This window comes from Trachinotus anak, unplaced genomic scaffold (genome assembly GCF_046630095.1).
Source record: "Trachinotus anak isolate AG129_WGS33_773 ecotype Australia unplaced genomic scaffold, CSIRO_AGI_Tana_v1 ptg000005l, whole genome shotgun sequence".
Lineage (NCBI taxonomy): Eukaryota > Metazoa > Chordata > Actinopteri > Carangiformes > Carangidae > Trachinotus > Trachinotus anak.
In genome coordinates, this window is record NW_027273856.1 from 3,583,118 (window position 1) to 3,727,296 (window position 144,179).

At 40.5% G+C, this 144,179-nt stretch overlaps 7 protein-coding genes, 1 long non-coding RNA gene and 5 other non-coding genes across 15 annotated transcripts in view; 2 read left to right on the forward strand and 11 right to left on the reverse strand.

Moving 5' to 3' along the window:
* Positions 1 to 11,369: 11,369 nt before the first annotated feature.
* trnaa-ugc (transfer RNA alanine (anticodon UGC)) lies at positions 11,370 to 11,441 on the reverse strand. The gene has a single exon. It is a non-coding gene; the product is annotated as a tRNA-Ala (tRNA).
* Positions 11,442 to 12,436: 995 nt separating this feature from the next.
* On the reverse strand, positions 12,437 to 12,508 carry trnaa-cgc (transfer RNA alanine (anticodon CGC)). The gene has a single exon. It is a non-coding gene; the product is annotated as a tRNA-Ala (tRNA).
* Positions 12,509 to 18,724: 6,216 nt separating this feature from the next.
* Positions 18,725 to 18,796, reverse strand: trnaa-cgc (transfer RNA alanine (anticodon CGC)). Its single transcript has one exon. It is a non-coding gene; the product is annotated as a tRNA-Ala (tRNA).
* A 470-nt stretch (positions 18,797 to 19,266) lies between these two features.
* On the reverse strand, positions 19,267 to 19,338 carry trnaa-cgc (transfer RNA alanine (anticodon CGC)). Its single transcript has one exon. It is a non-coding gene; the product is annotated as a tRNA-Ala (tRNA).
* Positions 19,339 to 20,358: 1,020 nt separating this feature from the next.
* Positions 20,359 to 20,440, reverse strand: trnas-gcu (transfer RNA serine (anticodon GCU)). The gene has a single exon. It is a non-coding gene; the product is annotated as a tRNA-Ser (tRNA).
* Positions 20,441 to 23,542: 3,102 nt separating this feature from the next.
* Positions 23,543 to 77,691, forward strand: sema4f (sema domain, immunoglobulin domain (Ig), transmembrane domain (TM) and short cytoplasmic domain, (semaphorin) 4F). Its single transcript, XM_071477831.1, has 15 exons — positions 23,543 to 24,381; positions 66,793 to 66,935; positions 67,706 to 67,765; positions 71,140 to 71,238; positions 72,059 to 72,170; positions 72,361 to 72,480; positions 72,639 to 72,793; positions 72,886 to 73,067; positions 73,443 to 73,584; positions 73,699 to 73,912; positions 74,179 to 74,288; positions 74,402 to 74,553; positions 75,306 to 75,361; positions 75,502 to 75,692; positions 75,931 to 77,691. The coding sequence occupies exons 1-15, from the start codon at positions 24,291 to 24,293 to the stop codon at positions 76,657 to 76,659; spliced, it is 2,556 nt and encodes an 851-aa protein (XP_071333932.1). The 5' UTR covers positions 23,543 to 24,290; the 3' UTR covers positions 76,660 to 77,691.
* Positions 77,692 to 77,872: 181 nt separating this feature from the next.
* LOC139621370 (carbohydrate sulfotransferase 12-like) lies at positions 77,873 to 82,329 on the reverse strand. 2 transcript variants are annotated; one of them, XM_071477833.1, is made up of 6 exons: positions 81,917 to 82,329; positions 81,413 to 81,548; positions 80,088 to 80,260; positions 79,560 to 79,703; positions 79,126 to 79,433; positions 77,873 to 78,205 (listed from the first exon to the last, which is right to left on the reverse strand). In XM_071477833.1, the coding sequence occupies exons 2-6, from the start codon at positions 81,516 to 81,518 to the stop codon at positions 77,965 to 77,967; spliced, it is 972 nt and encodes a 323-aa protein (XP_071333934.1). In that variant the 5' UTR covers positions 81,519 to 81,548; positions 81,917 to 82,329; the 3' UTR covers positions 77,873 to 77,964. The 2 variants fall into 2 exon arrangements, with proteins under 2 accessions (XP_071333934.1, XP_071333935.1); XM_071477834.1 differs by having other exon boundaries at positions 81,402 to 82,329.
* Positions 82,330 to 82,476: 147 nt separating this feature from the next.
* LOC139621369 (E3 ubiquitin-protein ligase TRIM11-like) lies at positions 82,477 to 89,232 on the reverse strand. The gene is made up of 9 exons (XM_071477832.1): positions 89,040 to 89,232; positions 87,639 to 88,084; positions 86,749 to 86,884; positions 86,562 to 86,657; positions 85,368 to 85,601; positions 85,038 to 85,197; positions 84,907 to 84,933; positions 84,645 to 84,820; positions 82,477 to 83,418 (listed from the first exon to the last, which is right to left on the reverse strand). The coding sequence occupies exons 2-9, from the start codon at positions 88,070 to 88,072 to the stop codon at positions 83,053 to 83,055; spliced, it is 1,629 nt and encodes a 542-aa protein (XP_071333933.1). The 5' UTR covers positions 88,073 to 88,084; positions 89,040 to 89,232; the 3' UTR covers positions 82,477 to 83,052.
* A 14,646-nt stretch (positions 89,233 to 103,878) lies between these two features.
* Positions 103,879 to 105,489, reverse strand: LOC139621374 (uncharacterized protein PF3D7_1120000-like). The gene is made up of 4 exons (XM_071477839.1): positions 105,334 to 105,489; positions 105,061 to 105,196; positions 104,840 to 104,893; positions 103,879 to 104,685 (listed from the first exon to the last, which is right to left on the reverse strand). Exons 2-4 carry the CDS (start codon positions 105,187 to 105,189, stop codon positions 104,410 to 104,412), a joined length of 459 nt encoding a protein of 152 aa, XP_071333940.1. The 5' UTR covers positions 105,190 to 105,196; positions 105,334 to 105,489; the 3' UTR covers positions 103,879 to 104,409.
* Positions 105,490 to 115,996: 10,507 nt separating this feature from the next.
* LOC139621372 (myosin heavy chain, striated muscle-like) lies at positions 115,997 to 117,662 on the reverse strand. 2 transcript variants are annotated; one of them, XM_071477836.1, is made up of 4 exons: positions 117,504 to 117,662; positions 117,229 to 117,367; positions 116,936 to 116,989; positions 115,997 to 116,788 (listed from the first exon to the last, which is right to left on the reverse strand). In XM_071477836.1, the coding sequence occupies exons 2-4, from the start codon at positions 117,358 to 117,360 to the stop codon at positions 116,513 to 116,515; spliced, it is 462 nt and encodes a 153-aa protein (XP_071333937.1). In that variant the 5' UTR covers positions 117,361 to 117,367; positions 117,504 to 117,662; the 3' UTR covers positions 115,997 to 116,512. The 2 variants fall into 2 exon arrangements, with proteins under 2 accessions (XP_071333937.1, XP_071333936.1); XM_071477835.1 differs by having other exon boundaries at positions 115,997 to 116,784; positions 116,932 to 116,989.
* Positions 117,663 to 120,713: 3,051 nt separating this feature from the next.
* LOC139621373 (myosin heavy chain, striated muscle-like) lies at positions 120,714 to 122,370 on the reverse strand. The gene is made up of 4 exons (XM_071477838.1): positions 122,210 to 122,370; positions 121,935 to 122,073; positions 121,638 to 121,695; positions 120,714 to 121,501 (listed from the first exon to the last, which is right to left on the reverse strand). The coding sequence occupies exons 2-4, from the start codon at positions 122,064 to 122,066 to the stop codon at positions 121,230 to 121,232; spliced, it is 462 nt and encodes a 153-aa protein (XP_071333939.1). The 5' UTR covers positions 122,067 to 122,073; positions 122,210 to 122,370; the 3' UTR covers positions 120,714 to 121,229.
* A 13,141-nt stretch (positions 122,371 to 135,511) lies between these two features.
* Positions 135,512 to 137,070, reverse strand: LOC139621376 (uncharacterized). The gene is made up of 4 exons (XR_011690986.1): positions 136,918 to 137,070; positions 136,616 to 136,740; positions 136,363 to 136,416; positions 135,512 to 136,286 (listed from the first exon to the last, which is right to left on the reverse strand). It is a non-coding gene; the product is annotated as an uncharacterized lncRNA (long non-coding RNA).
* A 2,438-nt stretch (positions 137,071 to 139,508) lies between these two features.
* The window catches only part of syt4 (synaptotagmin IV), an 8,964-nt gene continuing 4,293 nt past the window's right edge, over positions 139,509 to 144,179 (forward strand). The window contains exons 1-3 of the mRNA XM_071477840.1: positions 139,509 to 139,775; positions 141,719 to 142,338; positions 142,425 to 142,748. Coding sequence (XP_071333941.1) covers positions 139,742 to 139,775; positions 141,719 to 142,338; positions 142,425 to 142,748 — 978 coding nt within the window. The 5' untranslated portion in view covers positions 139,509 to 139,741. The remainder of the gene's footprint in view (positions 139,776 to 141,718; positions 142,339 to 142,424; positions 142,749 to 144,179) is intronic.

Sequence of the window (144,179 nt, forward strand, 5' to 3'; positions counted from 1 at the left end):
GTCCAGCACACACACACACACACACACACACAAATTATTAACAGCATCTTTATTATATGTGACAATCCCCTCTGAGTGATACTGCCCCCTCAGCTTTTGCCCACATGACACCAGCTGAGACATAGACCCATATTAACACATATATGTGCGCACAGTCTCATGTGTAATCTGCAATAATCTATATCCTCACATAATCACATGTATGTGTACTTACACTACACTTGTGCACGCATGCCTGCACACACAAGATGTACAGTCAACGCACAGCGTTTGACCGAAGTCTGACCTCACTTAACATATTGTTGACTTTGCATGGATTGCAGTTTTAGTGCAGCTACACACACACACGCACACAAACGCGCGCGCACAAACACACACACACACACACACACACACACACACACACACACACACACACACACAAAGATACACATGAATTATTAAGGTGATTAAGTGCTCTGTATTAATCTGTCTCAGTGTCAGTGATAAGACAAACAACTGAAATATGCTGACTTTCACCACATGTCAAAAGAGTGATTACACAGCTACACACGCCTGTGTGTGTGTGTTGTGTAATCACATGTAATCTGTAATTATATAGACACTGGACAATTCCTCTGACTTGACAAAGACAGAGATAGGCCCAAAGACATTATGATGTATAAAATATCATCAGTGAGAACATGCAGGATTAATAACATCTGATGAAAATGAAATGTACATGATGTATCTTAGAGGGGAGAGAGGATAAAGGTCTTAGACAAACCCAGGTGTCTATGTTCTGCTGAGTGAACAAATATGTAGCACTTATTACTTTTTTCTTTTAATTTAAGCAATACTTAAGAACTCCTTAGTCATCATTAAAAGTCAGCACTTATGTATTGCTTTTCTAGTCTTATTGACCACTCAAAGTGCTTTACACTACAAGCTACATTCACCCACGCAAACAGCATTTTTACTACTGTACGCTTTCTGTGCTTTTCTATCACACACTCAGTCACTACACACTGATGATTCAATGCACTTCAGTATTCTGCCTGAGGACACTTCAACATACAGACTGAGGGAGCTGGGAATCAAACCACCAACCTTCTAATAAGTGGACAACTGGCTCTACCGTCTGAGCCACAGCCACCCAGAGCCAAGCTGCAATATTCTTTCAAGAAAACACATAGAGGTGAAATAAAAATATACAAATAACAGGAATTCAAAAATCCAATCCAGACATCCTATAAATAGAAGCCTAACAAATGGTGCATAATACTGTCTGATGGAGAGAGACAGAAACACACACCTATTCATTCAAATGTTGTGATTCTAACAGGGGAAGGAAATAGTAAATGAAAATAACAGCTGAGTCTCAGTTCAGGGCTTGAATCTTTCAGAGGCTGCATTTGCAGACTGATTGCGTCACAGCAGTGCGACTAGGCTGTCCCATTTCAGAGGTTCCTTCAAATGCGGCCGAGAAATGCGGCCTTCTTCTTCCTGGGTAACAAAGGCTCCAATGGGTGGATCCTTCATGACCCAACCTATCCCACGATTCATTGTGCGCCCTTAATAAAAACAATACGGCAGCAGGCAACAAGGACAGAGAGGCCGAGAATTACACTTTTAAATGTAAGTGGATTTCAGCTCAACAGCTAACAGTACAACTGTTAAAACCAAGGGCCGTAAAACCTCAAGGTTTTGTAAGAAAAAGTTACATGCTGTCAAGGTTGCTAGGTGATAGGAGCCGCAGTTTGCGATGCAATGATAAGGGTGTGCACAGCTGGTGATGCAAAGGGAAAATCCTCCGTAGTCCAGACCATGAGAGAGAAGACTATTATTATGGAGAGCCGCAAGTGTGTGTGTGTGTGTGTGTGTATGTGTTTTTGTGTGTGTGTGTGTGTGTGTGTGTGTGTGTGTGTGTGTGTGTGTGTTTGTGTGTGTGTGCGTGTGTTGTGAGATGGACTGATGCCAGTGAGTCTGGATGGTTCAGCATTAGCTTGAGATCATGTCATGATCCCTCTACAGCTCTGTATGTGCGTGTATGTGCACTTGGCATGGTTAATCACTATCCTCTATCTCTCTCTCATCTCTCCTTCCTGCCTCCGTTCATCAGTCCTTTATCAGCTTCCAGCTCAGACAATCAGTCCACATATAAGCAGGTCACCAGTCATGCATACAGACTGCTACCAACTCCACAAACCAGTCAGTGGGTGCCCATTCATCTTGCAGCTGCAATGTAATGTCAGATAGTGTTAATTTTCCCTTCGTGTCCTCGTCGTGCTCTTTACCTCATTTTTGTAGGGTGCTTTGTAAATGATGTTTGCTTGGTTGCTGGCTTGCACATTTCTTTTACGATAACTTCTTCATTCTAACTACTATTTCTAAAGTATTGGTTAATTTCATTCATAGTTCTGCTGGTTGGCCCTAAACTACATCTTCTAGCTTAGTTTTCCAATAATTTATCTGCAATTCACATTCACTCAGGATTTGCTTTGGCTAAAATTAATTCTTAGCTTCCTGCAAATCTGACAGGGAGGCCTAATACAGCATTGATGCCATATTGTTCAAACAGTATTTATGGGCAGTTGATATGGGAAAAAAATTCAGTTGTATCTGAAATTTTGTGTCAACAAATTGATGGCAAAATGGCTGCAAAGCCACCATTGCTGTCATGCCTACCTCTGTGTAAAATCCAGTATCAGCACTAATACAGGTGATTCATCAAAAGAAAAGGAGCTGTATACTAATTGTTTGCATCTGCTTTCACCTGTCGACTGCTACAAATATGCAACATTATAAAATTAGCCAAGTTAGGCTGGAATGATCTGGAATCTGGAATGATAGCAGTAATTCATTCATAGTGTCTTGAAAGCTTCTTCTGCTGACATTTACCACAAATGTAGCTACAGTAGTCGTGGATTCATTTTTATTTTCCTGGTATTCCAGCAGGATACCAGGAAATTTTTTAATTTCCTGTAACTAGACTATCAGGCTAACTGTCCCTGTTAGCCTCTTAGTTGGACCTCTGATTTGTGGAATCAGGCATTTCTACAGATACACTACAAAATCTCCCACCTGATGACACGAAATACACAAGTGTCAACATACTGGAGGCACAATTGGGCATTACTGCCAGCAGTACACTAATACAGTCAGTTAAGCTAATTAAAAACCAGCTATACACTATTTGTTTGCCTTTAGTTAAATGGTCACAATTGACAATTTAGTTTATTGTATTTTTTATTTTATTCTATTGTACATACTGGATGTTTGCATATGTAGTAATATGCTTCTATCTTATCTTTCATGTAACTTCTGTCTCTATATTAACTGTTTTGGTTCATATGTTTTCCTGTGCTGACTCCAGCTGGTTGCCATTGATGTTATTGTTGCATTCATTTCATAACCAAAACCTTTACAGTTGATCTTTGAATTTACAATAACTAGCTTTTAACTAGCTTGTCTCAAAATGCAGTAACTAGTTTATTTTCCCCACTTTGTAAACCGGTATTAGTATAGGCTGTATTTGTTGCTCTGTCTTGTTTGACCGTGAGTTTCAGTTATAATTCATTTGAATGTGTGTGACTGGACGCCATCTTGGCTCCACAGAGCAGCGTTGGACCGGAGCCAGGATGGCAGATGGTTGCTTGTCTGCAGGGTTTGGATTCCTGCAGGGCCTCTAATACAGCAAACACAGACAACTGGGTGGAGGAAGATGCTGCCTGGATGAGGCTGCTGATATTTATTGTGTCTCTGTGTGTCTCTTTCTCCTTGTTTCTCTCTCTCAGTCCATTTCTGTGTCTTTTCTTATCTTTGATTCTCTCCTCCCTGGTTCAACGTCATTTGAGGCTTTCCCACCCACTCCATCCTGTCCTCTTTCTTTTTACTGTTTTCCCTTTTGTGTCCCATTTTTATTATAAGTGAGGTCCAGTGAGAAACAGAAAATATGAGAATGATAATATAAGAACTGAATTGAATGTCTGTTTCCTTTCTCCACCGTTTTAGATAATACTTTGGTGCAACTATGAATTTCAGCTTAATTGATTTCTGTAATTATGTGACCTAATTAGAAACTTTAAAGTATAGGTTATGAGTCCCTATGCAGTCTGGGAAAGAAGCGACACTCACTAGCTTTCCTCTGTCTACATTTTGAATGTTTTGATTTGCAGCACATTTTCCATTTGAACTATTTCGCTGATGCTCTGATCATTTTGCAGTGTGCGATCACGGCGCAGTGAGCTTTAAATTCTTCCATTACAATCAGTCGCTGATATGAAAGACACAGGATGAGTTCCAGAACAGAAGATTAGATTAAAACTTTGCTGTGCATCTCAAAAAATTCAATTATTTTCTGAAAATGAAGAAATGCTGAGTGCTCTAATAGGAATTGCATGTTTACATTTGTTTTGTGCTTGGTTTTATACAGTTATTTCATTCAGAGGAGAATTATGTGAGCTGGATGAAAATACTGCTCTTGCGGTAGAAAGGAAAATTATACCTCCACCTTCTTCTTTCCTACATCCATTCATTTCTGCATCCCTTGTCTTTCTTTTTCTTAATCACTCCGTCTTTCTCCCCTGATTCTGACTCAATACCACCCCTCTCAACCTCTCTCTCCCTCTCTCATCTCTCTACATCCCATTCTCCTTTTCCATATCAATCTCTCTCCTGGAGCAACAGTATGTATACACCCGGTTGCCGTAGCAACACTAGGAGGCCACATGAGCGGGTGGATGAACAAAAGACCCAGAGACCCTCATCCACAGAGAGAGAGAGAGAGAGAGAGAGAGAAGAGAGAGAGAGAAGGAAAATCAGATTTCATATTTAGGCGAGGGGTTTGGTGTGTGTGGAAAATGAGGAGGAGGAGGCGAGGGGGGAGGGATGGATAGCGTAGGTGAGGTGAGTTCATAAATGAAAGAGAGAGAGAAAGAGAGGGGGGGGGGGGGGGGTGGTTAACAGAGCAAAAAAAAGGGAATAAAAAAGAAAAGCCTAAAAAATGCAACAGTGCATTTTGTAAAACTGCAGCTGTCACACCACCATGGCCAGAGGTGGTGTCTCAGAATCTGAGCTCATTGGAAACAGCTCTGAGGTGCAGAAGATTCTTATTGTTGAGATCATCTTATTTCATTGGGCTGTTGCAAAGACAGGAGGTCAATTTGAAGGTAATCTATGTGAAAATATATATAATATAAATATAAAACTGGCTCCATATTGCTCAATTGTAACGCTAAGAACATGCCTGTAGTGTGCAGTGTGTAATGTAGGACAGCACTGATATGTATGAGAGGGCATGATTTGAACCCACAATGCCTTGCTTCTGAGCCAGCAGGATGTTTAACACTGGAGGAGTGCACTGCATCATGAGTAGGCTGCAAGAGCAGTGGTTCCCAAACCAACCCCGGGGTCTGGACCTCCTGAGGGGTTGTAAGATAAATTTACTCAAGAAAAGAGAAAGAACAAAACCTATTACACGATTGTTTAAAACAAAGCCGGATGAGCATGTGAAGTGCTTACAGCTCATAGACACGTCAACACTGTCAAGAGCTTGCATGTAATAGATTGTCATAATAATAAACTTTATTTGTAGAGAGCCTTTCATCAAAGAAATGCAACGCAAAGGGCTTTACAATAAAGAAATGACATACACTGAGTGCTTCACATGAAAATAGACATATGCAGAACAGAACGCCATAATTGATGTAATATAAGATAAAAAATAAAATGAACCCCCCTTGATAATGATAATAATAGAAATAAGATTAAAAATAAAGATGAAAGTAGAATACACAGAGATCCTAACATAAGATAGAAAAAACTCACTGAATAATGATGAGAATGATGACATGAAACAAAAATAAAATTAGAAAACAGAAAATACATAAATGCACAAAATCAAGTAAAATACAACATTTTGAAAGAAGTATTTCAGTGCATTAGTGTGAGGCAACTTCAGTCCTGTGTCTGGAAAGTCAGAGCTAAAGTGAAGCGATAATTTATTAGCTTCTTTTAAAAATATTTAGCGAGCTGCCTTCCCTGATATCAATAGGAAGTGTGTTCCATCGCTTTGGACAGTAATTGATAAAGGCTTCAATAAACCAGCAGCAGATGATGGCAGATAGTTAACATCATTTGGCTCAGCAGAAATGTACAATTGTGTGTCATCTGCATAACAGTGGAAACATGCACTGTGCGCTCTGATGTCAACAAGGTAATACATGTACAGTGAGAATAATAATGAACCATGGCAGATCCCCTGAGCTACCCCAAAGCACATGTCATGTTTCTCACATGACTGACGTGAAGCCCTTTAATGTTTTGAACCAGTTTACACGCAGTCAGACAGAACAACTGACTTTGCAAGATTGATCAGGATGTGATGATCAATCATATCAAATCCTGCACTGAGACCTTCATCAGAGTCTGTTCTGAGGGCACTGATTATTATAGTAGGAGCAGTTTCCGTGCTGTGGTTTGTTCTATAGCCTGACTGAAGTTCCTAGATATAATTTTGTAAACTTTTGTAAACACTGTCAAACACTTGCTTAAAACATGCTGTAGGTACAGGGTCAATACATGATATTACACTCAGTGACAATCTTGCAAAGCTCAGTTAATGTAATGCAGGTGAATTTCCCCATAGTTACATCTTTCTTGCAGGGTTTGCTGAGGTCATCTGTGTTTACATCAGCAGTAATACTGGCATTACTGAGTTCAAAGAGTCATAAACCAAGACGTCCAGGAACCTGTGCTAACAGACTGCCAAGAAGCTGCCAGCTTCCCTTGGCTTGAGGGATTCTTTTTAAAACTTATTGAATGAATCAATTCACATAAGGACCCTTTAACTACACTGAATGCTCACACTTATTATATTACTTTACAATGACTTCAGCATGCAGCCTTAAAATTATATAATGTTAGGAGCCAAACTGAATGAGACGTTTGATGTGATCATAAAAGTAAGACAGAGGCAGTGTTTTTATCATAAAGTATAAATATATACCATTATATGATGCATAATTACCCTCTGAATAAACCCTGTCTTTAATGCACCACCTCAAGGCCTCCTCCAATTACTGCCGCTGTAAAGAAGAAAACAACTAAATGGCTGAACTTGTAACTACTTTGATCAGCATCCTCAGCTGCTCGGCTCAGCTTCTAATTATGTTGCTCTTGTTGTTGCTCATCGTGGACAAGAAGCGTTCATTCAGTCTCACATATTAAGCTGTAACCAGGTAATAATTAGGGGAGAAAAATTACACTTGGGAAAATGTCAAGTTGATTTCCACTTCAAGCCTTCCCCTCATTATTTCTGTTCTTTTTCATTAACATTGCTTTTTTTTTTTTTTTTTTTTTTTTCAAAAGGGGTGTGAATTCATGCTTGGAAACAGGAATAACAACAAATTATTTGTTACTAGGCTGGTTCTGTTTGGGAGGTTATCTTTTTAGTGTTTCACTTCATTGGTGGCAGACTGTTACCTCTTTCAATCATCTGCAATTACGACCCCAAATGCTCCCTTCTGGTTTATTAACCTTTGAAATCTAATTAACAGTTGAGTTATTGGCATATGCGCTCCTATTTGTCTAAGTAAACGTATGGAGCCCTGATCCTTCTCAAAATATACAGATAGACCCTTCAGGGCACTAGAGGGAGAACCATATTCAATTATCCTGCCTATTAAAACTTGTCAGGAGTGTGTGTGTGTGTGTGTGTGTGTGTGTGTGTGTGTGTGTGTGTGTGTTAGCTGAAACAGGACGGCCTTATGCAAATATAATTACACCAATTAAACCACAGTGGGGCCTCGGAGGGGGGGTTTTGGGTGGAAAGACTGGCAGCAGTTGTGTGCGAGTGTTGGTGCATGTGCCAGTGGGTATGGTGGTTATAGAGCCGCCTCTCCAGTGTGTGTGTGTGTGTGTGTGTGTGTGTGTGTGTGTATATGTAGGTTGATGTGCACATGTGTGGGTGTTGACATTCTGGGAACACTGTTCTTCACACCCTCTCCTCCATCCCCCATCAGCACTACCATCACCCCATCCCCCCCAAAACCTGCTTCCCTGTCTGTCTGTCTTCAGGGAGCTGAAGGAGCTCAAAGGAGAAGCTTGGGAGTGTTCGGAGGAGGGATGGAGGAAGGGATGAGGAGATGGAAGGAAATGGAGGCTGATTACCGGAGAGTGTATAGAAGAAAGAGAGACTGAACGAGTCGTGCCCAGGAGCAAATTAGCTGCCACTTTACACGTAATAGGAGGAATATAAAAGCGTTGCAATAGCAATAAAAGTGTTGTATATCAGAACAAAAGGGTAACTTTCTTTCTCTCCTCTTATCTAAAGTGCACTGAGGAGATGAATCCAGTTAATAACCATGTCCTTGTCCTTGTATGATTTCACTCACTAAGGCTGCATCCACATTTTTATTTTAAAACCGCTTTTTAAATAATCTCTGCCCATACTATAACAGCTGAAAAGGCGTATCACATGACCACTCATCTATACTGGGTATGTACAGCAGGTTTTCTACTCTGCAGTTGGTTAGTTGCAGAAAATACGATGAGCGAGGAGCAACAGTTGTAGCATTGAAATGCAGAATTTAACTGCACAACAGCTGCTGGCAAAGACAACAAGGTCAGTAATGCTTGTAATTCATTATCCATGTTGCATTCACCACTGATAGTCGAGGTTGATAAGACCCAATCAGGGTGTCTGTGTCATTGTTTCCAAAGGTCTCCATTTTTCCAGACCATGCAACTGCCGGACATTTCAAACCAAAACCTTGATCACTGGCGTTTCCAAAAGTCTCGGTTTCATGGCCCAAAACTCAAAAACTGTGGACACCAGGTGCAAACGTAACAAATGTCCCAATCATCCACTTTAAAACTAAAGTTTAGTAATGCGGAAGTAGCCTAAATCTACACCAGGATGTGCTGCAGGTCCACAGTAAAAGAAGAATTTTGTGACAGAAACAAGATTTTAGGAAATCAATCACTTATGTGACAGATTTATAACTGTAAATGACATTTATTGTTTGTAATAGATTCACAGATTTAAAAAAATGGTTAGAAAATATTCTATCGACCTTCCACAATCCATTGTTCACAGGGCGTATTATTGTTGATGCAGGAGGTCAATTATTTCTAAAAAGTTTGGAATTAGTTTCTGTGTGCTTTTATGATATCTTTATATTACTTGTCTTTTAACTGTGGCTGCTATGAAGCAGTGCGACATTTTGGACCCAGTCTAGTCCATTTCTTGCCTTTTTCAGCAGAACAAAAGTAGGACGGAAGAGCAATGGAGGCAGGAAAGAAATAGACAAGCTTCAGTATAGATGGACCGACTGAAGGGGGTGAAACAACATTAAAAGGATGCGTGAAAGCACCTATGACTGTATTCCTGGATGATTCCCTCTCAGTTCTTGCCTTAAGAAAAGATCGTGTGATTTGTTCAAACCAGTGAATGAGTGACTGTAATATTTTCTGACATGTTTCCCCTGAACAGATCGTATTCACTAGTTTTTGCCCAGGGGATAACACCACCAACCAAGTCTGTCAGATTAGATTTACCCCTGAGAAACTACCTGTTCATGCAGTTAGTGGAAAAAAACAAGAGAATTTTTGTGACGCTGTCAAAAAAAATCTTTTCATTCTCACTCACATGGAAGATAAACTGTCATTTCAACGAGGCAGAGCCGATTGTATCACAAACATCAGTTGCTACAGGAAGTTGTTACCAAGCGTTCATCCTTGTGTATTTCCAGAGTACAGCGGAAACATCATACACTCGACTGCACTTTATTGTGTTGACAGCATGACTGAAGAACCTCAATAAAGTGCAGTCAGGTTTGAAAGCAAGGAAATAAAGTGTTTTTGTGATCACTGAAAGAGCAGGTAATGGCTTGTAATGTAGCACTATTTTGATGGCAGCAAGTTATTAAAGACAGGTGTTACTGTAATATAGACAAGGAGTCTGTTTTAAATACACGCACCTAGATCATCACCAGCTTTCTGTTTCACCAGATTTGGCCCCAAATGTCCTTTGTTAGAAAAAACAAAATTGTAATCCAGCCAGTTTAGATTAATTTTATTTCATCTGATGACAATTTTAGGGAGAAGGTGAATGTTTGTTACATCGATACATGATAAATTCTCTGATGGCGTCCTGGAAAATAATCAAAAAAAGATAGACATATACAGACAGAGCAAACCAAAGGTCCATTCAAAAATCATTTAAATATTTGTTGGCTTGAGAGCAAAAATTGGCTTTTGGACCACACAGCCCATTGCTCTCTCTTCACATGTGCACATAGAGTTGGAGGAGAGATGTGAGCCAGAGTGAGACATGGGCTCCCAATCCCTTTCCTCATGAGGGATGAACCCTTCCCCTAATCTCATGCAGTATTTAAAGAATATATGATTTATTTGCTCTCCCCACTTTGCCATGTGTATTTTTAGTTCTCAAACTTTAGGTCCTCTCCTCTCCACCCCTCTTGTCTCCTCTCCTGCTCATCAGTCAGCAGATGTTTGGGAGGGAAAGATGCCATCCTTCCTCCTCCCTCCTGTCCACCTGTCATTCCTTCTCTCCCTTTTTAATTCCTTCTGAATTTCTTCTTTCCATCCCCGGTTGTGAAGATCTTAAAACGGAGGAGCTGTTGTCATGTGAGCAGACGCCCGAGCTGGATTCATCCCTCCCTCTGTCCCTCCACAAGCCTGTTCTCCCTGCTGATGAAACTATTAATCCATATTCATGTGCTGATTATTGAACCATGTCCTTTATTAATAGTCATGATGTAAGTGTGTGTTCTCAGCAACATTGCATTCGTCGTCCATCTGAGCATTTTCCCTTTCCATAGGCCTTATAACCAGGCATGAACCAATTTACCCCCTTCTCTTTATTTCTACTCCTTATTCCTCCCCCACTCCATGCTCTCTGCTTCTGCATCTTTCTTCAGTCTCAACCCCCTTCTCCTCACCTCCTTCATTTCATCTCGACCTCACGTCTCCTGTTTGCTTAAGGACAGGGCTTGTAGGGACAAAAGAGAAGAGGGGGAATGATGAAGATACAGACAGGTGATACAACCAAAGAATATGACGAAATGATATTATATAAAGCCTGTGTTTCATGTTACTGTATACACATTTGTCAAACCACAGTACATCTGGTGTATGGGCCTGTTGGAGGACGACTGGGTCAGATAACCCTGATGACGGCTACCGCAGCCACAAAAGGGATTTAATGTTGTCTTTTTTTGCGATTCTGTTGCATTCATTCCTTGCACAAGGTTTTTCAGTGAATATTATTAAGTAAAAAACCCTTTAGCATTATTGTGCGATCCAAAGGTGGACCTGAACAAGCTGAGAAGGTATAATGCTGCCTAACATTGTGGCTAAGAAGTTGGAGATGCTGGGGATTGAACCCAGGACCTCATACATGCAAAGCATGCACTCTACCACTGAGCTACATCCCCATTGATATGTTGTCATTCCATTGTAAATGAAACATTGTTAATGGAGACACTGGAAAAATGTTAATGTTATCATTTCTTAAGCAGCTGAAATTATTTTTTGGGGTCTTTCAGGTTTAGTAAATGTGGATGAAATGCAAAGGTGCAACAGTACAACAAATTTTTTTGTGAGTCTTTACATCACACATCCTTAAACAGGGTGTATCTGCACTCAGCAAGCACACTATTAGTCCCTTATTCGTGCAGTTTTCCAATCAGCTAATCCTGTGGCAGCAGTGCAATACATGAGATGGAGATACAAGTCAGGAGCTTCAGTTCACACAAAAGCTTCTCAGAACTCGCAACACGTCAAACTTTAATGTGGATTGGCTACAACAGCAGAAAACCATGTCAGGTTCCACTTCTGTCAGCCAGGAATAGAAACTTGAGGCTGCAGAGGGCACAGGCTCACCAAACCTGGACAGTTGAAGACCTGAAAAACATAATCTGATCTGAATCTCAATTTCTGCTGAGGCATGCAGACAGTTGGGTCAGGATTTAGTGTCAAAAACATAAATCTATGGACCCAACCTGGTTTGTGTCAACAGTGCAGGCTGCTGGTGGTTGTGTATTGCTGAGGGAAATGTTTTCTTCCCTTAATGTGGATCCATGAATACCACAGCTGGTCTGAATATTTTGCTGACGCCCCTAAAGGCTGCAACTTATCCATATTCTAATTGCTTCTTACAGCAGGATAATGCTCCATGTCACAAAACAAAAGTCATCTCAAACTGGTTTCATGAACATGACAATGATTTTAATGGCCTCCCCAGCCACCAGATCTGAATACAGTAGGGCACCTTTGGGTTGTGGCGGAACGAGAGATTGGCAGCATGAACGTGCAGAAACAATGTGATGCAATTATGTCAACATGGACCAGAACCTCAGAGGAATGTTGCCGACATATATGAAGAACCGTAAGTAGACAGCAACTGATATCACTAGATCAATGTAAACAATGGAGATGCTGGGGATTGAACCCAGGACTTCATACATGCGAAGCATGCGCTCTACCACTGAGCTACATCCCCTACTTGCTAGCACATTAATCAACAAATAAGAGAAACATAAACAATAACAGATTCAACGCAACATTGATTGTAATCTACTTTGTCAGAACTCATGCTGTTCTGCACAGGCTCACCAAATCCACAGGCTGTGGAGAATATCTCCTGGGCAGCTTCCACTGGAGGTTTTTGTGGACCTGTCCAACTGGTATAAGATCCTTGGGTAGACCCAGAGAGACCCAGAGAGACTACATATGTCATCTAACCTTAGAACGCCTTGTTTTCCAGTTCCTCGGAGGAACTGGAAAACGCTGTGTGGTAAAAGGACGACTTGATTACCTTACTTAACCTGGCGCCACTGGGACCCGACTCCAGATAAGTGGCAGAAAATGGATAGATGAACAGATGAATGGATGGATGGATCTGTTTAATGGCCTTTTTAAAGACTGTTGCATTGTGGAGGTTTTTTGTAAGCAAAGTTATGTTTACATTCACTATTCCTCAACAAATTGCATTGTGTGTACCCTTGAACTTTAACATATGTGGTGACTGCATTTCCATCCTCATAAAACACTTTCAAAGACAGTACTTTGAACATTTCATACAGTTATACTTCCTTGGCTTTGTTGGTGCATTGCAATGCTTCCTTCCATGTAACCCCCACCAAGTACAGTAGTATGGGATTAACACCCCTAACTGTTAATCAGTGAAAAAGCATGGAATACCAACCTTTAACATGTGCATCTTTGTACAATACAAGATACAACATAATAAAATGCAAACATAACAGACATTCACTTGCACAAACATTGTTCCATAGCACTACTAGTCATCAAAAACTCCACAGGGTACCTTTAACTTTCTAGTGGCAGGTTAATATCTGTGTCATTTTAGAAAAATCAAATTTGATTTCTGTAAATGTGATTCTACATTATAACTTTTAATTAATCGTGTGATATAAGTGACACAGATTTTATATTTCCATAAATCAGTCTTTTCATGTTTCTTCATGTTTCTTTTCATGTGCGTTCAAATCTATTTTATGGTAAAATCATGGTTATTCTTCAATCTCTCATGCGTGTAACCACAGATGCTGACAGAATACTGTATATTGCAGAACATTTTAATGAGCTTTTATGTCACAGAAACAGTGAAAGGAACAATCTCACTCAAACAGCATGTAAGGGCCTGCTTACACATGTGCAGTCTGTCTGTTGTGCACTTATGTCAAAAACACTGTGGGTATAAATTACATTTACAGTACAAAACACTATTCTAACATATAGTCTTCAACATGGCAGACTGAGGACTATTGCAGCTGCAGACAGCCACACGTAAACACAGTGAATTATTTCATCAGTGATCCATAGTGTAGAATAATCTGTGTAATCAACCACTGAATCAGATGAATGAAATGATCTGTTTCCTCCATATAACCATAATCTCTTATCCTTTCAACACTGGCTGCTGTGTAATTATTCCAATGTGATCTTACACAGTCTGAGTGAGATGTAATTTTTCCTGTAAGTGGGTGTGCACGGCTTAAAATGCCGTGGTCTGTCTTCTCAGTATACAGCTGTGTTAAAATGATGGCAGTGTATTTGAATGTATGAAAGGTTTGAGCTTTGCTGAACTGATGAACTTTCTAGGCAGACACATTTAACTCGAAGAAGTAAACACATCCAGTCAAGCTCAATTTAGGAATTTATGTCATATTTATCGTGATAAAGACCAAAATAGGCAGCATACACACTGTACCCGATGCTAACGCTACAAACCCAGATAGCAAAATGAAACTTCCAAGTCTGGCCCATATATTTCCACATCTGGATAGATTCTGGCTGTTATCCTCCAGTGTTGGCTGACAGCCAGAACATTTTCTGTGTGTGCACCAGAATGGTCCAGATGTGGAAGTAACATTTGACAAACATGCTGTATATGGGCCAGACTTGGAACTGGGGCCTATACTGGGCCAAAAGAAACCGAAGCATGTGGCTCAAGTATAGGCCAGATGTAGCTTGCTATCTGGAAAGAGTAGATACTAGCTGCTCCGTGTTGCTGCATGGTGTTGCTTCAAGCTAAATGCTAACATTAATATGCTCACAATGACAATGCTAGCATGCTGAGGCCAAGTTACTTTACCATTTTGGTTTACCATGTTAGCATGCAAACACTTTCTAATTGTCACTTAACACAAATTGCAGCTGAGGCTGATGGGAAAGTCATTTGTTTTTACAGGATAAGGTTTATCTTGTCTCAATAAAATGTTTTCAGCTCTGGGGAGAATATAAACACAAGTCAGTGGGAGAAAATTGGTCTTAGTATCAGTACTGAAACTGGACTCAATACAGTTTCACAGCTCCGACTACAGCAGAGCCAAAGCATTCCTCTCCCTCAAACAATAAATGCTTTGACACTAAAAGGCCTTGAACATTTACAGCAAAGCAGCTCTTGCCTCTGAAATGGGAATAGTCCACATCTGCTTGGGCCCACATTGCAGCAGAGTGATAAAGCCATCAGAGGCAAACCCGGCCAGAGTCAGAAGCTGTGGTAGCATTTACAGTAAAGGGTTTAAATCTCTGCGCTATCAGCCACCCGCAGCAGTTTATCTCCCAGCGCTGGGAACGAGCATGTTTCTGCAACAAAAAATCAACAGCAAAATCTACTATTGTGACTTCACTTGAATGTCTGTTCTCCATTTATTCTTACTGTAAAACACTGCTGCTGCTAACGATGTCGAGTGAGTCCACTCCCTCACTCCTTTTCAATTAAGACTCTTTTTCTTGCTCATTGAGGATCAATTGGCAAGAACAGCTTAGCGCACAATAGACCTGCCTTATCCTTTCAGAGGGCAGATTTTATCATTAAGAAACACTGACCCCAATCGCCTCACATGCTACAAATCTATACGTAAACATCTTGTCACATGTTATCATCCACTGACCCACACACACACACACACACACACACACACAGACACACCTCGAACCTTGTGGATACACAAACACACTGAAAGCTGAAAATCTTTGTTCATCAACTCAAGCTGAGAGGAAAGCAGCATGTTAACATGACATAACTGTATGTAAATACTGTTCTGAGCAATACATGCAGTATTGAATTCAAAGTCTGCAACTAGCTTGATTAATGTTCAACACAATAATTGTAGCACTTCCAGCTCTTTGTGATGGATTGTCCCACAGTGGTTTGGATTTAGCCGGACCGCACCTGTAGATTGGATGATTCACCAGGTAAGCAGCTGTAAACCTCAACTCAAACACAATGTAAGCTGGTGTTAAAATCTGCTTCCTCTTCCTCTGCACCCCCACATTCAAAATCCTGTTTTTCAAATTTATACGCTGTGGATCACAGAGTTTTTTTTTTTTTTTTTTTTTAAACTAGTCATGTATTAATGTCACTGTGAGCCAAGGAGCTTCACTTTGTAGTGAGCACTTGTTTCTTCAATTAGATCTCAGCGGGGTGGAGGCGTACAATGTCTTACTCGCCCCGGGCCCTCTCTTACTCTCTCAGCTTCTCCACACAGTTAGAGTGGGTTAACAGGATTAAGGGGACATTTACATTGGGTTGGGTGGAACGACGGATACGTTGGCGATGACTCCATCATGGTATGTAGTCGGATAAAGCCCAATGTGCAGCGTATTTAGGTCAGATTTGAAAATTGCATACATTAACACACACACAAATACTCCTCCCAGGGGATGTGACGCTTTAAGACTGGTGAGAAGAACAACTTTACATAGATAGATAGATAGATAGATAGATAGATGGATGGATAGATAGATAGATAGATAGATAGATTCAGGTCACAAGGGAGAAAGTGTTTAACATGGTTTAAAAGAGGGCTAAGGAGGTGTTTTTGGGGGTGTGCAACTCGATGTTGTCTGTTGATCTAAGAAACAGAGTCTAAATCATAAGGGAGCTGATGTTGGCATAATCTACTTAATCTGATTGAGGGCAGAGTTGTCTTCACGGGCTCAATTATTGATAGCACCATCTGCTGTGGAATCAGTCTACCAGAATGTCACACATAAGGAATGAGGTTACAGCAACACTGGGTAACAACATTTTACCTTTGTTCGCCATAAGGAGGCTGATTCTGGAGAATTATATGCAATATTGTTCTTTCATTACAGTCAGAGCAGGATGCGTGTGCATCTTAGATCTTAAGCTTGGTGAGTGTTTCTGCTGTCGCTCACCACCAGAACACGAATGATTCATTTGGAGATATTCTCTCAATCAATCATGATGTGTGCACACATATGAAAGCGGGAGATGAAATCAATTTGTATATCAGAACATAACAATTACAATAAATTCATTCATTAGGATTATATTTTCATTGTTTAAGTCAGTTTGGTTAACCCCACCCCTGACTTTGACCTTCTCTTCTTCTTCTGATTGGCTAGAAGAGCCTGGTTCAAAAACTTCAGAGGGGAATGTGTGTGTACTGCTGCCAAGCTCCTCAATGAGGCCCAGTCACAGAAACCTTTGACTGCATGTCACCACACAAGAAACGTTTTGGGATATATTTCAACAAACTGTGTCTCTGCAGGCACTTGCAGTGGCGGAATCTGGATGTTCCAACTCTTTATCCCATACACTTAAAGATTTTAATCATTTATCCAACATTTTTAGCTAATGTTTCAACCGTTAATCCATTACTTTTGGCTAACTTTAACCATTACATTTCGCGAACCATTTATCTATTACTTTTCACCAACCAACAACTGTTCTTCCATTACTTCCACCCAACTAATTCTATCCATTACTTTAGTTAGCTAGCTATTTTAACTGTTTATACATTACTTTTAGCTAACATTTAGGCCTATTCATTTCATTTCACCAACCTACTTGAACTGTTTATACATTACTTTTAGTTTATCCACTAGCCTCCTCTCAGCTATCTATTTGAACCACTATTGTCTCTTTCTCTTTTCTCTGCTCCTGTCCCTCACTTGCTAACTGCTTACATACTCTTAGTTGCAACACATGAAAAAAACTTTTAAAAATCAAATCAAGTTGTAATTTCTATCTCATCAATTAAATTAGTCCCTCCAAGTCTTTCCAAGTAACCTGTACCAGTGCAAGCACACGTACCCCTGGTAGGGAAACACTGCATCAGATGATTAGATTTAGCAGTATTCAGTTTTAGTGATCAGCCATTGCCCAATAGCAGGATGTGTGCCTTACGTGGCCCTTTGTGATCCATAGAAAGATAAGGCTAATGATTATCTTCAGCTTACAATAACGAATGGCTAAACCACAGACATGCAGGCTAATTATAGCTGAAATGATCCCTTTAATTAGACAAGGCTTTTTTAATAAGGTATGGTGTGTGTGCATGTGTGAGTCTGTGTGCGTTCGTGTATGTGTTTGCCTATATCTAGATCGTATGTTTGTGTGTGTTTCTGTGACATGTAAATAATTGATTGTTTAGCACTGTTTGAACATATTGAATCCACAGCACAGGGATGGATGGCGTGCACAGTTTTCTCTCATGGCCGTATGGGAGGAGTGCCTGCAATCATGTGCTAATGTTTGACTGACACCTTAACACTGAAAACATCCACAGTGTAGTGTACGTGATGATGTGAGACGCCTTTGTTTCCCCCGCCAACCATTGTGTTGCAACACCTCAGCAGGTGCAGCTGCAGCCAAAAGAGAAGCCGCCCAACATGTATTTATGATTCTTGGAAGCATCAGTCATGTTGTGTTCATGTCACGGTGGAAAAAGTTTAAGGTTGACGGATTAATGCTACAACTTGGGAATGCCGGGAGAATTTTTAACCTTTGAATTTACAGACAATCAACGGCTGATGTGAGGGATTTTTAGGTTGCTCTTAATGATGCTACATCCAAGATGACCTGCATGTGACATAACTGTGATACAGCCTGAAGGGATTCATGGGAGTTAAAGGCAGAGAGGAGTTAATAATCACTGTGTTTGAGGAGTTAGTTATAAAATACAAAAATACAGAAATTAATTCAGATTCTTACATTTTTTGTTTTTCTTTAGGCCTGAGAACCAAAGCGCTTCTTTTCTTTTTCTCCTTTGTTTTTTCAGAGCACAAATAACTTGGATCTTTGTGTGTTCTGGACATTCATTTTGGAAGAAGCAAAGTCCTGTTATATACTAATTTATTGTGTGCTTTCATGACAAATTACAATTTTGAGCCAAGGCAGACTTGATCTTGTAACTTAGGTCCCCCAATTCCTAAGAAGTGGAGATGCTGGGGATTGAACCCAGGACCTCATACATGCGAAGCATGCGCTCTACCACTGAGCTACATCCCCACAGTTTTATGGGAATTGCTCCTTGTTCAAGCGCCACCCCATGCTCTCTGCAGCTACCTCTTTCCTCAGTCCCCCCTCCACCCCCCTTCTCTTTACATCCCATCAACCTCCTGTTTTTTGTTTGCTTAAGGAAAAGGCTTGTGAGGACAATAGAGAAAAGTTGCAATGATGATGATACAATCCATACAGGTGACATATGCAAAGAACATGACAATCATATTATACTGTATACACATTTATCAAAGCATATCTGGTGCATGAAAACCAAGCTCTGGTGGATGACTGGTGTCAGCTAACCCATTGGAGCATCTGATTGTTCTCCATTCATTATGTTAGCAGGAAGTGCAAGGAATGTTGGGTGAATATTTTTTTTCACTTGAACATTGTGTATCTTGTAGTATTGTGTGATCCAAAGGTGAACATAAACAAGTTGGGAAGGATTAGAGCTTTGTTCTATTGTATATAAGAGGTGGAGATGCTGGGGATTGATCCCAGGACCTCATACATGCGAAGCATACGCTCTACTACTGAGCTACATCCCCTACACTTCTGCCTGTTCTTAGGTTTTAATTAATGAATAATAGGTGGTATCTATATTATTCTGACCAAGCTAAATGAACCTATCCCTTATTAATAAACACCAACACATGTCGTGGAATATTCAGACAGATTCACTTATTCAGTTGCATCTTCCACTTCTTCCACGAGAAATTTCATATTTGTTCTGTCAACACATCTTCTGCTGGCAGGTTTGGGTTTTTGACAAAAGGATTTTTTGAGGAAGCTGAAAAGTTATGTTAGACACAATGTGACACACCAGATGTGTAATACACACCACTTTCATATCTGTGCATTAACAGGAGCAATCCATCTCATAGACATCGTAGTCTAAAGAAACTAGGTGGAGCAGCGACCAGCTGACGTTTCTGTGGCTGAAAATCCAAATGAAATGATGTTACATAAAACTGCAGTGTTTCAGTCGGCTGTTTGGCTGAGAGGAGCTGTTCTTTTGCATTAAGTTGTCTTTAGAGAGGTTAGGAGAGACTTTTTGTTGAAACCCTTAATATAAAACAACCTTGGACATTCAGCATTTTGCATTATTTTGTATTATTTTTATATAATGCGACCCACGCAAGCTCGACCACTAAGCTGCATTCCTCATACTGCAAAGTAAACAACTGTATTATAATTCATCCTTTGTTCAAAACCAGAGAAGGGTTCATTAATTTACCCACATATTTACATTTACTCATTTGGCAGACGCTTTTATCCACGTACTGTATGATACAAGTGACTTACAAGTGAAGCTTCAGTGCAGTGGGAAACCTTGATGTAAGTGGTAAGTACTAGATCTATTTAATCAGTGCAAGGAGACTGTGTAAGGGAGTGCACCAAAAGCGCATAGTAAGTGCTAGTTAGACATGTAGACATATAGAAGAGATGAGTTTTCAAGAGATTCTTTAAAAAGGAGATGGACACCCCTGCTCTGACAGAAGTCAGTAGCCACCATGTCCAGCCACTGTTGTGTGGTTCTTAGTGTGATGACCAAATTGCCATGCATTCGACGAGGATGGGATTTGAACCCATGCGTGCAGAGCACAATGGATTAGCAGTCCATCGCCTTAACCTCTCGGCCACCTCGTCATGTAACATGTGCTGATTCACTGATCTCTCATTTCCTTTGTGAAACATCATTTCATTCACTTCTTTTGGCAGATAAATGTCTTGAAAAACCTGGACAAAAAACAAACAAAGAAAAAAAAAACACAGTCATGGATCATTTGGTTGGAATGAAGCTAATCAAATGCTTTAACTGTGAGTTGATCCAAATCTCCAATCTTACCTGGGCTCATTCAGAGCCACTGCTTGATTCCCCTCCACCTGGGCCTTCAATAAAACAGCAGAGTCCTTTGATGGGGATTAGTGGAAAAAGGTTTTGGGCTGTTCGTTCCATTTCCTCCTCAGCAGAGGTGAGGGATGGGGGGTAAATCAGCTGGCAACAAACCAGCTGCGATAGAAACACGTAGTAGTAATGGATATCACGCAGGGTGGGGATTGACTCCAAGCTCGCCTTTAAGTCAGACATCGTAGGTCAAATGCTCACATTCTGCACAGGATCTCTGTGACTCTCGTTTTTAAATGTTCCTTTAGATTGATTAATGAATTGAGACAGTTGGAGCGAGTGGGAAATGTGCACAGATGCAGCATGGGAGGTGGAGAGTATGATGGGAAATATGTGGGCAAGGGAGGTTAGACGATGAGAGAGAGAGAGAGAGAGGAGACAGAAAACCAGGGTATACTACAACTTGGGTTTAATTAGGGAAATGAAAGCTGTTAGCTAAATGAGTGTTTCTGTGTGAGAGAGTGCATGTGGCCTGTCTGCTCTTTAGGGCAAAAGCCCCCATTCATTGTGACCCCCCCTCTACCACACACACACACACTAAGTACTTGAACAGAATTAAAAAGCACGACTGCATGAATCACTTACCCAGCAAATAGATCAGTCACAGATTTGCTGGATTTAATGCAGAGACTTCACAACAAACAATGTTTTCATCGTCTTGGACTAAGTCACTGCTCCTGTGGCTGCCCTGATGTCCAGGAACAAGGTCAATGTCACATGCATGTGTGTGTGTGTGTGTGTTTGTGTGGCCTTAAGCTGAACAAGGAGCAGCTCTCTCGCTGATTTGGAGCCATATAATTACATTTGCTGGAGGAGGTGGCTTGTCAGTCTCTCTCTCTCCAGCTCTTTCTTCTGTCTGATTTTCTTTTCTGTCAGCCATAAAAATCCCCCCAGCTTCAACCAGTGGTCCCCAACCATTAGTCACACACACACATACACACACAATCACGCAGACAAACATGCACACATATACACATGCAAAACCTTTGGCCTAACCCCGTGTCTGGTCTCATCTGACACACAAAATTTCTACGAGTATGTGCACATGTATGCAAGCGTGCACACACATACTGTACACTCAGAACACATTCACAGACTTGTGACAATGCATAAACAGGCATGAACAATGAACACACACATTAACCAAAGGAGTGCAGGGTCATGGATTGCAGCTTCCTTACATCAGGGTCTGAATATTAATGTGCAGGGACAGATAAGCAGCCGTGGCAATCCCTTTAAGGCCATACTCCTCACTGGTTGGTGCTTCTGGTTAATTTATGCCAATCTGAGCAGCCAATGTATGCAAATTTTGCGCTTCAATTTGAACCAGTGTGCGTGGAATAGTTTGAAGGCCTCAATCAATCTGACTGTGTCTGTGCATTTCGCTCTTGCTCTGTCTTTGTGCTTACCTTGTTTACTGATATCTGGAGGAAACCTGCTTTTGATTGATGTCCCCATTTGCTGCAACTGTGTTTCCATGCAATATTTATACATGGGTCTGGATTAGGAATCAATAGTTTTAAGACTTGCTTCACCTGTCCAGAAGGGGGCAGCAGCCAAAAGAGGTTTAATGGATCCCTACAAAGGACAATCATACTCTCTGCACCTAAGCATCAAAACCATATTCATTTGTTTATCCCAGATTCACTGCAGTTAGTCTAAACAGTAACTAACCCGCACATGGATCTGGACCTCCACCCTGACAATGATTAATATGCTCGCCACCCAGAAGTCACGGGTGAAGGCAGGGAGGGGTTTGCAAAAGTGTCAACAGCTCCAACGGTCACTGCAGCCAGCACAGATGAAGACATCTATTGTGATAGTGAGTGATATTTCATCATTCAAAAGTCATTGTCTGCGTAAAGATGCCACACGCACAGTGTGAGCTTAATCGGGCCTGATTAGAGACGGCGCCGCTAACTTCTTAGCTCCATTTGGCTTTTTCTTTATCATCGCTTCCCTCACCTCTGACCCCTTCTCCTCCTCCTCTTCCCCCCTCTTCATAGACCAAATCCTTTAATCCAGGCTCCTCTGTGACCCCTCCCTTTTGTCCCAGAGTTGGGGTACATGTCTGCACCCCCGCCCCGTGAAATTAGCCGTTCAGCACTGCCAGCCGTGCCGCTCTCTTGCTGGGAGGAAGAGGGAGGAAGCGGGAAAGAGATTGTACGTGTTTTCAGTGTTGCAGTGGTGGCTGCTGTACAATTAATCAAAAAAAATTAAAATTACGAAACAGGCTTGAGCAATTTCTAAACCAAGGAAGCTGCAGTTTATTGCTTTCTAAATAACTATGTGTTATTACCTCCTTAAATCACAAGGCTTCATGTTTTTGAAGAAGAAACCGTGGAGACGCGGCACATGGCAGAATACAACCTCTCTGGGGATTATTAGTGGGGTTTAGGCCTGGAGACCATTGACCTCACATCCACTATTTAATCATCTTTACTTTGGAGGCTCCACCCCTTCCAATGTGAGATGACTGACAGGTGGATTAAGAAAACCACTGATGAAAGGTCAAACCTTCCTATGACAAATCTGAAAGAAACAGACATCACATTCTAGCCGCTGTACTTTTTGTTCACAGTCACTGGAAAGGGAAAGAAGTTGGACTGTTTGTCTCACTTGGGGTTTCTGAACGGGCCTCACTATTTCAGCACTGCTCACAAATGAGAAGACTTTCAGTTCATTCTGGGGAAAAACATTTACTCGCACACGTCCCCCGCCGCTCCTGATGTGAATATTCCAGAGTTTTGCTTGATAACAGCGCTGCACCTGTCCCAGTGACGTCAGCCCTACCTGCCGCTGCCTTTCCCGGAAAAGGCGGGCACGAGGCGCTCCGCTCCCTCACGCAGGCAGCGCTCGAGCTCCACACCGCCGCGCAACCTCATCGGCGCTCGAGCCCCACCGACACAGCGCGAGCTCGGTGTTTGTTTCTTATCTTTTCTTGTTCAGATGTTTGAAGGTGATTTTTTTTATTTTCGTTTGTGTTTTTTTTTTTATTTCTTGCTCCGGTTTTCTTGGGTCGTTTTTAAAGTGAGAACGGGCGGAGGTGTGTTTGTAGCGGCGGGGCAGGCTCAGCCACACCGGGCACCGGGCTCCAGCTCCCTACAGCCCAGGACACCGGGCGTTATTCCTGCAGGAGAGGACGCTACTCTTGGATTACTTTGACTCTCAGTTTTTTGACTGGAAAACACCACAGACATCGCAGCAATAGACGATCTCCTGGTTCCCAGCATGTCGCTTTGCTGGAGTGGATGAGCCAACCCTCAGTTGCGCTGAGCGGATGCATGCACTTCTGTGCGCTTTGTGCAGACTGTAGCTACGGGGAAAGCGTAACCTGTAACTGACTGAGAGAATAAAATATTTAAGAAGCATTTAGTGCATTTAGAAGCAGTCACCCGAACTTATCCGTCATTGTGCTGGACCGAGCCCTGCGCCCCTCAGAGAAATCTGTGAAGCCGAGATCAGGACCAGGATGCATCGCAGCTGAAACCACGAGTCCGGGACTTTGGTGTTGAAATCAAATCGGACCGACCTCCACCGCTCCTCCTGGACCCGGACAGCAGCCGAATCAAGATAACTCCTGACGGTGCCATGTTGACCCTGCTCCCGGTGCTGTGCCTGCTCTCCGTGGCCGCCTGGGCAGCGACTCTGGGCGGACAGGACAGCGAGCACTACCGGAAAGGTGACGGAAAACAAAAACTCAGTCTGTTCAGTCTGTTTGTGTGTGAGGGCTGAAGGCTGATAGTGATGTATTTTGCTGCTCTGGGGGGGATTTCTTCACTTTGATGGGCTGTATTATGAGTTTGTCAGTGGGTCTAATGTGTGCAATTAAAAATATGTTATAGGTGTAGGTCGTCCACATCATCCGCACTGATGATGATGATGATGATTACAGATTTAATACCAGTCATCATCATCATGAGGCTGGATTAACACCTGCAACTTTATTGGAGTTTGCATGTTGTCTGACATTAATGGACCATGTGCACAGTCATAATGATGCATGATGGGTTTTGTTGGTGTTCTGGCGCAAAACACCTTTTAACTCAAAGTTAAACCTGCATTTGTGTCGTAACCTCTGCTCTGCGCCGCGGCTTTTACGCACTCGGAGCGCGGTGCCAAAAGGCTGCCTTCTGCCTTTATTGTGACTTGATAAATGGTGATCCTGGCGAAGCAAGCAGGTGCCAGACTTGTTCTCCGACCTCGGAGCCAACCCAACAACAAGTGCACAAACTGGGCAGAAACACCGGGCTGCTGGTTGATCCAGACACGTAGCAGCTTTCAGATTTAAAGGAACAGTTAAGTCAAACGCGCTTTCCGCTGGAGCGTTCGATGCATGAAGGGAATTTGTCTTTTCATTTGCTCTCATCTGGAGAAGGCAGAGGTCAGGATCAGCGGCTGTGTAAGCTGGTAGTGATTCAGCATCTTGCTCTGGGACACTTTAGCAGAGTGGATGCAGGGGCTTAAATAGGTTTGGATGGTGGAACTCTAAAATGACCACTGTTTTTTTTTTTTTTTTAAGTGGCTGTGCGTGGATCACATTCACGACCATATTCAACAAATGTTAAGTGGGAAATTAGTGAACTAGAGAGAGAACCAGACACAGAGTTTGGATGGCTGTAAGCCGGAGTGAATGGAAGACAAGCTCGGCTCTCTAACAAGCTCCCTCTTTGTGCTGTGACCATCAGGGTCAGCAGCACAGGCTCGAATGCCTTCCTGTTTTCTGCAAACTGACTGACAGTTAAAATGGAAAACATAAAATGAGAGGCGACATCCATCACAACAAAATATTAAGAAGCTTATGGGGCAGTCGTCACACAGAGCTATTCTGTGACCCTTTGGAGATTGGATTGCAGTCTGCGCGAGTGTGTGTGTGTGTGTGTCTCTCCATTTGTCCATGTTTTGAATGCATTTTCTTTGTCTGCAGGGTAATAACTATCTGTGCAATCTCTCCATTTGACCCCATTGTTTGTTCCTGTTGTACATTTTTCTTTCACTATTTTCTTCCTGATGATTTGTTCTCTGTCTGTTCTCTCCCTCTCTAACATGTGATAGTGTTTACACCCAGATGCAGTGAGGAGGAAAGATTTAGAGGTTGCGTCACTGAGTGTCCATTGACCAACAGCCTGTACTCCGGTCACCTGACTGCTTTAATGGGCTTTGCTCCACGGCTGCACTCTGCAGCAGAGCTTATTGTGCTTTAACCCTTTGCATTTCCATGACTGACCTACATGTAAATTCAATGCCTAACTCAGACAGTTGCTGCTTGCTGTTGATTCAGGCTCATATGCTGAATGAATGCAGTGTCTGTAAGTTAGGTCCCTGTCTCTGTGTGTGTCATTACGCAACAGTGGCCTGTGGCACGCCGGCCCTGCAACAAATACAGTTAGAGCGAGTGCCAACACACAGAAATGAGAGAGACACAGAGAGGGAAACATGGAGATATGATGCCCCTTTCACAAAACAATAGTAGATTAAGAAATGCATCAATATTTAATTGTATTTCATGTAGCATTGTTGTTATTATGTCAGATCTGATACATAAGATTGGTTGCTAAGTGCAAGCGTCCATGACACCTGCCCTGATTAAAGTCACAGCAACCAGTTAAGTTAGAAGAAGTTGGCATCCTCAGCAGGATGTGTGTCTGTGTGTCCATGTGTGTTATGATAACTGGAGAGGGACTCTTATGTAAGGCAGTGTAGTTGTTATGAGCAACTGGTCAGGTGATGTGTGTGTGTGTGTGTTTGTGTTAAGCTTGGTTTGCATGTACAGTGACATCCAAGTGGCTTTGTGCACAGAGCGTTGCAGCTGATGGAAATTGCTGTCAGATGCAGTTCTGCTGCAGCCGTCTCTAGATACTGTCTGACGTTTATGGCCACTAGAGGATGGATCCTGATGGGTTTGGTGATACCCTGTCTTCAGAGCTGGCACCACCAATAGGCCGACTCTTGTTCAGCACTTCAGTTTTTGACAGGGATAGTTCAGCTGTACTTTAAGATGAGGTCACAGATCATGCTCAGGACCAATATTTAGCTCCATGAGTGATATAAGATAAGATTTTGTCTTCTGCTTCGAGATAGCTTTGTTTTTAAAGTCAGTTCGGTCCATATTATCTGTGTGTCTTGAAACAGAATAATGAATTATGACACATCTGTATCTGTTGTACATGTAAGTTGTGTTCATATGAACTGGTGGTGTGGCTAATTAGACTGACGTGAAATTGTTCCAGCTCTCTGGTTAAGTGATTGGGGAGAAGTCATAAAAGTGTTTGGCTGAAATTACACACTGCATAACGATGTTACCATCAGAGTGTGGGATTTCAATTTGAAGAAATCACAAACAAGCCCGTGTAGTTGGTTGTGATACTTCAGTATTTAGCTCAAAAACATCAAAACATATTCAGAAAGTACACATTTGTATTCAGACATGTTGATATAATTTCTTGAATGACTATTTAAATGGAGATGAGGATTAAAATCCAGCGTGTTTGTAAAAGAAACACTGAGCTAAACTACATTGTGTTTATGTGTGTGTCTGTTGTGACGGGATCAGAGGGCGGCACCCTCTGCCAGCTCCAGTCAGTTTCACTGGCCCAGAGGCCGTTTTAATGCTCCTCACATGAAACTCATTAGGGTGTCGGCACACAGGGGAGGGCCTGGCTCCCAGCGGTGAACCCGCTGTATGGATCAGGCTTGAGGAGAGAGGAGCTATACGTCTGCTTTGATCAGCTTGATTAGTCACAAACTATGCAGGTACTGTATATAAACATTATGATGCTCTTCAGGCCACCCAGTGTCCATCTCCTGCACCACCAAAACCACTCTGTCTTTGTTTGTAGTCAACAGCAGCTTAACAGAATCTCTATTCAAACGTTTCTCACTCCGGTAGCTCTCAAGGATAGAAGATTTATTACTCTATTGTAGTTTTCTGTTTTAGTGCCAACATTTGCACTTGGCTAGCAGTGAACTATGTGTGTGTGTGTGGGTGGATAGACAGGAGTCCAGCATAAGACAGATTATCAAAGCCTGAAAAATACAGTCACTGACTTTATTTCACCACATACTGTGCAGGGGTGGATGGGGCCACAGACTCTGTATTTGTGGTCTGGTCTGTGCTTCTCATGAATTTTACTCACAGACTGTTTTTGAGTGAGCAATTTCGGTCATTAAGCTTAAATTACACAATTCACTTGAATTTCCTCTGCTGGTTCCACCATGATGGATCATTGAGGAGGTTTGTGTCTAATACTGCTAGGAGTCTCGTGATGAATTGAGTTAGCAGATGATAATAAAAATAAAAAATCACGTATGAAGCTGCCAGACTGTTTTTAAAAGAGCGCCCCTGCTCATTTTCCTTGAAAGTACATTTTTATGTCATGAAAACATTAAATATTTTCTACAGTGGGGTCCAAAAATGGTAAGTTTTTGTTGGAGGACACAATTTCCTGGGTGGGCTCTTGCACACTGTCATTGGAAGAGTGGTCATACATTAGGCTACACATGTTGTCTGGATGAGCTGTTAGACTGAAATGTACAAAATTCTCATCACTGCTCTGTTTTCATATCAGAGAGATGTCTGGGGATTTGTCCAGGAAGAGTGAAACCACCGAACTGTCTGTGAGAACACATGTGGACTACAGTAGATTATGTGTTTGGGTTGAAGCTGCATTGTTGTCTCCCACCAGGGAATATGAAGCAGTTATGCAAAGACAAGAGAGCAGTCCTCCTCATCCCATTCTCTCTCTTTCTTTGTTATTCTTCCCTAGCCCCTCATCACTCTCCTGCCTCTAAGTGTGGATGATGGGGCCTGGTGGAGTGGAGTGGCATCATGGGACTGAGCAAGAGACATCAGAAATGCTTTCAGTGCTTCTTTTAGTTTTGTCTGATAAGCCCTGGGCCTTTGTGGACTGTAGTGTGAGCACATAATGGAGAGCTGTGTTAATTTATAACCTGCCTTCCCTTTTATATCTCTCTTTTCTTCAACAGAAATACCGCACCTGATTAGACAGTAGTTTCCCTCATGGTTTATGTGGTTATTAGTCTCTGACTCAAAACTCAGTTTGTGTTTCTTCCCTATTCTGTTTTATTTCTCTGCCTTCACCCTCCTGTTTCTTCTCATTTCCCTGTTTTCCTTTGTTAATTCTCTCTGTTTTCTCCCAAATCCTTCATTTTCTGTTTATCTTTGGTGCTAAGGTCAGAGAAACTGTCTCTATTCACCCGTAGGCTTAGTAATATTGCATTTGTTGAAGTCGTATAGGGAATTTACCCAAACTGAAACCAAAAAATGTTAAAAGTGAGAGAGAGGAAGTGAATAAAAGAAAGATAATAGGAGTAAATTCCCAGCCACCTACAGAAAATATTCTCTCACTCCTTCATATGTTCGTCAGCAAAGTTCATTGGCTTCTCAGACGCCCGTGCTCATAATGCTCTCTCTATGAAGTCTGTGATTCGGAGAATTACATTAACGATGCACATGTACGTCGTTGTTGGAGCTCTCTCCCACGTTGTTTGTGAATGGTCGGCCCACACAGGCACTCCTGTGACTGGAGCTTGTCAGCTTGAAGGTCAAACTGAGTCAGATGCCAAAGGCCACACTCACATACACACACACACTCACACACATACAATCGACGCAAGCAGATTCCCAGTGTCGCATTCCCAGGAAGATTTCATGATTGGGATTCTTTCCCTCCTTAATTCTGCATCTCTTCTTCCAGCATGTCTGTTCCCGCCTAGACTGACAGCTGCAAACAGTTTAAATGAAAGACATTTGAGGGTCAGAGTCATGGTGGGCTGGTAGTGGAGGGGTGGTGGGTTGCCTGGAATCCTCCCTCATCTTCATCTTCATTCATTCATTCCTCCTTCCAGCCTCATCCTCGCTCCCTCCTTGTGAAATGTGCTGCGTCATGACGTTGAGGCCGGTTGAGTATTCTGGTCTTTAGGGCTTTAGTAGAGAGAGCATCAGCGTGTCTAGCGATAAGTGTGTGTTCCTGCACCTTCAGAGGGCTTCACGACCAAAGATTGCTGTGCACAGCTGACGCACATACGATCAACTCATTGGCATTCACTCCTGCTCACTGCCCTCATCTCCTTCCTCTCTCGCCCTCTGTTGCGTGAAAATCCCATCTGATAGAAAGCAAGTTGAAACCAATTATAATGCATAGAGAACAATTTTTTAGCATTTAGACACATGGGGTAGAGTTTTATTTTTTCCGCCACTTGTTTCATTAAATTCAACTTCAAGTGAAGCTTTTTTCTTAAGTATTTTAATCAAACCTAGACAACCCCGGAGGCACCGTGAATTTTAAGTTTTACTTCATGTGTTCAAAGCTTGAAGGAGTTTGAGAACAATCCTGCTGACTGTTGTCTGGGACCATCATCAGTCATATTAATCAGTATTGATTTTATGGTTCATCAGCCGAAGGTGACGCAGAGGAGAACGCAAGGGGACAGAAGGAAGGTTGAATTTTAATGCTGTGATGTAACGATCCAAGAAAAAGGATGGAAAGCAGGGGATGAGAGGGGGGAATTAAAAGGAACAAGGAAATAAGAGAATTTAAATCAGATCTGATAAGCTTTGGAGAAACGAGGCAGAAACAGAGAAAGAGCGAGTCATTGATCTGTCTCGCTCAGGACAAAAACCAACCAGACAGGACAGGAGGTGATGGACGTCACAGGTTTAAGACAAGGTCAGAGGTCACGCAGGGTCACCTTGTTCATGTGGAGGCACTGACAGAATCCACTTAACCTGTTTGCATCTCTGAGGCCTCATACACACAAAGACACACGCACTCAGCTGCAGTCACAATGAGACGCTCCTCAGAGAGTTGGTGATGTTGACCCAGACTGATTGGAAGTCTGGGATCAACATAAGTCATCAATCGATTGCCCTGTCAGTGTCGATCAGGCCTTTCTGTGTATCACGACAGACGGCATGTTCCATCTATTGCCCTCTCTTATGTCTGTTTCACATTACTTCATCCCTAATACATAAATAATTATGGGTTTAATCACTAACTGATTCATAATCAAAGCAGTTGAGATTGTAAACAGCTTTGTTTACATCTGAGGTTAAGGCTTTGACTGTGTGTGTCAGTGTGTGTTCCCAGTACAGGACCTGTGTCAGCATTATGGCTAAGGGAGCAGATGTGGATGTGGAAGGAAACACATGCTTTTCCTGGGAACTGGTTTCCACGCTGCCGTCGAGCCTCTGCCTGCAGTTACTACGATCACACGTGAAGCTACATGAACAGCATGTTGTTGTCTCGGTGTTTGTGTGAGAAAAGGTTGTGACACAAAAGGTGGGCAGCTTATTTTGTGGTGAAACGCCTCACATCAGCGCTGCACTGGGCAGCAGTCAGCTTATTTCCAGATTTGTGCGTGTTGGCATTTTTTTAAACTCTCAGTGACAGTTGGAGGCTGGAAGACGCCACCGTGTGCAGACTGCTGAGTTTGAGTGCAGAGGAAATGTCTTGTAAATTCCAGCTTTACTGCTTTCCTACAGCTTTCTTATATCTCTGCTTCCGTGTAACCCCCCACCGCCCCAGAGCATTTCACCAGTGACGATGTACAGTAACTGGGTCGATGCTATGATAGTTAAAGATACGGAAAATACTTTGGCTTAATGTTCATTTAACTTGCACTTAAACTGGGAACCGCTGCAGAATTAAATTCCACTTTCATAAATATGGATGTGCAACAGTTAAGTCAGCAATGAATATACTGAAATTTATTTGGACATTCAATCAAACTGAGCTACTGTTATACTTTCTGAAAAAAAGTTAGTTTTTATATTAAAAACTCTTGTAAACACTTAGATAACAAGCTTGAAGGAGGACTCGCTCACAGTTGTGGGACCTCAGCTGCTACAGGAACCATGTGTCGACTGATTGGACCGCACAGGCTGCTTGTGTGGGCTGCGTTCTCCCATAAGTTTCTAATGCCAGGGGAGATTGTTGTTAGTGAATACAACATTAAGGAAGTTGAAGAAAGGTTCGCTAATCTGCTGCATTTCAGTAAGAGACATCAAAGCCACCCCTTCAGCAAACACAGCAACCGCATCGCGCTGTTCTCAAAATAGAAGTTACCTGGTCCTAACTCAGCGCTATGAGTGTGTGCGTGGCCCGGCTCAGCACTTCACAACACAAAGTAAATGAATGCATGAAAGCGCATTTACTGTGGGGAAGGTAATTAAAGCAGGATGTGGCCTGATTGTTGATGATAAATCTATTTTGCGTTGTGGTGCTTTGAACAAGTGAAATCTCATGCTGGACTATAAACAAAAACTATCTGCAGAGGCACTGCTGCTGAACTCTTGCATCACATACAAGCACATCTTAACTCTCGTACATTTAGTTGCATGAAAACGTCTTGCATCAGCTGATGGTCTGAAGTCTGGATAACCAGCTGGGAACAGTGGGCAGCGGCACTGGGTTGATGTCTGCCTCTGGATCTTTGTGTTCTTGTTTGGGAACCTGCACCTTTAAACCACAGTATCAATTGGTATGATAACGGCCTTAAAGTGATAGTTGGGGTTACTGACCCGGGGTTGAACTGGGTGCATGCTAATCCAAATTTACTGCAGGTAATACACTGACTATAGACAAGTACCTCACACGTCCCTAAGTCAGATAACCTGAACGATCACTTCAAGGTGAGTCCTGTTTTAACAGGGTCCTTGTGTCAAAGCTTAAGTTGAAAAACTTCATTATTTCAGGTTTGTGCTCAAATGCTCCATATTGCTAAATCATTTTGTGTTTAATTAAATTAAACCACAAAGCAAACCTGTAGCCAGGGAGTAAACAAGCAGAGTGAAAAAACACAAGATGCACAGAGACTGGACAGAACAGGAAGGTAACAGGAGCCCAGCAGATAATATTTGCTCCATGTGCCTCTAGCAGGTCACGTCTGACTTCAATAGTCAGTTTAATTTTCTCAGAAGTCACAGACAATAAGCACAGTGTGTGTAATCCAGGCTAATAAAACTAGCTTTGTTTATACTTGCTATTACTTCACTTGTTGTCATACAACTGACATAAATAGCTCCTTTCACCCACCTTATCTTTACAGACGTATTAACCAAGTGACAACAGAGTAAATATATGAGAGACTCATAATTACACACACACACACACACACACACACAAACACACACACTCTGAAATTTCACTGCTCATCATAACTGGACCATCAGGTGGAACCGGCTTCCACTTTAAAACATGAGTCTTTGGTTGAACCGGTTTCCTGTGACAACACGCCGCACGTGGTATTTAGCTAATTTGCAGTTCAATGAAGCTGGGAGAGTGTGTGTGTTCATACACACATACACACACAAACACACCAAGGTGTTTTCAGTGTCATGCTGAGCAACTTACCACTCCTGCCATGATCAAGGTAACACATCTGGTCATAAAGCCCGCACAGTGACTCCTGTCTGGAACACACACACACACACACACACACACACACACACACACATACATGTACACATACACACTCATTGTCTGCAAAGTGAAGCTGAGTAATGAATCTCCTAAATAAAAAGGATACACTGATAAGGCTGCCTGAGGCTACTGTGTGTGCTTGTGCATGTGTTTGTGTGTTTGTGTGTGTGTGTGTGTGTGTGTGTGTGTTTGTGTGTGTGTGTTTGTTTGTGTGTGTGTGTGTGTGTGTGTGTGTGTGTGTGTGTGTGTGTGTGTCCCTTCCCTCTCTGTGTGTTGTGCTCATTCTCGCTTTGGCAGCCCAGTAAATCAAACCACCTCTCTGCACTCCCTCTCGCTCACTCTTTTTGTGTGTTTGAGTGTGAGTATGTGTCTTTTGGCAGCCTTCTTTGGCACATAACCATGAGGCCCATTTCTTCCTTACACACACACACACACACACACACACACACACACACACACACACACACACACACACACACACACTCACTTGACAGTAAGGGCTACCCTGCTGGTCTTACTTTGTGTTTATTGATTGTTAGTGTCTTCCGCTGCACAGAGAGTTTCTTTGGTAATATTGTGTGTGAATGTGTGTGTGAATGTGTGTGTCTGTGTTGTGTGCACTGGTCAGCTTTCTAAGCACATATTGACTGAGATGTTGTCTCTCTCTCCATGTTGTCTCCATGACGTGCTGATCTCCAGTTCTCCTCTCCTGTTGTGTTTTTTTTCATCATCCTCTGGCATATTGACCTTCTGTCTCTTTCTTTTTTTCACTTTGGTGTTGGTGTGTGTGTGTGTGTGTGTGTGTGTGTGTGCTGTTAAGGAAATCAGACCAACACTGGGAACCTTAATGGCAGGAAACAGACCTGGGCTAACACAAAGGAAAAACTGTCAGCAGCCCCCCTCACTCACACACACACACACACACACACACACTCAAACAAACGCACATGCAGATGTACACATCCAAACCTACACATGCAGATGTGTACATACACATACGCACAAACACACCTTGAATACACATGATTCCTCTTCTCTTGTCTTAAAAAAAAGCTTGAGTTTTTGATTAGTTGTTTAACCAGCATTTACTGCTAGTTATGGAGTGTATGTCTTTATGTACATATGAGTTTGTGTGTGTGTGTGTGTGTGTGTGTGTGTGGACCAACCTCTCATTAAATCCCTCCCCCCCGTCTCTCTCTCTCTCCCTCCTTTGCTCTCCTTATTGTGGTTTCTTTTAATTGGAGTCTGAGGTGGTAATTACAGGGAGCGAGGGAGTCTGGGAGAGGAGGAGGAGGAGGTGGAGGAAGAAGAAGAAGAAGAAGTAGTAGTGGTAGGAGGCAGGATGGGGGTGGGGGGCGATGAGGAGAAGGTGGAGGAAGAACAAACAGCAGGGTTGTGACATCAGTACTGCAGCAGAGACGAGAGAGGGGAAACACCTTCTCACGAGGAGCGTGTTGTTGAGGAGTGACCGAAGGATGTTTACTCAGATGATCCTTGTGCTGCACTGACACTGCCTCCAGCTCCACATACACTCCATAAGTGGAGGACATTGACTCCACATCCAGCAAACAAGTGATTAGAGTTTATACTTTTCATTACACAACTCGTGTATGTTTGTGCCTGAACTTTTTCTTAATTGTGTACATATTTTCTGTTTAGTAGTTTAGTTTGGTTCATTCCCAAGAACGTTAAATTAGAGAGGTCCTGCTGCTCCGCTGCAGGTTTCTTTCTCTGTGAATTATGATGTGTTGTGAATGTTTTACACTGTTTGGATTTTATAATCTGACTTTCATCTGCATAAATTGGAAGCCATCTGGACTATTGAAACTGCCTGACACACAGACACACTCAAAGACAAACACACACTGGGCTCATCTCCCTGAGGCTTGTATGCTTTTCAAATAAAGACGCCCGGCATTATTTACTTTTTATTTTTTATTTTTTATTTTTTTTGATGATTCTTTCCTCTGCAGACACTGGCTGGTTTGTCCGTTCTTTCCTTTGCTGCATTTATGACAAACTTTGATTTCAACAGTGAGTGTAAGTCTGTGTGTGGTTGTTTTTGTGTGTGTGTGCGCATTAAGGTAGAAACGCTAAAGGCCTCTGTATTTGTTTTCCTGGAGGGAGTAACCTGTGTTAAATGAGATACAGTAGCTGCCCCTCCTCTCCTGCTGTCTGGGACACACACACACACACACACACACACACACACAACATTGTGGAGAGACAGCCGTGCTGTAAGGATACATTAATGCTGATCCACATTATCATAATTGAGGTGTCTGCTGAGCCTGTATGTGAGTGTGTGTGTCCAGGGGGAATACAGAAAGAGAGAGACAGGGTCTTTAGAGCCAGACTGACACTATACTTTCATCTTTCAGCTAAACATTACAATGGGAGACAGGCTCCCTAAAATGTGTGGTTGTGTTTGTGTGTGTGTGTGCGTGTGTGTGTGCGTGTGTGTGTGTGTGTGTGTGTGTGTAACATCACTAAAGCCTCCTAAAAGCATTATCACACTGATCTAGAAAGCATGTCAACATTACAAAGCACTACACAGGAGCGTCGTAGCTGGAGATGGTGGCATCACAGTGAGAAAACATTAACTGGGCCTTTGTTTTGAATGGAAGAGAGTGCAGATCAAAGCTCAGACACACACTCTGCATTTTGATAGTTACAGAAAACACTGTGCGTGTTCGGTCCTCAGGCACAAAATGACCGAAATCCATTGTAACACTATGAGTTTTGACACAGTATCCACAGTATCTGACTCAATAGGAAACAATTCCCTAATGAAACTGTGGGACACTGATCCAGTCATGATTAAAAGTTATAATTAGCTGTGTGACATCATTGCACAGAGTGCGCAGTCAGATGGCACCATGACATCACAACAGCCTGCGATCTCATCAGCTTAAGTGCTTTTATTCAGCAGCGCCCTTGTCCACATGGGACAGAATAGAAATGAGATCCCAGTCGTCCAGATTAGATTAATATCGTGCTGACTGAAATGCTACAAAGGCACCGAGGAATCAGTGCAGTATACACTCAACTGCATACGTACGGACACTGGAAGCACAAATAGTATAAATTAAATACTGAATCCTGAAATAAGACATTGTGTCGTGTGATATAAGAGAGGAAAACAAACCTAAATTTATCATTTGTGTGAGTCATTGCATAATTCTTTCTCACATTTTCTATGTCTCTAAATTTGGTGATTTAAAAATGTTTTCAGATGAACCAGAGGATTAAGTATGTGGGATGAGAAAATCTTCATACTTTTTAAGCTAAATAAATCATTTAAAAACAGGATTATCCTTAAAATGCTTGTTGTTGTTTCATAAATCAAATAAATAGCTTCAGAGTCATGTCTTTGGCAAAAAGCACAAAGCCGTGGACTCAATCAAAAATTAAAGAGATGATTGATTAGTTTGTTGTTTGTTATTTAAGAAAATTAAGTATGAAAAATAAAATAAGTTTAGTGCTCAAATGATTAGACCATTTAATGTTATTAAACGATTAGTCTACAAAAATTAATTGACAATTTTGATAATAGATTTATTAAGCTAAACTAATTAATACCGTTAGAAACTCAAAATCTTTGGAGTTTAAATCATTAGTTAATCATTTTAAAACGTCCCCGAGAGCTCTGTAAAATTGCGTGGAGCAGTTTGTCAGTATTTTCTATCATTTTATAGACTAAATAATAAGTTATTAATTGACAAGTATTGGCAGGTTAATATCCAATGAAATTGGTTAATTTCAACCCTAGTTGATTATTTAAATTGTAACCTGCTTGATGAGACAGATCTAAATGATCCTCACTGGATGAAAGGAAACTTTACATCTTGAACTTCCTGCTCACTGTTTACTGATCTCACCTGTTTCCATTACATTCAAACACTGTGTGAAAACATTTTATCCTCTATTTGCCTGCACAGTCATTTAAAACTGGACCTTGATCCAGGCTTAAACAAATGCCTGCATCTACTTAAATGCACTAAATCAAGGTCTTCATCTATTGAACTAATAGGGAATTGAACAAACTAATCTGTTAATGGGACTGTTTATGTGTTGTGTAGAGTCGGCACTAACAGGGAACTGAATGAAAGGACTTAATGCATTAAAGCCACTAAGAGGTGATGTAGGCTCATCCCACCCAAACATATGGGTTAGGTCACACTGTGTGTGTGTGTGTGTATGTGTGTGTGCTTAAGAAGGAGTTAAGGAGTGTGACAGCTGCTAATAAGCTTGTAGTTTGGAACCTAATGTGAATTACTTTGATAATGAGGTTTTATAACACTTGTGTGTGTTTGAGTGTGTGTACATTGATGATGTTATGCAGTTGGTAGGTGGCTACTTACAGAAACCCTGACAGGGTGTTAATGCGCTGCTCTTGATTGTCTGAGCGCGCCCACATGTGTCCTATTCTCACAGAGGCACACATCCAGCTTTGTCCTGACTGTGTGGAGGTGCTTATGTGCAGAGGAAGTCAGTGTGTGTGTGTATGTGTGTGTGTGTGTGAGAATTGGAAGTCAGCCTTAGCCAGGTGACCTAGTTACACACATGTCATAAAACACACAACAACAGGCAGAGCTATTAGGTTGGTAGAGTCTCTCAGATATGATTTGGCCGCCCGTGTTGTTTGCCTCAAGTTTCCAGTGTCGATGAATGATTAACAGTATTAATGGCTTATTGAAGGAGCCCAGGGAGCTGTTATGTACCTACCTGTGCACACAATCTTCTCAACACCAAATAATGAGCTGCACCGTGTACTGTGCTGCGCTGTATAACAGGATTTTGGAATTAGACCGCACAGTTTCCCGCACTGCAGCAGGTGGAGGGAATTTGTGAATGTAGAAGCTTGCGAGTGATTTCAGCCTTTCGCATGTGGACAGAAATAAAAACTGAGGGATATTGTGGAAGAACTATATATTTTAAAGTCGATGAAATTATTTTATACATACTCATAAAAGGAAAGACTCACACTTGAATCCAAAACGAAGAATTAGAGACTTTATGGGGTAATGAGTGACACTGCTCCCGTTCAGTTTTTCTCAACAGGGTCTGCCTGCCAGCAGCCGATCACAGCACAATGGGAAAAATATGCCCGCATGTGAGTGCATAAATGTGCTGTTTTCCCATCATTAGGTTGCATTAATGTTGTATATTCCTGCCTGTGCACATTCTTGCACACAGGTGTTTGTTTGTAGTATCAGATCCAATGCAGGTGAAAAGCATGGCACACAAAGTGCTGCATTCGTTTAGCTTTAAAGGCCTCGCTCCATTAAAAACCTCCATAAATATCAGCGCTCACTCTATTTATAGTGGAAAGACTTAGAGATGAGGCTGACACACCAACTGAGGGCTGACCAGGGAAGTAACAGACAAATGAATAGTTCAGCTGCTGCATGTTAGTGAGCACTGAGACTGATTGAATTGAAGTACTGGGAGCAAGGCAAAAATCATCTTTCAGTCAAGATTGTTCAAGGACAATAAGTTTTTGTTGGGACAGTGACATAAAGTTGATCCTCTTACAATAACAAGACAGTAAGTTTAGTCCGGCTCCTTGTTCCTCTGGTTCCTGACAGTGATCTTGTTTGCTGGTTCTGTTTGTTTAGAAAATATGAGCATCATGCTGTGGATTTGTTTGGTTCAGTCTGTCTGACTGGTTTGCATTATGAATGGGCAGAGAGTTTGCATGTTGTCAGTGTGGCTGTACAGACAGACACGCCCTCAGATACGGGAAAGACTCGGAACAAATGTGAGACAAACAGCTGTCAAATCCAAACAAAATGTAATGTCAGTAGCAATTTATTGCATTAAAATTACAGTTTAGTCTGTGGCAGTTAAAGGTGAACAGAAAATAATGACGATGACAGCAGTTATGCTTCTACTGTAACCAAAAAATATTCTATGACATTTAACATACAGTATAACAAATACTGAACTCTGTAATATTCCTTACCTGCTGCTATTTTTGACATATTTTATATCTATTTACACATACTCTATTGCTATACTAAATTATTTATGTATTATTTAACAGATACACAAATTAATGTTGATATCTTATCTTATCTTATCTTATCTTATCTTATCTTGTTACTTTTTCCAAGAACTAATAATTGTTCAAGGAAGTGTGTGTGAAAGCACAAAAATGGCAGAAAATGTGCGACTTCCTGTGCAGCAGCTCTGGTTTGAACATTTTGATTTATTTGCATTGCATGTTTGTCAGTAAAGCAGCTAGAGACTGAAGAGTCTGTTAACAGCTCAACCACAGTAAATCTGCCAGTTTAACAACACAACCATGCTGATGATGTGAAATGACAACATTTTAATACAAATAAGGGTTGTGGCTACAACAGTGAACGAAAGGTAGAACGAACTGTAGACTGAAACATGTTTGGTTAAGAGAGATAGGGAATGAGGGACAGAAAGAGAGAGAGTTAATGGACTAGTCAATTATTCACTCCTAACCTTTTTACCGTCTGTTATTTTATTGGATCGCTTCAGACGAGCTTGAATTGTGTGCTTAAGTGTGTGTTTTTCTGTGCGTGCACTCACCAGAGCCATACATGCTGTGCGATGAGTGTTTGCGTGTTGTGATGTAGTGTGTATGAAGAGTCATTACGGAGGACAGAAGCCCACACTATGGATTTAACACTGACCTTCATGCCACGTGTTTCCCGCTGTACGCACATCATAGTGCATGTTCATGTAGTTTTCTCACTGTTTTTGTCGTGGCCTAACTCAATGTGTGTGTGTGTATATGTTTGTATGGGTGCGTATGGGTGTGTGTGTGTGTTAGCTGATGGCTTGTCACCAGGCCAACCCAACCATTGTGAGGCAGTCAGTGCTGTTATATTGGCCTCGCAGCTATCAACCACTGATAGCGATGTCAGATAGCACGCACTGCACTAATGTTATGAAAATAACTGGGTAGACGAGAGAGGAAACTGTGGACAACATATTTATTTTAGACCTTCACAACTTAAAATGAAATCTAGGACACGTCATTATTAGAGCATACAGCCCAGTATTTATGTGCTATAAAATTAAATAATTTATACGTTTATTTTTATTTTTTTACGTTTTTAATGCAGATATTTAATATATAATAGTTCTTCCCGAGTTAACTTCACACATACCCATACAAGAACTGATCAGCTGCTTGAGGTTTATTTAAAAGCCATTATATGAACAAAGCTTTCCTTGTTAGGTCAACCACACACAGACACACACACACACATAGAAGGATCTTGGCATTTGCCAGGAATGAGCTAAGGGTCATTAATCTTGCTTTGCTTGGAGCAAGCTGACCAAATTCACCCTCACACACACACACACACACACACACACACACTCACTGAATGCTCATGCATATACACACTTTCCTGTACACACACATGCTCTTGCACAAGCTGGCAGGTCTAAACCTCTCTCTCTGTTTTAAAATCCTTCCAGCTTGTTTTTCACTCTCCTGGTGTATTTCTGCTGGGAGGAGTTAAGTTAAGCTCCTCCCACCAGGTGTGCCCACAAACAGGTGCGCCTGCATGTATGCATGCGTGCATGTCTGTGCTGTAATGTGTAAATAAACAAACATAGACTGCTCCATGGGAATTCCACTGCACTTGTTTGTGGTCAGTCGTTTGCATGTGGAAGTATTTGTCCATCTGTACGTGTTTGTGTGTCCTGTGTGTTATTCAGGAGTGTGTTGTGCACAAACATATAAAAACAAATCAGCCCTGCCGGATGAGGGTTTGGCTGGTGGATGGGGATTCTGATGTGTGGGACCCCTGCAGTGAACAAGAGGATTTCAGGCGTTTTAGCGATGATGACGGCGGGGGGCCACAGGAGATTCCAACAGTTGTTTCCTTCTTATTGTTACTGTTGAAATGAGGCTTTTCTTTAAACGGCACAACATTGTTTTGTTGATTTTTAATGTATTAAGACTCTTCACTGGAGCCGATAACATGGGATTTAGACAGTCTCCTTTAGCGAGTGTAAATAAAAAGCTCTGACAAGTTGATTCCTCATCAGCAAAATAAACCCATGACCAAAATAGTCAGATATTCTGCCACTGTGTTACTTATGCATGAAATTAAAGTGAAAATAAATTATTCTCCTTTTTGCTGGGGACCCCCAGGAACCGACTCCACAGACCCTACAGAGAACCACTGCTTTACTTTGGTAAGAGTATTAATACCTTAATGTACAAAAAAAGAAGAGAAAATGAAAGTGGATAGGACGAGAGGAGGAAGATGAGAAACGAGGGCAGGAAGTCAAGGCGAGCTGTCGTGTCCTGTAGACCGATGACAGCCTGAGAGGAGGAGAGATTAAAAGAGTTTCTTCCTCCTCTTCTCTGTCCCTCTCTCTCCCTGTGTGACCCTCTCTGTCTCTCCCTTTGGGTTTAATCAAGCAGACAGTTGGTTCGACCCAGTCCGGGGGGGAGATTTATCATCAGCGGGTATTAATCTGTGTGACAGGGGCTTATTAGATGAGAGCGACCACCCCTGCTGGCTCACACAGTGGATGGAGCCGGAGCCGGTTAGAGAGAGGTGGCTGAGGGGAAAGTCACAGTGAGGAGAGGGCAGAGGAAAAAGAGCGATGGAGATCTAACTTTAAGAAACTACCTTTTCCCTCAGAGGGAGATGAAAGGGACAGAGGGGAAGGAGGGAGGAATTTATTTTTATTTGCTCTGACATGAAGGGAAATTAAAAGCACGGGAGAGATCTGCCGTCTTTATTTGTAAGGTCAACTTCAATTAGATGTGCAGTGGAAGCTGGTGCTGTCCATGTCAATATTATTACTCTGCTGTGTGTGTGGGCGAGTGTGGCACTGTGCACGTACACATTCTCTATATGCACTATGTACACATCTTGTTGTGTGTGTGTGTGTGTTTCTGCTCCCCAGCCTGACACACACTGTCCTCACACATGAATGACTGATCTTTAGTGCTGATTATGTAACACAGCAGCTCTCCAGAGTTTTTGTTCCAACACAGTGTCTCCTCAGGCTAAGAGAGGATGTAATGAGACCTACCCTTTCAATTCTTTATAAAGTCCTGGCTCCTTCTTCTTTTTCTGCTTGTTTTTTTTTTTTTTTTCTCGACCCAGCTGCAGTTTAGTGAGTTCCTTTCGCTCGTCTGGAGTTATGGGTGGTAGTTGTGCTGCAGAAGGCAGCTGATGGGAGCGTAAATCACTTGTGTTGTGATGCTGCACTGTGCTGACTCACGGGTCTGTGTGCTAACAAAGCAACACACACATCAGACCAATCAGAGGAGGAACAGGAGGGTCTGTGGCACCACGGCGACAGCAGGGAAGACGGGTTAATGAGCAGTGCAACATGGCGCTCTGTGCTGCGACAGGAACGCTCCTGCTCTGCTTTTTATTTTCTAAAATTTGCTATATTTATATTTTGATAAATTTAGTCTTGATTTGATAGTTTAAACATTTAACTGTTGCAGTTACAGGTGAGGATCCAGTGGTATCTCACACATGGCTTATGATGGACACAACATTCAGGGGCAAAATATCCAAGGGGACATGTCACTTCTCAAAACCCTGATTTTGTCCCCCATTTTTACAGTGTCAGTTTGATTTACTCACCAAAACCTCCCTTAGCAGTGTATCCTCAGTGTGTATAATCCAGCTGGGAGAAACTCCCAACTCAGACGCTCATCTGGTTGCCTTCTATTCTTAAAGTCCATTGACATACATTAGGGAGAGGTTTTTGTGGACTTCTTTGCCTGTAATTTACATAATTTAATTTAAATGATTTGTCTTGAAAACACACAGATGAGGTTGTTGGTAGTTTTCCTGCCATGACAGAGTCTTCCTCTCAGTCTGTGTACAACCCCAACAAGCTCCAACCAGTGATTCTAAGCAGGTTTTGAATATGTAGTGTGTTTACACTGGAAAAGTGACTTATGAAAGTAAAATGTGGATGGTGGTAAAACAGCTTCATGAGCAATAACAAGTTCTAATTTAAAAAAAAAACAACCTGTTTTCTTGTTTTCACGATTTCTTGTTAAAATAATGCTGAATAATTTCTTGTATACTAACAGTGTCTGGTACATATGCTGTATACAGACAACACATGCATGTTTTTTGGGAAGGAAATAATTTAGTCAGTTTTTTTATTCTCAGGCTACAATATAATCATCTCCCCAACAGAAAGTAGAGCTAAACATAAATCAAAGATAAAGAAGTAAAGTGGCCTTTTTAGTAAAGGTACAAATACAACATTATGTTTCAGAAAGTATCAGGTCTCTAAACTGTAGTACATTAATCATCTTGTAATTTACTTTACTGTTGTTGGATTACCATTATTATGGAAAACACAGTGATACATTTCATCATAATTTGTTATTAAGTTGATATATTGCATGAATACTTTATCAACTGAACAAATGTGCAGTGTTATAGTATATCTCTCCAAACATTGATGCAAGCAGAGAGCAAACCAGGCCACAAATAAATACATCAGTCTCATTTATGGAAAGTAAATCACTGCTCCCACACTGGCTGAGCTTCAAGGTGAAAGCAGATTTCATAAGACTGATGTATTTAAAAAAAAAAAAAAAAAAAAGGGTCAAGTCCTGCTGCAGAATGTCTCTTAGTCACCGAGCAGTCAGGAGGAAAGACTTGGAGGATGTTGCCATTGTAATAGTTGTATTCCAGGAAAAGACTCGGGCTAATGCTCTTAGCTACCTCACACTGCAGCGGCTGTATCAGCACACCCTTCAACTGTCCGACTACCTCTGTCTTTCTCTTCCTTATCTTGTTTCTTGGCACAAGCTGGCTGGTGATTGACCCTCTGAGCTGGCCCAATTTTTAGTCTTACTCAACACACCCACACACACACACACACACACACACACAAATCAGTGCAACTGTAGAGCAGGTCCTGCAAGTGTGTGTGTGTGACTGGCAGGAAATAGTGAGGGGGCGGATCATACCTGGGGACATGGGCTCTCCAAAACAGCCTAAAGGCAAGTGTACAGTATGAATGTACAGTGTGAGACTGTGTTTCTCCTTATCCCAGTGAACATGATTTGTTGATGTTTAAGTTTTAAGTTAAATGTTTTCTTCGTGTGTATGTGTGTGTGTGCACATGACACTAGAGGCTTGTTATTTTAGTTTTCAGTTTAATACATTTCTAAGTTTCTGTGTTTATTTTGAAAATTAAAAACAGAAAAAAAAAAGACGAAATAATTCAGGTGAAAAATCTGATTTTGCAACACAACCACTCTGTATTTCAGCCATTCAGCCACTTAAACAGCCTGTGGTGCATAATCAGCAGCTCATTTGTGTTTTCCGCCTACTTTTCTCTTTTCTTCTTCTCACTAGAAGATGAGAGCTGTCCTCATCACAAGAGGACCTCATTTAGTTTTAGTGTAACCTATGGTGGCCAGCATTTTCCTACAGCAGGAAACAAAAACTTTTGGGTGAACAGAGACACTTCAAGTTTGACTAAAAATCAGTTGAAACTAATTCCATTCTTTAAAAAATAAAATAAATAATTAAAAAAAAATCTTGGTATTAAAAACCTGTTAAATCAAAAACCACTGAGCCTTCATGAATAGCATTTGTGTCTTTGAGTGTGTGACCTTGTGCACCCAAAGTTTCCAAGAAGAGCTGGATCAAGTGCATTTCAAGAGAAGAACAAATGAGCAGCCGAACTCGTTTCTCTCTCTTCACTTGAGAAGATCAGTTTACTGGAAATGTGCAGCCTGTTTCCACTCAATTTCTCATCAATGGTGTCTTTTAGAAAATGAGAATTTTTGAATTTTTGAATCTGTGCCAGATTTTTTTTTATGTCTCCATCTTTGATACTAAAGCCTTTTTTTTTTTGGTTCAGTATTTCTTGTTTCTGAACATGCTCATAGGACTAATCGTGGTTAATGAATGGAATCAAAACCTCAAAACTTCTGCTTCCTGGCCTGTCTCTGCAGCCACACAGCCACCTGGGCATCAGATTTACTTCTACTTCCTGTTGCATATGGGTTGCATGGTCTTGGTCCGTTTCTTTGTTTGTACCCGTGACTCACAACATGAACAGCAGGGTGAAGTTCATAAAGCAAAGACATTTACATACACACAGTTTTTGCATTAATCCATGTGAGAGCGTTTCCTGCGCTACTCTAAAGAGAGTGTGTGTGTGTTTGTGTCTCCATTGTACTGGAGATGGGGTCAGGAAGGAAAGCCCCGCCTCTTTATTTCCCCTTGTCGCCCTGAGTGACGATGACATCACAGAGGAGCCTGGAGCTGCAGGGCATCGTGGGAAATGGCCTTTAGACCTCAGCACATGAAGATGCACACTGGTGCATACACAAACACATTCACAAAGTGTGTGTGTGTGTGTGTGTGTGTTTGTGCAAATGTGTAACCCAAGAGAGAGCTAGAGAAAGAGGAGATATGTGAAATCAGGTTTGGGAGCTGGAATCTCATCTTTATAAACAGGGAAAATTCTACCTATGTCAGCAATTTGTCATAGTGTGTGTGTGTGTGTGTGTCTGTGGTGTGTGTGTGTGTCTGTGGTGTGTGTTTGCTTGACAGATTGGGTGGGGGGGGGGGGTAGATAAATGGATGGAGGCAACCCCTCTGACATGATTAATGACTGGACACACTGTTTTGAGTGTTTATTCTTGTGAGTGCGTGTGTGTTTGTGTGTCTGTGTGTGGTTGTGTTGCTCTCCTCAATCTGTACGTGTCGGGTTTCTATTAACATTAATCGAAGCCAATGAAAATAAACCCTGCTGTTGTGCACAGTAAGCAACATCTACTGTGTTTCTACTGTAACTGAGAATACACACACACACACACACACACACACACACACACACACAGATGTGCATGAAAAACACCTCACATTGTCTCCAACATTTGCAAACTCTGTTGATCATTGTTGTCAGTGTGTTACCCAAACTGTATAGTATTAACATTTCATTAAAAATCCTGTAGATATTGGTTTTGGTATCAGCAGCCCATATCTACCTCATGCACTGATATTGTTTTTCTTACTTATCATCTACTATTCACTGTATCTGTCAAAAAAAATAGTTAAAAACTTTTGGAAATATGCTAATTTGCTTTTCTGCGAATTAGATGGGAAGATCAATACCACGCTCATGTCTGCTAAATACAAAGCTACAACCAGAGGACAGTAAACTTAGCTTATCTTAAAGACTGGATGCAAAAGGCGGTTACGTGCCAGATTATTTTTTGGTTGAGTGCATTATCGTCCTAGATTCTCCTCTCCAACCTAGTGGTGATGACATGAGTCAGTGCATCAGGTCAGGAAATAGTCCAGCACATAAACCCCTTTACATCTAACTTGTGTTTTTCACATTTTGCTTTGGAGGTGCTATTAGGTGGATTTTGCTCCCTTTGGACAGAACAGAATAAGCTGTTTCCCCCCAACTCCAGTCTCTATGCTAAGATAAGCAAACTGTTACCTGGCAGTCACAAATCTCCACAACCTGTCACTTCAAACCAGCTTATTCAGCTGATCAGACCGAGAAATGGAAAAAAAATCATCCATACACATCGTACAAGGATACTACAGTGAACATCTCTGAATGACATGTGCACTTATCTGCAGCAAAGAGAAAAATGTTCGACCTTAAAATGTGCATCAAGCAGAAGTTGAAGTTCAGCGTGGCAATTTTAAAAAAAAGAAATTATATATATATATATATATGTGAGATGTGACGTGTCTTCCGTTCAGTTTTGTTCAGTGTGATCAATAACAGGAAGATATGAGCTTGCAGCTATCAGACTGTATAAACCATGTCAGAGTGGAGCAGTTAACAGTAGCTAACTTATTCATGTGGTTTTTTTCCAGATACAGCTCAAATGCTTCAGAGGTTCACATGCCTGCACATGTGTGTGTGTGTGTGTGTGTGTGTGTGTGTGTATTTGCATCATTTTCACTTCCTCTGTACAACTGGTATTTTCTAAATGTCTAAATGTCAACCTTAAATCAACTTGACCCTGCTGGCAAATATAGGATTTATCTAGCCTAATATGTTGTGTGTGTGTGTGTGTGTGTGTGTGTGTGTGTGTGTGTGTGTGTTTGCCAGTATCACATAGCAGAAAAGGCTAAAGCAGACATGTCCTAAAAGAGTTTGAGACAAACAGCAGAGTGTTGGTGGTATTTTCCAGCTCTCTCTCTCTCTCTCTTTGTCAGATTCTTGTCTCAAACGTACAAACATTTGTCCAAGAATGGAAACGGTGCACACTGAGCATGTGCGGTGCACACAGGCAGTAAATGAAGGAGCCCTCACACTCTTCATCCACCCTCACATGGGAGTGTGGAGTATTGATTTCTGGTCAGGCATTAATCATAGGAGGGAGAGAGAGATAATGTTAATGGATTGATTCATGGGATTACTGGGCTTTATGGTTTGAGTAATACCTCTGCACGGTGAACACATTTGTGTGTCTTCAGTTTTCATCTCATTGCTCAAGCCACTAAAAAACTGGGCATAATTTCCCATAATGCAACTTGATAGCATCTTTTTGAGAGACCCACTTTGTCTACACGTCCATATCTCTCTAGGCCTTCTGTATTCATAGTGTCATACATTTGTAGTCTCCAACCCCTGATGCCCAAGTCTCTTTTATGACATATATATATTTTTTTTTCTTTTTTAAATTTACACATAAACATTTATCCATTAAGCTATTATATATCTATTATAAACTTATAGACTATTTTATATATAAGATAACACATAAGTTATTTTGAGGCATATGTCTTTTGCTGGGAGAATGAGTGGGGCTGTGACAGTCAAGTTCAGGAAGGTCGCATAAATAGTGGCACACATAACCAATACAAACAGAACAATTTGAACATCAGTGGGATGGAGGCTTTTTCAGGTTCACATCCAGTCACAGTCAGTGACAAAGGTGCAGTTCACAATGCACATTTGGACATTGACATTGTGCCTGGACGTGTTTTTCTCAACTAAACTTGATACGTGCAGCACAAAAACCGTCCATGTAACTCAATCCACCTCTTGTTTCTTGTTGTCGGTGAGTGTGAGAAGCTGGTGTGACAACATTTCCAGTGAAGGCAATGGCCAGCAGCCACTGGTCACATGCTGAAGTGGCAGCGAGCCTGAGCTGGCTGAACGTCGTCTCACCCCTCACCCCGCCCCACTTTAAGTGTTTCATATAAACAGTCTGCCTGACTCCTGCTTCACCCTTTACCCCCCCCCCCCCCCCCCCCCCCCCCCCCCCCCCCATGTTAAAATGCTGTAACTGCCTTTAGCATCAGAGACTTGAGCTCAGGAATACATCAGGCTTCATGTTTAGTGTTTCACTGGAACGTAATGGTGTGTGCATGCAGAATGTACGTGTGTTTACCCACGAGATTTCTGCTGTGTGTGTGTGTGTGTTTGTGTGTGTGTGTGTGTGTGTGTGTGTTCTCTAGCTCACTGACAGTGCAGTGAATCAGCACAGGAGCTTCAGCCATGTGTAAATAATCCAAATCATTTATTTAACATGGACTGTGCCGTGTGTGTGTGTGTTTGGTGTATGAGGAAGGCTCACAGGCTCTCATCACTATGTTTAAGATGTGTACGGTGTGTGTGTTTTTGCTGTATGTATCTGTGTGTGTGAGTTATGTAAGCGTATGTTGCTTTCTCACCTGTCTAAGATTACGTTCTTTAGAAGATAATGGCGCAACAAAGATACTCATTACTGTCACATGCCATCTCCTCCAACTGGAAAACTCTCTCACACACACACACACACACACACACACACACACACACACACACAGAGAGATTCACATTTCAAACTATACACACACAGAGATGATTGTGTGTAATTTGTGACAGCATAAGGTCTAATGAGGGGGATAATTCTAATGCATCCACACACATACACATAGGGCCTCATATCAGCATCTCTCTCTCTCTCTCTCTCTCTCTCTCTCTCTCTCTCTCTCTCTCTCTGTCTATCACACACACACACACACACACACAGATATGTGGCTTACAGCAGCCTGACATCTGATGGTAAGGATCGTGCTGATGTGCACACACTCACTCATGCTCTAAAAAATGTGTCTGTGGGAAACAAAGTAATTCAAAGTAATTTGTTGCACTAATAAGATAAAAAAAATAGATTTCCTTCCGTAGATGGTGTTGACCTTAGAGGATATAGCACTGTTCTGATTGGTTGGTTGTTGTAGGGGTGTTGTCTTAAATGTCCCTGAGAGACAGGTCAGGGAGAGATCTGATCTGGGTTCAGATGCTTCGTTGCAGAAGCCTTTGACCATGCAGGGCAGACAATGAATAAATAAAGCTGTGCTGTATGTGATAGACACATTTGAGGGCATTCATCCCTTGCGACTCTGTGCTGATCTATTGTTTGTGACACATAATCACATACATACACACACCCTCATGTCTTTTAACAAATGTTTTATTCATGCGTGACTGTGTGTGTGTAAGAGGTGTGGCTCTCAACTCAGCAATAAACCCCCACGTAGACAAAGATATGAGGTCAGAGATTCATAACTTATCAGACATACGCAGACTAATTCTCATGCAATATTTTTTTTCTTCTTAGACAAGAAAACATGTTTGTCTTGCTTTCATTTATCCCTCTCTCTCTCTTGGACATCTTAAATCTCCAAATGCCTCCTGGCTGATGTGTGTTTAATTTATGTTTTCACTCTACATGACAAAGGTCAAAGTTTTGTAACTTTTGGCCTCGTGAAATTCCAACAGAAATTACATTTCTGAAGAGAGCGGATGTTCTGCCAAATTAAAGGCTGTGTTTCATTAATTTCCTGGGAAGCTGACATTTTGGAAACGCCAGCAACACATTTTTCATCCAAGCTGTACAAGACATTTACAGTTTGTTACCAGACAAACTGCTTCATATTTGTCACCTGTAGCATCCATCATCAGGGTGGTGGTTAGTGATGAGTGATAACTAATAATTATTTTCCCATATGACTGCTGCTGTTAGATTTCAGTGTCCAGATAAATAAGTCTTTACAAGCCTGATGGCTGGGACACTCTTGTATGACGTAAATGCACCATCTGCTCCTTCACTCTGGGCTCTTGATGCTGTGAGTTGCCTGCAGGACAGATAAAGCTATCAGCTCTGCAGACATACAGAAACCCACAGCACCCATTTCACATGAGCAGAGCACTTAACCTGTCGACCTTTACTGCTGTATATCACCTTAGACACCCACACACACACCCACACACACACACATACACATACACACTGAACCGCTGCAGTCATGCCTATAAAAAGGACCCCGGAAAATAGCTGTAGTTTCACTTCAGTGGATCTCTGCACCTTGCACTTTGCATCTCTCTCTCTATACAACAGCCACATGATAACCACATGGTTACATTGCATGTTGCACTGGTTATTAAGCATTTTAAATACATGGATGGATGGATTTATTAGTACTATTACATAAATCTCACTCTTCTTTCTTTTGTTTATGTTTGACTGATAAATACGCAGTTTGTTAGTTTGCTTATGTTGTGGCCCAAATAAATGCAATTCAAATACATAAACTTAAGATATTTATTTTTCATGCGGCTATGCACTGTCAGCATTAGATACTAGAAATGAATAGAGCACACATGTCCAGTTTAATAATCAGTGTCAACACAGAGCAGACTTTTCAGTGGGGAAGTCTGCATGCTATTCTTACTATGTGTGCTTCATGACATCAGCTTGGCAGCAGGTGTCACATACCTGGCTGCGTGCTACGGGCAGGATGAACACAGCAGAATCTGCACACTGCTCCTCATTAAGAAACAAAGCACCACAGCTCAGATCAGTTAGCAGCTTCCCCATCCCACAGATGCCACCATCAGATCAAGTAGATGGTGGGCTCACCTTCCAAAAACAAAAATTCAAATGAATCTAAGTCATTCAATATAGAGCGGCACAGTGGTGCAGTGGCCTTTCTGTGGGGAGTTTGCTGCTTCTCCCCATGCCTGTGTGGGTTTTCTCCAGGTACTCCGACTTCCTCCTCATGTGAATGTGAGTGTGAATGGTTGTTTGTCTCTATGTGTCAGCCCTGTGATACACTGGTGACCTGTCCAGGGTGTGCCCCGCCCTCTCCCACTGTCAGCAGTATGGCTAATGAATGAATCACTCAATAAATCACCTATCCCTAAGTCTGCGTTAGACAAATCAGATCCAACCAACATTTTTTTTTCAGTTGTTACATCTTGGTCAAGTCATGCATTTTAATATTTTATAGACTAAATGATTAGTAAAAGAAATCACCAACTGGTTAATCAATAATGCAGCAATAATGTATTTAACAGTACTTTATATGGTCTCAATAATCCCATAATAGTCTATATTGCAGGACTATTTTTATTGAGATGCAGTATGTTTTCAGCACCAAAAAAATGAAATTCTGGCACAATCAAAAGACCTTTTCTCTGCTGGTGTAGATGTCTTTGTTGTGTTCGCTCATCATTTCCTGCCCACCTCTCTCCCTCTCGCTCCCTTTCACTCATTCGCTCTTCCTCCTTTCCTTTCACTCTCTCACTACCTTTATTTATTCTTATTCCCCAGTGCCTCCTCTTCTCATTCCCCCCCTCCTGTGGAGTTCCTCTTGTGTGATTTGGTGGTATGCTAAATAGCTTCTAAAAGTAATTTGAACACACACACACACACACAGGGGGGAGGCAGTGAACTGCTAACGCAATTTGAAGGAGCATCAAAACAAACTGCGATCCAGCTGACCTTGATATAACAGCCAAGTATGGAGGGAAAGAGAGATAGCAGGGGAAAAGATAGGAGAAGAAAAAGTCAGAAGAGAAGAGGAAGTGCTGAAATACATCTATTTTTTCTCTCTCTCTCATTCTCTTGTTCTCTTTCTTTCTGTTTCTCTGCGCTGGAATCTCTCCATGTTGTTTGGTTAGACTGGTTTCTGCAGCTGCAAGGTCATCGTCCACCCTCTACCACTACACTACTACACAACCACACGCACACGCACACAATGGCACTGCATCCAAAGGGTTATCAGTTCCTGCGGTGCTAAAAGTGTGTGAAAGGCTCAGACTGCATGGAGAGAGGGGTCACAGGTCAAAGAGGGTGTCATGTTTGTGTCAGTGTCTGCTGAGAACTACTGGAGTGGAACTTCTAATATAAATACACTGACAGCCTCATGGTGAGGTGTGCGTCTGTATGATTTTAGCTGTGGCAGGCAGCGGTGAGGGTGTGCAGGAAGAGGCAGTTATTTTGGTGATGTGAGAGAGGCCTATGTCTCACCAACAATGCATTCATTGTTCTATACAGTGAATGGAACTGAAAGGAGAGGAGTGGGGAGAACCAGGGTGAGGATGGAGGCACTGAGAGCTTCTATCCCCACTCATGGTGAGCTTTCCGGGGGACACAGAGTGCCAGCCGAGGCTCATGGATCTATGGAGAGCACCCACTACTGCAACTGGAGCACAGCAAAGGGACAATGAATGAGGGACAGATTTACATGCATTGCTGGATAATGAGAAACAATATTATAGAGTGTTAACAGACTTTTGAGGGTTGTCCAATCTGCATTTCATTCATATTAAAACGCAGACTCTGACACTTGTTCAAATGGCAGTAATGAAGGCTTTAAGCATTTTGGCAAATACACAGCCCCCCCTCACAAACACACACATCCCTTCAGGGTTCGTCAGTTGCCAGTGTTAAAATGTTGGGTGCTTTGATCTGTGATCTCTGTCAGTGGCCTGACTCAGTTCACCACACTGGTTACTTTGTCCTGGTGTCGAGAATAGACCCAGCCCCAGACATCATGAGCACAATGGGTGCTACAGAGGCAACACGGAGTCAAGATGTGTCATTTTCTACGCATCTGTCAACTTTAAAAGAGAGGGTTGTTGTCTCTTTTGGAATGACGTCCGTGTTGGACGAGTCTGCACCTCATGATTTACATCCAGTGCTAATGTTCAGTACTAAAGTGTGAAGTATGTAATTTACACACTCAGCTCTGATCGGACTGAGACAATTGGTTTTTTTCCAGCATTTGTTTGAATTGCTTTAACATAGTTGAGTTGGAGCGAACAGATACAGTGAGAAGTGAAAGCCTAAAACCAAACAAACAGGGGATGCAAAAAACGTTACCTTTACCTGGGGTTTATTGACATTTCGGTCTGGTTATAGGGCTTGGTTTCTAAGATGACATGTGATTGCAAGGATGGAAACAAACGCGGTCAGTGGAACCAGACGTTCATGAAAGCATTTAGCTGTGTGTTTATGTGATTACAGGCTTAGGTTGTGGTATCTAGGATGTGGAGTCACCTGGTATGTATGTGTGTGTGTTACTGTGGCCCCCCCAGTCTGTGGATGAAAGATATTTTTTAACCAGATGGAAAGTAGACCTTTTTGGTTTTTTCTAATGTTAATGACACATGTGCAGGACCGCTGTGCCGTGCATGTGTATTTCTTCATTTTATTTATTCAATGTTTTATTTTTAATTCCTCTCCCTGTATATTAGTAATATTAATGAATACGTCTATATATGTAATAATTTTGTATTGTAAGTGCAGCTGTCACACTTACTTATCGTTAGATTTTTTCCATTATAATAATGTAAGACTTTATTTTGAATCATACTTTTTGATACAATTAAAGTGCTTCACATGAGACTAAGTACGATGACCTCAGATTTTCTGTGATTTTATTGTGGGAATGCTGGACTGGTCACGGGGTCTGATTGGTAGATAGAGCTGTGTGTCGTCGGTTTAACAGTGAAACTTGACATTTTATTTGTGGATGATGTCGCTGAGTAAAAAATAAAATGGGGCCCAGGATTGAACCTTGGGGGTCACCATAGAGTGAGTTAGTGGGGGATAAAACATCTATTAGATAGATAGGACCTGACTCGGTTTAGGGCCACATCAGTTGTTCTTCCCCACTCCTCCAGTCTGTCGAGTATTTTATGATCTACTGTGTCGCAAACAGCACTGAGGTCTAAAACTACCAAGATGGTGCAATGACCAACATCTTCAGCCAATAAAAGCTTATTAGTCATTAGTGTTGATGTTGAAACAGCTCTTCCCACTTGCTCTTGACACCTTCAGACCCCACTTCTTTCCTCTTGTCTCCACTTCTTTGCTTCTGTCTGAGACACACTCAAATTACCATTAATGACACGACCTTTGACCTCTGCTTCTTGCCTCAGGGCACAAGTGATGACATCGTGAGGAGGACAGAGATAGAGAGGGGGAGGGGGGAGGAGGTATGAGTTGAATGTGGGAAGAAAGGACAGAAAAGGAGAAGGAGGAGATAGTGATGAATCGTGCTGTGTTGGGCAAGATCAGAAAGCCGTTATAGCAATGCACTGTCAACAAAATCAGTGTCCCAGATTCCTCTCCTCTCCTCTCCTCTCCTCTCCTCTCCTCTCCTCCTCTCTCCTCCCCTCCCCTCTCCTTCCCTCCCCTCCTCTCCCCTCCCCTCCCCTCTCCTCTCCTCTCCTCTCCTCTCCTCTCCTCTCCTCTCCTCTCCTCTCAGCCATCTAGGCCAGCAGGCAGCTAATTGATGTATCTATTATTGATTTGCTCAGTCTCCCTTCCCTATTAGCCTCTATTACTATCTGCTCCACTAATGGACAAGCTGCTAGCTCGCTGCTAAAACTTGCTCCCTGGCCAAAGCCACCCTCCCTCTCCTTTTTTACTCCATTGTGCATTTTTTTTAATCCTCACTTTTCCACTTTTGGAATCCATTGACTCTCTCTTTTTCATCTTTCTTTTTAGCATTTTGTTTCTGTCTTTTCACATTTCTTATTATGATCTACATGTGGGTAACATCTATGAAAGGAGACAACAGGAAGGGAAAATGTGAGAATCATCTTTGTGTGGGTGTGGAAGGGAATAAAACAACTGTGTAGGTGAACAGTAGTCATTATCAGTGACAGACAGGAAATTGGCTTTGTTAATTATTAAACCATTGTGTCCACAGTTAAGACAGGTCATGGGATTTTCTTCTAGTGACGCACGCACACTCAGTAATAGCATCTCTGTCTGGTCACTCGTTGTGGGTTTATGATGCTGTCTGTGGCGATCAGTTTCAGCTGAAAACATTTTCTCACAGCTGTTGGTTTTTCTTTGGTAAAACCAGCGTTCCATTTGTGAGAAGTGGTGATTGAAACTACTGTGTGGTTGTTGTGTGTGCGTATGTGTTTGGGTCCTATTGATCTTCCCACTCGAACAGCATGTAAACTCTGACCTATGGCTTGTGACCGCAAGGTCATCAGTGACACACATGCGACACTGACCGGCTGTTGCTTCAGCAGTTGCCTGTGGAAACAGTCTTGAGTGTGCAGCCACATGCAGATGGTTGCAAGAACTGTGGTTTCTGCTGCTTTTATGAGAAATGTGTGGGGTCTCTGCGGATAAACATTTTCCAGTCACACGGGGACCACTGATACACATAGATACACATACATGCACACATGCTCACTTATAGTTGTGCTATCATGCGCCACGGTTTGTGCTGGCCTAGAGCAGCCACCCGCAGGACACATCAGGTGAAAAGCATGTGTGTGTGGATACATGTCTGTGTCTTTTCCTGTGGTGTTGGCAGTAGTGGGTTCATCTCACGCCATTTGGTTTTTGCTCAGTTCCTGCTCATGGTGTTTCTGTTTATGTAACGCTCTGATTTTGTCCCTTTTTTCGCTCAGTCTCCAGTTGTTGACTCTGTACCCGAGGGAAAACATCTGTAGCAGCGACATCACACAAGTGAACACAAAACACAAGCTCGGTGTTCATTCAGTCAGAAAGGACAAAATATCTCCCAACTGTAAATTTGAGTTTGATGTAGCTTATCACATCTAGTGACACTGATCGCTGTCTTTAAACACAGCGTGTGTGATTGATCCCTGTGGAGGAATTCTTTACATGCATCCCTCCACAAGGAGGTCGAATGTCAGACTCAGCCTCAGAATCCCTGCTCATATTAATACCTGCACAACACCCTGGAGCTGATAGGAATAGTTTGCGCTTAAAAAGTAGGTGCTACTGATAATGGGGTAAAAAAAAAACTCTTGTCATCCAGCTGCATTACTTTATTATAAACCACTTCTCTAACGCAAAGACTTGTAGTTGGAAGAGAAGCTACTGTAGTTCTCTATTGCTCAAAAGTCTTAGCTGAAGTAAGCTCAAGTCCATTTGTAAAAAGTAAAAAGTGATGGTCACGAGGAGATTTCTTTTTCTTCGGGCTTCTACAAATCTTTCAGATGTAAAAATGTGAGAAGGAAAAAATGACTCTTTTGTTGAACTGCTCATAAATCAAGTCCACACTAAAGCCACGGTCTGTCGCATTAGGTCTCAAGCAGACGCTGCGTCATTTCCAGTGATAACAAGCCAAAAAGGTTCAGAACAACTGCCCCAGTGTGACAGATGTTGTGGCTGCTCCTGCTCTGTTTGGCTTTGGAGACACAGATTCCCTCAGTGTTTAGTCTCCACCGACCAGCCAGGACCTAAACACAGCGAGGCAGGTGAGCGTGCGCGGGCGTGTGCGTGACGTGTGTCTTTGTGTGAAAGATGTGACTGTATGTGTCACAACGGTTTCCACACAGATTTACTGGTAGTTTTGTAATGTTATCAGACATTTTTTTCTCTCTAGCCTTTAGAGGTCAATACTGTGGATATACTGAATTCATACTGTACATATTGTATCTCCATTCCACCTCTTCTCATATATGTTGAAGACCTGAAATACCTGATATCCCTTTATATTAAAATTTCATGATTGTGTAGGATATTATGCTGAGATATTAATATTATGCAACTGGATTTATTATATCTAGCAGTACAGTCTTACTGTAAGATAAAAATAACAGGATTTTGTTGACTCAGTGACTCATTCATACAGAAACTCTCTCTCTCTCTCTCTCTCTCTCTCACACACACACACACACACACACACACACACACTCACTGGGCTTTATGTACACACACCTCCAATGTGTGGACTGGTGAATGCTGCAGGCACACGGCTTCTAAACCAACACACACACACTTGCACATGCACATGCTAATCCTGCAGGGCATGGGCGAATTTAGGGCAAGCCTGATTAGTAGTGCTACTGCTTATCACCCAGAGCCAGAGAGAGAGAGAGAGAGAGAGAGAGAGAGAGAGAGAGAGGTTGGATGTGGGAGAGAAATTGGGGAAGAGCTAAGAGGTAGTGGGAGGTTGGAAACGTGGGAGAAGAGAATTGAAGATGTAGTGATGTGGATTTACACAAAGGAATTTGTTTTTCAGTGTCATCGTTTATTCATCTAAAACCATCCAAATATAAACACACACAACTGCACACAGCGACACACCTGAAGAGGAAGCAGAGAATAATAAAACGACAGAAGAAGACGAGGGGTAGCAGAGCGTTAAGTGAGGAAGTGGGCTATCAGCCACTGCAACCTTGGACCTCCTCCTCCTCCTCCTCCTCCTCCCTACATCCTTACTCTCAGTCCTTGTATCGTTTCCTTCCTGCTACTTTCTTTTCTTCCACCTACATCTCCTTCAGTCTTACCCTCTTCTCCTCTCTCAGCCTTTTTTCTTGATGCCTGGTAATCCCCCACTTCCCTCAGGACTTAAACTTTGTGTGAGCATGTGTGTGTGAAGGAGAACCTCAAAGGAGAGGCCAACAGTGTGTGTCAGGGTCACTTTGTGTTTTTGATGTCTTTACCTCTGAGTGGAGAGGAGGACGGCCAGATGTGCATTACAAAGTGGGTACCACTTTCCAATATAAAGGGTTTATGAGTTGTGAGTAATGTCTTTATTGATGCTGTAAGCCCCCCCACACACAAACGTGTGTTACACCACTTTTTTTTGATTTTGTGACATCACATCGAGGAGCTAATCTTGATCTGCTATTCAACGCACTCATGCTTGCTCCACTAAGAATTAACTTTTCAGAGAAGACAACGTGGGTTTAGCAGTAAAACTTTGCACATTGACAGATTCTCGATGAGGGGGAAGCAATAGATCTAATTTAAGAGTTTTCCATTACAAAACTGAACTTTAAAGGGGAAAAAAGATATTTGTTGAGTATTTTTATGTCTGACAATGTCTGGTGGGGAGCTTTAATAAAAAAATACTGCTTTTTATATCAGATTTTAATAAGAACAGCTTTTGTGTTGCCAGATTGTAAAAATCTTTTTGTTTTGACCTTTTAGCTCTTAAATTCACTAATGGACCAAAGTGCTTACAATTTATTAGAATTTATAAAGGCACAAAAACTTTTATTAACAGATTACTAATATTTACAATTGGATTATTACTGCATAGAAAGAACAAGAAAAAGGTTGGGACTTTTCCCAACCTTGAAACTGAAAAACTTTATAATTCAACTTAATAATAATTTCATTTGGAAGTGACATCACAAAGGGTTTCATGTTGTATCACAGCTGCTGTTGCCACTTTCATTGGTTTTTACATAAAATAAAACCTTTCCATTATCTCTACACAAGCTCTATAAGGTCCTAAAATGTTTGCATTTTAATGATGTCAATTAAAAGCCACCTCCACTGTTGTTAAACACAACACTTAAGCCCTTAATTGACTTTTAAAGGTCCTAAAACTATGTGGTTTCTCAGTATAGTCTTTTTCTTTGGAGAAATCAACTCTCACACACACACACACACACACACACACACACTCACACACATACACACACACACGCACGCACACACACACATACACGAAATGACACTTTGTTCTGAAGGGACAAGCTGGTTTTTCATTTAGACGTTCGTTTCAGGGGTGATGTTGGTTTTATATTTTATTAAAGATACCATAAAAGGCCTGACAAACTATTACACTTGACTGGATGAAATTCGCAGACACTGGCAGAGCGCTGCTGTGGCTCTAATATATTAAACTCAAAGGAAAAACAGGCTGTTAGAAGGACCTTGCTACGAGACTCTCTAATGTGTTTGTGAACTCATCTGTGAGTGAGGAGTGACCTTGTTGTTCTGTATAGTATGTTTGTCTCAGATCATCTCATATATCTGGTGTATCTACCCTATTGTTTAGCATTTAACTTTGACATTGGTGCTTCCATATAAAATTTATCTCTAATTTTCAACCTTTGCTTCTCTGATTGAAACATGATTGCTCTTACTGACAAGCTCCGATCTCTCAGTACGTGGTATCCTGTATATCCCGTCTTCAGAATAGGTGTTTATTATAAGTAAATGAACCAAACCGCAGCTGTGAACACTTCAGTGGAATTAACCATTTTCAACTGCGAGTGTGTCCATACATAAAATTGACTCACAGATGTTCTGCTTCAGCCTTTGTTGCATTCAGCTGCGTTTGTATGTGGTGACCAGCCTCTCCGTGGATGTAATGAGCATGAAGCTTTGATGCCTTTGTAAAAACTGTTTATCGACTGAAAAAAGGCTGAAATTGACCATAACCACTACAAGAGCAGGCTCGTCTTTCTCTTTTCACTCACTCCTTCTTGATCTCTGTCACACAGCTGTCCAAAGCTGGAGAAGAACATTTGGTCTAGAGGAAGATATTTTGTCTAAACAACAGATGCAGGCCGACCTATTTACATTTATTTTTGTATTTTCAATTCAAATTCTGAAACCTCATTTGAAGGCACCACCTCCTCTTTTCTCTTACTTAAACACTAGAAACAGCTCAGGGACAGGATATGCCTGAATAGCTGACGTCCGTCATCAAAGTAAAGACAATGAACCACTTAGAAACAATAAGAAGGGGTTAACAAAACCTCCCAGCCACATGCACACATGGTCAGTGTCAGTTATTTTCATTGTCTGGGTGCTGTATTTTGTTTTTATTCACATCAATCTACTGTTTATAACAAATCTCATCATTTCTGTGCAGCATGATATGAATATAATCAATTGAGGTGCATTTCATTTTCCAAACAATGTCTTCATGTTGAGTGATGAAGCCCCAGATGTGCATTAACGTAGCCATGATGGCGGTCCTTCTTCAGAACACTGGTTGTGTGCATCCTCCAAGGTTATTGCTACAAGATGCAGGTAATCCCATGAGCGAGTGGGGCAGTGCATCTGGATGTAAAGTTAGCTCAGCTGCAGAGTCTGCACAATAGACAACAACAATGGTCGAAAGTTTTTAAACCAATTTTTGATGCCACTGAACCTTTTGTCACACTGTATGTTAATATGTTTACATTGTGCAAAGTTTGAAATTTGCAGGAAAGTTATTCAGGTGTTGCCCACCTTTTACATTGATGTTCAGCCATGTTTTGAGTTTAATTCTAATGGAATATAAGTGTACGCTGTGCAGCCTGAAATACACTTATCACTTGTCATCATCAGCTTTGACCATAATTATTTTCATACGTTTGTCCTAATAAAAATCCACACTGAAGCTTTCCAGCTGTGTATAAATGACAGGAGGTTTGTCTCACTTTGGACAGTCTGCTGTAGCTCATCAGACAGTAATGCAAGCTGAAGTGTTAGCATGGAGCATGGGAGCCTGGCCACACAGTCTAATGAGACAATCTCCCAAAAGCTGGTTTATTCCTTTAACCTGTGGAGTACGTCTGCCCCCAACTGCTGCTGAACAATCTGGAGGAAACAGCAGCTGGAAAATGGCATTGAGTGGATGATAGGGCTATAAATGTGTGTTTCTGCAAAGTGTGCGACTGTGTGGATTGTGCAGCTGTGTCCTGTCTCACCACAGGAGCTCAGTGTGTGTGTGTGTGTGTGTATGTGTGTGTGTGTGTGTGTGTGTTAAGAGACTGTGGGGGCAGGAACATGTGTGTTGCTCTCTGCATCTTTTCTCCCCATCCCGTCAGTTTTGATTGACAGATTAAGAAGGGAGGTGTATAATTTATCACTTCCTGGTTGGTCCTAACCCACAATGCCCTGCAGCCAGAGACCAGGTTTGGTCCCCCAGAGCAAAAGCCAGTTTATTAAACCCTTAATGGACATGCCACACACACACACACACACACACATACACACACACACACACAGACTCTGTTGGTCTCTCTCCCTGGCTGCCTCTCAGTCATGTTTAATGTATAATGAATGAATGATTCATGGCAGGGGAGAGGATTTTGTATTTTAGGACTACTTATTCATTTATACTCACACCAGTCGCTTTTTTAAATTATACCCTCGGTGTGATTTTTATTTCAACATGTATAAGGTCGGCGGGTTTTTCCAGACACATTATTTGAATCATTTTTCAGGTGTAATTCCTCATTTCCTGGTAAATTCTGTATTTTTTTTTGTCTCAGTTACACTCAAAACACAAACTAGTTAGTCACTACTACTATATTTTAAATATTTATTTATCCAGAGAGGATGAGGAACACCCAACATTTAAATTTAAAGCTGCTGTAGTCAATATTTCTATATTAATAACTGATCAAATTGCTATGTGTAATGTGAAAGGTGTTGCAGACAAAAACAATTATCACCCGGTCCGCAGCTTTACAGTTTTGCCAATGGCACATTTAGCACCTGAAGAGCCAGATGTAAAATTCAAAACAGAGTGAATATTGGACTTGGTAGGAATGCTAATGTTTTTAATATCTTTTGGATGTGTAAATAGGCATATTTGCAACTTTATAAGGCAATAATATGTGATTGTTGTGTTTACAACTCATTGTGCTGCCCCCATGTGGCCAAAACATCAATGAATGCAGCTCTAAAACTCCTCTGCCATTCAAAAGTGAGAAATAAAAAACATAGACTGGGTCAACTTAGTGTTTTTTTCTACGATAGAGTATGTTTTAACATGGTTTGACCCTGACTGAATCATTAAATCATCTCAAGGTAATTTGTTACTCTAGGTAGCAGCTACACAGTGGAGTACCTGTAGCTATATTGACTGTACGATGGTACCATCATTTCTTCTTTATTCTATAGCACAGTGCATTTACGGTATTTAGATATCTATACACACAAATCTCGTCGCTGCTCTTTGTTGCAACATGTGTCCTTTCAGTAATGTCACCACCACACATGCACATCTGCATGTACACACATTGCATGTGCACACATGAATGGGCACGCAAACACACACAGGCGGGAGGTGATATTTGATACATGCTGAGCTGCAGGCTCCTGCTGTCAAAGAGGAGACATTTACCCAACCTGCAGAGCATCGTCTCTTCCTCTTCGACACATGCCAACTCAGATTTATTCATAAAGGGCTTCTAACAAACTGCTACGTCACGTCATCATGGAGATAAAAGGAGGTGGAAAACAAGAAACTGCATGCTCTATTTTTTTTTTCTGAGGCATGCGTCAGCCCTTTCTTTCAGCCTGGATGTGTAGGGTTAGAGGTATGTGTGCGTCTGTGTGCGAGGAGGGCAGATGGTGTAGCTCTAGGAGTCATCTCTCTACATTAGGGTGCTCAGCAGGTGGTGTCCCCATGTGCATGTGTGTGTGTATATATATATATATATATATATATGTGTGTGTGTGTGTGTGTCCAGTGTTGTATCCTACACAGCCGGCGAGGACCAGTTTACAAGGACATCTCTTCAGACCTTGCCTTTGGCCTGTGTCACTAACGCTCATGTCTGCTCTGCTGTACATGTGTATGCATGTGTGTGAATCGGTCTGGCGAGAGGAAACAGGCTGTAAGTCTCACAGTCTGAAGAAGTGATGAGTGATGGATGGATGGATGCAGATGAAGAGAAGCAACAAAAGTATGAAAAGAAGAAGAAGAGAGAACGAGAAGGAGAGGTTTCTACTTGCCTCCCTTCTCATCTCCTTCAACTCTCATTTGAAGTCAGCTTTGATTGACAGATTGAGGAAAGTATTTATTGCATTAGTTCAGGGTGGATATGTGGGAGAAGGATGCTAAACTACAATAACTTTTAATCAAGAGCAACATGGAGACACCTCACAAAAGCCCACATTATCAGTGTGAGGGAGGAGAGAACTACTTGGAATTAAACCAGTTTATCTTATTTAGCAGCAGCTTGCTGGTATTTCAACTGTATTCATATGTGTATAGTGATTCAAGTACTAGACAGTTTCTTAAACTAACAAAGAAAAGCACAAAATTAACAGAGATAAACCTGAGAGGTAGTTGTTTTTATCATAATCACCATTTATCAAGAATAATACATTGTAATTTAATTCACTTTAACTGTAAAGTCTGCTCTATATTTTTCAATTCATTATATGTAATTTTATGTTACAGTTATTTACTGTAATTTGACAGTATCTGTCTTTTTTTTAATACAGTTTTTATACAGTGTAGTTGCATTACTTTTTTGCCATTATTGTATAGTTAACAACGGAAACAATTTTGGGGCATAAAGGGAAACAAATAATTTTTTTAATTTTTATTTTATCATTGCTTCCCTACTGTAATTGAGCCCCCTTTTACCAGGCCCACCTGCTGGGAAGGCATGTTGACCTTTGTATAGTACATGTGCAAAAGCCAAGGGCGGGTGTTGCTCAGCGGTCGCACAGCGACAACATCTTCATGGATAAACCTCCTGAATCTCAGCCTGTGGAAGAATCACCATGGTCATCACTTCAGAAATGATTGTTTACAAAACCAAAGCTGATGTTCCAGCACTTTCCCATGAATAATGGGGTATTTTTTGCAGCCTTGTGACTTTTTCTTTTATATTTTGTTATAATTTTGTATAATGTAACTTGTCAATTGAATCATTTTTTGAAGTAGCAGCTTTAGTGAACCAAACTGGATTTCTCCTGTGTATCTTTACTTTAGCTCAAGTAGCTTCCCCAACACTGCACATTATATCAGTTGCTATATTGTATTTCAGGAACAATTCGACTAATGTCTGCGTATGTGTGTGTCTGCATCTGCATCTGCTTTAACACACTGCGATCTCCCTCCTCACATAGGCTGATTTTCAGGAAGTGTAAACCCTCTGTGAGCGAATCACAGCTCACTCACTGTTTGACTTGCCTGGAGGCTCTTAGCTGAGCAGATGGCTTCTTAGTGAATGAGAAATGACATTCATGTGAAGCATTATGGGAAACAGACACAGACTGGACTGGATGAGGGGGTCTGGATGGAGGTGGAGGATTGGATGGGAGGGGCGGGGGTGTGATTCAGTTGCAGGCAGATGTCAGTGTGTTGGGGTCTTTTTCCATTTCACAGAGCAGCACAGACAGGCTCTAAGTGGAAAACCATGTCCACGCCAGGTCAGTGCCATTTATCAGAACATCCTGAAATGGTTCTTTGACTCCCGTCCTCCATAACAGGAACCGAAGATGATTGCACCAGTGTGAATCTTTTAGTCGACAGCTGCTGAGGTCACGTGCCTCCAAATTCTATTTTTGACCCTCTAAGGTTTTTCCTCCAAAGATCCTGGTGAAAGCATAAATTTTGTCATTTTATCTGGTTACTATATAAGAAACATCTGCTGCTTTCGTTTCTGCTGTTGAATACACTCCCCTGTCAGCGTGTCACACCTGTACCTGCAGAATAATGCAGGGTGTGTGCATGAGCATGTGCTTTTGTTCTCTCCTCTATTGTACCTCTTTATAACTTCCCATATTATCAGTAAGTGAGAAAGGCCCATTGAGGAGAGGAATGTTGTTTGTTCCCTTGTCTAAAAGTTTGATGCACGCACATTAAGTAAAGGAGAGTGTGTGTGTGAGTGTGTTAAATATGTAATAACAAGGGCTATGTAATAACGGGGGCTATGTAATAACGGGGGCTATGTAACTGTTGACGTAAGATATGTTTCCTCTGCAAATGAGAAGATGAATTTATAACTAGCAAAACCCACCCTCACTTTCTTCAACACACTCCAGGGTTTTCTCTTTTTTTCAGGGTCTGTCTTTGTTCATAGCCTGACTTGGTCTGGTATGACCAGTAGCTTATGGCAGGTTATGTTACTTAACATAGATTCATTCATTCATTCATTCACACCTCCTTGTATGCTAGGGAGCAGTGAACTGAATCATCATTATGTCTCATCACTGACAGATAGTTTTAATATCTATTGCAATGCTATGCTTTTCATTTTCAGATCATTAGCATGATTTTGTTTGTGGATACATGTAGTTCATATATTCAGGCTCAATATTCACACACCAATTTGCAGGAAAACACTCCTGATGTGCCCTCAGCTTATCAGGTGCTTGCTGCGGTATCTGCGAGGTAACCTGATATCGGCCCAGCTGATTAATCCGTGTCGCTCTCTCTGTCAGATGTCGCTCTGTCTTCACCAGTAGTAATATCAAAAAGACTGATTCATTTGGGTGACAGCACTTACAAGTGCCCTGAGCAGCAGATCCCTGGTTGGACTCTCAGCCTGCTGGACTCTTTGATGCATGTCAATCCTCTGCTGCCCGTCCCCACATTTTCTCTCTATCTTCTCTGTCCTAGCAAAAAAAATAATTTAAACAAATATTGATTCATTTAGTTTTACAAAATAATCATTACATTCAGTGTACATTGAGGGTAGGTGATGATTATCACAATATCTGATATTCAGTTTTCGGGCTGCATAAACGTGTGTAGGCTTTGTTATTGTCATTAGTGGTGTTTCATTGATTGTACAGTGACTAATGTGTAATGATATGTAAATTAACATGGCAGCCTTTACTCATTAACATTAGTATTCAATCAGCCCCTTTATGATGGCACAGTGTGCTCCGTCCTTTGTTGTCTGTGCTGACAGTGCGTGTGTGTGTGCGTGTGTGTGTGTGTGTGAGATCGAGATGTGTTGCGGCTCAGAAACCAACAACTGGTTCCACTTTCACTGGAAATGAGACTGTCTGTGTGAATTTTCTGTTCTCTCTCTGAATATGCCCGCACCTAATTTCATGAAGGTTAGTAAAGGTTGGAGTTATAGGACTTCAAAAAAAAAAAAAAGGCTAAATCCTTCACACACACACACACACACACACACACACAGACACAGACACGCACATGCGCACACAGACATAGCCTGTGTACCTGTAAACACACACTCTCTCCCCATCATTCCAAAGAAGCTCAGTACACAGCTGTGCTCTTTCCTCCCAGCAGCTTGGACATGAACACAAACACACACACGTATATACACACACACACGCACGCACATGTTTTGTCCTGCAGTGGATAGAGTATGAGGGAGAGAGACTGAGAGAGCAAACAAGAGCTGGGACACAGTTCAAAAGCTTTTGGGATCTGGATCGTGTGATAGTTTTGAGATTAAAGAGACAAACATTACATTACATTATTATTATGTGAAAGCATAATGATTTATTTATCATATATCATGATTGTGCATAATTTATTTTATTGTACTTCTCCTCAGCAGTGAGTTGGACTCTGAATTAATATGGAGGAATAAAGATTCAAAACAAAGGCAAAGAAAAAAATATGGAAGGATGTTTAATAGAGAAAAAGAGAAAAAAGTCACAAGAACAGTGAAAAAGAATGATGAAAAAACAGACTGAAGGATTACAAGGGTTACACTCATCTCTCTCCCTCCTATTCTCATCCCTCCATCCCTCATCTCTTCTTCTCTTTCAGCCTCTTGCTGAGAACGTGGTGTTTGATTTGGGTTTTTTTCTGAGGCCGTAAAGAAATTCCTCTTGTTTCTATTTGTGATTGTTCTTGTAATTGACAGCAGCGCTAACTCGTCCTCTGAAACTTCAAATCTCACCCCTCTCTTCTTTCTTCGCTCCACAGACGTCCTGGATCCAGAGAGGTTTGGGGGCGTGACCAACTTCAGCACCTTCCTGCTGGACCGTTCATCAGGCATGCTGTTCCTGGGCGCCAGGGATGCCATACTGTCCGTGGACACCAATAATCTGGACAAACCGCCACTCGGTGTAAGAAGATTGTGTGTGTCATTTTCAAGTTTAATTATGAAGCTCCAAATTAACACTGTGAGCTCCCAGAGATGAAAAGGTTCTTAATATCACAAACTGAAAATAGGTTAATAATAAAAATATTACGTTTCAGACTGGACTTTTGAATGACATTTGTCTAATTTGCCTCCACTCATGAGATTATCACCTACCTTCTCTCCATGTTTCAATGCACTAAAAAATTTTTTTTTTGTTGTTGTCGTTTGTTTTGCTGAGGTGGAAAAGTTGATCTATAAATACACAGCGTGACACAGCAATGGAAACAGGCTAAGTGAATAGATCCTGACGTACATGATGGATTCTGTGTCCCTGAAAGATGAAAAACTGTGGGGTGTTTGCTCAACAGTAGTTGATGGAGACGGTCATGAACACAACATGAGCCTGCTGGACTGGATTCAAAATGATAAGTCATGTTGTCAGGGTCAGGAAATCAATTAGACTGACTTTAAATGTTTAAATGTTTATCTAAGTCCATTTTTTTTTTTTCACAAGAGACGGTTGAACATGTAATAGTTGGAAAAGCTCAATAAAATGAATGATGGCTAATTTTATTCATAGCTTTGGCCCATTGTCTCCCTGTCATGGCTTCCTCATTAGTGTTAGTAGCAACACTTCTGCTTCTCCTACTGTGACTGGGATGGTGCGTTAATAAGTCCAAACAGTTACTACTAATCAGCTGATGATCAAGTGACAATAATTTATTGATTATTTCTCTCTTTTTTTTGATCCAGATTACTTGGGATGTGCCGGAGGAGAAGAGAAGGTCGTGTGTGGCAAAAGGAAAGACAGAGGTAAGAGCTGTGTGTGTGTGTGTGTGTGTGTGTGTGTGTCCCTGCACTCCATAAATGGTTGTAATCGATGCAAACGCTTAATTCCTAAAGCTGTCGGAAAGGTGCAGCCAGCAGCAGTGAGTGCCTGTATGTGGAGATTTACAGTGACTCAATATTTACAGTAGCTGCCTCTTCCAATAATCCTGTTGTAATGATGCTGTACGGAAACATGCAGGAATATCCTGGAAACCACAGCAGCCACTAACATGACTGTGTTATATTTATGAGGGGGTTCACAAGCTGCTTCTGTTTTGGATCCAGTTGCAACCTGTACATTCCCTGAATTCATTAAGTGCAGAGTCTAAAATTCAGATTATTAGCTATTAGTACCTTGACTGTCAAGCTTTAGAATTTTGTCACTGATTATCAAATGACTTTTTTTCTTTCTTTTTTTTTTTTTGCTAAAATTGTGGATAGGATTCAGTCACTATAAAAATACTTTCATCTTATTTTAAATATAATTTATTGAATTCAGGCATCCTCAGACATTTCAAATGTTTGATTATATGGGCCCATATTGTGTGCTTCAGCATGCATTTGTACGTGTTTGTGTCACGACCCCTTGCTGTAAGGCATCGGATGGGAAGTTCTGGGCCTCGAGCCAAGAACTCATCAGGGGTGTGTGTGTGTGCACATGTCTACCTTTGTGTGTGTGTGTGGAGACAGAAAAAGTAAGAGAGGGTGTATGTGGAGTCACAGATGCCCAGTAACTGTCTGTGGAAAGTGATTAAATAGAGCGTACTGAACACTGAAGCTGTACACTAATTTTGCTGTGACTACTGGGCCTCAACCAAACTGCTTACAGTAAACTAACTGTAAACTAACTGTAACTGTAAACTAACACTGGAGCTTTGTTGAGAAATGTCTTACTTATTTACTGGTATTAAATATTTATCAGGCTGAAAAAGAGCTTCAGGATCAAAATGCAGAGTCTGGAGTTACTTTAAAGACCTTGTAATTCTCAAAAATGCCTGAAAATGTCTCTCAGTCCAGAGAAATGAGGTCAAATCAGAAGATAAACAAGGCCAGTGAGAGGTCAGGGTTTTAACGGAAAGCAAACGCAATTAGTTTTGACCTATTTCATACAATCATCACCAGGGATGTTTTCTGCTTTCCAGTGTAAAGGCAGGGAGAGAGGGGAAAGACTGATAAAGGCAGGAAAGAGAGAGGTTGTTTTTCTGTTGAGACGCTGATTACAAGATTGCACGTGAGTCAGAAGGATTAAGAAGAAGGAGGGCAGAGAGGGAAGGAAACAGGGAGGGGAAGAACGACAGACAGTGGAAGGCGAGGAGGGATGGGGAGCAGTGTTCGAAGAAACACAGACAGAAAGGGAGAAGAAGAGAAGGCTGAAGACAAGAGAGACGGGACAATAGACTCAACAGGAAACTACCTTGAGGCTGACTGAGGGGGACATGGTGTGTCTATGTGTGTGTGTGTGTGTGTGTGTGTGTGTGTGTGTGTGTGTGTGTGAATCATGCAAAAGCTACAGACTCAGAGGGGCAAATCAGGGCAAGTTATCAGGGTTGTACAATGGATCACTGTAATCACCAGGATGTTGCTAAACACAGGAAATCAGAGGATGTTGTAATAAAAAAAAATAAAATGATATTTCTCTGGAGTTTAATGTCATCAGTGCGTTCATCATAAAGTGGAAAAATCTTCATGGTACAGACTGGTACACAAATCGAATATCAAATATCCTGAAGCTTGTTCCTGTGACAGTAACCATTCATTCTCTCATATACTACACTGGTTTTTCTGTTTAAAGCATCAGCACTATCTACAGTATTAGCCCTTTTTACATTTTAATATAAAGTGGGGAGTTTGGATTGAAATAATGCTGATAATATTACTGTGGTGGAAAACACAGTTAATAGAAGATGGCAGCTTGTCTGTTTGAAGAGTTAAAGTTCCTCTCGAGACATTTCTAATACTCTGTTATGATTATTATTTTGTTTAACATGTTTTTTCTGGATAAAAAGTGGAAAAAAAGGAAAGCTGGGCCTGGAAGAACATCTATGCTCACTTCCTCATTGACAAATTCTGGATCAGGCCTTATTCCTTACGTGCGGAGGAGAGTGATTAGATAAAGTGCAGAGCAGGAGAGTGCGAAGCATGAGATGAAAAAAACTTCTGCCATGTCTTCACACACTTTTAATTCTCTATAATTATTCCAGAATTGCTCTCAGTAAGTAATTGTCAGTTAGCATAAAAGCTTTTAATGTTTTGGTGGCATGTCATTTAATTTCTGCTGTAAGCACTGAAGTCACAGAAGCTTTCAACTAGAGAAAAAAGAATAATTAGACCAAATTATAATGGAGAATAGAATAGAATAGAATTGAATAGAATCAAATAGAATAGAATAGAGCCATTTGATCCACCCCATGCCAGACTGTGAATGAAGCTTCTTATCATGAATGAGGTTAATATGGGCCAATGAAATAGTTAATCCAGCGCTGATCCCTTTGTTACCAGCCAGGGAAAGAGGGAGACTCTTTCTCTGTGACTCACGTGGAGCTGGACCAGTGTGGGGGGTGGCGAGTGTGCCGGTGCTGGGGGGGGGGGGGCTGATTTGGGTGACATGATCTGGGCATCAGAGAGGATCAGGTCCCTGGGGCGGGGGGGTGACTCAAGCCCGGAGCTCATCCAAGATGGCACGCAAAGACTCACACACACACAAGCTAAATAAAAACTGCATGTGTCACAGTTTCACAGTAACTGGGGAGGGAAAATGGGGGTGTTTTTCCATGACAGCTGCAGAGAGAATATAAAGGAGATAAGGAAAATAAAAAGAAAGTAGGGTTCAACAAACAGAGAGTATTATTTATGCATGAAAATGAGTAGGCGTAGGTTTCAGATTTGTATGTGTGTGAGTTAGTGAGGGTGGTCTCTGCCGATACCAGTGGGGGTCTCAAGTGTCTCTACCAGCAGTGGGGGTCTCCAATTTCCAATCAAAATCATTGATACTGCAGCTGTTCTCAGAATCCATTTTGGTTTATGGGCAAAAACAGCAGGGTTCAGGCTCTAAAACCAGATAACAGCATGAAGACCAATACTGAAGGTCATGGACAACAATAGATATGAAGATATACTGCATGGTTATCATCCAAGCTGTTTAATATTTAAAGTGGTTAAATCTCAATTTAAATTCAGCATACAGTTCTACAGTTTAATGACTGTATATTTAATAATGTCTCAGGTTTTTATAATTCTATTCCTTCACATCCATGCAAAATGCATTAAAGTGAGACATATAAACAATATAATACTAATGTCAGACGTCCGACCTGGATGCGAGTTTGTCTTTATTTCTGGGTGTTTGTGTCCCCCTGCAGGTCGACTGCCACAACTACATCCGCCTGCTGAAGTTTTTGGAAAAGGGACGCATCTATGTGTGTGGCACCTACGCCTTCGACCCACAGTGTGCCTTCCTGGTTAGTTTGTGTGTGTGTGTGTGTGTGTGTGAGAGAGAGGCCATCGTCCTGTTTGTGTGTGTGAATTCATTTTTGGCTGAGATATTTTGGGGCAGATCTGTGCCTGAGGATCTTAGGATCTGTCACACCACAGCACACACACACACACACACACACGCACACACACACACAGGCACACACACAGCTGCAGCACACTATCATTTCAAAGTGGTGTGTGTTTACTTGCATGCGTGTCCCTGTACATGTGTATCTTGTGCCTACAGTATGTGCATTAGGAGCTGCAGATAAATCTCTGTGACAGGTTCCCACAGCCATTCACACCCAAGGCCTACATCAAAGGGACAGGCAGAAGAGCACACACACACACACACACACACACACACACACACACACACACACACACACACACACACACACACACACTGACACTCACAGGCATGTTGTTATCCTCCCACTGCAGCATATTTATTCACATTTAAACTTTTAAAGTCTTTCTCAGACTTCAGAGACTTCACACTTTTCTCAGTAATTATAAGACAAATGTCAGGTGCCACTCAACCAATAAAAGCTTTTAGATGTTTTGTTGCCAGTGGCATTTTCCAGCAGACGCTCTAAATCTAGATTAAAGTCAGAGGCTTTTATCAGAAAACATCATAATTGGAGTCATTTGTAATGTCATTTTAAGCAGCACAGCTGGCCAAAAGGCATCCTGTAAATTTAGTTTTTCACTGTAATTCATCTAGAAAATTAGTAATCTTCATAACAGCTGTTATATATTTGTAGCTCTAAATTCTCCTTCTCTTTCCCTGCTGTTCTGAAGGAGCTCTCCACCTTCACGCTGACGAAAGCTGAGGATGGAGGAGTGAAGATGGAGACAGGGAAGGGCAAGTGTCCCTTTGAGCCCAGTCAACACTACACAGCTGTTATGGCAGGTAGGCGCCATGATTGGTTGTTTGTTGCTTGGTCAATGAATGTGTCAGTCTGATCTAAAGTGTTAGTTGCAGATTGTTATTATATTTCAACAAGTGCTATTTAGATATAATTTACTTCATGCGCTCTTTCTTTCTCTGCTGCTTCTTTTTCTTGTGTTGTGTGTTTGTGTGTGTGTGTGTGTGTGTCTAGGTGGTACCCTGTACACAGCAGCCACCAGTAACTTCCTGGGAACGCTGTTCGACATCTCCCGGGCAACAGGCCCTGAGCAGGAGCGCATCCGAACTGAACGATCCATCAACTGGCTCAGTGGTGAGACACACATGCACACAGTCACGCACACCATATCCACACATGCTGACACTTCAGCACGGACACACTTTCCCTTGGCATTTCCTTCATCATACTTTCCCACAGGAATAACAGTTGTTTATGTGTGTGTGTGTGTCTGTGTGTGTCTTTTTTTTTAGACCCGGAGTTTGTGAGCTCAGCCTTCATAGAGCAGTCTGCCAGTAGCAACCCGGCAGGGGATGATGACAAAATTTACTTCTTCTTCACTGAGGTGGCCAAAGAGTACGACCTCTACACCAAAGTCAAGGTCCCCAGGGTAGCACGAGTCTGCAAGGTAACCCAGCATCCTGACGGAATGATTGATTGATTGATTATTAACCTCGACTGAATCCCCACTGGGCTTATCTTTCTCCCCCGTCTGCTCAGTCCGACGTGGGAGGGATGAAGACTCTGCAGAGACGCTGGACCACCTTCCTCAAGGCCCAGCTAGTGTGTGAGGACAAACCCAGCAGTCAGCGCTACAACATCCTGACTGATGTTTTCACCGTGCAACACACACAAGGAGACCCCAGCAGCACACACTTCTACGGACTCTTCACCTCCCAGTGGTAAGCTGAGGAACAAGCAGGCTGGAAGTGCAAACCAGAGCCAACAGGAATATTAACAGTTTAGTATGTTGTTATTATATCATCACTATTCTAGCCATAAAATGAGAGGGATTGATATGGGAGCGTGGGTGCCTAACACATAACAGTAACAGCACAGTAGAAACCTCCTGATAACAAGGCGGAGCGAGGCTAGCTGTTTCCCCCTGTTCCCACTCTTTGTGCTAAGCTGAGCTAACTGCCCGTTGGCTTGTCTCTACCGATATTCTTGTGTCAAACCAGTCCTTTAATATTGAACATCTTCAGAAATGAACTCCTAATCTTGCCTTTTCCCCTTTTCTCCATCTAAATGTGAACCATTCCTTTTCTTTTTCACAGGGAACACGAGGAGTTATCAGCAGTGTGTGTTTTCAGTCTGTCTGACATCAACAAAGTGATGGACGGTCCCTTTAAAGAGCTGAAAAAGACCTGCGAGAACTGGATCAACCCTGAACCCGTCCCCACACCACGGCCTGGCCAGGTACTAAACTGTACCTGTTTCTCCTCCTTCACCACCTCCTGTATACACAATGCCTTATGTTGCATTCTACGGTACCAACATAAATACTTTTTTCTCCTTCCATCCACACTTCAGTGTTTGAACAATGCATTAAAGGCTGAAGGATTCGAGTCATCCCTGAAACTCCCGGACAAGGTACTGACGTTCGTGAGGGACCACCCTCTGATGGAGAACAGTGTTACTGCAGCGCCCCTGCTGGTCCGCAAGGGAATCAGATACACCAAGCTGGCTGTGACCCAGACAGGCAGTGGAGTGGAGCCAGCAGGAGCAGTGCTGCACCTCGGAACAGGTGAGAAGAGAGGACGTAGAAGGATATGGACGACATAATATGTCAAAAGATAAACTGAAACTGACAGATAAAGCTCGAGTTTATGCAGATGACTGTTGCGATGTCTTCCCGAACATTGGAAATCAATCAAAATTGTGCAACCTTCCTCAAATTGTGTAAATAGACTTTGATTTTAATATGAAAAAAACTACATTATATACAACAAAAATAAAGAGGTAAGAGATAAAGATGAGGTTTTGCTCACCATGTGTTTGTGTGCGTTGCAGACCGTGGGGAGCTCCACCAGGTGGAGGTAGTCGGCCAGAACGCCACCTTACTGAAAGAGATTCCTCTGTTCACCTCACAAGAGCCTGTTAACAATATCGTACTACACAAGGTAGAGCTCATGGATCCCACACACACACACTTCACACACACAGTCATGCATATATTCATCTGCGGTGCCGTTTTTTTGCTCAGTGATTCTGTAATGGTTCCTTGTGTTTGCAGGGCCAGGCTCTGGTGGGCAGCCCACTGAGTCTGGCTCGTGTCCAGGCTGAAGGCTGCGCTCTGTATCCCAACTGTGAGGTGTGCGCCAGAGCCAGAGGACTGGGCTGTGTGTGGAACAAAGACGAAAAAGCCTGCAGGAGCACCACAGCAAAGTGAGTACTACAGGAATATCACAGAGACCTGGAAGACTTCCAGCAATGGAAATCAAAGGCAGACAGCAGCTGTATTAGGTTAGAAAAGCTTAGTATTGTAAGTATAACTGACCCATGTTTCTTAACAGTATATTAATAATCCCTGTGTGTATTGTCTTTCAGTAAAATAAACACTTTAATTAATTTTAATGCATTTTCAATTAAGTATTTATTCCATAAACTGAGAAAAAAATAGCTGCTAATAAAAGTTAGCAGGACCATAGTCTTAAAATTATTTAGTGTAACCACAAAAAAAATGATTATGAAAAAAAAGATTGCATTGCACCTAATACACTATCAATATATTAATGGATTATTTGAGGAGATATAAGGAGTATAATATTAATGTAAATGTTGATGTGATTTTTTTCTCTTCCTCTCCTTTATTTTTTATTAATTTATTTATCTTCCCAAATTACTCATTTAATCAGCTAAAGTATGTATGTATATGTATGTATGTGTATGTATATTTTGTTGGGATGGAGTTGGGGGATATATGCTGTATCAGATCATGGAGTTTTTATTTATTTCTGTTCTTCTGTGAGAAATAAAAAGAATACAATTTAAAAGAATACAATTTAACAAATAAAGACTATTTAAAGAATTTAAATATTGAGAAGATATTTAGAAAAGCAGGCACCAAGGAAAACTCTGTTCCTGCTAAACTTTTAAATTAAAAGTGTGACAGCATTTTGTGTGTGTGTCTTTTCCAGGCCCGGTCCAGGTGATACGGTAGACGATGCCTTGAGGAAATGTGATATGAAGGATGGTAAGTGTGAGGTCACACGCTTTGTAAATGTTGCGTTCTGCACTGATTTCAAACCTGTTACCTGAAATAACTTCCAAGTCTGTTTCTCGGCCTCCTGTTATTCACCTCTCTGCTGTCTCCCTGCTTGCTCTCTCCTCCAGAGCGTTGCCACCCATCCCCCAGGGAGCTGCAAGTTCCTATGGGTCTGCGCCTCCTGTTGCCATGTGTCCAGCTGTCTCCCAGGCCCTGCAGCTGGGAGCATCCTCCCCACAGACACACCAGGCAGCACCACTCTGACCTGGAGGTGACTGTCACCGAGGAGAGCCTGGGAAAATACATCTGCACATGCCAGGTACTCAGGCATAACTACTACTACTACCACTACCTGCAGTGTTTTTGTCCTACTAATTTAGTTCTGTTTTATTTCATTTATAACTATATGATGGTATTGTAAACTGTCCGCTGCATATTGACAAAAAAGGCCTGAATTTACTTTCAATCCACAGTAAGGTCATCTAACAGTAAAATATAGTGAACTCAAACAGCTCAAATGACTCTCTTTTCTTTTCTATTACATCTCTGTATTCCAGGAGGTGGGACTAGGTAACAGAGACCCCGCCCCCTGCCGCAGAGCAGTCTATCACCTGACAGTAGAAGGCCCCAGTGCCGGAGGGACAGCAGCGACAGCTGGAAGTCGTCACATCCTGGCCATCTACATCCTTTTCTTCATTTGTGGTTTAGTGTTTGGTGTATTTCTCCTGTACTTCATATCCCGGCGGCGTGGCATCACCCACCAGGGCCACCACCTGCCAGATAATTCGCTGTCATCAGAGAAGGGGCGGGACTTACTGGGCTCCTCTGCCACTCCGCAGTCCCCTAGCAGCGCCAGCTTGCTGTCTGAGGGATTCAGGCTGACAGAAAAACGAAATGGGACAGCAACCTCAACCACAGCAACTACCCTCCTCAGCAACCAGGGTAATGGTGGTCACTATGGTAACAGCTACAGCGGCACCCTGATCCAAAGCAACCCAAGTAATGGCCATGGGAATTCCTTGTATGCCAACTGCAACACAAGTAGCAGCGGGCTGAAGTTTGGCTCCGAAATTTTAGCTGCAGACATGTTGGACGGAAGGACAGGGGAGAAGGAGAGAGTGAGGCCCGAGGGGGGAGAGAGGGAGTCAGGGGAGGGGAACGAGGTGGATGAAGGGCTGGGGGATGGGCTAGCAGATGGAATAAAAGGACTAGAGGAGGAGCTTGCAAGCTTTCCCATGTTTAAATCACCAGCACCACTGGCTAAGTGTGAAGAAAGCTCAATATGACAAGGTGATATAAATGTACCCATGAATGCACCATAATGCATCCTCCACATAAACTGAACACTGCTGGGGGAAATGCAAAATGGCTACTGCCAAATGCCTTTGAACAGCAGCTGTGATATGAAGAGAGACCACAGAGATGTGAGAGAAATATATGATAAGTTTATGTCAAGTATGTGAGAGAGACGTCTTATGTATGAAGAGAACTGTCACTGACAGTGTTGGGATAAACTACTTATTGTGAGTCACTCAGGATGAGAGCCACAGCTAAATAAATGCATCAGATGTAAATAAAAGTGTAAATATAAGTAGTCTGAAGCTGACTGTGGACATGAAAGCGAACACGATGCTGCGCAATTCAAATGTCAACGAAAGATGAAATGAATGAAAAAAGCCATATTGTCTTTCCCCTTGACTTGTGTTGTTGTTTTGCTCTCATTCTCTTCTCGTAATGGCACTGCAAAAGACAAGTGCACTTTGAATCTTTCAGCACCTCTCTCTGTCTCTCTGTATTTATATTTCTCTCTCTGACACAACACTCAAATCCCAGACCTTCATGGGACCGAAGGCACCAAAGGACTGCTGAGCCAGAGACTTCCCAGTCCTGGGCTTCAAACAGAGAGATGTCACTGTCAGACTAAAGAACCGTAACTTCAGTGACCTACAGTGACCATGATGGGGCTGTTCCTGCCTGCACCGCCACAGAGGTCACGAGGATGATAGGTTCGAGGTCACCTATCAGATTAGTGGCAGCGTGGAAAACTGACGGTGCACTGCAAGACACTGACAGCTGCCCAGATGTGTCACTGATTTTCAAAAGGATGTGGAATTCATTTGCAGGACGGACCTGAACCAGACACAAACCACCGTCACCTTGTTTTGTGAGTGTGGGTGTCGACATAAAAATGTTTTTGTCATGTTGTTTTGTAATAAAGCCTAAAAAAGTTGCTGTTAACCTGGCATCACTGTTCCCATACTGTGAGGTGAAAGTCAGAGAATTCTGCGCTCACTGTTCAGCATTAAATCTAAATTATGGCTGTTTGTCATTTATTTCCTGCTTTTAGCCAAGTATGTTCACAAACAAGTGACCTCCATCAGCCTAACACTGAGGGTAATAAATAACATATCTCGCTACATATTCATGAGACGGATGATTTGGAGTTCAGTGGTGTAGTGTAGAAAAGCCAGACATACAAAAGCAACAGCACACACAGAGTCAAAATGTAACCATAGTTATAATTAAAACCCACATGGCTCAAAGGTAAATGCAGTGGTTTCTATGTTTACAGAGGAGTGAATGACTTCATCTCATCCATCAAGCAGTTCATGTGGCCTTCGGTAGCCAAACAGCCTGAAGTCCCCCTCATAGAGCTTGTACAGCTTCCTCCGGTCCTCGAGGGGCACTGTTCTGAACCAGTCCGACACAAACCTAAGTATAGTCATGTTTTCATAGGACGGGGGGAACTTAATGTCGTCCTGCAGCTTTAAGATCGTCAGCAGCTGTTCAGCATCCTCCTGAAGAGTCTCCTGATGACCAACAAAATCATACCTGAGAGGAAAAACAAGCAATTATGTGATTTATTAAAAATGAATTCATTAGTAAGAAGAGAATGTTTAAAGGGGTGTTCCAACAATTTCACACATCAAGATCTATTTACTCATCATGAGAAGTACTGTTTGGTTTGTCAAACCAGTGTTACAATCAATGGCTTTCATTGTCTGGAGGGAGCTTTGGAAAGTCTGGTAAAATTACCCTGACGATGTCGTAAGAATTGAAGTTTGTCTAGCAAAGTTTCACGAGCAGGGCCACACCTCAACTACACCTCTTCCAGCAATCTCAGAAATACCAATGTAACCCTCTGCACACCACCACCTGTTTTTCTGGTTTCCTCTGCTTCCCTTTCTCGTTGGACGCTGAGGGGGTTCACCTCACCTCCCAACACCACATCCAAAAATCAAGAAGGAAACCACAACAGCAACCTTCATCAATCCTTTCAATAAATGATTCAAACATACCCTGTTGACACATGCAGTCTATGGACCTGGCTAGTGAATATGTAACAAAGAGATGTGATTGCATTGCATAGTGGGAATTGCAGGATCCAGGGTTCTGAACTAAAAGTCAGAATGTCTCAGTCATTCTTTTTAAAATGTGTCTCTCATAAGTCCCCCGACTTTATAAACTCAATTACAGTTGTACACCTTTAAAATGCTATGTGGACTGACACAACATGAAAAGAAAAACTATGTTAAACAAGCTTTCAGTGCAGTCAGTTCAGGGAACACATTTCTAAACATTAAATCAACTTTAATGATTAATACAGAAAGAATGAAGACCCTGGCCCTGAGACAGAAGAGAGAACAGAACAGAAAAGCTGAGGTTATGAAAGAATTTTTCTTTCCACATTTTCCTCTATACTGTTATAGTACATGTTCACTGAGGACATGACCTTTCAAAAATGGCCTTACTCTATGAGGCAGGGGTGGCACAAGCGGTGCATCTGTCTCCAGTGTGGTTCAAGTGGCTGTTCCTTCTCTGTCAGTGGGTCCAGCAGGTACTGAATAAAGTTGTAAAATGACAGGTGCATGCCTGACGCAAACGCTTCCTCTACGGTTTCTGGTGGATCAGGCTGGTTGCCATAGAGACGCAGAATATCCCGGGCATAGTTTTGGTAGTAGTAGTTATTGGACCGCAGGAATTTGTCTCGGAAGGCGGAGATGAGACGGACAAATGGGTCTCGGACAAACAAGAACTTGGTGTAGTGCTTCAGCTTTGCCTGTAGTCAACAAACAAGTATACTGTACATTAGTCATCTGTCACACTAACCCTATTGTAATTAAATCAACTACTGGGTGTGGTTTGTAACTGTAAGGACACTTCTGAGGTCATTGTACCGACTGACCTTCATCTCTGTTCTTGGGAAGCTGTTCAGAAGAGTGAGCTTTTTGGGGACGTGGACCAAGTCAGCTGATATGGACATGGGGTCATGATACGGCTCGCTCCAGTTCAGGACGAACATAACCCTCTTCCAGTTGGTACATGCCACCTGTAGACGAGAACAGGACCAAGAGTCTACAGCCATGCTAGTGGCTCTGTGAGGCTGTACTCAGGCGCAGCTGTGCATGAAGCTAATTGCTAATGTCAACATGCTAATGTCCCCACAATGGCAATGCTAACTCGATGAGCATTGACCATGCTCACCATCTTAGTGCAGTGTGTTACAACTAAACACAAAGAACAGAAGAGAGGCTGATAATGTTCATGTTTAACCTGATGGTGGCACTGTGAGGATCTTTGGATACTGTAGCACAGATTATTGATTGGTATATGATTGGTTCTAATACTAATGTTCAGTGAAAGAATATGTTCAAAAAGACTAAACCAAGCATATTATTAAAAAGTCGTGAAGTGTCGTGTGTGTCTACATCACCTTGGGAATGTAACAGTAGATGAGGCCGTGAGTGTCATCCACAATGAGGTTATTCAGATCTTTGTTACTCAGGTCTTCTAAACTGTGCTTCCCCTCAGAAAAGGCCTCTTTGTCACCCTCACAGATATCTTTTATCAGCTGCTTTCTCACTTCCTGCAGATGTTGCATCCTCTCTGAAGAATAACGAAAAATATATGTTTTAACTATCTAAAACTATTAGTGTTAAATTCATTCTGCTTTAGGATATCTTTTCTCCCAAGTAGCAACAGTCAAAGGCCACACCTCTGTCTTTTTCAAAGCCCCACTCAGGTAAAGAAATAATCTGTGTGACATTAAATGTAATCCATAATAATCCAAAAGTAATCAGTGGTGAGGTTGCAGATCCATCATCTACTGATCCATTTATCAATTCCACAACAAGACAAACAATGAATCTAATAGTTTAAATCCACTATTAAGCAGGAGCAGGATATGCAGCAGGATTTACACACACACACACTCACACACACACACACACACACACACACACACACACACACACACACAAATACTTGTACTTCCATCTTTGTGAGGACACTCATTGACATAATGCATTCTCTAGCCCCTTACCCTAACCTTAACCATCACAACTGAGTGCCTAACCCTAACCTTAACCTAAACCTAAACCTAAACCTAAACCTAAACCTAAACCTAATTCTAACCATAACTCTAAAACCAAGTGTTAACCCTCAAAATGTGATTTTAAGGTGTCTCAAAAAGTGAGGACCGGCCAAAATGTCCTCACTTTCCCAAAATGTCCTCACTGTGTTAGTAAAATACTTTTTTTGGTCCTTACTATGTAGCAAGTACAAGTACACACACACACACACACACACACTGTTTGACCTTACCCATATGTTTGGCTGGGATGAGCCTAAGGGTTAAATGCATTAAGTCCTTTCATTCAGTTCCCAGTTAGAGCCGACTCCACACAATAACACACAAACAGTCCCCTTAACACAACACTGTCAGTTCAATAGACGTAGACCTTCATTCAATGCGCTTAAATTGATGCAGGCATTGTTGAAACAGCCAAAGGCCAAACCTTTGTAAAAATAATAAATTGCATTACGTTAAATGTAATCCATGATAATCCAAAAGTAATCAGAGGTGAGGTTGTAGGGCCATTATCAAAAACCCTTTATTCATACCACATTCTTTTCACTGGCAGTGGAGCACAAAATACAAACGAGACACATAATGAATCAAATAATGTGAGCATTATCAGCAAGAACAGTAAGGAATTTGCACACACACACACACACACATACTCACACATATTGTACCTCTCTTTTCTTGTGACGTGTCCCATGGGTCAAAGGACAGCATGATGAGAAACAAGGACCCAAGAAATCCAAGGGGCAGCAGGATTCCTCTACACGCTGCTGCCATGACAGCCGGAGTTCAGTGTGTCTGCCTGCACTAATGAACCAGAAACAATGAAGGTTTACTGACTAAAAAAACATTAAGGACACTGTGATTAAAGGTAAACTTTTGCTTATACAGTAGCAGTCACAAAAGATACAGATGAAAACTGTATAGAAACTGTATTGTAAAACATATTATTTTCTACTGGTTCTTAATAACATTGTGACTGAGTATGATTCCAAAATCCACGTAAAGAAACAGAAGCTGAGGTCACATGCATTTTTTTCAGTGCTCCTCAAACTAAATATAACTAACTCAAATCAAACCAAATCTATTAGTAGTGAAACATTATTTGGATGCTCCTGTGCAGTAGTTTTGCTGCAACTTAAATATCACAAATAATCAATCATCCCATCACTCACCTTGTTCCAAAGTTCTCAGATAGATGATCTGACCAAATCACTGATCAGTACCTCACTCTACAGAAACATGTCTTGATACTGTTTGCATCCTGCTGAGATCTTTACTTTTAGGATTATTAACAAAACAAATATGAGCAGATCAGTGGAGAGGTGCAGCAGCCAATAAGCACTCTGCATCATCCTCATCCAGGCCGTACTGTTCAGCCACACCTTCTTACTCAGTGAGTGACACAGTCCACATCGCTCTGTGTCCTGAGGGTGTTATGGCTCCAATAGTTCCCCAACCCCCAGGGCGGTTCACAGTCCCATTTCTAGACAGCAAAAGGATGGTTTGTCATGAAATTTAGACAATCAGTATAGTCATTGTTTTCCACATGTGGGATCCCACTGACTTTGGAGATTCCATGACTTTTCCTTGAGCCCCAACATTAGCAAGACTAATTTTCAAAACAGCGCTTTAGCATGTCATAACACCATTCAGCATTCAACATTCAATATTCAGCATTCAATATTCAGCATTCAACATTCAGCATTCAACATTAAACATTCAGCAATCAGCATTCAACATTCAGCATTCAATACTTTATTGCGATGTAAACATGATTGATTGGAACTTGTCTTAATGAATCTTAATGAACTCACTTAACCAAAGACAGAAAAAGACAAAAATTAAATCAAAGTAAATAAAATAAAATACAACACATAAAACAGTGATCGACTGTCTACTTAAGTGCTTCAGGTGCGTTAAGCTGCTTCATCATGCTTCTTAGTCTTTTGTGAAATGGAAGGAAATTGAAAAGGTTATCAGCTGGGTGAGAGGGCCTTTCTTTTGTAATCTAGCCTTGCAGATTTCCATGAGGCTTGGAAGTCCACATCCAATAATTCTGGATGCAATTCGCACCACTTTGTCCAACTGGCTCCTGTCCCTGCTCACATTGTTATTACATAGGTAAGGATGCTCCCCACTGTTGCTCTATACCCATCCTGGATATACCACACCATCTCATACATGAGCAATCATTCAGTTTAATTTATAACACATAGTGATTCATTGAATACAAAAACTGCCACCTTCTGTATATTAAGAAGCTCTTGAGCTGAGGCTTAGTTCCCACTGTCCTGAGGAAAACAGCCTGTTAACTAACAGGAGTGATTACCATCGGGGCTGAGTTATTGCCCTCATTTTGGGTGCAGGGGTTAAAATAAGGATGTAACTTCTTCTTGGGAAATCTGCAGCGAGTGAAGGAGTAGAAATGTGCCTCACTACCAATATCATAAAAGCAGACCTCCCCCTCCTCATGGTCCACAAACACCCCGACCTTCTCGGGTATCTTTGGGAGATTAATCTCCACTGGGGGCCGGTCACAAGCTATCACTTTCGTCCCATTCCTCAGCATCAGGACAGCATAGCCATTGCTCAGACACACATCAGTTTGGTGTTTCCTGTCAACTGTTTCCAAGGCAACCCCAATGTCCCATGCAGCCTTGCCTTCCACTTGCACCTTTGAACACAAGAAAATACTTTTGTGATAAGCAATGATGTACAATATTATTCGCTGCATTTGGATGCAAACCAATTACATCAGGAATCAGGCATAATCAAAAAATCATTATATGACTAAGTCTCACCAATAATGTCATCAGTGTCACTGAGGGTATTTACTCAGAAATGTCAATACTGATATTCTGTTTGCTGATTGAGTTGGACACAGATTCTTGTTGGACATTGGATTGTTTCCTTTGCACTTGAGGAAATACAGAAGCTGCAGAGGGAGTAGTTGTGTGTTTCACCTGCTGTCTCTGACTTGAGAGAGGCACTGAGCGTAATTACCACAATGATGGCACAGCAAGACTAACTTCATTAATCATTTAAATCTCACCCGCTCAGGTTTACCAATTAATATGCTGTGTTTTTTCTGAATATCACTCCAATACATCACACCAATATACTGTTACACACATTTCCCAGAAGTAAATAATTTGGAGTATAGCAGCCGCAAGATGTCACTTTAAGAAAGTGGAAAATTCCTGAAGAGTGTACTAGCAATTTTCAGAAAATTTTTCAGGCCATAAAAATTTTATTTTGAATTAAAAACAACCACATCCGTGTCACATTAATTTCAGTTGCTGCTTAATTGTGTCCAAGAAAGTATGTGCATTGTTAGGCTAGAATCAATATATATATATATATATTTTTTTTTTTTTTAACAATAAATTACATACACCCCACAACTTTACGGTTTTACTTCACTCTCACTTCTCTCATAGCATTGTTTACAGTGGCAGCTGGTTTTGGTGAAACAGGCTCTAAAAACCCACTGTGGACTACCTGCCCAGCGCCTCATGGTGAGCAGCTGGCTAGGAAGAATAGTGGGGGATTTAGCTGCTCAGCAGAATAAGTTGGTTGTTTCCTTCAGGAATTGGTGGAGACCAAAACACAGACTAAAAACTGTGAATTTTAGAGTATTACATTTCATAATAAGTTTGTCTGATCAATATGTCAGTGCTGTGTTCACAGCTTGTTTCCGCTCCTCTCAAATGGCTTAAAAAAGATATTGCTTTGGGAAAATTGGGAAAAGTATGTGAATCCAGTATGCATGCATGATTGTCATGCTGCTCAGTGGCCATGCTTAAAGCAAATAAGTTTAACATGCACATGCAAAAACAAAAAAATATTGGAAAAATAAAGAACAAGAGTAAGAAAACATTAAAGTGAAACGCCACCGACCTCAAAGTAGAAGGCACCAGTGGAATAACCTTCTTTTCCCAGAACACCGAGGAGTGGTTTAAACCTCTCTGGGTTGTCTGGCAGGTTCTGAGGAAAGCCTCCATTTCTCACTTCTTTCCCATCTTTGGATACAACGAGGACACTGTTTGCGGTGTTGGCGTCCAAAGTTATATCCACTGGCAGAGAGCACAAGGTGAATGATTTATGAGCACACGCTAGAGGAGGATTCATGTATTCATAAGTAATGGAAGATAAAATCTACCTGCATATTGCTGAATTCTCCGTATCTCTGTAAGGACATTAATGAATACATGGATGAAAATGAACAACAGTAAATAAACCAAGAAAAAAATCAAAACTTGACTGTGAATAGCACACGGAAAAATTACTTACCTTTTGTAATCAGTCCTTTCACTTCTTCAGTCACCACATTGCGAAGTTCACTTAGCAGCTTACTGACACCACTTCGCACAGTCCCCACTGCTGAATCGCTGTGGACACTGATCTCAGACCAGTCTTTTGTAATGGGTCGATCACTCAGTGAGTGCAAACTCTGTAGTGAGAATTCAGGGCAAATACTTCAGCAATAAGACGCAATAAGACATTATTATGTGGATTGTAAATATTTGCTTCTATAACAAAATCCCTGTCAGTAAATCTGAATGGCAAAAAGCCTTATTAAAAACTCCTTAGAAGAAGAGGTAGAGAAATGCAGCAGAGGACCTGTAGAAGACAGAGATCGTCACCAATTTGAGAGAGCTGCTCCAGCTCAGCTTGTCTTATCTCCAGCTCACTGATTTCTTCTTCAAGCTTTTCTTTGATAGACTCGCTGCGATTTTCAGCTTTTCTGTGCAGCAAGGAGAGGGCAGTCACAAGTCCTGGCTGGTTTGTCTGAACCACTCGTTGGAACTGAGTGAAGATCCTCAGGACGTCTTCGGTGTCTGTCCTGACATTTTTCTGTGTATGGAAGAATGTTTAATGTAAGTCCAGTATTCACTCTCCTTTCAGCTGTTTTGCCCGACACCAACTGTGGAAAGGACTGAAGAACTGGTGCTGAGCAGGTTGCGTTCAGTTGGTTTTTAGAGTTTTTAACCTGAACGCAACTGTCTGCCACTGCTAGAAACAATGCTGATGAGAGCAGCCCTCAGACCATAACATGATCTTTATTTGAAAGTGTGGTATTTCTACTTTCACCCCTGCAAATTTGGATGATGATACATTTATGTGCTTATTTAAGTAGAAAGTTCAGCTTTGCAATTGTTTTAAGTAGTTGAACCACTTTGATATTTATATTTGTCTTTCTTGCACATAATCCATACAATTTTCAGATTTTAAATTAATTAATTAATTAATCTAGTAACCCTCTGACATATATGGTAGCAGTCATTTAGGATCCATCCATCCACCCATTGTGACGAAAAGAAAACCTCTCTTCTCTTACTGAAGAAAGAATTCTTAACCCCATAGGTGAAGTCAGGTGAAAGTGCTCTTCAGTATCAGTTTTACGTGTACATGGAGAAACAGTTTGCACACAAGTTCTCAAGTCAAAGGTGCAAAGTAAGAGCTCATCTGTTAAAGCATTGGTCAACGCCTTTTTGGCAAGGATGCAAAACACCAAAACTGACTACCCAATAGACCCTGTTGGACCCTTTCACTGCAACAGTCTTCATCCAAACATTTCCCAAAAACTGTGTTCTACGACCTCAATAATTTCAACAGTCACGGTCAACGCAACCCAGCCAAGGACAATGTCCTTGCCAAGTCTTCTTGCTTGCATAAATGTAAGATTGATAACACTCTTAACTTGAACAACTCAGACAATGAACTCCACACAAAAGCAAAATCAAAACACATCTACATAATTTCCATCCATCCATCCATCCATTCATCCATCCATCCATCAGTAGCATGTCTTACCTCACTGATTTCCGCTGACTCCGCAACCTTTTCAACCATCTTTTTCCTCTCCTTGATACCCTGCCGCACCTCCGCCAATTCTTCATCGACCTTCGCCTGAACACATTATTTTTATTTCCTAACCTAAATGAAATGATATCACTGCATTACTAATAGTGTGAGCAGCTAATTGTAATGATAGTCATACCTTCTTTTTTCTTAGGCGGTTCTTCAAAGGGATGCACTGATGGTCTTGGTGGTTTGATTTGGCGCACAACACACACACACAGGTCAGATCAGGATGACAAACCAGTTCCAAAGGCGTTTTGTGTTGCTTGCACACTCTGTTGGTGAAATTCAGTTGCAGTTGTGTTTACACTTTCATTATGTTGGGCACAGTGTACAAAAATCTGTATCGCCTGTGGATAATTGACATGGCTCATCGTTCCTTACTAAAGCCTTTGGCAAGTTTTTTTTGCCATAAGATATTGTGACTTTAAAAATGTTCTACTTGTTATGCCCCCATTATATGCATATTTTTAGCCAGACTGGAAGCTTAGATGGCAACATCAGTTGGTCTTTAGGTTGGGCCATCCACCACTTTGGTCCAGGTTGATACATCTCAACAACTACTGGTAGGGAAGCCATGAAATTTCTTACATTCATGGTTCCCAGAGGATAAATCCTATTGACCTTGCTGATCTGCTAACTGTTCCTCTAGCAAATGACATTGCCATTTGAAATGTCTCAACAACATTTCAATTGACATTTAATTTTTGTACAGATAAATCCTACTGGCTTTGGTAATCCTCTGGTATATGGTAAACATTACATCTACTAGATATCAGTATTGTGAACCTGTTAGCATGCTGATGCTAGCTTTTAGCTCAAAGCACCCAGAGTCATACAGAGCAGCTAGTACACTGTCTGTACAAAATTAATTTGCAGAATATTCACATTGCCGTACACATATTATACAAAATGTCATATATTTAATATCACATTGGATTCTAATACATTATGGTGCAAAGCTGTGCTCTCTCTCCTGCCCATGCACTATTCACACACTGTGTGTAGTTCACAAACATTTGACCTCACCTGTCCTTCAGTCTGCTGACAGGATCCAGCAGCTCATGAGTCTTTAGCTCAGCATCATCCTGGTGAGGTTTCAGGTGCTCAGAGCAGAGAGATTGTTCACAGCACAGACAGGACTTGACAGCTTTTACTTTGTTCTCTCCAGGACACACATCACATAAAATATCTTGCATTGGGGTTATGTCCTCTGGGCCGTTCTGGATGTTAATCTGTTTTTGCTCGATGAGATCTCTGAACATAACATTGACTCTTAATTGTGGCCTTTTCTGGTAGTTATGTTGGCAGAGTGGACACTGGATGACGTTTGCTGAATCCCAGTAAGTGTTTATGCAGACTTTACAGAAGTTGTGTCCACAGGGAGTGGAGACAGGGTCAGTGAAGCCATCAAGACATATAGAACATTTAAAACTGGAGGAGTGGGGCGAAGAGGAGGCCATTGTGTGTATCACCTGTTCAAACAGGACAAGATAAAATTCTTGAGAGAAAAAGTCCTAAGAAAGCTCTACTTCTGGCAATGTATTAGTTATAAACAGTCAGACATGTCTACGTCAAAAGTAGGCAGCTTGCATAAATTATTTGTGGTATGAAGGATTTCACGCAGGTATAAATAGAATAAAACAGAATAACTTATTACTGAGTAAAATGTCAGATTATTTCTAAAGAATGAACACTGGAGCAGATGCACATAAATCACTGTCTCTGACAGGCTGCTTCTATCTGATCATACAAGTGAGTAATCATGTGATCACATGACTGCTGCACTTGTGTTTCACTTTCACTTTCACTGTAAGAAGCAGTACGTTACTTGATAAACTGCTCACATTCAGCAAACTTCCTGCTCATAATTTGGCTTTTTACAGCATCATCAAATGTAAACCTGAGGCGAATAAACACAGGCCCTGATTCATAAGTTGTTATTATTAGCATTTTAACTCTAAGCACAGCTTCAGTTCAGAAATGCAGGGCTGTAAGCTGGAGTTCCTTCTGCTGTTTAACTGACATTACGTCTTTATTTTTTAAATCACAGACCTGATAAGAAAATACCCTCCCACCATGAGACAGAGTAAAGATTTATGGACTCCTTTGACTATGAGTTATGTGACAGTTACCAGTGCCATACATTGTCAAATTGTTGATACTTTGGTTCAGTATAAGAAAACACTTTGGCAGTTCAGGTTGGTTTGTTCAAATCTATCCTGCTTCTGCTGAACCAGGTCAATGATTTAGAGTTGCCTCTTTCCCAGACTGAGGGAGGAATCTCTTGTAGACAAAATCCAAGTTAACAACTGAGCTGAACTGTATATTACATTATAGAGTAACTTCAAATCCAAGTATGATGCTTATTATACTTATAACATATTATCCTTATTATAACTATAACTAATTATAACTGTAAATGCTTACCTCCTTTTTTCTTTCGTCTGTATTCTTCTGTTTGTTTGAAAATGAGAAAGTCACCACACTGGTCTCTTCATGTTGTTCACAAAAACAGGTGTGGCCTTGGACTTCCTTTACGAGTATCTTGAAAGTGAAAGAACCACTGATAATATCATACGTTGTCTAGTCATACTCATACATTCTTTTTAGCTCAGCCATAAAATTAAAAATATGTGATGAACATTTTTTTGCTCCACTTTCCACCACATGTTAAGAAAACACAAGTACCATAGAGGAAAGGAAACAATAAATTCACAACTGACTGACATCTTCATTTGCTTTATTTGCACAAAAACATTTAAAGATTTTCAGTATTTCCTGTGGCATTGATGGTGAGTTAACTAATAAACCTATTTAAACATACAAATAATCTAACTCAGCATTTCACACGTGGCACTGCACCATGATTTAAAAGGTTGAAAATGGTCATTTTGTGAGGAATGTGTGGATCTTGAAAAGTAAATGCTGCTTCTTTCTTTTTGGTTTTGTCTCTGGAAATGATTGCGAGAAGGCTAGATGAGAGACCAATATAGGATTTACAGTCAAGCACTCAAACTCCTCACAATATGAAAGCTAACCATTAAACATATTGTACCAGAGTCAGCTGAAGTTCTTAAACAGGTCATAATTTCATCATACTGTATAAACACTAATGTAATACAACACTTAACACCACCACACAAAAACATTCACATCAATAACAGAAAATGTGATTGTTTGTCAAATGTATACATAATGTGCTGCAACAAAGCATTGGTCATTTCTACTAATGAATATGTTTTTGTTATGAAGGTGAAATCAGCAGAGCAAAGATAACTGAGTACGGCTCATTGAACTGAGACTACATTGCAAAGGTTCAATACTCATCATACAAAGACTCCAAAAAGTTTATTTGGGCTTTAAATTGTTCCAGTTGTATTTCTTGGTTCTCCACTTGTTCATCCATATCTGCAAAGGAGCGTCTTACTCGAGCGTTGGTGTTCTCAGTGTATCTCTCTACTTGTTCCATCTCAGTTGGAGACAGGGTTGAATGCGTTTTCAAGCATTCCACTCTGGCAGTATTTCCAATCATGACCTCAGAAATGCTTCTGCGGCTTGACTCCAGTAGTTCCTTGTAGGGAAGAGGTGAAAGATCAAAGAGAAAAAAGATCAAATTATGTAGTTGAAGTTTTTTTTTTTAACATTTACAAATAATTCATTAATATGGATTAAATAACTCACTCTTTGAGCTTTATCCTTTGCTCTGCAATCTGGAGTTGCTCCTTCATGTGATCCTGTTATTTAAGAGTCACAATTTACACACTGTGTCACATGTAGTCAAAAGGCAATTCAAAAGTATTACTCATTGAGACTTATGAAGGTAGCCAGCAATATATTTACCAGTTGTTCCCTCTCTCCCATTGAGTTTGCAAAGCAAACCAAACACATCATGCTCAGGGTGAAGCACAGGCCTCTGGTGGTGGTTGCTGTTGCCATGACTGCTTTGGATGGAGGTTTAGTTCAACTGCAGAGACACAGAGAGGTCACAGGAAATAAAGTGGTGGTTAGAGACAATGCAGAGCACTAAAATTGATTTCCAACAATTACTTAAACCCAGCTCACTCCTCCTGTTCTGTTTCATGTAAAGCAGAGTTGCTTTCAAGGGCAAAGGGGACAGTCGTACATTCAGGACTTGCAGTGGATGGTAAAATATGGAGGATTTACAATGCCTAAATTAAAAACAAATTAAACAAAGAAATACAATGAAATACAATACACATTGTTATATGTATTTTTTTCTTTTTTGAATGTTTTTACTGTGTCAGAATTAAATACAAATCATATCAAAAATACAATTATTGATTTTCTTGCCTTTCTTAACTGAATGAATTGAAGAGGTGTATTCCAGTCTTGTCCAGCAGAGAGCAGCACTGACCTGGTAATCTAAATGCAAAGCACTGTCTTTAGTTTTCACGAGGAGGTGCACAGGAGCTTCGTCATTTTTTAAAAAATGTAAAATTTTACTGTCCTTTCATTTGCTACACACAGCAGTAATTACATAGAATACTTAGAAAACATGAGGGCACTGCTATGACAGTTTCACCCTGAATATATGACGAAAACAGGAAGAGTGTCTAAGTCTCAAAATATCAGCACTTGGTGAGCTGATAAAATGTTCTGCATTTTCTTTTTCATTATTAAAAAAATTTAATTCATTTTTAATAATTTTGAAGTTTGGACTATTGGTTGGACAAAACAAGCATTGTGAAGTTGTGCTTTTCCGCTCTGGGTAATAGTGACAGGCATTTTTCTCTCCTTTCTGAATCACTGTTTTCTGAATCAATTGATTAATTGACATGGTGGAAAAATTAGCTGGAGAAGAGGGTACAAGTTCAAAGATCCTTTATTCGCATAAAAGACCTAAAGACTGGAAATCCACTCAGATATAAAGCAGCAGATCAATACCTCGCGCCTCATATCACAAACACTTCTTTATTTGCTGGTAACAATTTTTTGCACTAATGCAATTTGCAGTGTACTCAACTTTATATATAACCTCTGTGCTGAACTCTGTATGACCTGCTGCACTCACTTCTAACACTTCTCTGAATTAGTCTCCTTCTTTTGCTCCATATGGCTGTAACCTGCTCAGACTGGCTGAACTCTGAACCACAGTCATTGCAGACCTTGTCTCTGATGCTCTGATCCCTTTGCAAAGGTTTCCCTTACAATAAAATATCAAAAGACAGTGCTGTTTCTATGATCTTTATTTCAGATTTCCACCACAGCTTCCAATGCATCATGAATGCCCTACAACTGTGTCTCATGACTTGATTCTCATGATGGAGCATCTTCACCTTGTCCTCTCATTTTTATCATGAACATGCACAGGACCACTGGACAGAGTGCCTACTGTTTGTACTTCTCTAATCTACTTCTGGCGCCAGATGCAAGGATACACAAGGCTTGTGCCTTAACTAGGAAGACAGTGGGGAACACATTTCTTTCATTGAAAAAACACGTACATTTAGTCTCTAAGATTCACTGAGTTCAATATATGAATGTAACACAGCAAATAATGAGCTTTATGTGAGGTGCATCAATATAACACAAACGGTTTCCACCACACTGACAAAGTAATCAGCGGAGTAATTTTTAATGTGCATAATCATTAGTTGCAATGTTATACACAATGTCAGTTGTCAGAAGTCCAGGTCAGGGCCAGAGTATGAGTCTGGACCTCTTTACCAACACTGAGCCTTCAACACGGCTGCACACCAACTGGAGTCTCAGAAAGTTCAAAAGAATTCATTGGAGCTGGTGTTGAGTTTACTGTCCTTTCTCATTCCAAGTAAACTCGCGCGTCCATTTGATGAAGTTAATGCAGAAGGCGAACTCAGAATTCTTTTCACCAATTTATTGAACAAGCTTCCACAAAATTAAAAGAGGATCGTTACAGAGCTCCAGGTCCAAACTATTCTCTCCCTGACAACACCATGCAGCTGTGCCAGTTCACAAAGTCTGACACACTACTTCCCCTTGCCCGGTCTTTTTTACAATAACACAAAGGAAGTAGAGAATGTGGGTTGAGCTCTTCTTCATGGCTGTTGCCCGTCCTGCCTTGCCCTGGCGCCTCCTTCGCGGTTATCTGACTCCATTTGACCTCCTTCACTTGTGCCTGGGAACAGCTGATTTTTCCTGTTTGACAGAGACGCAACACTCCCACATCCTCAAGGCTGTCTCACATCTATCAGTTAATCAGTTATCAGTTATCAGCCCTTGCACACTTCTGTCTTTGTCTTTACCTACGCAGTCTGCCCGTGGCACGTCCGTCCCGCACCTGGAGAACAACCCCTGGGCGCATTCTTGACTTCACTATCTGTAACACCCTGCTCCCTGTTGAGACTTCAGCAACTCCCCGACACATAGTTATCAAAGTATCAAAGCAAGCATCCTGCCCTAACATGTTTCTCATAACCTTGCAATACTCACACACACAATGCTATTGCATAAAAATATTCTTCACTGCTCAGAGTTCAATGCAATAGAGTTCATTCTTCAACAAGAGATAAACCCGAGCGGCTCCTGAGAAGAACTGAAAACAGAGTGTCTGAGCATCATCTTATTGAGTCAGTCTTGGGTGGAATCTCCACCTATTTTTCTAAAACGATCGTCACCCTGGAAACAACAGTGTCAAACTTTCCAAAGTGGGCATGTGGGACAGTTCTTACTGGTTTGGGACAGTTTTTACTGGTGTCAGGAAAGTCCCAGACCATCCTGTTCAGGACATGTCCAGACAAACTCCTTATACGATTATGTCCAGGGACCCTCAGACCATATTTTTTAAAAAACTCTTCCACTGAAGGTGGATATAGTTGATATACTGAGATTACAGGTTTAACATTTGGTATGTTAATAATGCTGGGTTACATTTTATAATGCAGAGAACATTTTAATGAAGGTTTACTACAACAACAATAGTTAAAAATTAGCTCCACCTCAATCAACTGCAACAGTACAGTCCCACTCTCTATATGAGTAATAATAATCTAATGATATAATAACAATCACAGGGGCCATGTTTCAACAATGAATACTTTTACTTTTCAAAGCGGAACTTTTATTGGAGTAATGGGGTATTTTTAGAGTTTAGCATTGTTTAACACAGTGAAAGTCTGAACTCTGGGAAAGTACACAAGGCGTAGAAAAACAAGATGTCAGAAAAACCCCTTTGCACTCTCCAGAACAACAATATTTCCCTCTAAACTGTGTCAGAGCACCGATACAAAGTAGCAGAAAAATGAATGAGAAAAATACAACTACTTCAAAACTCTCCTTTTGAGTTTCAATGAGTGTATTCTGGTTTTTTATGTAACTTCATTAAAAAAAACAAGCGGATTGCAATTAAAAAAAAAAAAAAGAAGCCAGTCCAGACAAGCACTGGACTGGTCAGTTTTAACTTTATTAAATACCACTATAGGCAATGGAAAGAGTTCAGTTGGCATTCACACTCCGGTCAAATGACTTTCCAAGCTGCTGCTCCGCTGCTCAAATCGTCAGACAAAATCACCAAACATAAATGAGTTAAAGACAAAGACTGTGCTCTGTGTAGCCTACTATCATCACTCAGAGAGAAAGTCAGTCATTCATCTTTCTTATTTTCTGCGCTCTCCCACAAAACACAGGTTCCGTTTTGGATCCACAACAGTTTTTAAAGACTGTATTTCCTCAAAAAGTGATCTCTTCACTCACCTCGACTGCAGACGGTCACAGGTCTTTGTCTGAGTCAGGCTTGTATTAGACGTATGTCTTTATTTCTAACTCCCCATAAGCAGTGTTTTAGTAGGAAGCCTCGTTTTGAGTCACTCCCGTTTGCCGTTTTTAAATGACTGTATTCTGTGTTAATGCAAACTCAACATTTCCTGTATTCGTTTCCAATTAAAAGCCATATAGCGTTTCAGTGGACAGAAAGCCTTGGATTTTTTAACAGGGTTTTTATTGCTGTGCTGCATCAGCCTTAATATCTCATTTCTGATCATTTCTGTGTTTCACATGGTGTTCAGATCTGCTTGTTTTTTCTTTTCTTTTTTTTTTTTTTTTTTTTTGCTCTCCCTCCTGACGTCCGGCTGCGGCCACCTGCACCTGCATCTACCCATCTCATGGATGTCTCCCATCCTACCCGCGGCACACCCCACCTATGCTGAAGTATAACATGACATTTTATTTACTTGTTGCGGAAACATTTATTTTTAGCTCAGTTGTAATACAACACCACCACACAAAAACATTCACATCAATAACAGAAAATGTGATTGTCAAATGTATACATAATGTGCTGCAACAAAGCATTGGTCATTTCTACTAATGAATATGTTTTTGGTATGAAGGAGAAATCAGCAGAGCAAAGATAACTGAGTACGGCTCATTGAACTGAGGCTACATTGCAAAGGTTCAATACTCATCATACAAAGACTCCAAAAAGTTTATTTGGGCTTTAAATTGTTCCAGTTGTATTTCTTGGTTCTCCACTTGTTCATCCATATCTGCAAAGGAGCGTCTTACTCGAGCGTTGGTGTTCTCAGTGTATCTCTCTACTTGTTCCATCTCAGTTGGAGACAGGGTTGAATGCGTTTTCAAGCATTCCACTCTGGCAGTATTTCCAATCATGACCTCAGAAATGCTTCTGCGGCTTGACTCCAGTAGTTCCTTGGAGGGAAGAGGTGAAAGATCAAAGAGAAAAAAGATCAAATTATGTAGTTGAAGTTTTTTTTTAACCATTTACAAATAATTCATTAATATGGATTAAATAACTCACTCTTTGAGCTTTTATCCTTTGCTCTGCAATCTGGAGTTGCTCCTTCATGTGATCCTGTTATTTAAGAGTCACAATTTACACACTGTGTCACATCAATTTGGTTCCGACTGGTTGCATTAAATAACTAAGTAACTGTCAAAATGAAATTTATTTTTTAGCCAGTCCCAATTGAAAAAATATTACTCATTGAGACTCATGAAGGTAGCCAGCAATATATTTACCAGTTTTTCTTTCACTGTCATTGAGTTTGCAAAGCAAACCAAACACATCATGCTCAGGGTGAAGCACAGGCCTCTGGTGGTGGTTGCTGTTGCCATGACTGCTTTGGATGGAGGTTTAGTTCAACTGCAGAGACACAGAGAGGTCACAGGAAATAAAGTGGTGGTTAGAGACAATGCAGAGTGTTGCAAAACAAATTTTATCATTGCTTTTATTATTATGCTATCATTACATTACCATTATTATTACTGACAGTTGAAATATATGTGAACTCTAACCAAACTCTATGCCACTTATGTTACTTGTATTTTTGTAGCTATACTTCATTGTTAAAGTTAAAAACTTACGTTTTTCTTCCTCTTTAAACTTAAGATTTATTACCAACGCGGACAGGTTCCTTCTTAGTCTCTTTCTGTGTCTAGCTTCCTGGTATCATGAGGAAGCAGAAACAGAATGTGTCAGATGTAACTGTTAACTGATGTTCGCAGAGTTGAAAAATCAGAAGTTAGTGTAAAGTAACAGATGAGCCGTTACTGTAATGTGTCAAGATCATGTTATCAATGCCAACAAGATGATTATGAATATGTGTAACCGCATATGCTCGGTGTCAGACCTCCCGAGTACACCTTGGGTGTAGGAGCTTGTGAAAATCAGAAACATCCTGTCTCCTGACATCCTGTCTCAAAAGGATGCTAGAAAACTAGCTGATGCATTCGTTACCTCTCGTTACCTTGATGACTGTAATTGTTTATTATCAGGATGTCCCAGTAACTCAGTGAAAGCCTCCAGCTGATCCAAAATGCTGCAGCACGAGTACTGACAGGAACTAGTGTACTAGAAAACTTTGAGTTTGCTACTCTCAGTAACCTTGACTTTGCTATCCTCAGTTCACCTCTCGTGCTTCTGTAACTCTGTCCACTCTGTCCTCTGATAAGGAATTATTTTCAAGGGCTGTGCTCTTGTGATACTGGCACAAAGGAGCTGTTTCTGAAGACTGTTTTCCTGAGATAGGCACGCTCCTGCCCGGCAGCGGATGACTCCCCCTGCGAAGAGGAAGCACCCTTCATATCCCACCTGCACCTCAAACACACACAGAGATTATATATACTTAGTACATTTGATACTCTTTGTCTCTCACTCTGCAGACAGCTGACACTCTGTATGACTGTTTCACTGTTTCACTGTTTCTTGCAAGAAATAAACTCTTAAAAGACATTTCCTTTTTAAAGTCTTTATTTCTCAATCTCACAAACAGTATTTCCACAACACTAGTGAACGAGATCACATCTCTCCTGTGTTCACTTCACTGCACTGGCTCCCTAAAAAATCCAGAATAGCATTTAAAATCCTCCTCCTCACCTACAAATCCATTCATGGGGCAGAGCCTTCAGCTATCAGGCTCCCCTCCTGGAGCTCCCAGTCTGTGTTCAGGAGGCAGACACGCTCTCTACATTTAAGATCAGGCTTAAAACTGTCCTCTTAGATAAAGTTTATAATTAGGGCTGGCTCGGGTATGTCCTGAACCATCCCTTAGTTATGCTGCTATAGACGTAGGCTACTGGGGGGTTCCCATGATGCACTGAGCACTCGCGCACTCTCGGTCTAGCTCTCGGTATCTTTCTCCCTGCATTTATACCTGTAATGGGAAATTTTGGTATAACTCATGTGTGTCTATGCAAAACTGTGTAACCAAAGACTGTGTGGATATTTCTAATGAAGTTTTGAAGTATGAAAGAAACCTCTGGATGAGCTGATGATAAGCACATGGAGACAAGATATCTGGATGCCCTTGCCTTCCTTGCCATGACAAACACGTGTAGACAAATATATGTGAAGGTCTTGCCCTTCTGCCTTTTTGTTTATGATAAGGACTGTATCATAAACTGTACTGCTGTTCGGTTGTGTTTGTGTGACTCCACTCATTAATGTTTATTAAAACTCAAGAAAGACAGCTGACGCGTGAAGATCTTCTTTTTCAATTATTGAACAAGGTAAAACATTTTTGCCACCACATACCACTGTGGTGGCAAGAAATCACGCAGAGAAGTGGGTCCAAGTTTAAAGATCCTTTATTCACATAAAAGACCTAAGTTGGTCTCTGTGCAGAGTACAAGACTGAAGAGCACACAAGGATACACTAATATATAATGTAGCTGTATATCTCATTGCCTCAGTTCCCTGGCACCATACCCCTGCCTCTGCCTGCCCTTGTCCTCATAAACCGCTCACAGGCTCATAATGCAGCTATTATTTATGCATCACTTCTCTGTTATCTAACTCTAAGAGGCTACAAGGTCTCCTGTGTCTTCACCAGAGCAATCCACTCACACACACACACACAAAGCACTTGTCACCAGGGCAGTAAACAATGAATACATATTTATTTTGAATGTGTCTAAAGGGACAAGAGAGTATGGCATGGTACTAATGGATATAACATGCATAGAGTTTAACTAAAGTTCACAAAGTCATAGGTATGTTACTTCAGATTTCCACCACATAATTCCCCTCTTTCAACCTTTGGCCTCACCTTAGCATCTGTGTGAACACACTACTTCACACTCTGCTTCACGTCCTTAACTCTGCCTTTTTTTTCTCCTCAAGTTTGTGCTTCTCCTCTCTCTGTCTCTCTGGACTCATTCTTTTCAATCAGTTCAGTTTTTCAGTCAGTAGTGGTGCAGTATTTATGTTTACAATACAATACAATGAAGCAAAACACACGTTGTCTCCAGACTACCTGATCATTAAAGAGGAACTTCACCAATAGGTTAGGTGCATAGTTACTGCATATGTGAAAACACAGCATAAAGTCCTTTGGAGGGAGCTAACAAACAAGACTAGGTCAAACCCTAGTACATGGCTGGACCACATATGGTTAATGTATAAAATTGAGAAAAGTCAAAAACTGTTGTGTAACTGCTGTAAACTAGGGACATCATCCTGTCCTGTTCTCTCCTACTCACTCTGCTCACATATAACCTACAGTATTTGAATACAGCTGAATTCCCAATACAGCTGTACTCATTTATATATTTTCCTGTTTCTGTTGCCAGACAACAGAACAAGTTTTAAATAACGACTGAAATGTGGCCAGTAAAGCCCCTTTTCCACTGGTCGAAAAACCTAAGACCGGCTAACATCAGGTTTTTGTCGGCAATGGAAAGGTTTTAATCGGTATTCACACCCGGGTCAAATGACTCTGCTGTCCCGGATATTTATCAGTGAAGAAAACGAAGGGCAGTGATAATTCAGCTTTAATCTATCATAATGAACCCAATGTGAAAGAATAAATTGTTGCAATATTTTATAACTATTCCACTGAGTTAATGACAGAAATACTACATGAGCAACTGACTGTTACTAGTAGTGAAACAACATTTACAAGCAACAAAAAGTAGCACTGGTTCACTGACTTCAGCTTCTTAAATGTACAGATTTATTTCTTCCCTCATCATTATTTCATTGTAAATATAATACTTTTGGACTTCATACAAAAGAAGCAATTTGAGGACATCACATTTGGGCACACAATTTTCTGATATTTTATAGACAAAATGATAAAGTCATTCATTAGCCATGCTGCTTCTTCTCTCAGGGTGGAGGGTAGGGTACACCCTGAACAGTTCGCTAGTCTATCACAGGGCTGGCACAAGACTTCATGTTAACTTTCAAGCCATCTCCAAGCTGCTGCTCTGCTGCTAAAATCGTCACACGACAAAATCACCAAACATAAGTTAAAGACAAAGACTGTGCTCTGTGTGGCCTACTATGATCACTCAGAGAGAAAGTGTGTGCTCTCAAACAAAACACAGGCTCCATTTTGGATCCACAGCAGTTTTCAACTACTGTATTTCCACAAAAAGTGATCTCTTTACTCACCTCGACTGCAGACGGTCACAGGTCTTTCTCTGATCCAGGGTTAGATCCAACTCCCTCTGTACGATTAGTATAATTAGTCATAGCAGTATTGTAATAGGAAGCCTTGTGAAGCCTCACAACACGCCCCCTTATGCGAAAGGCTGCACATACACGGGTTGACTTTTAGTTATCTGGCTTGACTGAACTCCACTGGCCGTCCTGGATAACCGGTAAGGTACTATGAAGCTGGTTATGAACTGGCTCACCATAGGTCTACCTCTCCTGCTACCAGTGCACTCATGTGAAGTAGTTATTAATTAGCCTATAAGAAACATCAAAGTGTTTCATATGCGAAGAAAGAAGATACTTACCAGTAAATTTGATTATAGCCACATCTAAACGTGATATTCAACAAGGTGAAAAGAAAACAATAAGATCACATGACGAGAATAAAAAAGTAATACTAGACATAATTTCCATGTAAATTTAAAGTCAAGTTAAGGTTATAGCCCACTGTGAATAATTAGGTTAAATTAAGTTTCTTACTGAGTGAGTTTTTTGCTCTTGTGTGTGATGATGAACAAACTATTATGAACATATGATGCATGTGATGTCAGATTGTTTCTGCTGCTAAAGCAGAGAGAAGTAGTTCAACCTGACTGAAGTGTTTAGATACATATTTATAATATATTTATAGTCATGGGAAATATTTAACAGTGTGTGGATAATTTTTCTGATAAAAGAAGAGTAGAAGCATCAACACTATTAGGAATCCTGTCAGATTAAAGAATCTTGGTTCAATTAAAATGAAATAATAATGGTTATTATGTAGTTATTTTGTGTTTGTTAACAGCTCTGTTTTTAAACCGGAGTGAACACATGCAAGGTCTGGAACAGCAAAAAGATGCAACTGTAAATATCTACTATCTACAATTAATGATATAAAAAAGATTGAGTTGGTCTCGCAGCAGTACTTGTTAGCCCTAATAAGAGCAGGTAAGCTATTGGATAATTATTATACTGAGGGTTCAGATGAGTCTGTAGCATCTGTTTTCCAAATTTAAAAAAGGTTTGATGTGGTTGGTAACTTGCGCCTTTTTCTAAAGTTTGATGAGAGACCCAAACACTTTTTTCTCCCTTTTTGAATGTGTCAGCGGTGCCAGAGGTTGGCCTGAGTCTGACTGTGTAGTTGTGCTGCAGCCAGCATTGACAGGAAACACCCAAGACTTTTTTTCAACACTTAGTGCAGTTGAAAGCCGGACATTCTTTCATTAAAGATGCCATATTGAAAGCTTATGGGTTGGTACCAGGGGTTTACCGTCAACTGTTCAGGTCTTGGCGGAAGTCTGATAAACACTTTGCAACGGCTGTTTAAGAGTCCAGCCACTCCAGGTTGTCACTCGTATTTTTTCACCATCAACTCCAAGTTCAAGCGCATTATTTTTACACACTGCCTTAAGCTTACTCACTACATGCATTCTGTCAACACACACAAGAGATACATGTTAGTTCACTTTACTAGCTATGCATCTCATAGTTATACTTCTTTTGGTGATTATGAAAAATACACCACTGTTTCCACAGGAATGTTTGTGTGGGATTTTTGTGGGTGGTGTTTTCGGGGTTTCCCTCTGATTCGGTTATCAGATTGGGGAGAGGAGTGAACGAAAAAATGTATTTGATTTGAGAAGTTTATTTGCATAACACAAGAAAGGAAGTCATAGGTTATTAATAGCTAGGGTGTTTTGGCAGTTGGTGTGATGAATGGTCTGGCAAAGTCACGATACAGGACAGCCTGTGTATAACCTCTTTCTCTCTTTATTTCTCAGTCTCACAAATAGAATTTCTACAACAGTTTACTTATTCTGAACTATATTAACTGTTGTTTTTCATTTGTGCACACACACACACAATTTTTCATGCTAAGGTCACAGTGACCTGAGGGCACCGTGACCCAGAGCACACTGACATGCCTTGCCATGCCCTGGCGTGTCTATTTTTTTTTAGTCAAAGCCTCCTCCAGTGGACACCGTTATATTCTAATTCTCTTCTATTACATTTTTTAAAAACATGTTCTCATCCAGGAATACACTATTATGTTCTAACTTTTTCATACCGCATTTAAAAAAAAAAAAATATTTGCTTGCAGCAGTGTCGTCTTTGTGATACACAGGTATATGCCATATACCCACCAAGAAAGTGCCCGAATTTTCGTATAACCACTTAGAAAAGCTCAAGGATTGTCAGGTCTGAACCATGGCTCGGACTCAGATGCAGACAGACACAGTTTGCAAGTTCACAATAAGTCCTTTAATAAAGGCAAAGTAGGTACACGGGTGAAGTCAGCGAAGCAAAGGTATCCAAATCGGCAGGCAAAGGCAGGGTCAACAACCAAAAACAAGACAAGGAACTAATCAGGCTCACGGGGAAAAAAGGCTGGAATGTAGTCACAAGGAACAAGACGAAGGGGCACAGAAGGAAGGGAACACTGAGACTGAATACTCTGGGAGAGGGAAGACAATGAGACACAGGTGCAACACATTAGGGCAGGGCAGGTAATCACACAAGGGGAAGACACATGAGGGCAGGAAGTGAGGAACCTGAAACGAGAAAAGAGGTGAGTATCAGAATAAAACAGGAAGTACAAGACAAAGAACACTGGGGGAAACAACAAAGAACTCAGCTATCCAGCTGAGGCATGACAAGGATATGTAACAACATAGTTTTGTGAACTTCCACTCTGCCTTGTGGATCGGAAAAGTTTATTTTTAAGATTTAAGATTTATTGCCTGCGCACACGCTTGCAAACTTATGTCATGTAACTTTCCCCAGAGTGTGTGCCTCATCAGCATGTTATGGATGTGTTGCCAGTTAGGTAAGGACATCTGCTGCTGATAATTAAGTGACTAACCAAAACTGAAGAAACTTAGTGTGCGTTGATAAAGGTTCATGTCTTATGCTGGGAGTGGTACTGACGTAATCTCACAGGTGGTATCAGTTATACTGTACAACAAACAGAAGAAAACAATGCAAGCTAGGAGGTCGCTATGAGCTGTTAGCACTTATAGCGAGAACTCTTAATTCAAAACAGGATAATTTTGGCCTCAAACACAGTCCTTCGAGGACATCTGTATTGAATTGGATTCTTATCGAGATATAAATACCTGTCCACCTGTGGGATTGTCCTGAAAGGATCTGCCACTGCCCAGAACCAGGTATGAAATACCTGGTACTCACTTCTGTTTGTTAGTTGTGCTCGAGGCAACTTTGCTTGTACTCTGCATTGGTGCAAATAAACCTGCGTGAATTGAACTGCACTTAGTCTCTGCAAATTTGTTTGTGAACCTAAAAGAGTCAGTTCTCCATCCTCTGAATGAGGGTTGTGGGACCTCACTGTTCTGCATTTCGTTACAGTAACACAGCTAAAAGTTTAGTTAGATGAATGTTTAATTCAGGGAAAGGAATCCACCACACACTGAGTAATAGTTAATACATGAATGATTTTCTATATATATTTTAATATATATATATATTTATATATATTTATATATGATGTTTAATTAACATCAATAATACCTTTAATGAATTACTAGTGACATAAGTTTTATACCACAATTTATTTTCTTAAGAAAATGAAAAACAGAATATTCTGTTTGCAAAAGTATTCAACAGCTATCACTTTGGCGAACCTCAATTCAATTAGGTACACGATGTTACCCTCAGGTTTCACCATAAGACACCTGTTCTGAAGAAGACCCTCAGTTAAAGAAACATGAGGCAAAGACTCAATCATTATGACCCAATCATTCACTAATTAAGTAAAATATCAAGTTGCATGAGGAGAAATGTGCAAAACATCAGTCTCTGAACCACACAGGGAATGTCCACCATCAGGGACAGTCCACCATTAACTGCATTATTGTTGATGTGGTTTTGATTACCTGTCACAACATTACCAACTGCTTCCTCTCCTTTGGTTTTATTGATATGGTGGACCAACCTTAAAGGTACAAGGTGCAAGCTGCCACCTACTGTAGCAGAGTGTGTGACATCATGACTTTATAAAGAATACCAGATATTAAACCTTTTTCAATGAAGCCATTTGAACTTGTACAAGTTCTTACTGCTCTTAGGGACAACTACATATTGTTACAACAAAATATGAAATATTGAAATAGATGAGTGTACTAGCCCTTTAGCACAGTATACAAGCGCCCCAGTTTAATGTACGTGCCTACCCTTTAACCATAGTAGTATCTTTATCTTTTCTACCCCAAGAGCACCAGTGACTGTGGGAGAGACCTGTTTGTTTTCTTCTTCCCAACGTCCTTCTCTGATTTCAGTCTGGCAGCAAAAGTAAAGACGTTCTTTGTTAGCTTACTTACTGACCTGCTATTGTTTCTGCTGTATAAAGAGGACATCAGACAACAATGCTTCCCATATATTCACTTTATTTTGGTTGCCCACATATGTTGAATTTTATTCACAATAGTTGATTTAATTAATGTGTTAACAGCTCAGGCATCTATTCCCAATATCCCATAGTATATCTTAATTAAAAAAAGCCATACATGTAGGAATGTAGAACATTATAATTGACATTACAGTTTCTGCTAATGCAAGAAAAGTGTGAAAATAAACCGACAGGAGAAAACAAAATCATAACCTAACCTATTTGTCCACTTTGATATTTGAGCTGACCAGAAATGTCTGAAGTTAAATGTGTTCATTTTGTCTCATTTTGCATAAACATTGTTTCCACTTGTCAAAGTGTAATGGTGGCATATCAAGTGTTGTACATGTATTTATTAAATGTTGCAGGTATATCAGAGCATTTTATATCTCTGTCAACACTAAGTCCTTCTCTAACCTCCTTCTTTATATCAAACAATTAAAGGACATTCATGATTTCAAGACCAGATCATAGAAACATTTAAATGAAGTTGCACAAGAATCAAGCTGAAGTTACAGTTCAGCTTCATTCTCCTCAAGGAATTTGACCAGGTTTTTAATTTTTCTCAGTTTCCTTTCTCTGGCCTCCATTTCTGCATCATGCTCCTCATATTTCCTGTATGTGTAAGCCTTGGTTTGCTTAATGTAGCGCCTCATGTCCTCCAGGTATGTCTTCAAATGTGGAAATTCAGGAACTAACTCTTTCATTTCTGTCTCCAATAATGTCACGTTTTGTTCCATTGATCTAATGAGCTCTGAAGTTATGGCCACGTTTGACTTGTGTTCCGCCTGAAAAGGAAAAATAAAACAGATAGACATAAAATCACTGATCAACAAAACATAGTTCTCTCATCTTGTCATCATCTTGAGTATTTCATCATTAAAGTTAATTCAACTCAATTTGTTGTGAACATGTCAATAACATTTAAACTGACTGACTCACCTTCAGTTTGTCTAATTCGTATTGTATTTCCTCCAATTCTTCCTTGATCTCTTCCTGCAGATCCACAGTGAGAGTCAACACACAGTTACACAGAAAATGTCAACAGTACATGTAATAACTACGAAAATATGAAGTTGTCTCATCATCACTCACAATGGTTGTAGACTTAAACATGAAATTATTTTCTATAGCAAACAGAGGTTAAGCAATTCTTAATTTACCAGTTTCTCCTTGTCCAGTGACCTGGCGAAACAAACCAGACCCAGCAGAGAGAAGATGAGGAACAGGCCTTTGGTTGTTGTGACACCAGCCACTGCTCTGCTGCTGTAAAAGGCTGCTGCTGCTGCCATCACTGCTCTAAATGGAAATTATACAACTTAAGGAATCAATGAAGAATTCAAAATTAAATTCTCAAACTACAATTGATCTTGAATTTATTTTTTAAATCAAGTGTAATAGTATAAACCATCTCACAGTATGTAATAAATTTTTACCTTATCGGTGATGTAAGTGGAAGAAGAGATGCTGCACAGGTGATGAATGACAATATGATGAGATGACACACCACCAAAAGCTTTATATACTCCTGGTGTCTCCTCCCCCAGAGCACAAATACCTGTGCATGGGTGTGGATCTGTCACTGTGTGTTTCGTCATTTGTGAATGTCTCTCACCATCATTAAGTTTCATTCTAACAGATGTCATATTGGGCAATTTCACTTTACAGGAAATGAACTGTACAAACCTGTAAGAAAGTACTATATGTCAAATGTACAACACTGTAGATTACAGTCTAGATATGACACTGACATTAATGGGGGTTTTGTAGAAAAATGTGTTTTGCACCCCTGCTTTATTCTGATGTATTTATGCAAATCTGTGATACTGAGACAAACAGCAAATGATGTCATCAGTTATCAACATGATACATTTGGTTTTTCCACTATGGCGGCTGACAGCCAGGGACTAAGGTGACAGAAAATATAAATATTGAAACTTTATCGATGCAAAAACTTTGCAACTATACTTATAACACTACAACAATGACAGAGAGCATAATGTAGAAGAAAACAATATTACACAACATGTACAGGATTCATAGAAATAGAAAAGTCATAGGAGAAGCACCACAGTGTATCATATGGATCCAACCAGATGTGTTCCTGTTTGCTTCTTCTTCCTAATGTCGTCCTCTGACTTGAATTTGGCAGCACAAGTAAAAAGGCTTTGTTACTTAACTCACCAACCTGGTGTTGTTTCTACACAGAAAATGTTTTTATTGGAATTCAACTTTAGGATTCAAATACAGAAGGCATCGCACGACAATAGTTCCCATATATTCAGTTTATTTGGTTGTCTACATATGCTGAATTTTATTTGCAGTAGTTCATCACTTCTTAACAGGTCAGGCATTGATTCCTAATATTCTACAGTATTTTACATAAGCATTGCTTCCACTTCTCGGAGTGTAATGTCAGCACATCGAGTGTGGTACATGTAGGTACATCAAAACATTTCACGTCAATACTAAGTCCTTCACTAACATCCAGTTTTATTTTAAACAATTAAAAGGAATTCAAAGCACTTTGAAGAAACTCCTGGTGTCACCTGCCAAAGTGCACAACATACCTGTCACTGTGTGTTTCTTGTTTGTAAATGTATTTACTTGCTTTACCTTGTCTCCACTGCTTTTTTTCATCTCTGCTACTTCAGACCCTTTCTTAAGTTTCATTTTCACTGAAACGGTTATTGGGCAGTTTCACTTTACAGGAAATTAAGTGTACAGACCTGTAACAAAATACTATATGTCATACAAACTGTACAACACTGTAGATGACAGTAAACTACACCTGGAATATTCTGATACATCTAAACAAATCTTTGGTACCGGGACAGACAGTGAATTTATTTCACTTCAGTTTTATTTATTCAGCACAAAATCACAATCGCAGTTATCTCAGGGCACTTTCCATATAGAGCAGGTCTACCACTGCATATCCAGATCCCCCATGACCAAGTACTTGGAAACAGTGGCAAGAAAAAGCTCCTGTCAACAGGTAGAAACCTTGCTCGGAACTCGGCTCCTGACTGAGGGGACTGGTTATATTTTGCTTTGAGAATGAACGAGCAGAGAAGTTAGATTATACCGTCTCCTGGGAACAGAACATAGGCATTTAAATACCAATGCTTATTTGTTTGGTCGCTGAAAGATGTTCAGTAATAGTTTTGTCATAGAATCACTGTACAACAGTTTTCACCCCTCCCCTTCCTCCTTTAAGAAATGTAAGGCAGCCATGTTTACTCAGAGTACATTTGAACTGGCTCATGATTTCAAGGCCAGATCATAGAAACATTAAAATGAAGCCGTACAATACAGACGCCGACTGACCTGGAAGTTACAATTCAGCTTGATTCTCCTCAAGGAATTTGATTAATTTATTCATTGTTCCCTCTTCCTCTTCACTGTCCCCCGTTTTTGCACCAAGCTCCTTATCTTTCCTGTTTATGTAGGCCTTCATTTTCTCCACGAACTGCTTGATGTTCTCCAGGTGTGTGTTGCTTGGAAGAAAGTCAGCATGTGATGCTCTCAGGCTCTTCTGTGTAATTGCTACCATTTGGTCCATTAAGCTCACATATTCTCTCAGGAGCTCTGAAACGGTGCCCATTTCTGTCTTGTACGTTGCCTAATGGGGAGAAATAAAACAGCTTCATGACATAAAGTCAGTTTGCTCCACAGAGTATTACATCATTAAAGTGACTCCAAGTCAGTTTGTTGTGAACGTGTCAGTAACAACTGACTGACTCACCTTCAGTCTGTCTGCTTGTTTTTGCACTTCCTGACAGATTTCCTTAAGTTTTTCCTGCAGATCCACAGTGAGAGTCAACACACAGTGACAGTTGGGGACATGTGAGACAGCAGCTTTGACACAGTTCATATTCTAACAAGTGCAGATAAGACAAATGTGTGTGTCACAGCTCTGGCTGTGAAATAGTTGACTGTCCACAAAATGCTTTTAGATGCTCCTGGTGCTACTCTCCCGTGTCACAACTTCACCTGTGTGTGTGTGTGTGTGTGTGTGTTTTTTGGTGTTTTGCCTCTGTTCTGTTGTTTATATATCATCTGATACCATCTCTTCACTTTCACAGAAATTGTACTTGGTAGTGAATCAATAAGTGTTGTGACATAAAACATTATACAAACTTTTAGACAACAATTTAGTACAAGGTTCAACTCATTATGAGCTTTGAGTACAATTCAACAACTCAACCTGCACAAAGACAGATCTTTGTAATTCTGCAAAGATGTAAAGACTGTGAAGGCTTATTGAAAGCATGTACTGTCTGGTATTGTCTCTACAGAACAAAAGCTTGTATTAGAATTGGACTCATAAAGAAGACATCAGACAACAATGCCTCCCATATATTCACTTTATTTTGGTTGCCCACATAAGCTGAATTTTATTTGCAATAGTTCATTTCATCATTTGTTAACAGTTCAGGCATCTATTCCCAATATCCCATAAAATATCTTAATAAAAAAAGCCATACATAAATGTAGATTGAACATTGACATTACAGTTTCTGCTAATGCAAGAAAAGTGTGAAAATAAACCGACAGGAGAAAACAAAATCATAATCTAACCTATTTGTCCACTTTGATATTTGAGCTGTCTATTTTCTCATTTTGCATAAACATTGTTTCCACTTGTCAAAGTGTAATGGTGGCACATCAACTGTTGTACATGTATTTATTAAATGTTGCAGATATATCAGAGCATTTTATATCTCTGTCAACACTAAGTCATTCTCTAACCTCCTACTTTATGTCAAACAATTAAAAGACATTCATGATTTCAAGACCAGATCATAGAAACATTAAAATGAAGTTGCACAAGAATCAAGCTGAAGTTACATTTCAGCTTCATTCTCCTCAAGGAATTTGATGAAGTCTTTCATTTTTCTCAGTTTCTTTTCTCCGGCCTCCATTTCTGCATCATGCTCCTCATATTTCTTGTCTGTGTAAGCCTTGGTTTGCTCCACGAAGCGCCTCATGTCCTCCAGGTATGTCTGCAAAGGTGGAAAGTCAGGAAGTAACACGTTTGTTGTCTCCATTAATGCTACGTTTTGCTCCAATGATCTAATGAGCTCTGAAGTGATGGCCACTTTGAACTTGTGTTCCGCCTGAAAAGGAAAAATAAAACAGATAGACATAAAGTCACTGATCAACAAATCATAGTTCTCTCATCTGGTCAGAGTATTTCATCATTAAAGTTACTTCAACTCAGTTTGTTGTGAACATGTCAGTAACATTTAAACTGACTGACTCACCTTCAGTCTGTCTGTTTCTTTTTGTATTTCCTCAAGTTTTTCCTTGAGCTCTTCCTGCAGATCCACAGTGAGAGTCAACACACAGTGACAGTTGGGGACATGTGATCATGACAGCAGCTTTAACACAGTTCATATTGTAACAACTGCAGATAAATAAATAGGAAAACATCAGCAGTACATGTTCTTGTAATAACTACGAAAATAGTAAATTTTCTCGTCATGACTCACAATGGTTGTAGACTTAAATATGAAATAATTTTCTATAGCAAACAGAGGTTAAGCGATTCTTAATTTACCAGTTTCTCCTTGTCCAGTGAACTGGCGAAACAAACCAGACACAGCAGAGAGAAGATGAGGAACAGGCCTTTGGTTGTTGTGACACCAGCCACTGCTCTGCTGCTGGAAAAGGCTGCTGCTGCTGCCATCACTGCTCTAAATGGAAATTATACAACTTAAAGGATCAATGAAGAATTCAAAATTAAATTCTCAAACTACAATTGATCTTGAACTTATTTTTTAAATCAAGTGTAATAGTATAAACCATCTCACAGTATGTAATCTTTTTTACCTTATCGGTGATGTAAGTGGAAGAAGAGATGCTGCACAGGTGATGAATGACAATATGATGAGATGACACACCACCAAAAGCTTTATATACTCCTGGTGTCACCTCCCCAAGAGCACAACATACCTGTGCATGGGTGTGGGTCTGTCACTGTGTGTTTTGGCATTTGTGAATGTCTCTCACCATCATCATCTGCACATCTTTGTCCCTCTAATACTTCAGATGGTTTCTTAAGTTTCATTCTAACAGATGTCATATTGGGCAATTTCACTTTACAGGAAATGAACTGTACAAACCTGTAACAAAGTACTATATGTCAAATGTACAACACTGTAGATTACAGTCTAGATATGACACTGACATTAATGGGGGCTTTGTAGAAAAATGTGTTTTGCACACCTGCTTTATTCTGATGTATTTATGCAAATCTGTGATACTGAGACAAACAGCAAATGATGTCATCAGTTATCAACATGATACATTTGGTTTTTCCACTATGGCGGCTGACAGCCAAGGACTAAGGTAACAGAAAATATAAATATTGAAACTCAGTTCACAGCCACTCCACGCATCCACCACATTCTCTGTCCACTGCCCTTCCCCCTCATCCACAACCTCCAGCACACAGCCACCCAACTCCAACCTGGTACTGGCTGAAACCTGGTACTGGTGCCAAAAACCCCACATCCCAAAGACCTCAACAGCTCCACACCGGTGACACTGACATCCCATCAGATGTAAACCCAAGAGCAGGCTGGTCCTTCACCATCTTTGCCCCCTGGTGAGCCCCTCAGTAGCTACAGTTCACCTGTCAGACTGGCAATGGAAGACAGAAGACAGGTCATATTTGTGGTCAGACTGCTAAAAGAATGTGGCCACTGGGGCGACCTGATAGCTGAGTGGTTGGGGTGCATACCAAGTGAGTGCAAGACACTCTTAGCAGGTCACTGGTTCAACTCCCGACTGTCCCAACTCTTTCCTGCATGTCATTCCCCTCTCTCTAACCCCTTTCCTGTCAGTCTCCACTGTCCTATAATGAAGGCACAAAAGCCCCAAAAAATAAAAAGAATGACCACCTCCGAATGTGGCCAAAGGGATCGGATATCAAACGCATCCTGTACTTAGAGCTATCCATTTGATGGATCAGCCAAGACAGATCTTAATACCAGGTCTGAACAGGGTAAGTAAGTAAATATTGTTACAACAAAATACAGCAAAGAGGGACGACCTGGTAGCCAGGTGGCTAAGGCACATACCACGTGAGCGCAGATGCTCTTACCAGGTGAGTTGCCAGTTTGATTCCTGCCTGGCCTGACTCGTTCCTGCATGTCATTCCCCCTCCCTCTATCATATGTACCTACCCTCTTACCATAGAAATAGTTGATCTTTTCCACTTCAAGAGCACCAGTGATTGTGGGAGACACCAGAAGGGCTCCTGTTTGTTTTCTTCTTCCCAACATCCTTCTCTGATTTCAGTCTGGCAGAACAAGTAAAGATGGTCTTTGTTAGCTTACTTACCGACCTGCTATTGTTTCTACAGAGAAAATGTTTGTATTAGACTTTATGACACGTACAGAAGACATCCGACAACAATGGTTCCCATATATTCACTTTATTTTGGTTGCCCACATATGTTGAATTTCATTCACAATAGTTCATTTCATCAGGCATCTTTTCCCAGTATCCCATAGTATATCTTAACAATGAAAAAGCCATACATGTAGGAATGGAGAACATTATAATTTATATTAAAGTTTCTGCTAAAGCAAGAAAAGTGCGAACATAAACCAATAGGAGAAAACAAAATGATAATCTAACCTATTTGTCCACTTTAATATTTAAGAGGACTAGAAATAACAGAAGTTAAATGCATTTATTTTGCCTAATTTTTTTCCACTTCTCATAGTGTAATTGTAGCACAGTGTTGTACATGTGTTTATTAAAAGGTCCAGGTATAATCAAGCTGAAGTTACAGCTCAGCTTGATTCTCCTCAAAGAATTTGATGAAGTCTTTCATTTTTTTCATTTCCTTTTCTATGGGCTCCATTTCTGCATCATGCTCCTCATATTTCTTGTCTGTGTAAGCCTTGGTTTGCTCCACAAAGCGCCTCATGTCCTCCAGGTATGTCTGCAAATGTGGAAAGTCAGGAAGTAACACTTTCGTTGCTGTCTCCATTAATGCTACGTTTTGCTCCAATGATCTAATGAGCTCTGAAGTGATGGCCACTTTGAACTTGTGTTCCGCCTGAAAAGGAAAAATAAAACAGATAGACATAAAGTTACTGATCAACAAATCATAGTTCTCTCATCTGGTCAGAGTATTTCATCATTAAAGTTACTTCAACTCAGTTTGTTGTGAACATTTAAACTGATTAACTCACTGTCAGTTTGTCTAATTCGTTTTGTGTTTCCTCAAACTCTTCCTTGAGCTCTTCCTGCAGATCCACAGTGAGAGTCAACACACAGTGACAGTTGGGGACATGTGATCATGACAGCAGCTTTAACACAGTTCATATTGTAACAACTGCAGATAAATAAATAGGAAAACATCAGCAGTACATGTTCTTTTAATAACTACAAAAATAGTAAATTTTCACGTCATCACTCACAATGGTTGTAGACTTAAATATGAAATAATTTTCTATAGCAAACAGAGGTTAAGCAATTCTTAATTTACCAGTTCGTCCTTGTCCACCCATGAACTGGCGAAACAAACCAGACCCAGCAGAGAGAAGATGAGGAACAGGCCTTTGGTTGTTGTGACACCAGCCACTGCTCTGCTGCTGGAAAAGGCTGCTGCTGCTGCCATCACTGCTCTAAATGGAAATTATACAACTTAAAGGATCAATGAAGAATTCAAAATTAAATTCTCAAACTACAATTGATCTTGAACTTATTTTTTAAATCAAGTGTAATAGTATAAACCATCTCACAGTATGTAATCTTTTTTACCTTATCGGTGATGTAAGTGGAAGAAGAGATGCTGCACAGGTGATGAATGACAATATGATGAGATGACACACCACCAAAAGCTTTATATACTCCTGGTGTCACCTCCCCAAGAGCACAACATACCTGTGCATGGGTGTGGGTCTGTCACTGTGTGTTTTGGCATTTGTGAATGTCTCTCACCATCATCATCTGCACATCTTTGTCTCTCTAATACTTCAGATGGTTTCTTAAGTTTCATTCTAACAGATGTCATATTGGGCAATTTCACTTTACAGGAAATGAACTGTACAAACCTGTAAGAAAGTACTATATGTCAAATGCACAACACTGTAGATTACAGTCTAGATATGACACTGACATTAATGGGGGTTTTGTAGAAAAATGTGTTTTGCACCCCTGCTTTATTCTGATGTATTTATGCAAATCTGTGATACTGAGACAAACCACAAATGATGTCATCAGTTATCAACATGATACATTTGGTTTTTCCACTATGGCGGCTGACAGCCAGGGACTAAGGTGACAGAAAATATAAATATTGAAACTTTATCGATGCAAAAACTTTGCAACTATACTTATAACACTACAACAATGACAGAGAGCATAATGTAGAAGAAAACAATATTACACAACATGTACAGGATTCATAGAAATAGAAAAGTCATAGGAGAAGCACCACAGTGTATCATATGGATCCAACCAGATGTGTTCCTGTTTGCTTCTTCTTCCTAATGTCGTCCTCTGACTTGAATTTGGCAGCACAAGTAAAAAGGCTTTGTTACTTAACTCACCAACCTGGTGTTGTTTCTACACAGAAAATGTTTTTATTGGAATTCAACTTTAGGATTCAAATACAGAAGGCATCGCACGACAATAGTTCCCATATATTCAGTTTATTTGGTTGTCTACATATGCTGAATTTTATTTGCAGTAGTTCATCACTTCTTAACAGGTCAGGCATTGATTCCTAATATTCTACAGTATTTTACATAAGCACTGCTTCCACTTCTCGGAGTGTAATGTCAGCACATCGAGTGTGGTACATGTAGGTACATCAAAACATTTCACGTCAATACTAAGTCCTTCACTAACATCCAGTTTTATTTTAAACAATTAAAAGGAATTCAAAGCACTTTGAAGAAACTCCTGGTGTCACCTGCCAAAGTGCACAACATACCTGTGCATGGGTGTGGATCTGTATCTTTACCTCGTCTCCACTGCTTTTTTTCATCTCTGCTACTTCAGACCCTTTCTTAAGTTTCATTTTCACTGAAACGGTTATTGGGCAGTTTCACTTTACAGGAAATTAAGTGTACAGACCTGTAACAAAATACTATATGTCATACAAACTGTACAACACTGTAGATGACAGTAAACTACACCTGGAATATTCTGATACATCTAAACAAATCTTTGGTACCGGGACAGACAGTGAATTTATTTCACTTCAGTTTTATTTATTCAGCACAAAATCACAGTCGCAGTTATCTCAGGGTACTTTCCATATAGAGCAGGTCTACCACTGCATATCCAGATCCCCCATGACCAAGTACTTGGAAACAGTGGCAAGAAAAAGCTCCTGTCAACAGGTAGAAACCTTGCTCGGAACTAGGCTCCTGACTGAGGGGACTGGTTATATTTTGCTTTGAGAATGAACGAGCAGAGAAGTTAGATTTAGAGCAGATTTTGGAGGAATTCACTGTGCACAAGACTCAGAGTTACAGTCAAACATACTGTATGAGTGCAACAAGTGACTGATTGTTGTTACTCTATATACAGCATCAGCAACTACTGTGTGGTCTTGCAATGTAGCATTTTGTCTGTGTTTGTTGGCTGCAGACACTGTGGAGTTTATGTTGTTTATTCATCATTTTGTGCTGCTCTATTCTACTGTTAATTCTATATGAAGTGGCAGATATTTGATTTAGGCCTATGTAGCTTAATATTGCTCCATAAAGTCTTTGGACACCTCCTGTGGTGTTGTAATTAACAGCTTGATGCACAGTCTGCAAGGTGTCTGTCATTTATTAGCTGCTTTCATGCCGTTCTCTCCTGGGAACAGAACATAGGCATTTAAATACCAATGCTTATTTGTTTGGTCGCTGAAAGATGTTCAGTAATAGTTTTGTCATAGAATCACCGTACAACAGTTTTCACCCCTCCCCTTCCTCCTTTAAGAAATGTAAGGCAGCCATGTTTACTCAGAGTACATTTGAACTGGCTCATGATTTCAAGGCCAGATCATAGAAACATTAAAATGAAGCCGTACAATACAGACACCGACCAACCTGGAAGTTACAATTCAGCTTGATTCTCCTCAAGGAATTTGATTAATTTATTCATTGTTCCCTCTTCCTCTTCACTGTCCCCCGTTTTTGCACCAAGCTCCTTATCTTTCCTGTTTATGTAGGCCTTCATTTTCTCCACGAACTGCTTGATGTTCTCCAGGTGTGTGTTGCTTGGAAGAAAGTCAGCATGTGATGCTCTCAGGCTCTTCTGTGTAATTGCTACCATTTGGTCCATTAAGCTCACATATTCTCTCAGGAGCTCTGAAACGGTGCCCATTTCTGTCTTGTACGTTGCCTAATGGGGAGAAATAAAACAGCTTCATGACATAAAGTCAGTTTGCTCCACAGAGTATTACATCATTAAAGTGACTCCAAGTCAGTTTGTTGTGAACGTGTCAGTAACAACTGACTGACTCACCTTCAGTCTGTCTGCTTGTTTTTGCACTTCCTGACAGATTTCCTTAAGTTTCTCCTGCAGATCCACAGTGAGAGTCAACACACAGTGACAGTTGGGGACATGTGAGACAGCAGCTTTGACACAGTTCATATTCTGACAAGTGCAGATAAGACAAATGTGTGTGTCACAGCTCTGGCTGTGAAATAGTTGACTGTCCACAAAATGCTTTTAGATGCTCCTGGTGCTACTCTCCCGTGTCACAACTTCACCTGTGTGTGTGTGTGTGTGTGTGTTTTTTGGTGTTTTGCCTCTGTTCTGTTGTTTATATATCATCTGATACCATCTCTTCACTTTCACAGAAATTGTACTTGGTAGTGAATCAATAAGTGTTGTGACATAAAACATTATACAAACTTTTAGACAACAATTTAGTACAAGGTTCAACTCATTATGAGCTTTGAGTACAATTCAACAACTCAACCTGCACAAAGACAGATCTTTGTAATTCTGCAAAGATGTAAAGACTGTGAAGGCTTATTGAAAGCATGTACTGTCTGGTATTGTCTCTACAGAACAAATGTTTCTATTAGAATTGGACTCATAAAGAAGACATCAGACAACAATGCCTCCCATATATTCACTTTATTTTGGTTGCCCACATAAGCTGAATTTTATTTGCAATAGTTCATTTCATCATTTGTTAACAGTTCAGGCATCTATTCCCAATATCCCATAAAATATCTTTATAAAAAAAGCCATACATAAATGTAGATTGAACATTGACATTACAGTTTCTGCTAATGCAAGAAAAGTGTGAAAATAAACCGACAGGAGAAAACAAAATCATAATCTGACCTATTTGTCCACTTTGATATTCGAGCTGACCAGAAATGTCTGAAGTTAAATCTGTTTATTTTGTCTCATTTTGCATTAACATTGTCTCCACTTGTCAAAGTGTAATGGTGGCACATGAAGTGTTGTACATGTATTTATTAAATGTTGCAGGTATATCAGAGCATTTTATATCTCTGTCAACACTAAGTCCTTCTCTAACCTCCTACTTTATATCAAACAATTAAAAGACATTCATGATTTCAAGGCCAGATCATAGAAAATTGAAGTTGCACAAGAAACAAGCTGAAGTTACAGTTCAGCTTGTTTCTCCTCAAGGAATTTGACAAGGTTTTTCATTTTTCTCAGTTCCTTTTCTGCGGCCTCCATTTTTGCGTCAAACTCCTCATACTTCCTGTAAGTGTAAGCCTTGGTTTGCTCCATGAAGTGCCTCATGTCCTCCAGGTATGTCTGCAAAGGTGGAAAGTCAGGAACTAACTCTTTCATTTCTGTCTCCATTAATGTCACATTTTGTTCCATTGATTTAAAGAGCTCTGAAGTGATGGCCACTTTGAACTTGTGTTCTGTCTGAAAAGGAAAAATAAAACAGATAGACATAAAGTCACTGATCAACAAATCATAGTTCTCTCATCTGGTCAGAGTATTTCATCATTAAAGTTACTTCAACTCAGTTTGTTGTGAACATGTCAGTAACATTTAAACTGACTGACTCACCTTCAGTTTGTCTAATTCGTTTTGTATTTCCTCAAACTCTTCCTTGAGCTCTTCCTGCAGATCCACAGTGAGAGTCAACACACAGTGACAGTTGGGGACATGTGATCATGACAGCAGCTTTAACACAGTTCATATTGTAACAACTGCAGATGAATAAATAGGAAAACATCAGCAGTACATGTTCTTGTAATAACTACGAAAATACATTTTCTCGTCACAACTCACCATGGTTGCAGATTTAAACATGAAATAATTTTCTATAGCAAACAGAGGTTAAGCAATTCTTAATTTACCAGTTCGTCCTTGTCCATCAAAGAACTGGCGAAACAAACCAGACCCAGCAGAGAGAAGATGAGGAACAGGCCTTTGGTTGTTGTGACACCAGCCACTGCTCTGCTGCTGGAAAAGGCTGCTGCTGCTGCCATCACTGCTCTAAATGGAAATTATACAACTTAAAGGATCAATGAAGAATTCAAAATTAAATTCTCAAACTACAATTGATCTTGAACTTATTTTTTAAATCAAGTGTAATCGTATAAACCATCTCACAGTATGTAATCTTTTTTACCTTATCGGTGATGTAAGTGGAAGAAGAGATGCTGCACAGGTGATGAATGACAATATGATGAGATGACACACCACCAAAAGCTTTATATACTCCTGGTGTCACCTCCCCCAGAGCACAACATACCTGTGCATGGGTGTGGGTCTGTCACTGTGTGTTTTGGCATTTGTGAATGTCTCTCACCATCATCATCTGCACATCTTTGTCTCTCTAATACTTCAGATGGTTTCTTAAGTTTCATTCTAACAGATGTCATATTGGGCAATTTCACTTTACAGGAAATGAACTGTACAAACCTGTAACAAAATACTATATGTCAAATGTACAACACTGTAGATTACAGTCTAGATATGACACTGACATTAATGGGGACTTTGTAGAAAAATTTGCTTTGGACACCTGCTTTATTCTGATGCATTTGCAAATGATGTCATCAGTTATCAACATGATATATTTGGTTTTGTCACTATGGCGGCTGACAGTTGGCGACTAAGGTGACAGAAAATATAAATATTGAAATTTAATCGATGCAAAAACTTCAGGATTCATAGAAATAGAAAAGTCATAGGAGAAGCTCCACAGTGTATCATATTGATCCAACCAGATGTGCTCCTGTTTGCTTCTTCTTCCTAATGTCGTCCTCTGACTTGAATTTGGCAGCACAAGTAAACAGGCTTTGTTACTTAACTCACCAACCTGGTGTTGTTTCTACACAGAAAATGTTTTTATTGGAATTCAATTTTAGGATTCAAATACAGAAGGCATCGCACGACAATAGTTCCCATATATTCAGTTTATTTGGTTTTCTACATATGCTGAATTTTATTTGCAGTAGTTCATCACTTCTTAACAGGTCAGGCATTGATTCCTAATATTCTACCATATTTTACATAAGCACTGCTTCCACTTCTCGGAGTGTAATGTCAGCACATCGAGTGTGGTACATGTAGGTACATCAAAACATTTCACGTCAATACTAAGTCCTTCACTAACATCCAGTTTTATTTTAAACAATTAAAAGGAATTCAAAGCACTTTGAAGAAACTCCTGGTGTCACCTGCCCCATTGCACAACATACCTGTGCATGGGTGTGGATCTGTATCTTTACCTCGTCTCCACTGCTTTTTTTTATCTCTGCTACTTCAGACCCTTTCTTAAGTTTCATTTTCACTGAAACGGTTATTGGGCAGTTTCACTTTACAGGAAATTAAGTGTACAAACCTGTAACAAAATACTATATGTCATACAAATTGTACAACACTGTAGATGACAGTAAACTACACCTGGAATATTCTGATACATCTAAACAAATCTTTGGTAACGGGACAGACAGTGAATTTATTTCACTTCAGTTTTATTTATTCAGCACAAAATCACAGTCGCAGTTATCTCAGGGCACTTTCCATATAGAGCAGGTCTACCACTGCATATCCAGATCCCCCATGACCAAGTACTTGGAAACAGTGGCAAGAAAAAGCTCCTGTCAACAGGTAGAAACCTTGCTCGGAACTCGGCTCCTGACTGAGGGGACTGGTTATATTTTGCTTTGAGAATGAACGAGCAGAGAAGTTAGATTTAGAGCAGATTTTGGAGGAATTCACTGTGCACAAGACTCAGAGTTACAGTCAAACATACTGTATGAGTGCGACAAGTGACTGATTGTTGTTACTCTATATACAGCATCAGCAACTACTGTGTGGTCTTGCAATGTAGCATTTTGTCTGTGTTTGTTGGCTGCAGACACTGTGGAGTTTATGTTGTTTATTCATCATTTTGTGCTGCTCTATTCTACTGTTAATTCTATATGAAGTGGCAGCTATTTGATTTAGGCCTATGTAGCTTAATATTGCTACATAAAGTCTTTGGACACCTCCTGTGGTGTTGTAATTAACAGCTTGATGCACAGTCTGCAAGGTGTCTGTCATTTATTAGCTGCTTTCATGCCGTTCTCTCCTGGGAACAGAACATAGGCATTTAAATACCAATGCTTATTTGTTTGGTAGCTGAAAGATGTTCAGTAATAGTTTTGTCATAGAATCACTGTACAACAGTTTTCACCCCTCCCCTTCCTCCTTTAAGAAATGTAAGGCAGCCATGTTTACTCAGAGTACATTTGAACTGGCTCATGATTTCAAGGCCAGATCATAGAAACATTAAAATGAAGCCGTACAATACAGACGCCGACCGACCTGGAAGTTACAATTCAGCTTGATTCTCCTCAAGGAATTTGATTAATTTATTCATTGTTCCCTCTTCCTCTTCACTGTCCCCCGTTTTTGCACCAAGCTCCTTATCTTTCCTGTTTATGTAGGCCTTCATTTTCTCCACGAACTGCTTGATGTTCTCCAGGTGTGTGTTGCTTGGAAGAAAGTCAGCATGTGATGCTCTCAGGCTCTTCTGTGTAATTGCTACCATTTGGTCCATTAAGCTCACATATTCTCTCAGGAGCTCTGAAACGGTGCCCATTTCTGTCTTGTACGTTGCCTAATGGGGAGAAATAAAACAGCTTCATGACATAAAGTCAGTTTGCTCCACAGAGTATTACATCATTAAAGTGACTCCAAGTCAGTTTGTTGTGAACGTGTCAGTAACAACTGACTGACTCACCTTCAGTCTGTCTGCTTGTTTTTGCACTTCCTGACAGATTTCCTTAAGTTTCTCCTGCAGATCCACAGTGAGAGTCAACACACAGTGACAGTTGGGGACATGTGAGACAGCAGCTTTGACACAGTTCATATTCTGACAAGTGCAGATAAGACAAATGTGTGTGTCACAGCTCTGGCTGTGAAATAGTTGACTGTCCACAAAATGCTTTTAGATGCTCCTGGTGCTACTCTCCCGTGTCACAACTTCACCTGTGTGTGTGTGTGTGTGTGTGTTTTTTGGTGTTTTGCCTCTGTTCTGTTGTTTATATATCATCTGATACCATCTCTTCACTTTCACAGAAATTGTACTTGGTAGTGAATCAATAAGTGTTGTGACATAAAACATTATACAAACTTTTAGACAACAATTTAGTACAAGGTTCAACTCATTATGAGCTTTGAGTACAATTCAACAACTCAACCTGCACAAAGACAGATCTTTGTAATTCTGCAAAGATGTAAAGACTGTGAAGGCTTATTGAAAGCATGTACTGTCTGGTATTGTCTCTACAGAACAAATGTTTCTATTAGAATTGGACTCATAAAGAAGACATCAGACAACAATGCCTCCCATATATTCACTTTATTTTGGTTGCCCACATAAGCTGAATTTTATTTGCAATAGTTCATTTCATCATTTGTTAACAGTTCAGGCATCTATTCCCAATATCCCATAAAATATCTTTATAAAAAAAGCCATACATAAATGTAGATTGAACATTGACATTACAGTTTCTGCTAATGCAAGAAAAGTGTGAAAATAAACCGACAGGAGAAAACAAAATCATAATCTGACCTATTTGTCCACTTTGATATTCGAGCTGACCAGAAATGTCTGAAGTTAAATCTGTTTATTTTGTCTCATTTTGCATTAACATTGTCTCCACTTGTCAAAGTGTAATGGTGGCACATGAAGTGTTGTACATGTATTTATTAAATGTTGCAGGTATATCAGAGCATTTTATATCTCTGTCAACACTAAGTCCTTCTCTAACCTCCTACTTTATATCAAACAATTAAAAGACATTCATGATTTCAAGGCCAGATCATAGAAAATTGAAGTTGCACAAGAAACAAGCTGAAGTTACAGTTCAGCTTGTTTCTCCTCAAGGAATTTGACAAGGTTTTTCATTTTTCTCAGTTCCTTTTCTGCGGCCTCCATTTTTGCGTCAAACTCCTCATACTTCCTGTAAGTGTAAGCCTTGGTTTGCTCCATGAAGTGCCTCATGTCCTCCAGGTATGTCTGCAAAGGTGGAAAGTCAGGAACTAACTCTTTCATTTCTGTCTCCATTAATGTCACATTTTGTTCCATTGATTTAAAGAGCTCTGAAGTGATGGCCACTTTGAACTTGTGTTCTGTCTGAAAAGGAAAAATAAAACAGATAGACATAAAGTCACTGATCAACAAATCATAGTTCTCTCATCTGGTCAGAGTATTTCATCATTAAAGTTACTTCAACTCAGTTTGTTGTGAACATTTAAACTGATTAACTCACTGTCAGTTTGTCTAATTCGTTTTGTATTTCCTCAAACTCTTCCTTGAGCTCTTCCTGCAGATCCACAGTGAGAGTCAACACACAGTGACAGTTGGGGACATGTGATCATGACAGCAGCTTTAACACAGTTCATATTGTAACAACTGCAGATGAATAAATAGGAAAACATCAGCAGTACATGTTCTTGTAATAACTACGAAAATACATTTTCTCGTCACAACTCACCATGGTTGCAGATTTAAACATGAAATAATTTTCTATAGCAAACAGAGGTTAAGCAATTCTTAATTTACCAGTTCGTCCTTGTCCATCAAAGAACTGGCGAAACAAACCAGACCCAGCAGAGAGAAGATGAGGAACAGGCCTTTGGTTGTTGTGACACCAGCCACTGCTCTGCTGCTGGAAAAGGCTGCTGCTGCTGCCATCACTGCTCTAAATGGAAATTATACAACTTAAAGGATCAATGAAGAATTCAAAATTAAATTCTCAAACTACAATTGATCTTGAACTTATTTTTTAAATCAAGTGTAATCGTATAAACCATCTCACAGTATGTAATCTTTTTTACCTTATCGGTGATGTAAGTGGAAGAAGAGATGCTGCACAGGTGATGAATGACAATATGATGAGATGACACACCACCAAAAGCTTTATATACTCCTGGTGTCACCTCCCCAAGAGCACAACATACCTGTGCATGGGTGTGGGTCTGTCACTGTGTGTTTTGGCATTTGTGAATGTCTCTCACCATCATCATCTGCACATCTTTGTCCCTCTAATACTTCAGATGGTTTCTTAAGTTTCATTCTAACAGATGTCATATTGGGCAATTTCACTTTACAGGAAATGAACTGTACAAACCTGTAACAAAATACTATATGTCAAATGTACAACACTGTAGATTACAGTCTAGATATGACACTGACATTAATGGGGACTTTGTAGAAAAATTTGCTTTGGACACCTGCTTTATTCTGATGCATTTGCAAATGATGTCATCAGTTATCAACATGATATATTTGGTTTTGTCACTATGGCGGCTGACAGTTGGCGACTAAGGTGACAGAAAATATAAATATTGAAATTTAATCGATGCAAAAACTTCAGGATTCATAGAAATAGAAAAGTCATAGGAGAAGCTCCACAGTGTATCATATTGATCCAACCAGATGTGCTCCTGTTTGCTTCTTCTTCCTAATGTCGTCCTCTGACTTGAATTTGGCAGCACAAGTAAACAGGCTTTGTTACTTAACTCACCAACCTGGTGTTGTTTCTACACAGAAAATGTTTTTATTGGAATTCAATTTTAGGATTCAAATACAGAAGGCATCGCACGACAATAGTTCCCATATATTCAGTTTATTTGGTTTTCTACATATGCTGAATTTTATTTGCAGTAGTTCATCACTTCTTAACAGGTCAGGCATTGATTCCTAATATTCTACCATATTTTACATAAGCACTGCTTCCACTTCTCGGAGTGTAATGTCAGCACATCGAGTGTGGTACATGTAGGTACATCAAAACATTTCACGTCAATACTAAGTCCTTCACTAACATCCAGTTTTATTTTAAACAATTAAAAGGAATTCAAAGCACTTTGAAGAAACTCCTGGTGTCACCTGCCCCATTGCACAACATACCTGTGCATGGGTGTGGATCTGTATCTTTACCTCGTCTCCACTGCTTTTTTTTATCTCTGCTACTTCAGACCCTTTCTTAAGTTTCATTTTCACTGAAACGGTTATTGGGCAGTTTCACTTTACAGGAAATTAAGTGTACAGACCTGTAACAAAATACTATATGTCATACAAACTGTACAACACTGTAGATGACAGTAAACTACACCTGGTGTTTCAGGTGAAAGATGTTCAGTAATAGTTTTGTCATAGAATCACTGTACAACAGTTTTCACCCCTCCCCTTCCTCCTTTAAGAAATGTAAGGCAGCCATGTTTACTCAGAGTACATTTGAACTGGCTCATGATTTCAAGGCCAGATCATAGAAACATTAAAATGAAGCCGTACAATACAGACGCCGACCGACCTGGAAGTTACAATTCAGCTTGATTCTCCTCAAGGAATTTGATTAATTTATTCATTGTTCCCTCTTCCTCTTCACTGTCCCCCGTTTTTGCACCAAGCTCCTTATCTTTCCTGTTTATGTAGGCCTTCATTTTCTCCACGAAGTGCTTGATGTTCTCCAGGTATGTGTTGCTTGGAAGAAAGTCAGCATGTGATGCTCTCAGGCTCTTCTGTGTAATTGCTACCATTTGGTCCATTAAGCTCACATATTCTCTCAGGAGCTCTGAAACGGTGCCCATTTCTGTCTTGTACGTTGCCTAATGGGGAGAAATAAAACAGCTTCATGACATAAAGTCAGTTTGCTCCATCATTAAAGTGACTCCAAGTCAGTTTGTTGTGAACGTGTCAGTAACAACTGACTGACTCACCTTCAGTCTGTCTGCTTGTTTTTGCACTTCCTGACAGATTTCCTTAAGTTTCTCCTGCAGATCCACAGTGAGAGTCAACACACAGTGACAGTTGGGGACATGTGAGACAGCAGCTTTGACACAGTTCATATTCTGACAAGTGCAGATAAGACAAATGTGTGTGTCACAGCTCTGGCTGTGAAATAGTTGACTGTCCACAAAATGCTTTTAGATGCTCCTGGTGCTACTCTCCCGTGTCACAACTTCACCTGTGTGTGTGTGTGTGTGTGTGTGTATGTGTGTGTGTGGGTGTGTGTGTGTGTGTGCGTGTGTGTTTTGGTGTTTTGCCTCTGTTCTGTTGTTTATATATCATCTGATACCATCTCTTCACTTTCACAGACAACAATTTAGTACAAGGTTCAACTCATTATGAGCTTTGAGTACAATTCAACAACTCAACCTGCACAAAGACAGATCTTTGTAATTCTGCAAAGATGTAAAGACTGTGAAGGCTTATTGAAAGCATGTACTGTCTGGTATTGTCTCTACAGAACAAATGTTTCTATTAGAATTGGACTCATAAAGAAGACATCAGACAACAATGCCTCCCATATATTCACTTTATTTTGGTTGCCCACATAAGCTGAATTTTATTTGCAATAGTTCATTTCATCATTTGTTAACAGTTCAGGCATCTATTCCCAATATCCCATAAAATATCTTAATAAAAAAAAAGCCATACATAAATGTAGATTGAACATTGACATTACAGTTTCTGCTAATGCAAGAAAAGTGTGAAAATAAACCGACAGGAGAAAACAAAATCATAATCTGACCTATTTGTCCACTTTGATATTTGAGCTGACTAGAAATGTCTGAAGTTAAATCTGTTTATTTTCTCATTTTGCATAAACATTGTCTCCACTTGTCAAAGTGTAATGGTGGCACATGAAGTGTTGTACATGTATTTATTAAATGTTGCAGGTATATCAGAGCATTTTATATCTCTGTCAACACTAAGTCCTTCTCTAACCTCCTACTTTATATCAAACAATTAAAAGACATTCATGATTTCAAGGCCAGATCATAGAAACATTAAAATGAAGCTGCACAATACAGACACCAACTGATCTGGAAGTTACAGCTCAGCTTGATTCTCCTCAAGAAATTTGATTAATTTATTCATTTTGTCCAGTTCATTTTCAGTTTCCCCAATTTTGGCACCTAGTTCCCCATTTTTACTGTCTATGGAGGCCTTGGTTTTCTCCATGAAGCTTTTGACCTTTTCCAGATATGTTTCCAACAGGGGGAAGTCATCTGATCCTGTTTTCTTCCAAACTGCAATCATTTGGTCCAGTAAGGTGATAGATTCATTGATGAGCTCTGAACTGGTGGCCATTTCTGTCTTCAAGTTTTCCTAATGATGAAAAATAAAACAACTTTATAACACAAACTCACTTTGTTATGTTGTAACATTGTGTTATTTCCACTGCAACACATAAAGTCTCTTATCAACAAATCACAGTTCTCTCATCTCATCTCATCTCATCTCAGGTATCACTTCATGAAGGTTACTTCAGCTCACTTTGTTGTGAACATGTCAGTAACATTTAAACTGACTGACTCACCTTCAGTCTGTCTGTTTCTTTTCGTCCTTTCTCAAGTTTTTCCTTGAGCTCTTCCTGCAGATCCACAGTGAGAGTCAACACACAGTGACAGTTGGGGACATGTGATCATGACAGCAGCTTTAACACAGTTCATATTGTAACAACTGCAGATGAATAAATAGGAAATCATCAACAGTACATGTGATAAGTCATGACACTCGTGAACCTATGTGAATAAAACAATTAAGAACACTTCAATTGTACATTTTCTTGTCATGAGCTGAACATGAAATTATTTTCTATAGCAAACAGGTTAAGCAACACTTGATTTACCAGTTGGTTCTTGTCCATCAACGAACTTGTGAAGCAAACCAGACACAGCAGAGAGAAGATGAGGAACAGGCCTTTGGTTGTTGTGACACCAGCCACTGCTCTGCTGCTGGAAAAGGCTGCTGCTGCTGCCATCACTGCTCTAAATGGAAATTATACAACTTAAAGGATCAATGAAGAATTCAAAATTAAATACTGAAACGTATTTTTAACTATAAATTCTAATAGTATAAATCATCTCACAGTATGTAATAAATTCTTACCTTATCTGTGATAAATGGAAAAGAGATGCTGCACAGGTGATGAATGACAATATGATGAGCTGACACACCACAAAAAGCTTTATATACCCCCTTAACACCTCCCCAATTGCACAACTTATCTGTGTGTGACAGTCAGCGTATGGGTGTGGCTCTGTAACTGTGTGTTTGCCGTGGTTTGTTAAAGTATTTCACCATCCTCATCTGCACCTCTTTGTACCTCTTTACCTTTGTACTACTTCAGACGGTTTCTTAAGTTTCATTTTCACAGACATCGTATTTGTCAGTTTCACTTCACAGGAAATGAACTGTACAAACCTGTAACAAAATACAATATGTCATATGTACAACACTGTAGATTACAGTCAAGACATGAAACTGACATTTCTGGGGGCTTTGTAGAAAAATGAATTAAAAAAATATTTTGGACACCTGCTTTATTCTGATGTATTTATGCAAATCTGTGATACTGAGACGAACAGCAAATGATGTCATCAGTTATCAACATGATACATTTGGTTTTTCCACTATGTCGGCTGACAGCCAGGGACTAAGGTGACAGAAAATATAAATATTTTATCTTTGCAAAAACTTTGTGACCATACTTCAGCTACAACACTGGACAGGGAAAGAGGGCATTAGGTAGAAGAGAAAGATGTTAGACAAAATGTGCAGGAGACACAGAAACTGATAATATAATGTGTTGGTCCCAAGAGCTGTTGAGCTTCCTCAGACAACCTGCTCTCTTGTAACTCAAAGTCTAAACTAAATGAAAATCAGTGTCTAAGATCAATCTGCACACAATTCAAACATGAGAATCTGTTCCAAACAAAGACATTTGAAGATATTAATATTACACTGTGTATCAAAACAAAACAATAGCTATTCGCATCTCTAATGCAATAGATACTATACTGAGGGAGAGGGCAGCTGAAGGCAACTACCATATTCACACTGGTAATCCAGGCCTCATCTGGCAGCCGAGTGTGGCAGTGACTCCACTTTATTATTATAGTCACAGAGGTGTTACCTGTATACCAAGCTAAAGGGCTAGCACACATTATTTCCTACACTATATTTTCTTGTAACAATATTTAGTTATACTTGGTTGATTCGGGTTATTTGTGTGAGGTAGTCATGCATAGTCGGTGTGTTACCTGCAGTAGATTCAGATCAGCGCACTGCCAGTTTAGAGAAGCAGTCGGGAGCACCGGCACAGAAGCTGAGAGATGTGCTGCTGCAGGGGCCAGCAGAAAAAAAAACACGTTTTAAAAGTCACCCACCAAAACAATCCAATATCTGTTCAAATCTATACTTCATTTAGAATATTTTCAGCACTTTAGTTTCCCTTTGGCTCTACATTTTCTCAACCTTGAACTACCGTATTCTGAGTGAATCAGAAAGAGCTAAACTTCACTTTGTTTTGACTTGACTTTGTTTTGAAAATAAAGTGAATTTAAAGTCCATTTCAACAGATATTGAAGTCTTGTGGTGAGCGACTTTTAAAAGTGTCTAAAACGCTAGTTTTCTTCTGACCCCATGCACAGCAGCACATCACTCTGTTGGTGTGCCGGTGCTCCCTGCTGCCTCTTCTAACTGGCTTCATGCTGACCTCAATCTACTGCAGGTAACACACTGACTATGCATGAATACCTCACACAACCCCACGTCAAATAACCCAAACTATCACTTTAAGCACAACTAAATATTGTTACAACAAAATATAGCAAATAAATGAGTGTGCCAGCCCTTTAGCTCAGTGTACAAGGGCCACAGTGTATGCACATATCCTCTAACTATAGAAAAAAAAAGATCTTTTCCACTCTAACAGCACCAGTGATTGTGGAAGAGACCAGAAGCGCTCCTCTTTGTATTCTTCTTCCCAATGTCCTTCTCTGATATTAATTTAGCAGCATGAGTAAAGATGGTCTTCACACCAACCTGTGTTGTCTACTGAAAAAGTGCCTGTATAAGAATTCAACCTTAGAATTACACAAAAAGAGGACATGAGACAGCAATGGTTCCCATACATTCAAATTATTTTGGTTGTCCACATATGCTGAAGTTTATTTGCAATAGTTGAATTTCATAATTTCTTAACAGCTCCACCATCTATTCCCAATATTATAGTAATAACAATAAAAAGCCATACATGTAAGAATATAGGTTGACTGTTATAATTTCCATTACAGTTTCTGCAAATGCAAGAAAAGTGTGAAAATAAACCACCAGGAGAAAACAGAAACATAAATTTACTTGTCCATCTTCATTTTTTTCTCGCCAGTTTCCTTTCACTGTCCTCATGCTCTGCTCTCATAGTAGGCCTTGGTTTTCTCCATGAACTTGTCAAGATTCTTTAGGTACTTGTCCAACGGGGGAAAGTCTGGAAAAAATGCTTTCATGTATTTCTTCGCCAATGCTTTAATTTGTTGCATTGAACTCATGAGGTCTGGTAAGCTGTTCTTTGACTTGAAGTCTTCCTAAAGGGGAAAAATAAAACAGCTTCATGACAGTTTGTTATGTTGTAACACTGTGTTATTTCCACTGCAACACATAAAGTCACTTATGAAGTGTTCTCTTCATCAAAGTTACTCCAATTCAATTTGTTGTGAACATTTAAACTGACTGACTCACCCTCAGTCTGTTTGATTCTTTTTGCATTTCCTTAATCATTTCCTGCAGATCCACAGTGAGAGTCAACACACAGTGACAGTTTGGGACATGTGAGCAGTACATAGTTATAATAATTTGTGAACCTATGTTTTAATATAAGAATTAAAAAATAAATAAATTCTACAGTAAATTTTTGTGTCATGACAGCTGTAGATTTAAACATGAAATTGTTTTGTGTAGAAAAAAAAAGGTTAAAAAAATAATATATTTACCAGTTGGTCCTTGTCCACCCATGAACTGGCGAGGCAAACCAGACACAGCAGAGAGAAGATGAGGAACAGGCCTTTGGTTGTTGTGACACCAGCCACTGCTCTGCTGCTGGAAAAGGCTGCTGCTGCTGCCATCACTGCTCTAAATGGAAATTATAGAAACTACAATTAACCTTCGATTCAAATGTTTTATTTATAAACGATAATATTATAGGTCTACAGTTGTAATTGAAACAGTATTTGAGCTTGAGAGAGAAGAATAAAGCATTAAGTATAAATGAAGAATTTAATAGGAAGTTCTTAAACTGCAGCTGAACTTTTTAAATGTGTTAATCGATGATGTAATATTGATGGCTGCCAAAAAAAAACTTTCACATATTAAAATGTTGCTCATCTTACCTGCTACTGGAAGGTGAGCTCCTGTACAGGTGATGACTTAAATAAATGAGAGGACACACAACAAAAAGCTTTATATACTCCTGGTGTCACCTCCCCCATTGAACAAGGTGCAGGGGGAGGTGGCACAGTTGGTTATCTGTCTGTCTATCTGTCAGCATGATGTGATGATCGTTTCCCAGAATTTGGTTAAATGCAGAACCGGTTATTCACATGACAATGCCTCAGTACTTTCACTTTTACTGTAATTTACTGTAACATAATGTTTAAATGTAGAAAACATAAACCAACCTCTTGTTTGGTGTTACTGATCTTACCTGCTAAGTGGAGGGAACAAACTCCAAAGTCCAATTTCAATGAACCAATCACCAAAAAAATAAAAGAAGCTAACTCAGATAAGTCTTCAGATGAGTTATTATGAGGAAACACAATATATATTTCAGCTATAACTCTGGACCTGATATTTTAGATTTACAAAGAAAGAAGGCATGTTTGTATATGTTTGTTTCATCTCCAAAGTTTCATAAATGTTATGTACAATAGTTGAATTCCATCGTTTATTACAAGTTCAGAAGTTCAGACGTGATTCCCCAATCGTCTATATACCAATAAAAACTAGAATTACTGCCTCACAATTTACTGCCTCTGCCACTCAGACTAGTTTCAGATTACATGTTGTTTATCCAGAATCATATAAAATATTAACCATTTGTGTGAAATTTTATCCTAATTGCTGTGTGAAGTCCTGTTTTGTGGCTAAAAAGTGTGAACACTGATCTTGACCTTTGACCTTTGACCACCAAAGTCTAACCAGTTCATCCTTGAGCCCGAATCAACATTTGTCCCAAATGACTGACCTTCATGTTGGTAAACATTTGTCTTTAGACAACACAATATATTTTAACTAATAACACACGAATCATTGTATTGTTCTTGTCCATACTGAATACATCATTAAAATATTCACAGTGTAGGTTGTAAAAATGTATGTGAGCCCCTCCATTAATGACATGAACAAACATGGAGTCAGGTCAGTGTAACAAGATTGGAGGTTTGGGTTGGAGCTATTTTGACTTATAAACAACACTCAACACACTGCTGATTTGCATAAATCTGGAATAGTTCACAGAGTAATTTCAAAGTGTTTAGATCTGCATCAGGCCACAGGCTGATCTGATAAAAGGAGATGATTTAGTTCTGCGCCTGTTCTCCCTAGAAGAGGGAGCCCAGCTAAGGTCCCTCCAAAGGCACAACGCAGGTGTTCAGTGTGGTGAAAAAGAAGCCCAGAGTGAGAGCTAAAGGTTTAGGAATCATCAGACCTGGTTAACATCTCTGTTCATGAATCTACTATATGCAAATCATTGTGCGTGGTTGTAGTATGGCGTCCAGGGCAGGACAGTATGGAGGGAGCAGCTTCTCTCCAAATAAAACATCACACATGTCTGAAGTTTGCCAAAGAGCAGCTTGACACTCCACAACGCTACTGGGGAAAGGTTTTATGGACTTGAAACTAAGGACAAATTGTTTGGAAAGAACATGCAGCACTATGTGTGGTGTAAAGAGGCACTTTACACCAACATGAAGATCATTCCAAAGTTGAAGTATGATGGAGGGAGCATCATGATTTGGGGGTTTCCTGCCTCTGGGTCTGGGCAGCTTGTTGTCATTGAGGAAGTTAATTCCCAAGTTTATCAAGGTCTCTTACAGGATAATGTCAGGGCAGCTGTCTCCTCAGTAGAAGCTGGGTGACGCTGCATGGCAATGACCCTGAACATCAAAGTAAATCATCCTGAGAATATGGCCAAGACAAAGCAACTCTGGTGGAAAAATGGTCCAGTATTCCTCATGAACATCTGAAGAACTTGATTGAGGTCATTGCTGCCTAAGGAGGTTCGACTAGTTGTTAAATCCAAGCACCATGAATGTTTAATGGGTTTGTTCAATAGAGACACAAAAGATTATTTGTGTTATTTGCTTGTGTTAGCAGTAACTCATTCTCGCCGTATATTCATTTTTGCGATCATTAAGCAGGCTAAGATTTACAGAAGCCCCCCACTCTTGGTCCTGATCACTGGATAGTTCTGGTGCTTTTCTAAAATATTCATATTTGATTTTAATCTAACACCAGAAGTAGCACAAGTAAAGATACCCTTAACAGCTGAGCCTCATCAGCATAGTCTCTAGAGAACATACTACTGGTAGAGGTCTGGACTTTATATTTCAGGACGGCAGGAAAAGAAAGAAAGAAGTATTTCCCATGTGTTGAATTTTTTTGATCAGCTGAATGGTTCATAAATGTGCAGCATTCTGTAAGGTGTGGAATTAATTGCTGTTCTGCAAAGAATAAAACACAGCAAGAACCACTGAAGTCTGCACCAGCCCATTGATAGCCACAGTTGTTGTCTTTCATTTACCTGACAGACTCACTCACTGGAAACCATTTGTTAGTTTAATTTCTTTATTTATTAGATATACATTATTATCTTAGTCAATCTCCAGTAGTGTGTTGTGTAACAATGTCCCAGTAATTTACACAGGCATTAAAGTTTCTGTAATGGCAAAGAAACAGCAACCTATTAAAGAAAAACCCTATATCAATTGTTTCCTTTGTCCCAGTCTTCAAGCAAACTAATTAAAATGGTTAATAGTGTTTACTTTGGTAAGCACATTATGGTTTTAAGGCCATTTAATGGAAATCTCAAACTGAAGCAGCACAGTAAGAAAGAGGAGCCTTTACAGTAGATATGATACCAAAGGCAGCAACACTAACTGTCATGGAAACTGTTAGAGTTCATCACGATTAGTAAGGTCTGTTAGCAGCTTCTCCAGAGATTTTAAGTTCTGTTTGTGGCCCTCAATGTCTGCCGTCTTCTTCTCATTCTCCTTAACCAGGTAAGGTATGCTTTCCTCCAGAAATGACTTTGTGTCCTCCATCAATTCCGCCAGTGGTGGAAAGCCAGGTATTGTTTTCTTGATAAGTACAGTTAGAGAATCCATTAAGCCCAAAACATCACCCAGGATCTCTGGCACGAAGGCGCTATCTAGCATGTGGTCTGCCTGTAGGAGCAAATTAAAGCACTCATCCATTACATACTTAAACACAAGTTATATTTACTCCACTGATACATAAAGCTGTGTACACTGCAGAAATTCTGAATGAGTAAAGTGTATATCATTACTAAAGATACTCTGACTGACTCACTCACCGTCCTTCTCTTTGTTATTTGTTGTAGTTTTTCAAGGTCTTTTCTCAGCTTTTTCTTGGATTTCAGAGTGAATTTGAACATATATTTGTATTTGGGGCAAATGAAAAAAAGAAAAAACAAGAAAAGTTAAACACAAAAATCAGTTTGTGATGGCTTGAATAGGTTGTAAAAGTTGTTATATAAATAATTAAATTATTTAAATTTGATTTGAGTAATTATTAATTAATGATTCAAAAAAAGGTTAACTTAAACATGAAATTATTTTCTACAGCAAAAAGTTAAAAGATAACAATTTAACAGTAATAATTTACCAGTTCGTTCTTGTCCAGTGAACTGGCGAGGCAAACCAGACACAGCAGAGAGAAGATGAGGAACAGGCCTTTGGTTGTTGTGACACCAGCCACTGCTCTGCTGCTGGAAAAGGCTGCTGCTGCCGCCATCACTGCTCTAAATGGAAATTATACAACTTAAAGGATCAATGAAGAATTGAAACTGAAACCAACCCAACTTACAATTCAATTTTTTAAATATAAATTGTACTACTTAAAGGGCTACAGTAAAAAACCATCTAACAGTGTGTAACCGTTTCTGATCTTACCTGTGCTGTAAATGGAAGATCAGCTGCTGCACAGGTGCTGAATGACAATATGATGAAATGACACGCCACAAAAAGCTTTATACTCCTGGTGTCTCCTCCCCCAATGTACAACTTACCTGTGGGTGTGTATCTGTCACTGTGTGTTTTTGTCGTATGTGATTGTGTTCACATGGGAGGTGGTTTTTAACTTGTCTCTACTGCTTAGTTTCATTTTCACAGGTCGTATTTGGCAGTTTCTATTTACAAGAAATGAACTATACAAAAAATACAGTATGTCATACATACTGTACAACACTGTAGAATACAATAAACTACAGATATGAATATTTTATTTGTGCTCACAAAAAGTCTCCAGGTCCAGACAATCTGGATCCTTATCTCAAAAAGGTGCAGGGAGATGTTATTACTGAGCCTATTATTCATGTCTTTGACTTGAGTCTTCAGTCCAACTCTATACCTATAATTTGGAAGACTGCCTATGCTCCCCCTTTACAAAAAGGTGGAAACCCTGAGAGCTGAACAATCAGCATCTGACTTCCAAACTCTCACTCTTGGCCAAGATCCTTTAAACCAGGTAAACATGGAGTTAAAACTATGATAATAACATTTTAATTGACTTTCAGTCTGGTTTTAGGAGTGGCTACAGTACAGTTACTGCTGATATGGTTGTATTAGGTGATTTCAATGATTGATTGACAGAAAACACCATTACACTTATTTGTGGCTCTCGGACATGTGATTCACTGAATCATGAATTACTGCTGAACAAACATAGGAATGTTGCTTCAGTCCTAAAATAGATAGATAACAGATATATAAAATACTTTATTAATCCCATAGGGAAATTCAGAAAGCTGTTAAATGGGTCAGATACTACTTTCAGATTTTCCTGAGATACCCAGAGGTGTCCCCAGGGTTCCATTTTGGGGTCTATTTTATTTTCTATTTATATAAATAACTTGGATAAGGACATTAAAGCAAAATTCCACCTCTGTGCTGATGCCATTGTCATTTATACACAAGCTCCCTGCAAGGGAGGTACAAAGGCTTCAGACTGCATTACACCCATTACAAACTGCTCTGCATAGTTCGACATATTACCAGGAAAAAACTTTTTTTTTATTCCGAGATAACGACATATTATCAGGAAGGCCAAAGTGAAAAGAGACGATGTCACCAGCCATGCCTGCCCATTCTGTTGCGTCACAAAGTGTCTCTTGCTGCCTTATTATTTTCATTACCAATACACAATGAATCTTGGGACCACAGATGATCCACCCATTGGCGCCTTTGTTGTCCAGGAAAACAGGGCTGAACTTCTCAGCCACATCTGAAGAAAGCTGTAGAGTATCTTTGGCTCTGTGTCTCTACAATTTTCTCATGATTCCCAATAACAGTTCTTTTGGTTCGTATGCCTTTGAAAAAATGATGAATGTATCATTGTACTCCAATTCTGAAATCTAGTAGGATCATTTTTGCTGAACATTATTCAGGGGTGCCAACACACTCTAATCTCTCTCAAATCAATCTCTCAAATTTTATGTCAAATAAGAGGAAGGCGCTGCTTCATGAAGAAATGTAACTGTATGTTAAATAGGCGTTCTGTTCACACAGGACAAAGCCTGAACACCAGAGCACAGTTTGTTTGCATTCAAATCATTTGATTTGAGATAATGTTGGTGGTTGATCTGCTTTTGAAGTTAAAATTATTCTTTCCTGTATAACATTACAACTACACCAGCTACCACTAGAACCTGTGTTTAAAATTGACAGGTGGTATTAAAATGAGAGGCAAAAAATTAATCCAAATTGCTTGTACTTTGTTCCCACCTGTTAACGTTTAAAAATATTTAACCTGGTTTGATTATCCAGATCACACTGTGATGACTTTTGATCCCCACTGTGTGTACATCCTCCTTTAACCACAGACACAGTTTATCTTTTCCCCTCTACAAGCACCTGTGGTTGTGGTGGAGACCAGAAGCCCTTCAGTTTTTTTTGTTTTCCTGATATGCTTTTTTGGTTTGAATCTGGCAGCACAAGTCTTTGTTAGTTTACTTACCAACCTTGTAATTGTCTCTACAGAGAAAATGCTTGTATTAAAATGTGTCTTTTGGATTACAAATAAAGAAGAGAAGAGAAGAATAGATCAGACAATAATTGTTCCCTTATATTCAGTTTATTTTGCTTGTCGACATATCAGTTATTAGCAGCTTATAGTTTGCATCTCTTCCCATTTTTCTATAGTATATCATAACAATAAAAAGGTAATACATGTAAGAATGTAGGTTACAATCTGTATCATAGTTTATGCTATTGCAAGAAAACTGTGAAAATGAACCAAACGATAAAAGAAAAACATAATTTAACCTATTTTCCCACCTAAATATTTTTGCTGACTAGAAATAACAGAAGTTAAAGGTGTTTATTTTGGTTTATTTTGCATTAAAATGGTTTCCACCTCTCAAAGTGTAATGGTAGCACATCAACCGTTGTACATGTATTTAATAAAAGTTGTAGGTGTTTCACAGCATTTCATTTTTCTGCCAATAAGAAGTCCTTCTCCAACATCCTGTTTAATGTCAAACACTTAAAAGACATTCATGATTTCAAGGCCAGATCATAGAAACACTAAAATTAAGTTGCACCATACAGGTACTAATGGACCTGGAAGTTACAGTTTAGCTTGATTTTCCTCAAGGAATTTGATTAATTTGTCAATTATTCGCAATTCCTCTTCACTGTCCTTTATTTTTGTGTCTAGGTTCTCATATTTCCTGTCTAAGAAGCGTTGGGTTTTCTCCAACATAGACTTGCAGTCCTTCAGATTTATGTCCATTGGTTGGAAGTGAAGTGAAGCTGTCATTTGGTCAATTGTGCTTAAAAGTACACTTGTGCGCATTGAAGCACTGACCATTTCTGACTTGTCCATTGCCTAATGGGGAAAAATAAAACAGCTTCATGACACAAACTCATTTTGTTATTTGTTAGATTGTGATTGTCTGACTCACCTTCAGTAGGTCTCTTTCTTCTTGTATTTTTTGGCGCATTTCCTTCAACTTTTCCTGCAGATCCACATGAGAGTCAACATACAGTTACTTTGGGGAAATGTGAGCATGACAGCAGCTTCAATACGGTTCATACTGTAATGACTGCAGATGAAAAACCATGAGAATGTCAAGCGTAAAGACTTAGAAATCTTGTAATGCTATGTGAATAAAAATAAGAACATAGGAAATGCAGATTAAGAAATAATCAATTTACCAGTTGATTCTTGTCCATCAATGAACTGGCAAAGCAAACCAGACACAGCAGAGAGAAGATGAGGAACAGGCCTTTGGTTGTTGTGACACCTCTGCTGCTGGAAAAGGCTGCTGCTGCTGCCATCACTGTTTTAATTCAAACAACAGTGAAAAGAGATACAGTATATACAGAGGAAAGAATAAAGCATTAAGTATAAATGAAGAATTTAATAGGAAGTTCTTAAACTGCAGTGGAAATGTTGAATCAATATTAATGGCTGCTAGAAATAAAACTTTCTCATATTAAAATGTTGCTCATCTTACCTGCTACTGGAAGGTGAGCTCCTGTACAGGTGATGACTTAAATAAATGAGAGGACACACAACAAAAAGCTTTATATACTCCTGGTGTCACCTCCCCCATTGAACAAGGTGCAGGGGGAGGTGGCACAGTTGGTTATCTGTCTGTCTATCTGTCAGCATGATGTGATGATCGTTTCCCAGAATTTGGTTAAATGCAAAACCGGTTATTCACATGACAATGCCTCAGTACTTTCACTTTTACTGTAGTTTACTGTAACATAATATTTAAATGTAGACAACATAAACCAACCTCTTGTTTGGTGTTACTGATCTTACCTGCTAAGTGGAGGGAAGTGAGGGAAGGGAAACAGGTGTACACACGATTCATGAAAAAATGATGAGGTGACACTCCACAAAATGCTTTATATCATCTGTATTGTACCACTCCCATGTCCCAACTCACCCGTGTGTGTCTGTGCGTGTGTTCTCATGTTTGTTGTGTCCATAGATTTTATTGCTTCACTTTCACTTTCACAGACATAAAACTTGATTGTTCCTCTTTACAAGAAATCTGTTCATATGGTGACATGAAACACCAAACAAACTCCAGCACGAGATCTCGTGCAGTGTGAGAGTATCTTAACTCTCACAGCCTCAACTTATCTGATGATTTCAATTCACCAAATACCAACAAAATAAATGAGCAAATTATCCTTTGCTGGAAGCAACAGAGAAGCTAACTCACCAGCCTTCTGTGTACAGTGAAAATATTTCAACTACAACTCTGGATTTGATATTTTAGGATTACAAAGAAAGAAGGCATCACACAGCAATATTTTATATTTTGTATATGTTTGTTTCATTGCCCACATGTGCTAAATGTCGTGTGCAGTAGTTGAATTCCTCAGACATGATTCCCCGAACGTCTATTTAACAATAAAAAAGTAATATATGGAGGAGTGTAGAGTGAACATTACACCCACCAGGGTGTTATTGCTTTGTGTTCACCTGACACTGCTTCATTACTTTAACTTCCACAGTGACAGTATTTGGCAGTTTGACTTTACAGGAACATACCCAACCAGAGTAACACTGTGCAAAAATGTGTTTTGCACTGTGCAACATGAATCTGAAAGGTAGTGGGAGGCTAAGGCAGGATGGAGAATGTGATAAACGGGCAGCCTCTGGCACAAAGATCACCCCTGAAGGCTGGATTAACAGCCAGGAAACTGTCCCAGGGCCTCAGACTCTCAGGGGCCCGAAAGGTCCAAAATTCACTGTATTATTATATGTAATTTGATAAACTGCAGTTTCGTCTGGTAGTATATCAGGGATAGTACTGTATGTAGAGGGTATGTCCCACATACCCACTACATCAGGAAAAACATTTTTCACTATGGCCACCAGAGGTCAGTATTTGATTAAATTTAATGATAAACCAGCTGGGAATTCACAACATTTGTGTCTCCTGTCATTTTCAATAATGTAGTTTATGTGTTCATTACTTGTCAGAGACAATGCAACATGAGTTAAAATGGGCGGAATATCACCTGCACAGATAAAAACATTCACCTATTAATGACAGTGAGACGCATTACATTTATATCACACTTTACAAAGGTAACATAGTACACATATAATTTTAAAAGACTCACACACTCCAGGGCAAAATGAACCATCAACAAACGATTTACAAATGACAGAACTGTTTGCTCTCACACTAACTAAAAATTCTAACTCCATTACAAATATTTTCTTTTCTTTTCTTTCCTTTTCTTATCTTCTCTTTTCTTTTTGGTCAGCTGCTTGTCTTTTGAGTTCAAGAGCTGTGCCATGAATTACAAACAAATCACACATACAGTACATCATCATTGACAATGTGTGAAAAAGGCCTTTTATAAAAGTTTTTTGTAACATTTTTGAAATATGAATTCACATGTAGGCTAAACAATATTAATCATACTCAACAGTGCAACTTAAGCTACAGTGATCCACATGATGTCAGTAGGCCTACTTTAATAACCTGCAGGGGGTTGTGCCTCATTGATCTGTGAGTCCAAAATACTGTGCTTCAGTATTTCGGAAGTTTTATTGTAAACTGTAAATCAAGCTATACAATAAAGTGTACAGTGTACTGTATACATTGAAGACTGTTAAATGAAGTGGTCCCATTAACTGACTTGTTATTGTATTTACTGCCAATCTATATCAGAGGAAGGCATCGCTGCATATCACTCTAGCAGCCAAATTACCACTTACTTTAATGAATGGTAGGACCAGGGTATAACCAGTATTATCGAATAAGGAGGTACACACACACACACACACACACACACACACACACACGGAAGGACAGAGATACGGACTAAGACAATCCATCAGCGGAATTGGCAGCCCTGCTTCACCGGGGGTCCTGATATCACAGCCAGCCTCCGTCACTACTGCGTCAGCACTGATGAGCTCAGCGTTACCGGTAGGGGAGGGAGGGAGGGAGGAAGTGAGGCTGGTGAGCAGAGGGTGTGAGAGAGAGACACAGACAACAAGGAGAGAGGGAGCGGAGAGAGAGAGAGAGAGAGAGAGAGAGAGGGGAGCAGGGGTGTTGCCGCCTCTGAGACACTCACGCATCACAGAGTAACAGCGGCAGCGCGGTGCGAGCAGAGCGTCCCTCCGCCCTCCTTCTCTCTGGGAAAACAAGGCTGCTGTTTGCATTATTGAAGCCGCGCGACACGCTTTACATTATTAAACGCTGTCCAAGGCGAGATACTGCGGAGATACAGTGAACCCTCGCCGCCAGGAGAGCTCGGTGTGGAAGCGGACGGACCGTCTCAGCACCTTGGACAGCGACCATGGCCCCGATGGTGGAGGACGGCGCGCAGCTCGGTGAGTGCTCCGTCAGTCTGAGGGGACACAGGTGTGGAGGCGGCGCGGTTTTTATTTATTTATTTATTTATTTTTAATACTCAGGAGAAAGTGAGGATCTGGTCCAATGTGTTGACCGAACCTGTCACTGAATAACACAATGTGTAAGACTTCCAGCCTCCATTTTGCGGCGACAGCTAATTATCAGAAAAAACCTAACTAGCAGGGTGGAGGTGAAGGCATATTTTTACGTTATTGATATTGATAAGTTCACTTATTATTTTATTACATTTAGTTGCAATTCAGAAGGTGTCACTGTAGCACAGGTGAAGCCTGGGAAGCACCTGTTTGTTTCCTTTCATTCCTCCCGGCTCCAGCATCTCGCCGCCCTCCCGCTGTCACATCCACCTGTCTGTTGTTGTTGTTGTTGCCTTGAAACCCACCCAGGACGCTGGAGTGAAATATTGATGACAAGAAAAGGGAGAAAACATTCTGTACATGTGCTCTGATTTGAAAATGACATGAGCCGACTGTCCCCATGGATAAGAGTCTGAATGAGAGAGTCGCTTAAGATCATACAAACATTTTACATGGATTCTACACCTTCAAATATAAGACAAAAACAAGCTTAGAGAATATACACTTATACAATAGCCTACAATAACCTCTAAAATATTACCAAAGGAAATACAAATTACAAACAGGCCTATATGATCAAAAATGGCAGCAATGAAGCCAAACTGTTATAAGATCACTGTAAATTCCCGTAGGCTATGTCAGTGTATGAAAATAAATAGTAAATATATATTGTTTACATATATTATAAACAATATATATTCATCATATTTCACATGATCTAATGCATGTGAAATACACCCACCCACCCACTCCAACCCCCATCCCTCTCTTTGCATGGGTGTTAACCGGAGTGCTTTTCCACTGGGTCGCCCTCTTAACGGCAGGAAGTGGTCTGCATTTCCTCCACTGAAATAGATCTATTAACTCTGAGTGCACGAGAAGGCCGCATGATTGTTGTTGAGTCACAGTTCATCCCCATGAAACAAAGAACTGAAGCATTCAGTGCCAAATCTCCCTGTAATACGTATTCATTGAACTGTTTCAGTGATATTATAGGAGACAAAAGTACCATTGAAAGGAATTAGGTCCCTGTAAGTACCACTACCTTTGAAAAGAAAATGATTAAAAGGGCTGCATTAGGGTTAACATGGGGTTATTATGCCATACATGCAGATGGGATCTCAGGAGGAACCACCCTACCTATACAAGGCTTTGCACAAAAATAATCTACAGGAATGTATTTCACTATGTTACATAAGATGATGTTGATTCTCTGAATCGTTCCTGATGTTTCCTCTTGTCAGTCAAACAATCTTCCCTAAGCTGTTTATATTGCAGGCCTGCATATCCTTTACTGATTATGCTGATGATCCTCATAATCCTTGTCATTATCAAAATGAATGTTATGACACCAGATAAGAGAAAAAATAATGACATTGGAGTACATTTGTTTTTCTTCCATATGTGCTTCTGTGTTCAGCCGTTTTTACAAACCCACCATCAACAAATCAGCCAGTCACCTAATGACGTTACGCAGTTTTCCCTGCAGCTCGTTACATTCATTACACCAGCAGCTTCCTGTTGAGAAATTGTGGCCATGTTTGGAATTTGAAGACAGTAATGATGAGTCTTCATCAGGGATGAACAGATTGATTGTTGTTTTCATCTCCCTCTGAGTCAAGACTGCAGCCTGCGTCAGTCAGAAACACAAAATGGGCTCAGTTGCCTCAGTACAACAATAAAATCTGTTGAGGTTGTGCAACCTGAACAATTGTTTTATGTGTGATTGTTTTACTATTGTTTGCCCCACAGTGTTTGTTGGGGTGTGTAGTTAGAGGTTTGATTTGCCCCCCACTCACTCCGTCCCTCCACTCTCTCTTCCACAGTGGCAGTGCCAGTAGGTGTAGCTGTGGTGAGTGTCTTCGGCCTCGTCTTCACTGTGTCAGCCTTTGCTTGGATCTGTTGCCAGCGCAAAAACACCAAATCCCAGAAGACACCTCCCTACAAGTTTGTTCACATGCTCAAAGGGGTTGACATCTACCCAGAGAGCCTCAGTGGCAAGAAGAAGTTCGCTGCATCTGCCACCACAACAGCAAATGACACCAGTAAAACTGACGTGAATGGAAACTGCCACACTGTGTCGCCAATGAGTCCGACTGGTACTGGAAAACAGGCATCAAGTCCAAATGGTTCCAGACCGGCCCTGCATCTGGATCTGGAGAAACGGGATCTGAATGGCAACTTCACCACCAAACCATTTCACCACCACCACCAGAAGGTGCGGAGCTCCCCAGACCTGGAGCTGCCATCTCCCCATGCAGGGTTCACCCAACCTGGGGTAATGGACCGGCGTGACCTCCCTTCACCATCTAGCACCCTCTCCAGCCAGGCACCCACCCCAGCTGTGGACAAGCCCCACAGAGAGGAGAGGGAGGGTGGATTAGGGACTCTCCACTTCTCCCTGGAGTACCAGCCAGAGAGGAAGGCATTCATTGTCCATATCAAGGTGTGTGTGCGTGTGTGTGTCATTACAGTCTGAATAAAAATGGTTTACAGTCTTGACTGATTGATTGATTTGACCTTTTGATTCAGGAAGCACATGGTCTGACCCCAACTGATGAACAGTCGCTGACCTCTGACCCTTACATCAAGTTGACCCTGCTGCCAGAGAAAAAGCACCGGGTGAAGACCAGAGTCCTGAGGAAGACTCTTGACCCCGCCTTCGACGAGACCTTCAGCTTCTACGGGATCCCGCTGGCCCGAGTGTCGGAGTTGGCCCTTCACTTCATGGTGCTTAGCTTTGACAGGTTCTCCCGCGACGAGGTCATCGGGGAGACCCTCGTCCCCTTGTCCGGGATTGACTTGTCAGAGGGGCGTGTCCTGATGAGCCGAGAGATCATCAAGAGGAATGTCAAGGTAAAATCTGAATCCTTTGAATTCTTGTTTTCTGTTTTAATCATCTTCAGCTTCACTTTATAATCACTCTCATTTCAAGTGTCATCTTTTAATGATTTCATTTGAGTTGAATGAAATTTATATACACAATAAATGGTAACTGATTGCGGCAGCTAATCTGCCATAACTAACGCAACTCGAATAACACTCAAACTGACCTTAAAATTATAAAATTGTTCCAACAATGACTCATCATTTCTCCCGTACCACCAGTGTCTGCATCACTAGTCCCTAAATGCAATGCAACAGGGCAGCTTAGAGGAATATATAAAACTAACACAGAAATACTCCCATTATTAAAATATTAATCTGTACATAATCATTCTGAAAGTACTTTACTTAAATATCATGAATCATACAGCTTTGTCTCTCTCATCTAAATGTAAATGCATCATATATTTCTTCAAACCACATTGAAATATTTTATAATACTTTCAAACAACAAAATCTACATCTTGAATGAAAGTTTTGATTTAGAATGTAATTGGTATGTTTTGCAAATGCACTAAAAGAATCTATTTTCATTGTATCTGTCTCTAGCTAGGTTAGAAAAGTATGAATGTTAAATCAAGCCAACTGAGAAAGCAGATAGGAGGTCTATCCCTCAGACAATACCCGTTGCACCATTATGGATTTGGATTGGATTTGATTTGGTTTGGATACATAAAAGCCTTTGGTGCTTCTTTTTATTTGTTTCATGAGTTTTTGCTTCAGTTTATTATCCTTTTTACAAAAACAACTATACTCCCAAACAGCTGATTTTTCTGAGATCCTACAAATATGTCATTAATATATGTGATCAGTCCATTCAACAGCCAGATTCAGCATGACATGACATGTTTCTTTCAGAAATACTTAGTAATCAAGGCTTAGATCATTCAATACATTCAATTATATTTATTTTGTTTTTAATATTGTGAACATTTTTATATCCAGACAACATCAGAGAATTAAAAAAGTAATGCACAGAGGGTCAGTTTGAAAGGAAATAGGCTCACACGGACATGTACGCTCCTAGTAGTGCATCAAATAGACAGAGTGATATCCACACCACACCATTATGGATCTGTGGGCTGGTGGTCAATACGCTTCTCATCCTGACTGGCTGTTCCTAGCAACTGTGAGAACCACAAATATACTGTAGCTCATTTCCAGTAGGACATCTTTCCTTTTAGAGGAATGTGTAATGTACTGAGGCATCAGCACCACTGTGAGCTGAAGTCCCAACATGTACCATATATCTATATTTAGTGTAAATGCACTGGTTTAAGCTTGGGTTATGGCAGCAGGTTTGCATTTTGTGTGTTTGTGGAGTGTAAGATGATATCTACACGCTTATCATAGGTCTGTGGTCTCGTATAGCAGTGCTCAATAGATTTCTACCAGATGGTT

Coding starts and splice junctions, on each gene's coding strand:
- LOC139621372 (XM_071477836.1), bottom strand. CDS start 117,360: ATGGCAGCAGCAGCAGCCTTTTCCAGCAGCAGAGCAGTGGCTGGTGTC. Junction 116,990..117,228: donor TGATGGACAAGGACGAACTG/GTAAATTAAGAA, acceptor GTGGATCTGCAG/GAAGAGCTCAAGGAAGAGTT. Junction 116,789..116,935: donor ACGAATTAGACAAACTGAAG/GTGAGTCAGTCA, acceptor TTTCCTTTTCAG/ACAGAACACAAGTTCAAAGT.
- LOC139621370 (XM_071477833.1), bottom strand. CDS start 81,518: ATGGCAGCAGCGTGTAGAGGAATCCTGCTGCCCCTTGGATTTCTTGGG. Junction 80,261..81,412: donor CACGTCACAAGAAAAGAGAG/GTACAATATGTG, acceptor GTTATTCTTCAG/AGAGGATGCAACATCTGCAG. Junction 78,206..79,125: donor TGCCACCCCTGCCTCATAGA/GTAAGGCCATTT, acceptor TTTTCCTCTCAG/GTATGATTTTGTTGGTCATC.
- LOC139621373 (XM_071477838.1), bottom strand. CDS start 122,066: ATGGCAGCAGCAGCAGCCTTTTCCAGCAGCAGAGCAGTGGCTGGTGTC. Junction 121,696..121,934: donor TGATGGACAAGGACGAACTG/GTAAATTAAGAA, acceptor GTGGATCTGCAG/GAAGAGCTCAAGGAAGAGTT. Junction 121,502..121,637: donor ATTAGACAAACTGACAGTGA/GTTAATCAGTTT, acceptor CTTTTCAGACAG/AACACAAGTTCAAAGTGGCC.
- LOC139621369 (XM_071477832.1), bottom strand. CDS start 88,072: ATGGCCTCCTCTTCGCCCCACTCCTCCAGTTTTAAATGTTCTATATGT. Junction 86,885..87,638: donor GTCAGCAGACTGAAGGACAG/GTGAGGTCAAAT, acceptor TTTCACCAACAG/AGTGTGCAAGCAACACAAAA. Junction 86,658..86,748: donor ACCGCCTAAGAAAAAAGAAG/GTATGACTATCA, acceptor TAATGTGTTCAG/GCGAAGGTCGATGAAGAATT.
- LOC139621374 (XM_071477839.1), bottom strand. CDS start 105,189: ATGGCAGCAGCAGCAGCCTTTTACAGCAGCAGAGCAGTGGCTGGTGTC. Junction 104,894..105,060: donor CACTGGACAAGGAGAAACTG/GTAAATTAAGAA, acceptor GTGGATCTGCAG/GAAGAGATCAAGGAAGAATT. Junction 104,686..104,839: donor ACGAATTAGACAAACTGAAG/GTGAGTCAGTCA, acceptor TTTCCTTTTCAG/GCGGAACACAAGTCAAACGT.
- sema4f (XM_071477831.1), top strand. CDS start 24,291: ATGTTGACCCTGCTCCCGGTGCTGTGCCTGCTCTCCGTGGCCGCCTGG. Junction 73,068..73,442: donor GGACTCTTCACCTCCCAGTG/GTAAGCTGAGGA, acceptor TCTTTTTCACAG/GGAACACGAGGAGTTATCAG. Junction 73,913..74,178: donor AGTGCTGCACCTCGGAACAG/GTGAGAAGAGAG, acceptor TGTGCGTTGCAG/ACCGTGGGGAGCTCCACCAG.